The sequence below is a fragment of the Pantherophis guttatus genome, chromosome 2 (genome assembly GCF_059756535.1).
Source record: "Pantherophis guttatus breed Tessera chromosome 2, ASM5975653v1, whole genome shotgun sequence".
Classification (NCBI taxonomy): domain Eukaryota; kingdom Metazoa; phylum Chordata; class Lepidosauria; order Squamata; family Colubridae; genus Pantherophis; species Pantherophis guttatus.
This window is the reverse complement of record NC_142064.1, coordinates 198058044-198180620: the sequence shown is the minus strand read 5'-3', so window position 1 is coordinate 198180620 and position 122577 is coordinate 198058044. Positions and strand designations below refer to the sequence as shown.

Genomic DNA, 122577 nt, shown 5'->3' with positions numbered 1-122577 from the left:
GTTAACTACATAAAATAAAGTAACTGTAATATCAAGAGTTTTTTTTTAGATGGGTGTATTATTCTTTTAAAAAATCTGCTAAAGATGGATTGAAAAACTACATTTTAAAAGAGCTCTACATTTGTGTCTAAAAAGAGCCAATGTAATGCTAATTTTTCCGAAGCTCCAACTAAAAAATTACGTGGGCAGATGGGTGGATATTTGAAACAATCAAGTTTTTATTTTGAGTTCTACCTTAGTTAAAAGCACATAACATCTAATGCTAATTATTATTTTTATTTCATTACAGAGAATGATGATATTATAGGAAGTACATGGAGGCAAAAAAGAAACATCTACGTTTCCATTTTATGGTTATGTTAGTGCAAGAAAATAGCAAGTGTAATATAAATAGAGAAATATTATCCTATTTTATATATTATTCAGCTTAGTTTCTCATGAGTGGTGATTGCACTGTTTTTTCCTTAAGTTCTCCTGTTCTAAAATAATTAATGCCCAGTTAGTTTTTAAGCACACCAAAGAGGGTTCTTATTTGTTCTGTTGTTCTGTTGAAGGAAAGCAATATCTTAGAAAAATTGTCATCAATTTAATATGGCAACACAAGGTCCTCTTGTCACTGGTAGATCAGCAGGACAAGAGGCTTAATTAGTGTGTTTTTTCTCGTTTGTGTTTCCCTTCTCATAATTAGGTCCCTTTCCTCTTTCCATTTCTCTCATTCCTTGCAAATATGCAGCTATGGCTTAAGCATTGCCTAGGGTAGATGGCTCATTACTCAAACCAGTACAGAGGAAATTATTTTTCAAAAGAGAAAGTAAATATATACTTATATATACACACACACACTCTCTTGTGGCTGTCAGTGGCCTGTGCAGCTGGTAGCTGATTCCGACAGCGAGGAGGCTGGTGTGGTGCTGCGCCAGCAGCCTGTGCAGCTGGCACTCGAGTCAGACAATGAGGAGACTGGAGAAGATGTGGTGCCAGAGACGAAGATTCAGCCAGGGCCTTCAGAACCTCCAGAAGCTCCCTTAAGTGAAGAGGACAAAGAGGAGGAGCCTCTTCTCGATGCACGGGTGTGCAGAGCTGCCAAAAGGCAGGAGTGGCTCCTCAGGAGGAGGTCTCCTCGAGAGTAAGGCTTGGGGCTAATTGGCCACTCCCTTAGCCTATTTAAGGAGGAACGCCGATTGAAGCAATTTGCAGGGAACAACTTCGTTCATATACCTTCATGTCTTGTTTTGCTTATCAGCTTCCTGCAAATTGCTTCTGGGCATTCTGCCAACCACAGTAAGCTTTCAGTATTCTTTGAATTCTTGGCGGCTGTTAATGCAGTTAATTAACAGCCGTTGTTGTAAAAAACTGGTTTATTTAGTAAACTAAGGTTTGAACAGACTTTGTGTGTGCTGCGTTCTTTGGGGTCCATAGCTGGGGCACAACACACACACACAATGCATATACACATTTAAAATTGTGCTAATTTAAGCAGAAGCTCAATGCAACTCACCCTGGGATGTGTGAGTGTGGAAACCAGGACAAGATGACCTATATCAGGGGTTGGTTCTACTTACCTTTACTACCGGTTTGCGACAGCGCCGCGTGCATGCGCTTGCTTCGCTTGCACACGCACTCTTCTGCACATGCGCAGAAGCGTTCTGATGACGTTGGGGTCGGTGGGCGGAGCTTCCCGCCGGTTTTACTACCAGTTCTATAGAACAGGTGCGAACCAGGGGCAACCCACCATTGACCTGTATGTGTGCTCTGTTGTTGTTTAAAGGCTAATTGCAACTGATGGGTGATTGCAAGAGCTCTGTCCCTTCCCCCAGTCTAGGCAGTTCTTCAAAACCTTCTTGATCTTGGAATGCCTTTCAAGTGAGAATTTTTTCCAATAATGAGTATCCTTTTCAAAGACAGGGTTGTCCTCTTTAAGGTTGAATCCAGGGAATCACAGTGATATCTATTGACATCTTCTTATACGTGTTATTCATCTATAGCAGACAAAAGATGAATAGACAGTCCTAAAAGATGACTATTAGACCCCCGCAGCTACAGATCCTGACTAAAGTACCAGTTCTGGCATTGTTTGCCCACCCCACCTTTTAAAGTGTGTGTGTGTGTCTCTATCTCTGTGTGTGAGTGTCTAGGTACAAAGCAATGCAAGAATGCAAGCCAACCTGATAATAGAAATATTCAGATCAAAGACCGATGTTTTGATAATGAATCTCAGTCTTCTCATCTGATTTTAAATGGGCTAGAAAATACATACAGCACAACAACAATAACAATGCAACACAATTTTTCCCCTGCAGACTAAAATATCAGGGAAAACAATCACTTCAGAGTATTCTTATCTATTTCATGTTCAAACTCAATCACCACCTCCATTAGAGGAGCAGAAGTAAAGCTATTCAATCATCTAGAATTGCTGCCCTCTTGTTCTCATTCTTTTTCCCTGGAGTTTCAGAGGCTGGGATAAAACCTACTAATTGGCATTTTCAGTGCAGTTTGATTGATCTGAACTTAAACAATTCTCCCACACGGAATACTGTTGATGAAGTGTACCTACCGATTGTTGTCTCAGATAATAAAACTATTTGGCAAATATTAAGTTTGGTAGATGTTACCCACCATCCCCTTTCATCTGTAAAGCACTGCTGTCCCAACACACAATTGTTGCATTGTGGTACTACGTGAATAAATATTGTGTAGCATTCACCACATTTATACCACTATCAAATGTCGGTCCCTCAGTGTTGAAACTGTGGGCGAAATTGGAGATGTTTGAAAGATCATTTGGGTTTATGATGTTTGTATGAGCCAAATGCCTAGTGAGAGGCCATGCAAACCTGTTCAGCTATTAAAATTAAATGTTTGTTGGTGATTCATTGCTTAGCTGTGTATGTGCATTGAAAATTTAGCAGCTCTGAACAGAATGCCTCATTAATTTCCCCTGTGGTCAGGGATGTCAAGGGAGTCAAAAAAGCCAAGATGGTGGCCACAATTCTGCAATCAAAGTGTGATCTCCTTTTCTTTAGTCTGCATCGTCCCTGCCTGTGGTCAAAGAAGATGAACTGCAGGAGAATCACAAATGTCCTGCTTTCTTTTTCCTATTATGTCAAGTGATGTTGACTGTTAGATCAGGCGCAGGAAAGGGAGACTGGACCAGCTCGATACATTTAGCAACTTTTATTACGTACAAAGTAACGAGTCAAGACCGCTGGCGCGCTGCCGGAGCTCTCCTTATATTCGCTCCCGGCAGACGCACCGCCCCTTGACAGGGATTCAAATTTCCCGCCCGATGGCTGGCAGCCAATCAGGGCGGATGTCCTTATAAGGACATAACACTCCTCCCCCCTTAGTCCGAACTGTCAATCTCGTTCACAAAAGTCACGTAATCGTGCAGGTACGCCGGACGCCTCGGCACCCTAGCTGACCTGCGCAGTCTCACTTCTCCTCCGTCTCCGACCTGGAAGGACGGGGCTCTTTCGTCTCCTGGTTCCCTCTCCGGAACCGGGCTCGGTTCGGCTGTCGAGTGAGCGGGGCCACCCCCAGCGCCTCCGGCCGGACCGCAGACCTTGGATGGCTGGTCCTGGTGGTCTTCCTCCTGGCCTGTGGATCTCTCGCCTCGTCTCGGTTGCTCGGTTCCGACCCGGGAAGAGCGTCTGAGTCTTGGTAAGTCCATTTCTTGCTCCTCCCTGGTCTCCCGGGCGCTGTGGTTCGGTCTCGGTCCGGCTTGCTGCCGCTCGGTTGGTGGTTCCGCTCGGTTCGGGTGGTGCTGGCTTGCGTTGTTGCCGTTGTGCCGTCCGACCTCGCAGGGGTGGCGTTGGTCCCCTCGGTTGGGCTGGCGTTGGTCTACCTCGTCTGGTCGGCGGTGGTCGACCTGGTCGGGGTGTTGTTCCGGCGCTACCTCTGCGGGGCGGCGGAGGTCTCCCCTGCCGGGGTGGTGCAGGTCTCCCTGGCCGGGTTGTTGTCGGCTTCCCCTTCCCCCTAGTCCCTGGTCTACCGTTGGTTGGTGCCTGGGGCCATCCGGGTCGGGGTGTCGTTTCTTGGCTGTCTTCTGTGATGGGCGGGGGTCCCCCACGTCGGTGAGTCGTGTGCCACCCTCGCCCGTGGGTCGTGGGGTGCCCGTCTTGGCTGGGTCCCGGTCTACTCGCCTGGAACTGCAGTCTCCCTGGCTGGGCTGGCATAGGCTGCTGTAACTGGTGGGGTGCGCTGCTCCTCCTCTCGGCAGGTCCCGGTCTACCTGCGGGCTGGGTTGGTGGTCCCTGGCCTCGCCGTGCCCGGTGCCCACCTGGCTGGGTTGGTGTTGCCATCCCCCGTGCGGTTGGCCCCGGTCTACCTCGCTGGGCTGCCGACGTGACAGCATCTGGTAGTGGGCTGGGCCGACCTTGTCGGGGTGGTGCTGCTCTGCCTCGCAGGGGTGTGGTAGGCCTACCTCGTCGGGGTGTCGCAGGCCTACCTCGCCGGGGTGTTGTAGGCCTACCTGGTCTGGGTGTTGTAGGCCTCCCTCGTCAGGCTGGTTTTCATGTGCTCCCCCCCACCTTTTTCGGAGTTGGTCGATGTGGCGTCTCGTGAACTGTCCATCTTCCAACTCGACGATGTAGGATTTGGGGCCGGTTGTGCTGGCAATTTTCCCCTTCAGCCATTTAGGAGAGCCGCTGAAATTCAGCGCGAAAATTGAATCTCCGTTGCTGAAGGCGCGAAGCGGGCGGCTGGTGGTTGCGGTCACTTCCGGGCTGTATTGGGGGTGCAGCCGGTCCAAGGGTGACCTCAACCTTCTGCCCATCAACAGTTCGGCCGGGCTCTTGTGGGTGGTGGCGTGTGGCGTGATGTGCTGGGTGAGGAGGAAATTGTCTATGCACTCTTGCCAGTCCCCCGGGCCCATCTTGGTGAGGGCCTCTTTGGTCAGTCGGACCATGCGTTCAGCTTGTCCGTTTCCGGCCGGCCTATAAGGGGCGGACAGGGCGTGGCGGATGCCCAGTCCTGCCAGGAAGGACTCCATGGCCAGGGATGTGAGCTGGGGGCCGTTGTCTGAGACCAGCACATCCGGTAGACCATGTGTGGCAAAGAGGCGGCGCAGGGCTCGGATCGTTGCGTCTGTTGTGGTAGATGCCATGGGCACCACCTCGAGCCATTTGGAGAAGGCATCTACCACGATGAGGAGGTGTCGCCCTTGCATCGGACCCGCGAAGTCAATGTGGATCCTCGACCAGGGGTTGCTGGGGGTCTCCCACTTCGTGACTTCGGATTGCGGCGGCGCTGGGCAAACTTCTTGGCACGGGTCACATCTGGAGACCCATTGTTCAATGTCTCTGTCCATGGAGGGCCACCAGACATAACTCCGTGCCAGGGCCTTCATGCGGACGATGCCCGGATGCCCCTTGTGCAGGGTCTCTAACGTCCGCCGTTGCAGAGTGCTTGGAATCAGCACCCTGTCTCCCCATAGCAGACAGCCTTTTATGGTGGACAGCTCCTCCTGTTTCCTGGCGAACGGGCTGAACCTTTCCTCTGGCTTTTCCACTGGCCACCCTCTGAGGATCCAGGACTTCACTTGGCGGAGTGTGGGGTCCTTTTGGGTGTGGACGGCCACATCTGCGGATGACACCGGGCAGCTGGCGTCGTCATCAATGTGAAGTAGGTGGAGCGTGGGGGCTGGGTCTTCGACCGGCTTCTTCGACGGGCATCTGCTGAGAGCGTCAGCGTTTCCTATGGCTGTGCCTGGCTGGTGCACGAGCCTATAGGAGTAGCCAGCTAGGAAGATGGCCCATCTCGTCATTCTTGGGGACATGAAGGTCGGGGTTGGTTGGTCGCCTGCGAGGAGTCCCAGGAGAGGCTTGTGGTCTGTGACTATGGTGAAGCGTCTTCCGTAGAGGTATTCGTGGAAGCGCTTCACTCCAGCCACGATGGCCAGGGCTTCTTTGTCCAGCTGGCTATAGTTCCGTTCTGCGCCGGACATAGTCTTTGAGAAGTACGCGATTGGGGCTTCCGAGCCATTGGGCAGTTCGTGGCTGAGAACTGCCCCCACCCCGTAAGGCGACGCGTCGCAGGTCAGTCTGATGGGGAGCGTCTCGCTGTATTGGATGAGGACCCTTTTGGACGTCAATAGTCCTTTGATGGCCCGGAATGCCGCTTCCTCTTCCTGGCCCCACTTCCAGGAAGCCGATTTCCCCAGCAGGCGGTGGAGTGGCTCAGCAACTGTGGCTTTCTGTTTTAAGAAAATGGCGTAGAAGTTGAGCAATCCAAGGAAAGCCTGAAGCTCCGTTTTGTTTTTTGGGCTTGGAGCTTCATGGATTGCTTCCACTTTTGATTTGGTGGGGTGTATGCCTGTGCTATCAATGAGGAAGCCCAGGAACTCGACTTCCTGTACTCCTATGATGCACTTGTCCCGCCTGACCCTCAAACCCTTGGCCTTGAACCGCTGCAGGACAAGCCTGAGCCTTTCAAGGAGTTGGGCTCTTGAGTCACCGGAGATGAGCACATCATCGAAGTAAGGCACCACCCCTGGAACGCCTTGGAGAAGGCGTTCCATCATGGATTGGAAGATACCAGGGGCAGCGCTGACTCCAAATTGGAGGCGGTTACATTTAAATGCCCCTCTGTGCGTGACAATTGTTTGAGCCTCCGCCGTTTTGTCATCCACTGGCAGTTGCTGGTAAGCCTGGGCCAGGTCCAGTTTCGCGAAAATTGATCCAGATCCCAGGGAATGCAGCAGATGTTGCACCACTGGGACTGGGTATGCGCTCTGTGCCAACGCCTTGTTGATGGTACAACGGTAGTCAGCACAGATGCGCACAGACCCATCATGCTTCAGTGGGGTCACAATGGGGGTCTCCCATGAGGTATGATCGATCGGTTCCAGGACGCCCTGGGCGATCAGCTTATTCAGCTGTTCATCTACTTTAGGCCGCAGGGCAAATGGAACTCGGCGGGGCTTGAGCCTGATTGGGGTGATTCCCTTGTCCAGATTAAAGGAGATTGGCCTCCCCACAAATTTCCCCAGTTTACCATCGAAGACTTCTTTGAACTCTTCGATGATGGAGTCGAGTTCGTCCCTGCGGATCTCGTGGATGCCCTGAAGTGAAAGTCCTAGTGGCTTGAACCACTCCACACCCAACAGGTTCGGTCGGCTGTGCTGCACGATGGTGATGGGTAGCTTTCCATCGAAGTCGTTGTACTTCACGTGGATGGTGGCTCTGCCTAGGATTTCAATGGGGTTTCCGTTGAAGTCCACAAGTCTCGCTTTCGGGGTTTTCAGCTGGGTCCTTTTGTATGCCGGTTTCAGCTGTTGTAGGTGCTGCCAGTCCATGATGGAGTAGGCGGATCCGGAGTCTACCTCCATCTTGCATGGAGACCCCTCTGCTAGCAGCGTCACGTGGAACTTGGTGGTCCCCTCGTCGCTTGTGTGAGCAATGGTGGTGGTCTGGTGCACCGTTCTGTTTCGGGGATATTCCTCCTCCCCGTGCCGGGACTGGTTTGAGGACCGTTTGGATGTCCTCTGGTTATCTTTGCGATTTTCCCGGAATCGTGGTCTGGGCGGTTCCGGGGCTGGGTCTGTGGCTCTGCAGGCCTCGGCGATGTGGCCCCTCTTCAGGCATCGGCGGCAGGTCACGTCCCTCCATCTGCAGTTTGCCCTGGGGTGGTCGCCTCTGCAGCTGCCGCATCGCTCTCCCCGGTCGCCATGCTGTGGGTTTTCCCGCCTGGGGGGGCGGGACACCTTGTGGACGGCCATTTCCTCATCAGACTCGGATTGAGTGGTTGCCTCGTCTGATGAGGTCGGGCCCGACTTGTGGATCTTATGGATCCCTCTTGCTTTTACCATTGCGGCGGCTGCTTGCTCAGACGTTTCAGCCGCTGTTGCCTCATCGAGGACGTCTTTAAGCGGGATCCTCTTCCGGCTGAGGAATTTCTTTTGCAGCCCCACATCTCGCATTCCAAAAACAATGCGGTCCCGGATGGCATTGTCCACATTGTCGAACTCACAGTTGGCAGCGATTTGGCGAAGCGCTGCCACGAATTCCTTGATGGATTCACCTTCCCGCTGGTTTCTTTGCTGGAAGGTGAACCTGTTTGCGATGGGGGTGCCTGTAGGTGCATAGTGCTCCTGTAGGACTTCCTGCAGGTCATTCCAGGACATCTCCTCGATGTCCCTGGGTGCCACGAGGTCAATCGCCATCTCCAGGACGTCCAATCCGCAATGAGCCAGGAAGAGGGCTCTTTTCCTCTCATCGTCGAGGTTCTGGTATCCATTGCCTCGCAGGAACTGCCGGAATCGGACCATGTATGACCTCCACTTCTCCCGGGATGGGTCGAACGGGTTCAGCGCGGTCATCGGGGCTTGCGGGGTAGCCATTCTGGAAGGTCGCTGTGGTGTGGTGATTCTGTTCGGTGGGCGATCGTGCCACGAGTCTTGTTCAGGTTCTCTCCTCTAGTCCTTCGTCGCCAGTGTTAGATCAGGCGCAGGAAAGGGAGACTGGACCAGCTCGATACATTTAGCAACTTTTATTAAGTACAAAGTAACGAGTCAAGACCGCTGGCGCGCTGCCGGAGCTCTCCTTATATTCGCTCCCGGCAGACGCACCGCCCCTTGACAGGGATTCAAATTTCCCGCCCGATGGCTGGCAGCCAATCAGGGCGGATGTCCTTATAAGGACATAACACTGACAGTAAATCTTTGAGAAATTGGCTGTATGAATTCAGGGATGCTGCCTCTAGAGCAGGGGTCTCCAACCTTGGCAACTTTAAGACAGGTTGGAGACCCCTGCTCTAGACTACCTGTGCCATTGCTGGATTGGAACACACATACGTAACTCATCGGCATGGGGAAGAAAATAATAGAAAAAATATATTGATAGAAAAATAGGTTGAAGATTGTGTCATGGCCATATGAGCAAATAATAGGAAACTCTCCCTACCTGGCTCCTGCCAGGTTTACATGGCTGCTAGAATGGGAGAATGTTCTATCAAGGGTTTACTTCTCCTTACAAATGAAGGGTCTCAACAAGTCCTAAAGCCTATTTCTTGAATATGTTCAATTATGAAGTTTCTTGTAGTTATACTTTTCTTAATAGCAACAATACCAAGACATGATAAAAAAACAACAACAGTGTGGCTGTCAGATATTCAAGGTAATCCAAGTCAGGAAACAGATTCCACAGCGATTACTGGAACTTTACAGCAATAGCAATAGCGCTTAGATATTGCCAGTAGTGGGTTTCTACCGGTTTGCCCCTGTTCAGTTGAACCGGTAGTGGTGGCAGTGGGAGGCTCTGCCCACCTGCCTGAACGTCATCACGGACACTCTGCGCATGCACAGAAGCAGCGCACATGCTCACAGTTCCGAACCGGTAGTGAAGATAAGTGAAATATTGCTCTATAGTGCTTTACAGCACTCTCTAAGAGGTTTACAATGTCAACATTTTGGCCCCAACAATCTGGGTCCTCATTTTAGTGACCTCGGAAGAATGGAAGGTTGCGTTGACTTTGAGCCCTCAGGATCGAACTCCTGGCTGTGGGCAGAGTTAGTCTGAAATACAGCATTCTAACCACTGCACCACTGTGGCTCCTTTATTTTGTTGTTGCAGGCTTTATTTATAGAATTTGGAAGCCTGACAGAGATTTTCCCTCCCTTCCTATTTAAACCAAGGTGAATCCAGGTGTGGCAATCTTGAGGTTCTTTCTCACTCCTTCTCTCTTTATAAAACTAAGCTGGTGTTTATGTAAGAGCTGTAGAATACCTTCCTCAAGGCCATTTCCCTACATCTCTACACTCCATACACTCTACAGAGGCCATCACTATCCTCTGGATGGCATTGGAGTACAAGACCTGGATTAGATGCATCTTCTGTCTGATCCATCGGGGTTCTTCTTATATTCTTATGTGTACCATTATGATTTCACTGAGGGTTGGAAGATGGAAAGACACAAAGAAAACTCTGTAGTGAATGATTTTGATTTACTGCATTGAAAAGTCTCTGAACTGGACTTTATGATTCAAACATAAACTAGAAGAAGGATGCACAGGTTTGCATTGGTAGAGCCTTGGTAGTACAGGGGTTTAAGGCACCCTGTTATTAAGCTGGTTATTAAGACCAGCTGCCTGCAATTACTGCAGGGTTCGAATCTCGCCAAGGCTCAAGGTTGACTCAGCCTTCCATCCTTTCTAAGGTAGGTAAATTGAGGACCCAGTTGTGGGGGCAATAAGCTGACTTTGTATAAATATACAAAAGGATGAAGGCTATTGCTGAGTACATTGTAAGCCGCCCTGAGTCTCCGGAGAAGGGTGGCATATAAATCAAATTAAAAAAAACAAAAACACATGTGGCCATTATAATGACATTTTGCACCTGATTTTTATTCAGTTTTTCTGGGAAGAGAAGAATTTGCTTTGGTACCAACTTTGGGATGGAAATGCTATTTATTTAAATAAATGAATTTAAGTATAAACATAAAACTTGCTTGTGTAGAATCTTGCTTGTCATGCATAGACTAAGTGTGTTGGGTTCCTGTAATTGCTTTGATTTCTTCCTTTCTTGCTTGCTTTTCTTGCCTTCAAATCAGGGGTGGTATTCACTTACCTTTGCTACCGGTTTGCAAACGGGAGCGCACGCGCCACCTCCGCACATGCGCAGGACCTTCTGCGCATGTGCAGAGCGTAAAAAACGGGACGTGATGATGTCTGGGCAGGTGGGCGGTGCCTCCTGCAGCCGCCGCTACCAGTTCGCCTGAACCGGATAGAACTGGCTGAATAGCACCACTGCTTCAAATCAATTTTGACTCAGGGCAATTGCCCTGAGAAGTCCTTGCAATTTTTTGACCAGATATTTCAGAAGGGGTTTGCCATTGTCTCCTTCCTAAAGCTGAGAGACTGTAACTAGTCATCCCAACTGGCTTTGCATCTAAGGCAATGGTGGGTTTCAGTATTTTTTACTACCGGTTCTGTGGGTGTGGCATGGCTTGGTGGGCGTGGCAGGGGAAGGATACTGTAAAATCTTCATTCCCACCCCACTCCAGGGGAAAGTTACTGCAAAATCCCCATTTCCTCCCGATCAGCTGGGACTTGGGAGGCAGAGAATAGATGGGGGCGGGGCCAGTCAGACTTTTTCCTACCGGTTCTCCAAACTACTCAAAATTTCTACTACCGGTTCTCCAGAACTGGTCAGAACCTGCTGAAACCCACCTCTGATTTAAGGCAAGACTAAAGCTCCTGGTCTCTCAGTTTCTAACCTGGTGCCTTGCCACTACATCAGATTGGCTATCTTATTTAGGGTCGAGTGTCTGACCTGCAAATCCCCAGATGATGCCTAGGTGGCAGCAAAGCAATGTAGAAACTTCTGATTCATCCTGATTTTTGCAGTCCATATACGCATTTCGATCTTATTACTATTTCTGGCTTCCAGGCATTTAATTGAATGACTGCCATTTAAGTAGTTTCATCTTCCCTTTCCTGGTTGAAACGTGGTTTCTATGAGTATGTGGGCAACCCACAAAGACCACAACTGGACATAACAAAGGTGAGTATATTTCAGCATAACGAAGAGTTTAATTCCAAAATAATGCATGATTGATAACCAGGCTATATGGGCTAATGTCTGATTTATTTTGGAGCTTTTATATAGGTGTATGGCATGGTGCTGATGCAAACAGTATCAGGTGAAGGGATACAGCAAGCCGTACATGTTCTCAGTGATATATTCAGAAATAAGACGACTCACAAGTCAAAAAAGGTGTGAATTGCCCCCAAGGCTCCTAAATACATAATTTTCAATATTTGTAGTACAATTTTACATTTGTCTCCTTGCACTAAGTCTTTTGGTTTTCAAAGGGTCTTACTCCCAGCAAAGTGTACATAGTAGACCTTGTTCACATACCACAACTGGGACTAGCAACTTGGCCATTAGGCAAAGTGGACAGTAAGTGGAACTGCAACTATGCTTACAATCTTTCTTTTGCTTTACAGATTTGCAAAGATCAATCAATGCAAGGATTGATCATAAAGTTACTTTATGAGTAACTTTTCCATCACCGTCATTACTTACGAATGGTGGCTAAACAAGGCAGTTTGTTTACTGACGACTACCTATACAGAATTGCAGCCTTAGTTAACTACATTTTTCCAACTGCTCATTTCTTTTGTGATCCTAAGGAATTTAGCCCATCAGCATGCTAGAATAAGGATAAACATCCTTATTCTAGCATCCTTTGGTCCATTGTTCTGTGGAAGATAACCCTGGAAAAACTGTGGCATGAACTGAAACTGCATGAACTGAAACTGTATAGACAGATCTAAACCAAGAAATAATTTTGTTCATGAAAACAGAGCAGTAAATCCTGCCCTAGCGATTTCTAGCAGTTTCTTACAGCAGAAACTGAGTTCAGATATGTGCAAGTAGGTATGGCCTTTTCTTTAGAGAGAGTAGTGGTATGCAAGTAGGTATGGCCTTCCTTTAGAGTAGTGGATGAATATTGCAGAATGGAATCTTATATACCTACATGTGGGGAGGGGGCTTCTGAGACAATATGTATAGGATTGCACTATAAGTTAGCAGGGAAGGGAACATACAAATATTCAATGTGTCCTTAACATGTGGGATATATTTCTGTGAAATAAGGCATGTCTGATAAATGAGCTGGTCCCATAATAGAAAATAAGCAAAGGGCTAAAGGTATCATAATATACTATCAAATTGCATTCATCCACTTAACAATTTGGAAGTAGTTATGGATGTGCATTCTGTTGCAGAGTCATCGAAGCAAAAGTCACAGCTGCTATTTACACACAGAGTCTGAAGACACAGAGGAAAATTTTACACTGTCAATATTTAGAAGCCTCGTGGCTGCCTTTTTACCAATCCTTCACTTAAGGAAAAATGGGGCTTTGATCCTGGAATAAAATAGGAAGCTAGAATTCTTGAGGCTAAGTTTCATGTTTTTCGTTTCCTGGACCAAGCTTTGCTTTTCCTTCCATAAGCTGTGAACAGCAGCAGTGATTTCCTAGGTCAGGGAGAAAAAAACTGCCTTAATAGCTTCTCGATATCTTTTTTGAACACCTTCTCTTACACTTGACATGCAGCATTTCCTTCAACTTGCTAACCAAGATCTTCCCAAATGACTGAGACTCTCTCTGCCACAAGAGGTATAAAAACAAAGCTCAACTGTTTTGCTTTTATGCTTTGCATTCTCAGGGGCAGATTTATTTCCCCCTTGCTCTTAGGACAAAACCTTGCAATTGGCACCACGAAGCCCTAGAGGGTGCTGTTAGCCCCTTTTCTTGTCATCTTCCCTCCCTCCCTCCCACTCCCTCCCTTTCTGTTTCTCTAAAGGACATGTTGGCTGATCTCCTAATGCTATCTGAGAATGACACCTTGACGTTCCATGTGTTCCCTTCCTTCTGGATGAAATAGATCACTTTGGCTTGACCATCTCAGCAGTGTCCTGGTGGCAGGGTTCAGTGTGAAATTCTCTCCTCTCCTTTGCCATTTCTCAGGAGAAAGTGCAGTAGGAGCAAAGTAAAAGAAACAAGCAGTGACAGGGTACCAACTATTTTGTAGCGCTGGCTGCTTTTTGCATCTTTCTTTGAAGTCTTCCACTCTACTTAGTCAAGGTAGAAGATGGGTCTTTCCAGAACCTGCATTTTGCTCTGTGGTCAATGCATCTGTTCTGCTGCCATCAGTAATCTAAAAGATGGAAGGGAGGAAGTCTAGAGGTGAGTTGGCTGGCCGCTTCTACTATGGGTTGAGAAGAGTAAGGGCACTAGGACCAAATGACTTATATAAGACTTCCATGCAACAATGTCCCCTTGATATGTGCACATAGGAAGCACATAGGCTTTCCAAGCCCATGATTATTTACAAAAATCTTCCTCAACCATGTCCCTTTTAACATGAGGTGGCTGAGAATTGAAAGAGTTGAGGTCCAACACGTCAGAAGGCAATATGCTGGGGAAGAACCTCAGAGACTGATGGTTGCTCTCTAGAACTTCAGACTGGTCTCTCTCACAGCCTGACCTGGAGATGCCAGGACTGAATTTACCACAAGCTATACATTTCTACTCTATCAATCATTTCTTCCCTTACATATTCCATATTTCTGAAAATATCTGGCATAGCAATCCCATTTTTTTCCTGCTTCTTTTACTCTATATATCACATAAACCTGAAGGCCTTGAGTTTCAGAAGACTTCAGCAGCATGGCTAGGCCAGTTCGGTCCCAGTGTCCCACTTCTCCTCACCCCTAAAAGGAAAAACGTCAAAATGTTCCTGTGGAGAACTTATACTGCTGAAGCAGATACAATATAAGGGCTATTCGGTAAGCTTGGCTGAGTTTATCCTGGTATGTTTCCAAGGTACCCACAGCTTGGAGCCTCCTCCATCTGATCTCCTACATAAGCTATGCATGATCAGAAGAAAACAAAGATGGGGGTGGCCCCGATTATTCATTTCTGGCTCAGTTTGAATTAATATCAAATAAATGTTTTTCATCTTTAAAGGTTACAGGCTAAAAATAGAGGGCGACTGCTGAATCAAGGGCAAGTAGGGAAACACCTGATACGACCTGGTCTTTGCCAAGGCCAGCTGATGTATTAGCTAGATGACACCCTATCACACAGCAGAGAAGCAAGAGAGAAAATGGGCAAGACATAGGGGGCCAGAACTGAGAGGTAAGGAGAAACCATGGGAGGAGGACATTTTGCACACACAAGGCTCACTTTACTCACATTGGCTAGACTCCAGATCACAGAACACATTGCCTGGAATTCTTGTAGTTAACTCCATCTGAGACCATGGACACAAATACTGCAGACCAGCCTCCGATTCTATTCCTATGACTGGAGAAGGCAGGATAAGCATGGGACAACCATGGGTGAAATCTATCTGAACTATTCTCTCCTCCGCCTTTTCTCTTCACTTGTCCAAATTATTCAATTGTTCAATGGGAAGAGATCTATTTCCCCAGCCACTTCCATCCACAGAAGGATGGACGCTTCTACTCTGCAGGATTATGGCAAGGTGCAGCATAGAATAAGTTACTGTACACTCAAACTGGGCTCACACATCAACCACAGACACTGCTTTGTGGCTGAAAGTAATGAATGAAGCCAGTTATAGAGATTGATTGTAAGTCTGAAAAAAGAAACGTGCATGTATATGCATGCCTTACACTTTAGGAAGTCCTTCATTCTGGATGCCGAACAATAAAGGCAATGATGATCTAAGGTGTGTTTTTCTTTGCTGCTCAGCAGAGGTAGATCAGAAGTTTCGTCGGGTCATACAGATGGTGCAAATAGATAGATGCTGCTCCCAGACACAGTACTATGCCTTGTAGATGTTGCTACGAGGCACAGTACTGGAGGATATAGCAAAGAGGAAAATTGGAAGGGAATTTAGCCTATTGGGTTTGTCTGCTATTTACTCTGATAGGCAGTCCTTCTTGGTAGATTGCAAGGATAGGGACCTGAGATAGTTAATCCATATAGAATCATCCACCTGCCTGGCTTATGTATATCTTGGTACCTGTGTGTGTTTTAGATAACAGCTCCTCACTTTTCCTTTCCTAGTGTGGAATGTTATTCTGAATGCAAATCTGTCCCACCTGAGTAGGGATACTACTTCAGCCTTTGTGTTCTGACCTGTATGTCTAGGGACTGAGAAAATACAAGTGACCAATGAAGTTTCTGATAGGTGGCTGTGTTAGGGAACAGCTTTGTGGAGCTTCCCTACTGTTGGATATAACTAACTTTGCCGGGATATTGCTCCTGATCCTTGTAGAGGTGAAGCTCACTTCTCCATCTGTTGTTTCCAACCGTTATGCAAAAAGCACCTGAAGGCAGCTTCCTCCAGGTGCTGAAAGAAGAGTTGGCAGAAGAGGCATTATTTGGGGCTTACTAACCAAGACATGTTGTGAATCTCCTCCCCAGAGGGACATCTTGGATAGCTTTGCCTCCCAGATATCTGGTAAACTAGAAAGCAATAGAAGAGATCAGAAGACTTCTCTCCTGGTGACTGGCAGTACCAAAACCATTGTTCACTGGGCATTCAGTCCTGAAATCATGGCAAGAGTGCTGAGATCATTTGGGTACACTCTGGGAACAGGCCTCCATTGCTGCATGTTAACTGGAAACCCATGTGGATCCTTACTGTCACAATCCCAGACTGGCTGGCTTTGGTGGCATTTCCAGAAAGCTTCGAAGTTCCTACATTTCATGTTCCTACGTGGTATCTTCTAATGTGGATGCAGGAGTGCTTGGATTGTAGTTTGAATCGGTCCTTCGTCCTCTTGTAATTCAGCTCCAATAGTCCAGAGAACAAAAAGGCTTTAAAACAACCTTCTTTCATTTCATTTGGTTTATATAAAGTCAATCTTTATGTTTGGAGGAAAATTATGCTGTGCAGATGAAGCACCAACAACAACTTCTGAATGGGCTTCTGGCTCATAATTTTCCCCCCTGGTTTCTTCTTCTTCTTCCCTCAGGATGTTGGAATGGAAGCCAACTGAAGAGTAGCTCCATCAAAGTAGAGCTAAATCAATGGCAATTGTTTATGTGAAACATGGACTTAATTGTTGTATGTGAATCATGGACTTAAGGCTGGCTTTCCTCTCCTACTGTCCCCTCATTAAGAGTCATCAAGGATTCTATCATGGGCTCTGTGTCCTCCTGCAGGATATTTCTCAGAGGGAACAAAAGCAGTCAGATGCGCCTTAACCTTCCCCAAGCAAAGAAATCATCGTGTCTCCAGTCCAGCTGAGAAAGAGAAAGCAAAACTTGGGAAAGTCAAGCATGTCTCCCAAGAGAGAGAGAGGGAGGAGGAAGCGAACAAAGATCCTGTGGAAATGGATGCCCTGCAGGAATAGAAGCTGAAACACACTTCTCCTTTGTATGAGAAATGTTTCTCATAAATTCTCTTCTTCAAAGTCCCCAGGAAGTGGCAAACTTGGAGAGAAGGTGTTACACATCTTCGCAGATGAACGTCTTCCTCCTAAAATTTAACTAGGTTGGCAGGATTATGCATGTATGAACCTGCACAAATACTTTGGCAACAGTTTTCACAACCTTTTTTTTTTTTTGGTTCACATCTCTTGGCCCATGTTTAAGAGGTACAGGATGCTTCTGATGGGAGGCTACCCCGTTTCAGTCTCAGGCTGCCATTCCAGCCTCGTGGGCAAATATTGAAGCTGCGGATGCTAGGTGACTTGACCCCAGAGCAGTCAGAGTCCACGGATGCCTCTGAGTTGGTGGGGGACATGGAAGTGGAGCGCTTCACTGGGGACCATGTTGTCATCATCGGACTTTGGAGAGTGGGAGAAGAAACATCCAGGTTTTTTGGACTAGTATATGACATCCCACTGGTGTTTGCTGGCAATGTGAAGGCCTTACGGCTATCCACAATTGTGGGTTTTTGAAGCGGCTCCGGATCCTTGTGTGATTCAGAATGAGTGCCCATTATACTTGGCCCATTACGGTTTGTTGAGACAATGAACTGGGACGCTCCAGTTCTAGGAGGCAGCGTGAAGCATTTGTTTCCATTCATCCTCCCTGCTTTTGGTGACTGTAGTGGGCTTGGAGATTTCATGCCTAGCAACCTGGGGCTGTTGTTTGATGATGCACTAGCCTGTGGTGGGGCAGCTGAGACAGGGAGGGAGACACGTCTGTAGCCATCCATTCCTGTCGGCTTGGGTGACTGAATTGGGCTCGGAGAATGAGTACTCCTGTTCTTAGGGCTTCCACCAGTGGATGACACATTGGGGCAAGTGACAGGGGGCGTGAAGGGCCTGAAGTTTTCTACTCTGGTGAGTTTGGGAGAAGAGCTCTTCCTCCGGGCAGCATTTATGATATTTCTTGCCAACAGCACCTGCATCTGTCGGCTGGACTTTTGGTCAATCTCCTGTCGAAATGGTGACAGAGACCTTTCACTCCAGGATGGAGACATGGGAGGAGGTGGAGTCATAACATGGGCTGCTCGAAAGGCTTCGACAAGTCCATCCTCAGATTCGGGAGTTTGGGCTGGGCTCATCCAGCCCTCTATGCTGCCGGACGGTCGCCTTATCAGCTGTGGAGTCCATGTTGGGGAGGCAGGCAGGGATGTTTTTCTTTCCTGCAATAAGAAAATGAATAATTTTTAGCATTCTGTTCCTCTACGACCCTTCAGATTGTGCTTACCTGCAGAAGGCAAGGTCTGGCTGTGCACCATAAGAGGAATTCAGGTGCCGAGAACAGCATGCTCCCTGGATTTCTTTTCTGGCTATATCCATTCCTCCTTAGATGACTTTGGGTCAGTGGTGAAATCTAAAATTTGTTACTACTGGTTCTGTGGGCGTGGCTTGGTGGTGGTGGGTAATGTGACTGGGTGGGCGTGGCCAATTTTTTTTTACTTTTAAAACCATTTTTTCTACAACCTCTTTGGTGAAGAGGTTGTAAAAAAATGCTTTCAAAAGGCTCTGACGATCCCAGCTGAGTTGCCTGATCGGCAGAGACTTTTTTTCTTTTAAATGCCTCTGATGATCAGGAAACTCAGCTTGGATCGTCAGAAGCATTTAAAAGAAAAAAGGGTTTTGTTTTTTTTACCTGCAGGACGGTTCTGGTCCAAAGACCCATTGGCAGCGGTTCGGCAGCCAGGGTTTTCGTGGGACTCATCAGAGCCCGCTATTTCCCCGACTGTCTCACCACGACACCAAACTGCTACTTGTTCAGTGCTGTCATCAGTTCAAACGTGGCTTAATGTGAGTGGTCATTAAACAAGGACCACTTCTATTTTATTTTATTTATTAAATTTTTATGCTGCCCATTTGCCCTATTAAGGTGACTCTGAGTGGTAGTACTTTGGAAGGGAGTCAAGTGATGCAGGATAGGGATCACAGCAATGGGGATAGTAATTTAATATAGTTTTCTGCCAGTTCAAGAATGGATGGATGGATAGACATTCAACATAGAAGCCCTCCTCTCTTTCTACCTGTTTCCTCTCACTTGTCCTTTCTCCCTTAGATTTATACACCTTTCACACACATCTAGAGGTTCTGCAAGCAAGAAAATTTCTTAAATTTGATCAGAGGCACTTACTGAAAATAAAGCCTCTTCATTAGAATCCAGCTAAAAAGAGCCCCATTAGGATTTATGGAAGTGTTAGAAAGCCTCATGGGCAGGGACAATGGTGGCAATAGGACACAGGAGCAGTTGTGCCAATATTTTTTTTTTCTGGAAGAAAGACCACCTTAACCCTTCCTCAACAACTGCCACTTGCCCTCCTCCCTTCTGGGAAACACCTTCTCTACAGGGACAAGATTTTAAGAGTTTCCATGGGCACCACCACAAAGCAACAAAAACTTCATCACCACTCCGTTACTGATAGCAACTGATCTCTTATCTGGTTAAAACTTACAGTTTCCTAATAGAATTTGCAAGAGGTGTTTGGTGAATGGGCAAAGCTGTATCCTGAATTCAAATTCAGACCCCCCACCCCCACCCGGCCAGATCCGCAGGCTCGGGCAGGAGAGTGGCAGGCAGAAAAGTTGGTGCTTTGGCTGGGCTACAGCCTAGGAGACATCCGGGAGCATTCCCTGTCACGTCCCCTGACTTAAGCGGGGAGAGCACTGGCTGAATCCTGCCTCCTTTCTCTCCTTTGGTAGAGAATTCAAAACTGGGGGTTTATTTGTTCAATGGAACAACTTGCCTCCAGAAGTTGTGAATGCTCCAACACTGGAAGTTTTTAAGAAGAGATTGGACAACCATTTGTCTGAAATGGTATAGGGTTTCCTGCCTAAGCAGGGGGTTGGACTAGAAGACCTCCAAGGTCCCTTCCAACTCTGTTATTCTATTCTATTCTGAATCCCGGATTCTTTGCATGGAAAATATAAAATTAAATAAAGATTTTTAAAGAAAACCCTTGGCATTCAATTTATTGATATGGAACTAATAGAAGGCAGGGATAGTATTGATTTACTGAAGGAGCTAGGAGTGCCCCAGTGTTGTTGGGCTTATAGGAACATCTGAGATGTTGAGAAAACATTATAGGCAGACTTTTGTTAATAGCTGCTGTGTTGGCATTGTTAGTCACAATGTGACTGCCCTTGGGGACATATATTTCAAAAGTTTGGATTTGTCAGCAATCCACTTGCCACTAACTGTACTTTCTCTTCTGCAAGATGCTAACTTTTTCCCATGTATTTTTGCTGTTTACTCTGGATGAATGGGCAAAGTTCCAAAGAATGACCTGGGCTGAAATTATCAAAATTTTATTTTTTAGGTCCTAGGACATTTCATGAGATGCTTTGGAAATAAAAAAGGTGTGGGATCAAACTGCACTGAAGCATGTCGTCCCCCCCACATTTTTTTCCAAAATTTTTTAAAAAATGCAGAAAATCAGCAGGAGCAGCAGTTGGTACATAGCAAGGGAGATATCTGTAGCTCTCAGATGTTGCTCTGTAGGGCAGAGATCTACTTCTGGAATCTAACCTGCCAATTCCTGTAAAGAGTTTCATGATTTTTCTGGAGGTTTTGTGGCTTCAAGTCAGGCCTGACAGCTGGCCACTGCCTGGACAAGTTTCTACAGTTTTCTTTGCAGTGTTTTTCAGAAGTGATTTGCTATTACCTGTGACTGAGACAGACTGGCCCAAGGTCACCCAGCTGGCAGTGTCTAAATCCAAACTAGGACTCACAATTCCTTGGTTTCTAGTCCAGTGTCTTTAAGTGCTACACCAAACTGGCTCTGTTCCTCAAGAATGCTACTCATGATGTGTAATGTGGCTATGAAAACAAGTGTCAGGCCTGGAAGCCATATTTTGCATTGGATCTTCAGGCCCGCCACATTTACTACTGTTGGAAACTGGGATGCAAGGGTGATATATAGTCATAATAACATTCCTTTCTCAGAGAGTCAAGGACATCTTGCCCTGCACCTGGAGGGCTGAAACTGGGAAGCATCTCCAGTTGGGACTGTGTTTGGATTGGACCATATGATGGACATGTGGGTATTGGGCAGGGATTTGGACTTTCCTCTGGGTGGAGAAAACCTGGAAGCGTTCAGATTCGGGTTTTCCCAGATGTGCCAATATGACATCTCTAATAAAATGGACCTTTGAGGAACTTCAAGCCTTGGAGTCTTTTTTCATTGGGGGTGTTACTTGGAACCCTGACAACAAGAGGGCTTGTGTAAAAACATTGAGCATAGAAAGCAGGTGGAAGTAAGGAAATGAAACAGGAGAATCGCTACAAAACACAGGATGAATAGAAAAATTTAGGACGCTCCATTCATTTCTTGAAATTTCGGAAGAAGTGAAATTCCCCTATCAGCAAAACAAGTTGCTAAAAAGGATAGGAGGATGTAAGAAACAGAGGGGAAAGGAACATCAGAAACTGACACTGAAAGCACACTTCACTCATTCCTACTCTGTGGTTTTCTAGTATTATTTCCTTCCTTTACAGTATCTTTCAACACATGTTTTAGAACACAAAACCATGTCAATGCAGGAATACATCCTGATGGTCTTCCTGAGTCACATGTTTCATCAATTTCCTGTCTTTCTCCCAAATGTGTATCTCATTGCTGAAATAGGCATGATAATAAAGACCGGAATGTATGTATTTATGGGAAGGCTTAGCATAACAGTATTCTAGAAAAAGGATGGGAAGCTGCCAGAAACAGAAGCAATTGAGATTCATTGGAGCATCCAAGCACAGGGTTCTGCAGCTACAGTAAGAAAAATAAAAATGTGCAGTACAGCACAACACAACACAAAACCCACTGCTGTGTAGTTGCAACCCAATTTCTGACAAAATGACTAGAAGTCCGTCATAGTATCTGTATTTGACATGCTGCATGATTTAATCAACCTTTCACCCCCACTAACTGCATCCAGGTTAGCATTCATGGAAGTGCTTCGTGTTATGATTGATGTTAAGCCAAGAGCCGGAGGGCAGCTTTCTATTGACATTAATGCACAAAGGTAACCATTCACATACAACTTTTCTGAGGATAACTTCTCCAGCTGTATTTCTATTGGCGGAATCCTAAAGTTGAAATTATTTCAGATTAACTGAGGTTTTTCAGTTAGTATGACTAGTTGGATAATCTGGATTGCCCAGGGAAGGAAAATCTCTTACATTAGATTCCTTCCTTCCTTCCTTCCTTCCTTCCTTCCTTCCTTCCTTCCTTCCTTCCTTCCTTCCTTCCTTCCTTCCTTCCCATTCAGCTGTCCAAATTTTGTAGCACCCCTCCTGCTCTTCATAGCTCCCAAATGGCCTCTTGTTAGTGGAAATGCTGACATGGAGATATCAATGGCTTGCTAATTCTTTTGGGCCAATAGTGAACTTTAGTTCACTATTTGTACCTACACAGAGAGAGGGAGAGGGAGAGGGAGAGGGAGAGGGAGAGGGAGAGGGAGAGGGAGAGGGAAGGAGGGAGGGAGGGAGGGAGGGAGGGAGAGAGAGAGAGAGAGAGAGAGAGAGAGAGAGAGAGAGAGAGAGAGAGAGAGAGAGATGCACGCATACCCCTGAACTACTATATATCAGAAAATAACACGAGCCTTGGTACTACAGTGGTTTAAAGCAGTGGTCCCCAACCCCCGGTCCGCGGACCGGTGCCGGGCCGTGGAGTACCTGGCACCGGGCCGCACAGCGGCCGGGGGACATGAACGCTGCAGCGCAAAGGCTCCTGGGCCGTGCGCAAAAGCTCCTGGGCTGTGCGCAAAAGCTCCTGGGCCGTGCGCAAAAGCTCCTGGGCCGTGCGCAAAGGCTCCAGGGAAGAGAGCCCCGCGCAGGTACGCACGTGTGGCCCAAAGCCCCCACCCCTGCACGCGCTCAGCGGGCCACGGTAAAATTATCAAAGGCTGATTGGTCCGCGGCGATAAAAAGGTTGGGGACCACTGGTTTAAAGCACCCTGTTATTAACACAGCTGCCTGCAATTTACTGCTGGTTCGAATCTCTCCAAGGCTCAAGGTTGACTCAGCCTTCCATCCTTTCTAAGGTAGGTTAAATGAGGACCCAGTTTGTGGGGGCAATAAGCTGACTTTGTATAAATATACAAAAGTATGAAGGCTATTGCTTAACGCACTGTAAGCCGCCCTGAGTCTCCGGAGAAGGGCGGCATATAAATCAAATTAAAAAAAAAAAATAACCATTGGGGGTGAATGCTGCTGTTTCCCTTGTTTCCAGCATCCTATTGTCTAGGAAGCCTCTTCTCTGCCTCTCTCTCAACTGTTGCTGCAAGGTTTCAGGAGAGGAAAGGAAATTCAGCCCCTTGTTAAATGGAACATCCAGATAGGAAGCACCTGCCTCATGGAAAACATGTCTCTTGTCAGTTTTCAGCAAAATATTTTGTGTATTTTCAATGTTCAATATTATGTTAAATTCCTAAGCACTGCTTAAACACTGTAAAAATTGACCTTTCTATAGGATGCCTTTGACAGAAATTAAACCAAAGTGAACTATGTTGCCTAAGGACTATGGGAGTTGTAGTTTAACACGTGTGGAGGGCTCCCTGTTGAAGAAGACATCCATGTTGTTCTCAGCAGTACTAGTGATATATTTTTGTGTGCCGTTTTTAAGGCATACCTTGAACTCTATAATAAAAAAAAAAACCAAGTGCCAACACTACACAGGTGGACCATTAGAAACGCGTTTCTAGACCTGAGACCCAACTATGATGTATTTGACACAATGGGCACACTCTGAGTGGATCTATGTCAGTACTTTGTAACATAGTTTTCTGTACTCAAACTGAGAAGCTTCTTTCCTTAACCTTCCTCTTTATTATGTGTGAAGCCTCTATACAAGAACTTACATTTTGTTCATTTATATCAAACTTCATAGCCTTATAGAATATACCAGTTAAAGGCTATTTGAGAATCTTTGGGTTTTGCTGAACTACAATTACAACTCCCAGGTAATGTAATGGAATAGGTGGATGATCTTGTGGGTTGAAGGGAAGAGATGCTGCCTAGGAAACAATTAGAAGAGAGGCACAAGCCTTTAATGGATTAATGGTAACAGGAAGGAAGGACCTGCATTAATTGTTCAGGCAGTTAAAAGCGACAGTGTGAAGTTTGTACCTTCTGAATTGCAAGATTCTGATGATGTAGCCTTATAATAAAATAGAATTAGCTCTGCTTCTAGATTCAAAATCTGTCCCTCCTTTCTTCCTTGAAGATGTTTTGCTGACTGAAGCAAAGAATAACTGGTGCCCATTTCTCCCCTGTTAAAGCCAGCACTTGAAGAACACTTCAGGTGGATAAGCTTCCCTGCAACTCTCTTCCCATTTTCTCTTCCATGACTTGCCCAGCTATTCACCCGGCTGCATCCCTCTCCTTAGTCTTTCATGGTTCTCTCCTTCCCTTGCTGCCTCTTTTGATGGCAATAGCACTGGTGGAATTATCTAACCTGGCTTTCCTCAGCCTAGACACCCTCCAGATAAATAGATTTCAACCCACATAATTTTCAACAGTGGCAGGGCTGGCTGGGAATTTGGAAAATGGTCAATGCATCTGGGCTGAAGCCGAAACAGAAACTGTCAAAGTGAGCCAAAGCACTTGAGTTTCCCAAACATTACTTACTCCAGACCAATGTTTCTCAATCTCAGCAGCTTTGCAATGCAAGCATGCTGGCTGGGGAATTCTGTAAATTAAACGCCAGACTTCTTGAAACTGAGATTGAGGTTGAGAAACATTGCTCTAGGCCTATCTTCATGGGTTGAACTGTACCTTCCACATTCCTAGATACTATGGCCAAAATCTGTAAGGAACAAGCTTGAGAAAAACTACTGGACTTTATGGCCTGGGAGGATGGGAATGACCATCCAAAATTTGGGGAGGATTCACAATTGTTATTCAGTCATCTAGGCAACCATCCTGCATTCCCTAGATAACTTTTCTCAATTCAATCTTTGTTCCACTACTTAAGTCAATAAGGTCATGAAGAAGATTTTAAAAAAAACCCTTCTTGGGTTAAGTGTTCACTTTAGAACTGTTTGCCAAGTTTGTTTTCCTTTGGTAGAGATCTTTCCTCCAACTTTCTTTACATTTCAGTGAAGTGGGGAGTATAACAAGTTTAATGCCCTCTCATTTTGAAATCTTCTTTAGCTGTGGTGGAAAAACTTTCCTTTCCTTCTTTCCTTTCCTTTCCTTTCCTTTCCCTTTCCCATCCTCTCTCCTTTCCCTTTTCCTTTCTTCTCTCCTCTCCTTTCCCTTCCTCTCCTCCCTCTTCTTTTCCTTTCCCTTTCCTCTCCTCTCTCCTTTTCCTTTCCTCTCCTCTCTCCTTTCCCTTTCCCTTTTCCTCTCCTCTCTCCTCTCCTTCCCCTTCCCCTCTCCTCTTCTTTCCCTTTCCCTTTTCCTCTCCTCTCTCCTTTCCCTTTCCTCTCCTCTCTCCTTTCCCTTTCCCTTTTCCTCTCCTCTCTCCTCTCCTTCCCCTTCCCCTCTCCTCCCTTCTTTCCCTTTCCCTTTTCCTCTCCTCTCTCCTTTCCCTTTCCCTCTCCTCTCTCCTTTTCCTTTTCCTCTTCTCTCCTTCTCAAAGAAAGACAATCATCCAAGTTCTATCCGCCTGGGCTCTGCTTGACCCATCTCTGCTTTGACTCTCAAGTTTGAAGGAGAAAAATTGCAGTTGCCAAGTTAGCCCTTTGATACAATTTCTTTAATATATGGTACATCAATGCTATCCACAGATAGATGGCTCTACCAGCTTGCCCCACATTAGATCTTTACCAAGGTAGGTGTTTTTATTGCAGGAATCAATGAAGAAAAGGGAGAAAACCTGTTGCTGCTCCTTGATTAACCAGCAGCTATATGGGAGTCAATCGGGAATGAATGCAGGGGAAGTTTGAAAAGCTGTACCCACACAATCATATCCCGACTCTTTTGTGTGGACAGTGTGATACACATAAAAAGGGCCAGGGCTGCAATCCTATGGTCATGGCTGTATTTTGACTTTTTAAATCTCCTTTTACCCACCCCCTTGCAAACCCCTTGCCGTCTTACCTGATTTCCAGCTCTGTCTCTCTAACCCTAACCAGAGGAAATTGCGGGGACCAGCTGTGCATGCATTTAAATATTTTCAGGAGGGGCTTATTTGTGGGGGGTGGGGGGCTTATTTAGCGCATGCGCTCAAAAGCCCAATTGAGCTTATTAACAGGGGATATCTTTTTTTCGGGGAAACACGGTATATCAGAACTGAAAGAAAACATTGTCCTGCAACATTCCACAGCCCTTTCTGCAATAATTCTCCTTCTACCTTTGAAACTATTCCGACACTGAACACATAGCATGGAAGAGAACAGAAAATGCACTCAGTACCCTGTTTCCCCCAAAATAAGACATCCCCTGATAATCGGGCTTTTGAGCGCATGGCAATAAGGCCAAGCGCTTATTTCAGGGTTCAAAAAAATATAAGACATTTCACATTTGGTATTGCCAATCAATACGGGTTTTGTGTCTGGGAAGAGCCTTCCTTCATTGAACTTGCTTGCTTTACATAGGTAGTCCTCACCTTAAGACCACAATTGAGCCCCAAATTTCCATTGCCAATCAAGACAATTGTTAAGTGACTCTTGCCCCATTTTACCCATTTCACTGCAGTTGGGAAGTGTATCTGGCTTCCCCGTTGACTTCCCTTGTCAGAAGTTCACCAAAGGTGATCACATGATCCCCGGGGACACTGCCACCATCATAAATACATGACAGTTATCAAACATCTGAATTTTGATCACATTTGATCATGGAGATGCTGTAATGGTCGTTAAGTGAGAAAACTGGTCACAAGTCACTTTTTTCAGTGCTGTTTTAACTTCAAACGGTCACTAAATGGATAGTGCTAAATCAAGGACTATCTGTATTAGGCTTCTGCTAGAATTTGTCAAGCAGGAGAAAGGAGGGAAAGACAGGAGGAAAGTCAGAGACAGAGAAAGTACTAGACTGGGAATCTCTGTAGAAGAAGAGAGCCAGTGTGGCAGTGGGCTTAAGGTCTTGGACCAGGTTCTCATCTACCTTCAGCCACAAAAACTTCCTGGATGATTTTGGGCAAGTCTTCTTTCTTCACTCCAACCAGGGGTGGGCTTCAAAAATTTTAGCAAGGGGTTCTCTGCCAAGTTGCTGAGTGGGCGTGGCCATGGTGGGTGTGGTCTAGTCACCCTCCAGCACCACAGTGGGCGGGGGCGGGAAGTTGTTTTTGCCCTCCCCAGATTCCGGAGGCTTTTCTCAAGCCTCTGGGAGTGCGAAAATGGCCTCCCCAGTCTCCAGAGGCTCTCTGGAGGCCGGAAACATTTCCGGCCTTCCCGAACTTCCAGTAGGCCTGTTTTTTGCCCTTCCTGAGCCTCCGCATGTGCCTTGCACTTACCTGGATCCAAAATGGGCCATGTGGGGACTCCTGGGAGGAGTGGGCAGGGCGGGGTGGGGCCAGCCAGGAGTGGGATTTGGGGGCTCTCCGAACGGCACAGAATCTTAGCTAGAGGTTCTCCCGAACACCTGCGAACCTCCAGCAGCCCACCCCTGACTCCAACCTACCTCACAGGACTGAAGTTATGGAGCAAAATGGGATGAAGGAACACAGCACAGGCTGCTTTGTGTTCCTGACCAAAATGTAGGATAGGAATGTAATAACAGCTAGCATTATTTAGTGTTTTGTGACAAGGAGGCCTTGCAGTTTGCAACTTAATAAATCATGGAAGGAGGCCCGATGGCAGAAATGAATTCTCAGTGTTGGATTTGCTTAGAGACAGCTCACTCTGCAGGATCACCTGTCTGTAGAGTCAGCCTAAAGGTCAGTCTGCAGTTAACTTACTGTAAACATGACTTTTTTAAAAAATTGCAAACAAAATGTATAACCAAAGGATTCACTCCACATAATTGCATAGAAATGTGAAATTCTATATCCTAAAAAAAGGTTGAGAGCTCCCACCCTCTTGGGCCCAGCTGTCTATCTTCCCTCACAGATATTCAACATTGTGAAAATAGCCAGGTGTGCCTCTTTGAAAACACAGTAGGGGCTGATGTATATTGACTTTGGACCTGTTGCACTGGTCTACAGATCTGTTCTGAAGGGTTCCCAGTGTGAGGGAAATGAAGGAAAGACTGTGATGATGGCTGGAATTAATATTAGTTCCCTACTTAACACAAGGGGATCTCTTACTTTTAAATACCAGAGCTTAACCTGATCAGGTTGTTCTGTGGTCTGTGTACTATCTCAGTGATACTTTTAGTCCCAAATATTCAGTATTCAATTCAAATCCCAAAGAAAGATTAGCATAGATGTTAAATAAGAGATTAAGTGTTAAAATGTGAAAATCATTTTATTTGCCTTCTAGTTTCAATCTTTTTCAGGGAACAGCATGTTGTTCCATTTTCCCTTCGCTCCACAGCAAGAAGGAAAATCAATCCTAATAACCAGAAAAATGTGTCAGCATTGAAACCCCTTCCTCCTTAGCATTACCAGGAAATACTGTAGCACTGAAACTGTATAGAAGAAATACTGTACCACAGAGACTATATTTTACACATCCCTGTTTTCTGTTAATAGTCACTGGTGCTGGAAAAAGGGTTCTTCTGAGAGATAATTGCACTGTGAGTGGATTCTGCCAGTATAAAATGTTTCAAACCAATTTATGAAACCTCATTGTATTTCCCAGAGACTAAATCATGGTACTTGGCTACATGTATCTCTCGGCAGTTTAACTGCTTAGAGGCCCTTTGGGTCAGAGATAACCATAGTCTCTGTGTTCTTCTAAATCCCAGTATAAGGAGGATAAAATTATCATCATATTACTTATTGTAAGTGAATGGCAGAACATCTGCAGCTATTCCCTGATTGCATCAAAAGGATTTGGGGTGCGTGTGAGGAGGGTAGGGTGTGACTTTTGAAGTTTGTAAGATGGGTTAGTCCCACCAAGCACTTCTGTGCATTAAATGTTGGTAGCCTTGGTAGGAGCCTTGGTAGTACAGTGGTCTAAAATACCCTGTTATTAAGACCAGCTGCCTGCAATTACTGCAGGTTCGAATCTCGCCAGCTCAAGGTTGACTCAACCTTCCATCCTTTCTAAGGTAGGTAAATTGAGGACCCAGTTGTGGGGGCAATAAGCTGACTTTGTATAAATATACAAAAAGGATGAAGGCTATTGCTTAGCGCATTGTAAGCCGCCCTGAGTCTCCGGAGAAGGGCAGCATATAAATCAAATTTAAAAAAAAAATGTTATTAAATTGAACGTTGGTATTAGGATGCTAATTAAAATGAGGTTTTGTATTCTGGATTACGTTTATGATACATGTATTTACCCCAAAGGTATTCAGTGTCCTGTTATCTAAGAGAGACAATAAAGTTAGAGAGGAGAAATAAACGAAGCACAAAGGTAGCAGAGGCAGGAACAGGCATCAGGTAGAATTGTCTTTTGGCATCAGCAAAGAACAGAGAAGGTGAGCATGTCACATTGGAGGCTCTGGATGCAGAGAAGACAGAGGAGAAAACACCTTTCAGAGCAAAGAAGCCAAAAAGAAAAAAAAATAAGGCAAAGAAGGAGCCAGAGATTGGATGTTCATAGAGTTTCTGGGCATGAGGAAAAAAAGAAAGCACATCTTCCTGCTTCAGTCAAGCTTCTGCTAATAATCTTCTAAGACTCCTATGCTTGGACTATTTTTATATTCTTTTGTGGGCTAAATTCACACACTGCTGAACAATTCCACTTGCACAAGTTCTATCAGGACTGGCTTAGCCGAGATATGCTGGCATTAGGCTAAATTGGGTTTTTCAAAAAAAAAAAAAAAAAAGCCTGCTCAGTTTTGTTAGTGGAACAATGTAACTTAGCCTACTATGGTTTGAGAGGTGGCACTTTTATGCAAGATCTAATTGCACTCACAACCCATTAAGCTGTCTTCATTTTGCTTTTTTTTTTCTTTGCACACCACCAATCAGAAGCTAACAACGATGTAGGCCTGAACCCTTGCACACTCTTTAAAATCTATTACTTATAGTAAAAAGAAGGTTTCCACACCTGAGGCTCAATCCCTGCATTCTTGGTGGAGTAAGATGGTCTTGGAGCTTGGAATACTCCTTTAGCTCTTGGAGACAAAATTTTAGAAGAGTATTCAAAAGATGCTTCTGGTGATATTTCAGCATTTGCTCTGATCTTCTGTGATGGAAACACGTTTCCAGGTAACGGAGCAAAGAGGCCAGGCAATGTTCTGCTTGGGCTGGACTGGACAGGTGGGTACAACAGAGGAGAAGGTGCCAAGGGCGAAGTAGAGGAAGAAGCCTGTCTCACATAACCCCTTTCAGGGACTACAGATCTCATGGGCTCTTTGACTGGGGAACGAACAAACATGGGTGACTGAAGCTGGTAAGGCTGTTGCTTGGAGATTTCCAGCTCCTTTTTGGAGAGCTCGCTTTCTGTCAAATTGCTGTTGTAGAAAGATACAGGGGGACCTTTTGGAGATCTTGATGGACTTCTGAGTGCAGGTTGGAATGCCACAGGGGAGAGATGAGTTTCTGAAGTATACTTCCAGGATGGAGGAAGAGACATAGTAGGTGAAGGTGATCGTGTTATATCTGGATGTGACGGGGCTTCAATGACGTACTTCTGCATTCTTGATTGCCTCTTGGCAAACAGTTCTGCCCCCTTTCCTTTTGCCTCTGATAGGCTTTGGTTGGAGCTTATTTTAGGTTTAGGTTGTATTTTTGGTGATCTTAAACATGAAGACCACTCTGGTGGGGGATCTCCAAGGGACTGAGTGGGTCCACGCAATGATCTATCTTCAGTTAGAAAGTTAGAGGCATCTGCACCCAATGCAAATGATTCATCTTCAGGAAATGCTCCTCCTTGTCCTTTCTGTTTCTTTTTATTATCTGATGTCTGTACTAAATTCAAAAGATCTGGATTAGGACCCATTTTTGGCTTCTCAACAAAGGTGAACATGGACTTCTTAGGTGTTCTGCGGGCTGCAGATTCCTCCAGAATACCTGTTTTATCTGGAGGTGGTGCTTTGTCCTCTCTGAATTGAGGTCCTGGGCTGCTGTCTTTGGACCTGGTTTCAGGTGAAAGCAGGATTTTCTGCTCTTGACCAGGATACAGTACTGAGTAAGCTGGTGGTGACCTGACCCTAGTCACCGGAGGAGGGCTGGAAAATGCTTCTGCATAGGTGGGTGGTGGAGGAATCTCTGCCACTGGGCTCTTCTCTGCTGGTGAGAGGATTTTAGCTAGTGACTGAGTGCCAAAAGGTCTTGCAGTTCGGTTCTTCACTGGTTGGGGCTTAGACAAAGTCAGGCGCACTTCACAATATTGCCTATGATTTTGTGAGCTGGTTTCATTAGAACATACATCGGTGGCTTTTTCGGTGTCAGCAGTGGGAAAAATGTTCTCGATTTCAGTGACCAACTCATCCTGTTCCATGTAGGGCAGCTCTCCATTTTCCTTTCTGTTAATGACTGGTTCACTCGGTGTCTTGTTGAGGACAATATTATTCTCCCTATCAATGACAGCTGTGTACAGATCTTTGTCAGGGATATTGTTGTTTTTCTCCCTACCTATGGGTAGATACAGGTCTTTATCGAGAATATTATTTTCCTGATCCATATGCAGAAGATACAGTTCTTTTTCAAGAACGGTATCTTTTTTCTCAATGTTAGGGGTAGCCTCATCCTCAGTCTTAGCTGGGATGTTTTCTGTATTGCCCATAATTGGTCCTTGCTCAACCACAGACATTTTTCCAAACTCAGTGAGAGGTTCATGTATTCCGTTGGTTGAAGTTGTCCCTGTGTTTTCTTTAAGGTATACACTGAGTGGGATCTGCTGAAATTCTTCCTCTGGAATATCTTTAGAGGATGTTGGGTTTGTTGAATAAAGAATCGTCTCACTCTTTTCCTTATTCCACAGAAGGCCCTGTGCATTATCTAGGGGATGTTCCACACCCAGCTCCTCCTCGTATTTTTCCATGGTGACTTTTTGCCCCCAGCGTCCAAAACTATTGAGGCAGAATGAAGCGTTCAGCTCCTTGTTTGGTTTCGGAGTCTGCTTCAGATGTGATTCTTCCCCATGGCTCAGAGTGCAAGGGTGAGTGATAGCTTTGGAGTCTTTCTCCGCAGCTCCTCGTTCTGGGTTGGTTGGCTTTGGGGCTCCTAAGGTGAATGCATTCACTCGCTGCTTGCGTCTGTGAAACAGCAGGACTCCTTTGGAATTGGAACTTGGTGGATTGGTCAACTGAGCAACAATTCTTTGGCTCCTCTCTTTTGCTTCCTTCAGCTCTGCTTCAGACAAGCTTGCACTTCTTGAGATATCTGAAGAAAAACAAACATACAGAGTACAAAGTTATACACAGATATGGAATCCCGGAAGTGCGGACCTTCCATCTATTTTTAAAGAAAGAACTCCAACATGATTCATTAACATGATTAATAGTTCCTCCTGTTTCAGTGGTGGGTTGCCCCTGGTTCAGACCGGTTCGCAAGAACTGGTAGTAAAACCAGTGGGAGGCTCCGCCCACCGACCCCATCATCCGGAAGCTTCTGCACATGTGCACGCGGCCCCGCTGCAAAGTGGTAGTAAAGGTAAGTAGAACCCGCCCCTGTCCTATTTGTGTGCTGCATTAGACTTTTTATTTGTAATTCATTCAAAACGCTGAACCATCTGAGAAGACAGAAAACATACCAATGAAATTGGTAGCCAGAGAACTTATGTTGAGATGCTAAACCAGTTGAAATCCTGCCAGTGTTTGCATGTTACTCTGTGATAAGTCACTGGTGCTGATGCTATCTCATCATATACAGGTTGTCCTCGACTTATGACCACAACTGAGCCCAACACTTCTGTTTTTAAGTGAGACATTTGTTAAGTGAGTTTTGCCCCATTTTATGATCTTTCTTGCCACAGTTGTTTAAGTGAATTGCTGCAGTTGATAAGTTAGTAACCGGATTGTTAAGTGAATCTGGCTTCCCCATTGACTTTGCTTGTCAGAAGGTTGCAAAAGGGGATCCCATGACCTTGAGACACAGCAATGGTCATAAGTATGAGACAGTTGCCAAGCAGCTGAATTTTGATCACATGATCATGGGGATGCTACAAAGGTTGTAACTGTGAAAAAGGTCATAAGTCACCTTTTTCTGTACCATTGTAACTTTGAACAGTCACTAAATGAACTGTTGTAAGTTGAGGACTACCTGTATGAATTACCTAGTTAGCAGCAAAACTAGTAATAAATAATATTAGCAGAAAAGCTATCCAGAAGTATTGTTTTGTATCCTTCAAAAAAACCAACCAGTTACAAGCAAACTGGTAGTGTCTTCATGCACTGTCTTTAAAGGTCCTTCACAATTGACTGTCTTCTAGATAGATTCAGGTCCAGAATTCCCCAAATATTCACCCTTGTGGGAAGCAGAATTTATAATGGGTAGTTATAATTCCAACACATCTGGAGTGTATTAATTCAGAAAGGTAATTTTAATTCAGAAGGAATTAAAGGTACCTTTGATTCAGAAAGAAAGCAGAGATAGATTGAATGAGAAGCCTGGTTTCCGTGGTCAACCAGAATTTAATGTGGAGTTTTGTGTATCAAGAAGCATGAAAGAAATTAAATCGCCTTCAGTTTCGTTAACAAGCTTTAGATAGGCTTTCCCATGGTCTCTGTCTTATTTACAGTATTTACTATTTCAGAGAAATGGACTAAATAAATAGATATACTTGAAGTTTAGGCCTTCTATAAATTTAATAAAAACTGATCAATGAACATTTCTCTCTTACCCCTCCTACCTAAATGTTGATTTATATTTTTAGCATGGTATATTACATATTGAAAGCTTTTACAAATCATAAGGATAATCTAAATAAAAATGCACTGTATCTCTGCTCAGTTTATTATAGAAGAACTAATACTAAACGGGCAACTGCAAACTTCCCTTTAATCTATAGACTTGGATTGGAGAATCCTTCAAACAGTGGAGTAAAATGGTCACCCTATTATTGATGCCAGTGTAATCCTTTCCCAAGCAGGTATCCTCCAGATATGTTGGATCTACAGATTTCATGACTGAATGGCAAAGCCTTCTTGGCTAAAGGTAGAGGAAGTTGATGCTCAAGACAGACAGAGATCACCTAGTGGAAGGGAACTGATGTAGGTTGGAAAGGAAATCATATTGCTCTCTTCCACCACCCTTTTAGTAAACAAAGGCCAAATTAGTATTAAAAACAGGACCAATAGAAATAAAAATGTTGATCATATAGTTGGGCACATCCAGTGGCGGTATTCATCTGCTTTGGAGCGGTTTGGGCAAACCGGTAGCGGTGATTGCGAGTGGGGGTCCCACCTGCCCCAGCATAATGCCATCCTATTTAGCCACATTTTCGAGGCCGGGCGTATGCACGGAAGCTGTGCGTGAGAGCAAAATACATGCACAGAAGACTGGGCACATGCATGAAAGCTGCACGCGCAGGGCGAACCAGTGGTAAGAATATATGAAACCCACCTCTGGGGACATCCCTACCCTTGGGTGAAGATGTGAATTGCTAACAACAGGAAGCAACAGAGTCAATACGGAATGAGAAAACAGGTAGCAATAACAGTGAAAAGAGGGCTAGCGCTCTGCTTTTCTCTCCTCCCTCCCATTTTCACAGGGATCAACGTAAAAGCAGGGTACTGCACATGTTTCACAGATTCCTGAAATATTTCATGACATAAAGCCTACTGACTGTAATTAGAACCATTATATAAACATATTTGTGTATGGCATGAATAAATTGCCTGAAATAAATTGCCTAAAATAAAACCAAAGTACATTAGTCTTCCTCACTTGAGAGTGTTTGTCATAATCAAAGCAAATTGACAGCAGTACGGAGCTGAGATACGAACCTGTATCAGTTTCTCAGCCTCAGCAATTTTAAAGATGTGTGAACTTGAGCTGCCAGAATTCCCCAGCCGACATGCTACATATCTATATCAATCTGCATCCCCACAGATTGTAAATTATACTGAACTGAAAGAATTTGCCACCTGTATGGCACCTTTTCAATTTGTCACCTGCACGGCACCTGATTTCATTTTCTACAACAATTTACATGGGCTTTAGTGCTCCAGTTCTAATGGAATGCGTATGCGGTTGCTGTTAAGGGTTTTATAACACTTTGCTTTAGAATAGAAAAAAAAAATTATAGACTTTCTACTCTTTTCTATACCTGTTTTTTGCAAACCAAATACAGAGAAATGTCACAAGAGGAGTTTGCAGCCTTCTTTGTACGCAGTTTTGCTTTGCAATTGTAAATGATTGCATGCAAAAGGAATTTATTGAAAGACTTCAAAGTTTCAAGTTGCAGTTCATTGGGTTTCAAACACCCTGTACAAACACGCTCTAAGCAGGAAGTTGGCCAGCTCTAAACTGTCTCACAGAACTCCCTCTGCAGAGGCCAAATGAAGTACAAAGTGCCAGGTTATCATAAAAAATAGGAAAATAAACCATTGACTCTACATTGCTAGAAGCTCACTTCTAATATGCACAGTGCTGATCTTAATAATTTTGCTTGAATTTAACACAAGATGGCAGCGGCTGAAAACAAATCTGGAAAGATTGGGGCCTTTTAATGTGCTTTCCTAGGCACTGATTGAAAACCAATTAGTCAAGCTACTTCCTAGAATAGAGTCTACTTAGCGTCTCATAAAACTGTGATGCTTAGGTCACTTGCCTGCTGCTCCTAAGCTACCTAAGGGAAGTGGGAAGTTGACAAGCTTTTCAAAAGATCTGTCCATGGGTCATGGCAAAAGTTGCTATTAACAAAGGATGTGAAAGGACACTGAATGCATTTTCTGTGGGTGAGCCATTTCCTATGAGCCATTATCCTAAAATGGCCATGGTTTAGCACCTCTGGCAAGAGGAAATATCAGAAACAAGGAATAGTTATAAAAAGCTTACCACCACACTGCCAACATTCTTGCTGGGAAGATGGCCTTCCAAGCACACAATTCCCTAAGTTCCTCGTTCTGATCTCAGTTTCCCAAATGGGTCAGGACCAGATCACCTCTTATTGTTTTTAAAAATCATTATTAAGAGTCCAATGAAGGTTCTTTCAACAAATCAAAAGGAGGCCTGTTCAGTTACTTTAACTAATCACCATAATTAGGAAATCCATGTTACAACCTGCCTTCTGAAGTGATACTTAATTAAATGATTCTTGGTTGTGGTTATGATAGTCCTAAACTTCAAGACTTAATAACAAGCCTTCTTAGCCAAACGATACTCCAACCTTTTCCTCATACCTTCAGGTATCTGAGTACATCTTATGTTCAGTTTTCTACTTGGACATACTAGAACTATAAGATGAAAGAACCCAGGTGAGAAACCATGAAAGATGATTTAAAAATTAGTCACAAAAGATGATAAAAAAGAGAAAAGAATTCCGGAGGTGAAGAAGTAGGTGTGGTAGCAGAAGTAGGGTGAACAAAGAGGAATCAAAAATGAAGGAAAGGAAGCAGAGAAGGATCCTGGGAAGAAAGTCAGGTAAGTAGCAGCTCACCTATAGTTATTTTTATGAGTCATTAACAGCGTGCTGACCTTCCCCCCTCTTCCTGATTTTTTTCTGTACTGCAAGATAACCAGCAGCTGCAAAGAAAACATGGAGGAGTGTGCTAGGAGTCAAACTACTTCTTCTCCTTCTCCTTCTCCTTCTCCATCTTCTTCTTCATCATCATCTTCTTCTTCATCATCATGTTCTTCTTCTTCTTCTTCATCATCATCATCATCATCATCATCATCATCATCATCATCATCATTCTTGCAGCTTTTTCTATCCCTAAAAAGGACTGGGTTCTTCTAAGTTTCCTTAGTGAGGAAAAGCTCATCTTTTCCCAAAATTAGAGCTCCAAAAACTGAAAGTGGTTGCCAAGTCCATTGTGTTCAGCCTTGGAAATATTTCTTCCTCATTTCAAGCCTTTCTGTGGCATCCCACACTCTCACTTTGGCCAGGCAAGGTGCTTCTTTCATAGGGAAAAGAAAGATGCAGCTACTGAGTGCAAACCAGAACAGAATTTCCAGGTGTTAATTCAGAATTCAATGTTTTTCATATGGACAGCTTGTTCTATTTGCTATAAAAGACAAACTTCTATGAAAGTATATTTTAGTAAGTGTCTGTAGAGATACTCAATCATCCAGGTGAGGAAACTCCAATTGCCTTTTAAAAAGCACCTTTGGGATATATTTTAGTAATAAGACCACTCTTCCAAAATGCTGTTGAATTGGATTAATATGGTAAAGGTACTGGTTAAATTTGGAGGGGGGGAGGTCATATTTGGCTAGAACAACTATCTATCTATCATCTATCTATCTATCTATCTATCAATCATCTATCTATCTATCATCTATCTATCTATCTATCTATCTATCTATCTATCTATCTATCTATCTATCTATCTATCTATCTAGACTATTGCCTAAATAGCCCAAAGATATCCTTTCAACAGGTAAGAAAATAAGCAGGACTTATCTGTACACACTAAGAGTATTAAGCATTTTCTCACAACTCTTATTACATACGTACATAGACGTACTCATTATGTGCATAGGGGTTACTAGGAAGCATTACTGTTTCTACAAATATTAAGACAGGAACCTAAAGTAATGGATTTTAGATGCTGCTGAAGCTGAATTATATTTCCCAACAAAATTATTGCTCTGAGCAATAATTTGGTTAAAAATGAGAATTCTTCAATAACATATAGAGGACCACTGATTCCTCATCTCTGCAGGGGGGCGAAATGTTCATCTGGACTAGAAGACTAAAACAAGAGATTTAATCTCTTCTTTTCCAACCATATCGGGAAAGCTGGGGTCTTTAAGCTCAAAGCTGCCTTCTTCCCTAACCATATTTCTTAAAGATACATTTGACTGATCTGTGAGCAGCAGACCTTCCTATCAGAGTGCTATGATGTCAGTCTCTGCATGTTCTGAACATAAATGTTTTGTAAATAAATGCAAACATTCAGCAATATTTTATGTTCTAATCCTCTCTCCCTAAAATATCGCCTCTCTGCTAAGAAAGAATGTGTGACACATGCCAATTTTGTATAGAGTGTGGTTTGCATCTTAAATGGTAAAAACCATTTGAAATACAATAGAATATGGGCATGGTGTTCTTAGAGAGCCAGTTTGATGTGGTAGTTAAGGCACCAGTTTAGAAAGTGGGAGACTGTGAATTATAGTGTCATCTAAGGCATGAAACCAATCACTCTTTCTTAGCCCTAAGCAGGAGGCAATGGCAAATCATATTCAAAATCTTGCCAAGAAAACTGTAGGGACTTGTGCAGATAGTCACCAAGAGTCAACACTGACTCAAAGGCACCCAAAAAGAAAAAAAGAAGAGAAGAGAAGAGAAGAGAAGAGAAGAGAAGAGAAGAGAAGAGAAGAGAAGAGAAGAGAAGAGAAGAGAAGAGAAAGAATGGTGTTCTTGCATAGCAAACACACGTAGGACAGGGACAATGTCATTTTGGCTTTAGATATCCAAACAGAAATGGAAACAGATTGTCTTCAAGCTTCTGTATGAAATATTAACAGAAAACATTCTTTGCTTTAGAATGAACATAGATAATCCCAAACTTCATGGAGCAGCATAGAATTACAAGGGAAACAATTGACTCCTAACAGCAAGGCAGAAAAAATATGATTGATTGATTGGTTGATTTTATCAACAATTTTTCCAGCTAAATTGGGATTAAGTGTTTGTGGCTTTTCATGTATTATTGGATTCCAACTAATAACCCTCCTAATTACTTCTATAATGATCAGATATGATGGAAGGGTCCAGCAACATCTGGAGAGCCACTGTATTTCTGTTGCGGATGTAAAAGATTCTTAAGATGGTGAACAATAAATGCTTCACAAATAAAATACCCTCTTACCATGAGCAAAAATTGAAAAGTAGGAGTGGGCCCTCCTGTCCCCAAAATGATGGGAGCATTCAGTAAATCCCAAGTATATGACAAAGCAAAAGATGAAAATCAACCAAGTTTACAGAAAACTTCTCCATCATATTTTGTTATTTTTTACTTGCTATTGTTATTATTTGCCTACTTCCTACAGTATATGTTTATATCACACCAGCCTGAAGCTGAAAGGCAACAAGTAATTTCAGTTCAGTTACACAAGAAGGCCCTACCGTCAAATTGATGCCATGACTTTTATCTAAGCCTTAACTTCTGGGGTAGAGGAAATGTGGGTCAAGGACAAGCTACATACAGTAGATTTCAAGTTGCATTTTCCATCTTAATCCTACCAATCTAAAGGAGTATCTCCTTGCTTTTTGGCTGCTTAAATCAGTAATTGCTTCTATAGCTCCTGGCATGATTTTGATCTCAAAGGCTACTGCCAGAATGATATAGGAAATGCACAGTTGAGAACAGAATAAAAAATGGTTGCTCTACCAGATAAAATCATTTTTGTGTTACTTTACATTCATCATAACTGAGATCTTGTTAGTAGGTTGGCTTTAGATTCAATTTCAGTTGCCTGTGCACAAAATTATAAACTGTGTTATACAATATAAAAACAAAACAAAAAGAACAGGCTAAAGTATATTGAGATGTAAAGTGTTAGTTACCCAGCAACCATGATAAGAAACAACAACAACAATATATGAGTTAGATATGTGTGTGGGTGAATTTGGCCTTTGCATTTCTTTTCTCAGAGTCTTTTATCTCTCTCTCTCTCTCTCTCTCTCTCTCTCTCTCTCTCTCTCTCTCTCTCTCTCTCTCTATCTCCCTCCCTTCCTCCCTCTATCTATCTCTATCATCTTTATCTTTATCATTATCTATCTAGAACAAAATACAAAAGTGCAGGTTTTAGGAACAATTGTGCAACTCCAGATTCAAAACACCCTCCAGTTCCTACACAAAAATAATCAATACTGTGGAAAAATAAAGTTACTAGAGCAATCTGCCTAACTCCCTTCTTCCTGCCAAAGACATTGCCCATTAACCCAAGACTGCTGAGTATTCATAGATGTCATTAAACTACATTTCAGAAAATAAAATCTTTTTCAAGTCAATAAATTACAATTAGCCATAATATAACCATTCAATATTAAAAGGTTGTCAGACTCTGTTTCCCCTCCTCTTATCCTCACCTATTTTATTCCCTGCCCCTCACATTAATTGAAATGGTGATCCTGATGCTTCCACTATCAAGCTTGAATGTCACATTTCTATAAAATAGTACAGTCAGATTCCTAGTTTAAAATTTAAAACACTCGGTCGTCTTATGTTAGTCCTGAAATTGGCCAACTCACTTATGACTGTTTCTAACAGCCTTTCTCTCAACAAGTGAGCTTATTGAAAGATAAGCCCTCAAAGAGAATGAGAAAAAAAAAGATGCAGTAGAAGATTTCTAGTCTAAAATCAGGATTACTCAGAATTATTCTCTATTCCCCTGAAATTCCAATGCAACTAGATGCCAGATTATATTTGCTGAAGGCAGTGGACTTTTTAAAAACATTGTGAGTAGATAACTTTGGACAAACCATTCACTATGAATCATTTACAAGCTAATACCCATATTATAGCCAAAGTAATGTTAAAACAATATAAAATATCTTTATAACGGCAGTAACAACAAAATCCCCAGCACTGAGGCCCAAACCATGCAGTTAAACATTCACGCTTGGAAAGGAAGACAGATACCCCAAAGGCTGCTAACCAACCCAGATGTTACTGCTGTTTGCAACACTCAAAAATATCAGCTCACCTACAAAGGCCTACCCTCACTTGCACTTTATTGTGGATCTTCATTCCCTGATAACACCAAACTTCTCCCTTGATTGTCCACCATTATCTCAATATTACGAATATCACACCTTTGTAATTATTATGTGTACTGGAACATGAGGACTATTTTCCCCCTTAAACCAATACTGAAGGTAAACCATACCTTCAAGGTCTCCAAAATCCAGTGCACTTTGTCATCCACTAACTTAGAAGTGGGATAATGACATCTGTTATGGGTGAGACCAGAGATGCTTTTTGTGAAGATTGAGAAACCAAAGAACACCTTCTCCCCTCTAGCCACTAGCCAGTCTCAGCCGCAGCCTTTTCTCCCTTCCTGTCTTTGTTTCTTTTGTGGTTGTTTGGTCTCTAAGTCATGACCATAGCATGTCAGCCCCCACCCCGTCCTCCACGTTTTTTCAGAGTTTGCCCAAATTCACATTCATTGCATCAATGACACCATCTAACCATCTCATCCTCACCTTCTCCTTTTGTTTCATTAGTTCCTTTCATATTCATTATCTTCTATGTTTCCACCTCCCCCATCTCTTCTTCAGATTTCAATCAAGGCAGAAAAGGTGACATGCTATTGTTTGGGAGGAGGGGCAGATAACAGATTAGCACAATTCCACAGGTGTCCCTGTGGTTCTTTAGGCACTTCTACAGGAAAATACTTGCATTGTCTGTTTGTTTGCAGCAAACAGACAATGCAAGGGATGTTGAATTCAACTTTTGTTGTTCATTTATCAGTTACCATTTACTGATCAGTTTTAATCACTTCTTCCCCAGCTTCTAGTAATATAACATGCTTGTTCAGATACTAGTCAGTTCTGGCTGTCCTTCTCTAGAGGAACTAGTAAACTGCACAATCTGGAGCACTTTGTACCTGGAATATTTCCATTTGTTTCAATTTATTTTCACATGTGTGATGCCCACAGGGGGCGTAGGAGGAGGGAATGAAAACCCAATCTGAAAAAGTCCAGACAGAGCATTAAAGTCACACCGGCTTCATTTCTGTTGCAGTGAACATCCATTGATGGATGTTCTCCCCACTGGCTGGAGATATGCTGAAAGAAGACAGAAGCAGCAAAGCCAGAGGAGAAACCAGAGACCTTGCCTGCAGTGAGCACTAACTCACTTTAAGTTGTGTGCACAGCCCTGGAGGCTTAACTCAGAGCTTCTTCAGTGCTTTCAGTGGGAAAGTTCCTTCCTTGCAAGAGAAGAGCACTCCAGCTGAACCAACCCATTTTGTTTGATACGAGGACAAATGGTTTTTGTTACATCCTAAGAGGGAGAGATACAATACTGGTGGGGGAGTGTGTACACATCCTTTGTTGCTGTCTTTCCCCCTCCGGAGAGGAGAGGCAAAAAAGAAAGTGTGTAGGACGTTCTCTGGAGCTGCCAGGGGTATCTGCCACCCTTGATTCCACCCACTCGGAGCATGTCTAATGTTAACTTTGATTCATTTCATGTGTTTTTCATTTTCTTGCCTTCTGTGCTGCTTGGAATGTTTCCAGGGTATTTTAAACAGCGGTTCATTCCCCTTGGGTGTACTAGCAAGAGAAAAATGGAAAATGAGAAATTAAATGAAATGAAATGGAAGTAAAAAAAGAAGGCAGAAAATTTCTTGGGAGAAAGTTGACACTGATCTGTAAATCTCATTCCTGACCCTCTTCTGGGAAGACCTTCTGCAGAAGAATATAAAATCAAAATACAATATGGCCACAACATTTTTTTTAAAAGGAGGATTCCCTTTCTCAGCAGATCAAATGGTCAAAGACACAATCACCCATCGCCATCAACCCTGAGACAGGCTCAATAAGGATTGAAATAATTATCTTTGCACAGAATATGATTGATTATCACTTCTTTAGTACTGAATTAGCGCATTTGCCATGACATTCCAATTTTTCACAAATACTGTAGATAATAATTGTAATAGGTACCATCCTCTCTGAGTTTGATGTTATTTATTTGATCAATTAATATGGCCACCCATCTTTTTTTTTTTTAATTTGATTTATATGCGGCCCTTCTCCGGAGACTCAGGGCAGCTTACAATGTGCTCAGCAATAGCCTTCATCCTTTTGTATATTTTATACAAAGTCAGCTTATTGCCCCCACAACTGGGTCCTCAATTTACCTACCTTAGAAAGGATGGAAGGCTGTGTCAACCTTGAGCCTTGGCGAGATTCGAACCTGCAGTAATTGCAGGCAGCTGGTCTTAATAACCAGCTTAATAACAGGGTGCCTTAGACCACCAAGGCTCTTTTTTTTTTTTTAATCTATCTTGCAGTAGAGACTCTGATATTTAGGTGTCCTACATCTATAGGCACAGTTAACTTTTCTCATGCAAATTCATGATAAAAATATCAGTTTTTATGCAATTTTCATTTATTCTTTAAATAAGTCTGATTCAAGTAGTGTTGTTTTTGCTGTACAAAATTAACTGGTCTAATGGTTTCCGGGAGAGGAATGGCAAACTGAAGATGGCTCCGCAAAGTATATCCAACGAACTCAGCAGGCATCAAGGAATCAGTGAGTAGACAGGTTCCTTGGAACCTCTCCACCTAAGGAGGGGATGGGAGATCACCCACATGTGCTCCAGGTTTGAATGCTGGGAGACATAGAGATTAACCATCCTATCATAACTTGCAAGCTATCTTCTTCTTTCTCCTACTCAGAGATGCGGCAGAGCCTTTTAAAGGATACCAAGTTCACCAACCTCATTTTCTAATCGTGTTCGGAAATTGCCTATTAAGTATTGTAAAGCTATTGGAGACCTTTGGAATGACAAGTTTGAAAAGACTTTATTGGGTGAATGTATCTTCAACTCTGAACAAAAGAAAAAAAATAATTACAAGTTTATGAACTTAATGAATTTGAAATCAAGAGCAAAAAGCTAAATAAGATTTTGAACTAAGAAAGTTATAAACAGATTGAGGACCCAAATAAAATTGGAACACTGACTTTTACTACAAGGGTTGGAATTAACCAACCCTTAAAAATAAACAACCTCATTGGAAACAGACTTATTTTGGTTATTCTGGCAATTGAATAAGAAAAGATAAGTGATGATTTTAGAAACTGGATACTAGAGAAGATTAAAGAAGAATACAGATTTGATGTCAAATAATCTACAAAAAAGGTTTGTTAAAGCCTTGAAGAGATGTGTGATGAGATAAAGAATAATTGAACAGAAATCAAATGGATTTATGGAACACCCTCCCTCCTAACATCTGGCAGGCCCCCACCCTTCTATCCTTCTGCAGAGCACTTAAAAGCTTCCCTTGGGCATTAAAATGGGGCAATCAAGCTGGGATGAGAATGTGGATTGCATCAGGGAAATGTAGCGGTGGGGCCAGTTTTGATTGTTTTTATCCCTCTTAGTTTGCATTGTTTTACTAGCTGTACACTACCCAGAACTGTTTTAGATGGGCAGCTGTACAAATGTCTTAAATTAATAAATACATTTACCTCTTAATCATTAAAAGGATATCAAGAAGAGAATGCAGTAGAGATTGCCTGAAAAATTGATGACGCCATTGATGAAAAATAAGAGGGGGTATCAAAGATGAGGATTCAAATGCAGGAAAGAAGGGTGAATTAAGAAAGCCGTTCTAGATCCTATCGAATGGAAGGTCTACAATTTGGGTGTATTAGTTTGATTTCCAAATCTGCAGAGATATTTCAAAGGGTTACAGTGGAGTAATTAGGAATATTCATACACAAAATGAACCTAAGAGGCATGGGAAACAACTTCTCATGTTGTTTTCATATGACTTTATGATCTTACTGAATAAGACGCAGAAGCCAAGTGGTCTTGAATAACACGCCTCCCTCTTATCAGTGCTATGATGGAGGGGCAAGGAACTAGCTGTCTAACATGAGAAATTCTTCTGTGGCTGCTTTCCAAAGGCTTTTCCTGTTAGAATTGGCTTCCTCTTGTCCTTATTTCACCTGCACTAAGACTAGAGGATCGCTGCCTTTTGGCTGGGAGATCGGTCAATGTTAAGGACTGCAAATGTATTGTCCTTCCTTACTGATCATCATGTCTGTCCTTTTAGATTGCACTGAAGAAGATCACTATCAGGAAAATTTGGGAGTCCATAAGAAAGAGCTACAATTCTTACAGTAGCCCCTTCTGTTATTTTGAATTGGTTAATGCAATTATTATTTTAACACCCCTTCACAACAATTAACATTCAATACATTATGAAAGTGTGATCATCTACTATTTGATGCCTCTATGGCATCAATATAATGTAATTCAGCTATTCCTGCCAATCTTTCCCCTCAGTTCTGTTAATTCATATTATCTTCCTTTCCCCCTGCTTAGGATTGCAATGACCTAGAAGCTGGCATTCAGGACCCTTCCAGATCATGATTTTACTGTATAATAGATAAAGGTAAAGGTTCCCCTCGCACATATGTGCTAGTCATTCCTGACTCTAGGGGGCAGTGCTCATCTCTGTTTCAAAGCCGAAGAGCCAGCGCTGTCCCAAGACAGACTCCGTGGTCATGTGGCCGGCATGACTAAATGCCAAAGGCACATGGAATGCTGTTACCTTCCCACCAAAGGTGGTCCCTATTTTTCTACTTGCATTTTTTACGTGCTTTCACACTGCTAGGCTGGCAGAAGCTGGGACAAGTAGCAGGACCTCACTTTGTTACGTGACACTAGGGATTCGAACAGCTTAGCATCTTAGCCACTGAGCCACCGCATCCCTTTTTCTACTGTGTAATGGTCCTTACTAATTTACTGAATTTTACAGTGGGTCCAAAGAACCAACATCTTTTCATTTCTAATTTTTTCCTATCCTTCTTCCATTTTTCCCTCTCCTATCCAAAAATACTTTGAGGAGGAAAAGAATGAGAAGCACTAGGAGTTGTCTGCCAGAAAACGTTTTTTACTTGGAAATATTTTTATTAGGAAAAAGTAGCAGGCTTCATGTCCCCCAAAAGGCCTTCCGGAGGGGAAAAAAAAACACTTGTCCATTGCAAAAGAGCCAAAATATTAGGTGGCTCTTTAGGGTCTTCCAATAGGAAGGGTTACTTCAATGAGTCTTTCTGAGAAGTTTGAAGTCAAGGACAAAGTGATAAATTTCCTTATCTATTTATTAATTCATTTTTAATTGTACTTTAATGACAGAGAAAAGAAAACAATAAGGAATTAAACACACCATGCAAGGCTTATTATGAGTTATTAAGTCTTTTTACAACTTAACCAAAATTATGTATTAGGTACTGAATGATTTCTAAAATGAACTAAGAGGAAATGTGTAAATAAAACTGAGTTATATGATCTAAATGAAGTCGATCCGAGTGCTCAAGAAGAATCACATCTCTGCCTTTATGAGCTGTTTATATAGACCAAGATCAAACTATGTGGCTCTATTCCAGGGGATGCTGAACTCCCTGCTAGGACCCATAATATATTGCACTGCACCTTTTATGTTATTACAATTCTGTCATTCCCACTTATTTCTGAAAATGTATTATTGTATTTTCATAGATGTAATATTCCAATATTGCTATTTCAATATATCACTAAAGAATACAATCACTGAATTTTCCATATTTAAGGCCTCTTATTACGTAAGAACTTCCCACATACAGCGGGTAACAAGAAGGGAAACACCTGGAGTCACTTAGTGCCTTTTTCTTAATGCATGGGGCAATTATTCTGACTGGAAATCAGCCTCTTTTTGTTGCACTGCGGTAGCTCATGCAACTGGCATTTAACAATTTAAAAAATTCAATTCAATTATTATTAATCACCTTAATAGCAATGTATCATATATATTGAGACCCTAAGTCATAGAGTTGATCACTGCCCAGAGAACCTCCTAGAGGGAAATGGGAAGTCTAGAAACATGAAATATAAATGTAAAATAAATAAATTAGAAATATAAATAAGTAAATTGTAAAACTGGGGATTTCCAAATGTTGAATGACTTGGTAATGCTCCAATGTTGGTAACATTGAAATGTCTTTCCCTGGGAACAGGAAGACTTTGTGATAGCTCCCGTACTATGGTTAACATCCTCCTCGTTTTGTATGCTTTTTTATAGTAATAGGTTGTTATAGATGCTATAAATAGATTTATAGATTGTTTTTGATGCATATATTGTTTTTTAATAAGTATTGTATGACAGTCAGAGTCATTTCATGTGAGATGGATTATACAAATCAGGTAAGTAAAATAAACAAAAATAAATTGTTGTTGCAATCTAGTAGTTGAAGCAGCTTCCCTCAGCCTGGCATTCTCACCAGATATGGTGAGACTCCAGAATTCAACAGTCCAGTCAGTATGCTAAGCATTATACTCCCATAACATCTGGATGGCAACAAGCTGTGCAACATCTGGAAGGCAACAAGCTGGGCAAGGACTGAGCATAGCAAATTTCTACAGTGCTTTGACATTCAACTTAGCAAGTGTTTTAACAGGAAATCACAATAGTTGAAATTATTATTGTTTTTATCTTATTTGTCAACTGGCTGGTAATTCTTATTGTTTTACCACACACTTTCACATTACTTCTTTCAGCAACCAGTAATGGGGGAAATAAAGGATTTGGTGATGGGCAGACAAGGGGGATCTGGAAATCCTATTTCTAACAAGAATACAACCATGCTTGAGTTGTATTATTTTTTCATCCTGAGAGATTTCTTGAGTACAACCCCAAGTGTGGGAGTATTAGCTCCCAATGGAAACTATTTACTGTTTCCTTTTTAAATCATCCAATCCTTGTGGTGTTTTCACATACGCAGAAGATAACAAGGAATTTTTTTGTCCCAGAGGAGAAAAAGAAAAATGGAAGCAATTCAATGCACAGGGGTATTGATGTGTTGTTCAAAGGGCAGATGAAGATCAGGAAACAACAATTTTAAACAGTTTCCTTTTGTTTCTCCTTCCTCATCCCTACTGCTCTTTTGTCCTACGTGACCACTTTACAAGGAAATATACCTGAGAATAATAACCACTGACTTTATTTTCTTTATTTATTAATAAAGTTACGTAGCTGCCCATTTTACTGAAAGTGACTCTTTCAGAATTGGATAAAAAGCAACAAATAAAAACAAAAATATAACAATCCATATTTAATAAATCTCATAAAACCAAAAGATACAAACCATAGGAGACAGAGGATAAAAATGGCTACCTCAACAATGAAGCCAATCTGAGCTAATCTTCAATTCCCTGGGAGTCCCAGGCCTGATGACATAATATTTTCTACAGGGTAGTCATTTCCCATAAATCTTCACCGCATACGTTTTATGCAGCAGGAAATAGACTATTGAATCCAGCATACTAGAGTAGCATTTTCTACGAGCATTTTATGGCAAATTAGAAATTCAGTTGAAACAAATGATGGTTGGCTGCGCTTAGAAAAGTAGCTTGCTTCAATTATGGTCCTTTTTTTGCAACTAACTTACATCTGGATACTATGACACAAGAGAGGGAGCTGCAAAGTTCTTTTCCACAATAACTGAACGATTTATAGTAATGAATAAATGCCTATTTATGCATTCCACCAGAAATTCATTTTTATTCACCCAAAGAACTGTTCAAAGTAGTTTGCCCCTAGAGAAGCTCTTACAAAAGCCAATTGACATAGTATGTGTGTATTGGATAATTAGAGGAGAGTCAAAAAGTTGTTCATTGCTGCATGTTGCTCCTTAAATCAACATTTCCCCATCGATTACATTATAAATAATGAAATATCATCACATAAGACATAAAAAACAAACATGGATAATATAAACCAAATCCATGCACCTGAGATTCACTGTTAAAATACACATAATTGTATCAGATAAATCTACTTATTTCTTACTTAGAAGCATCAGGAGCTCTCTTACATCATTCAAGCTATGCTGTACTATCTTTTGCCTAGTAGTGCCAACAGTGATTGGCAATGATTCATACGGTTTCATGAAGGATTTTTCCCTCTTCTGATGTGGGTCTACAAACAAAACAAAACAAGCTACCCTGGGAACTTCTGCAAAGCGTTCACCTACTATTGAGCTACACAATGCCTTTTCTTTTGCATCTCTTCTTAGAAAGAGAGATTTGTATCTTAAGACAACCAGTTCCCAAACATTTCAGTGATTAATAAATCTAGATCCAATTCAAGGTTGTTTTCTTCAAAAATTCTGTTTTTACATAAACAGAATCAAATACTTGTGGTCTAGTAAGCTTATATTTCAATTTTCTGCTTATTTCTAGATTTATCAGGGTTCAAGACTACAACCTTAATCATACAGAACAGCAGCAGCATATACCAAGAAAATCCCTGGAGGAAAGCCCCCATTTGAGCATTTATCAGTGGTAAGCAGACACTCAGACTTTATACCACAAGCTGTTTTCAGAAGGACATATGAACCATGGTGGCACAGTGGTTGGAATGCAGTATTACAGGCTAAATCTGCATTCCCAGTACCAGGAGTTCGATCCTGATTGACTCAAGGTTGAGTCAGCCTTCCTCTAGAACTCAAAGACAAGGGTGAAATGGAATATCATGAAATCTGGAATAAAATGTATCAATGGTTGGAGAGGAGGAGGAATGTTGGGATAAAGAAATATTGATAAATCAAGAGTTGGAAAATTATTATGGTAATATTATGTGATAGGTAGGAATTGTATTGGTATTGAAAGTAATTTTCACAGATGAAGAGATTTATGTGTCTGAATTTTGATAGACTGTACAAATTTATATATCGAATATGAATTGTATTTGTTGTAAGGCTAAAATTTGATGGAAATGTTGGAACCAGAAAAGTTGCACTATGTCCAATGTTTTTAACTATATATTTAATAAAAAACTTTTTAAAAAAGATTGAGTCAGCCTTCCATCCTTATGAGGTGGGTAAAATGGGGACCCAGATTGTTGGGGGCAATATGCTGACTCTGTAAACTGCTTAGAGAGGGCTGTAAAGCACTATGAAGTGGTATATAAGTCTAAGTATTAAAAATATGACATATTTTCTGTTGATTTATTTGAATCTTCATGGTTTTTAGACAAGACAAAATTCATTCTCTTTTGTAATTTAATGAATACATTTATTTGGAATTTTAAAAAATGTCTAATAAAAGTCCATTGAGTTTGACCTATTATTCTATGTGATACGAAAGTATGCCAGTATCATCATATACTCATCAGGGTAATTAGGATCATCATTTTAAAAATAAACAGATTGTAAAATTGGGGGAAAACAATGACAAATATAGATTGGGATATGGACTGCTGCTTACTGGACAGATGTTTCAGAACATTCTGGACATTTTCTTTTGTGATTATAAAATTACATTTTCTGGCTGTGATTATAAACTATGAATTACAAAAGAAGTACTATTTCATTGGTTTTTGAGGAATCTCTGCATATATCACAGGTCTGATCATTCTGTTTAAGATGGTTGGAGTCATTTACAGTGGCATTGTCTTCTTGAAACTGATGAGATCTGAATGGATAAAAGTAGATAAATTTTAATGTAAGTCTATAATGGTCCAGAATGCAGCCGTGCGGGTGATTATGGGGGCGACATGGCACTCCCATATAACACCTCTCCTGCGCGAGCTGCACTGGCTTCCGGTGGTCTTCCAGGTGTGCTTCAAGGTATTGGTTCTCATCTTTAAAGCGCTCCATGGCTTAGGACCTGGGTATCTACGAGACCACCTTCTGCCACCGATAACCTCCCACCGGCCAATACGCTCCCACAGAGAGGGTCTCCTCAGGGTGCCGTTGGTCAAGCAATGTTGACTGGTGACCCCCAGGGGGAGAGCCTTCTCTGTGAGGGCACCCGCCCTCTGGAACGAGCTACCCCCAGGGATACGACTGATCCCGGACCTCTGTACTTTCTGCCGGGCTCTGAAGACTTTTTTATTTCAGCAAGCCGGGCTGGCTTAAAAATTTTAATTGGTTAATTTTATGGGTAAGGGGTTTTAAATTGGGGAAGCCAAATTGATTTAATTATTTTTTAAAAATATTTTAATTTTCATATTGTATGTATTTTAATCCTGGCTGTTCACTGCCCTGAGCCCTTCGGGAGAAGGGCGGTATAAAAATTTAACAAACAAACAAACAAACATAATAATAATAATAATAATAATAATAATAATAATAATAATAATAATAATTCAGAAATGTTATGCTAACATGATCAGACTTCATGCATCCATCATGGCAAGGTTTGTCCATCAACATTCACTTCCACTTCTTGGACATTAAAAAATAATAAGGGAGAGTATTCTTGACTGCCTAATTCTCCTGTTGGATTAGATAGAATGGAAGAAGCTCTGGCAAGGTGAGGACCATGTTTGGTATGGAGATCTCTGCAGGGATAAACCTATGGTGGCTGGTGTTTCCACTCAACATTAAGTACTAATGGGGCATTTTAGATATGGGACAGCAGTTTGAATATTGCCTTGAATCCTCTGAAGCCAGATGTGTTCCTTATTCAAGAGGCTCCAGAATTGACCCTTCAGGCTGGCTTCAGACTTTGGAAGTTGTGCAATATCTATCTCTTTATTCACCCCACCTCTAATTTAGGAATGCTTTCTAAATAAATAACATCCAAAGATGTTAAAACTACTTAAAATATGGTTTCCCCACATTAATTATTGAAACTTTGTAAAAGGTTGTTTGCTAATTATTTTTTTAAGTGTACCAAGCAACAGACAGAGCTAGGAAATTTTCCTCCCACAATATGAAACCGTAATAGTCCCAAAAGGCAAAGGAATGGAAAACCTGATGACAAAAATCTGATGGTGAAAATAAGCCCATGATGCTCAACTCACACTGCTGGCATTTTTGGAGGTCTTTAAGATTATAATATCAGATAGGACTGCTCAGATAATCAGGACATTTACAGTGCAAATTATAATCATAAAATGATAAATTCAGACCTGAGTCAGCAAAGGCAATGAAATACAAACTATTCTGTTTATTTTGAAATGCTTATTGTTTCAGTTTTATTTCACTTGGCTGCAGCACTAAAAAATGTTTCCTCATCTGACCAGAGAGGCTGACCTTGGCTTGAGAAGGGCCAGTGCAGGCCTGGATTCCATCCTCCAGTGGTTCATCCTTTCAAGTGCTTGTCTTCTTAAAATGCAAAAGAATGTTCGCTGTAGAATGCTGGAATTGTTAAGAACCAAACCACAGGGGCCAAAAGATTGGGAATGTTATGCCTTGAAAGATAAACTGTTCTAAAAACACATCCAACATTTTTTCCTCCTATTTGTCCAAAGTTCCTTGACAAATTATGCTCTGACAAGAACCATTTTCTGAATCTCTTGAAATTATTCTTACTTGGAAAAACTTATAACTTGTTACTATTTTTTTTCTTTTTTGTATGTCATGTGCTTCAGAACTTTCCTCATAACCATATGTGAGACACAGTAGGGTCTTTCTATGCAAGTTTCTGGAATGAATTAGAAGGAACTGAAATCAACACTTATTTAAAGAGATTCAATAGATTATGGGAGTCCTTCTGCATAGCTTTGATAGATTCTTTTATTGGACATTGAATTGTTTCTTACTCAGCCTACTTACCATTTTTTGAAATCTATACAACCTCACTTGATGTGGAGATAACTGTCCTATAGAATCGCCAAGAATCAGATATGGCTGAATGGATATCATCATCATCATCTCACTTACGTTGAGCAAGTTTTGAAAGTGCACATATGACCAAACATACAAGCATAGTTTTTATAGGATTGAGCACTTTGATCTTCCATCTCTGTAGAGAGTTACTTGATACATTGATGCATATATCACTGATCTGATATAATTACCTATCTTAGTTTAATAAGAATACATATGCACATAAACCATTCTTATCAACTTGAATGAAGGTGGCTTTTCTTCTCCACTCCAGAGTAGGGCCCTTTGTCTAGGAAGGAGAATTGTGATGAAGGTTCAAAATGAACTGCTTCCTCAAATATGTGCACAGCCTTATTGTTGACATAGTGTAGTTCAGAAATTTTTGCAACTTGCTCCCAAGGAAGATTGTTCCCAAACTATGTCACAGCATATAATACTGCACTGTGTGTGGTAACAGAGATCCATAGATATATAGATATGAGCTGTGGTGGCACAGTGGTTAGAATGCAGTACTGTAAGCTACTTCCGATGCCTGCTGGCTGCCTGCAGAATCTTACTGGCTCAAAATTGACTCAGCCTTCCATCCTTCTGAGGTCAGCAAAATGAGGGATCTATCCAGAAGGACTCCCATAAACTACTGAGTCTCTTTAAAATGATTGTTGGGGGCAATATGCTGACTCTAAACTGCTTAGAGAGGGCTGTGAAGCAGTATATAAGTCTAAAGCAGTGGCGGGTTGCCCTGGGTTCGCACTGGTTCTGTAGAACCGGTAGTAAAACCAGCGGGAGGCTCCACCCACCGACCCCAATGTCATCAGAACGCTTCTGTACATATGCAGAAGAGTGTGCGTGCGTAGTCCCGTTGCGAACCGGTAGTAAAGGTAAGTAGAACCCACCCCTAGTCTAAAGATGTGATTGCTATTGCTATGGGAAGGAACATATGAATATTTCTGAAATAAAACCTTTCAGAAATGGAAAGTACACATTCCTGATCATGTTATTAGACAAGCCATAGATGTCCTTGCATACTGTGAATTGGTAGGTGGCTTTATTTGAGGAAGAATTTTCAGGGGTAACCTCCATCTATGAAATTCACCTACTTTGCTGAATTTCAGACCTTTTTATTTTTTTAAATGCCAGGCATTTAACTTGTTACCCAAACTTCATTTCCCTGTTATATCTCTAGGAGATGTCTCCTAAATCTGCTTTTTCCCCTCCACTTTTAGTATTTGTTGTTTCTAATACTTTGGTCTCTTTTTCTTTGCTATATTAAATTCCCTTGATTTTATGGATTTCTATTTATATATGTCAGCTATACAGCAGAATAATTTTCAAGCTGAACAAATGAATATCCCCTTATTTACACCCATCTAAAACTCCTATTACTTTTTAATAGTTTGTGTTTTTAAGTAATCAAGCTTCATCTACACATTTGCTTTGATCCCAGGCATACCATAAATTTCAAACTGAAAGTTATATTTCTGACACAAAGGAAAGAGATCCTTTGTGTCTTCCCTCTTAGGAGTTGATAACTGATCTCCTTTGGTAACAGATACAGAACTGCATGTGATTCTCTCGTAATTTTATTCCACACTATTATGTTTCATTAAGGTGTTGTTTGTGCTAATGACTTGCCTTAGAAGATTTTTCCTTATCATACCTAATTTATTGCCCCAGGTAACAAGCTCTGAATGCTCCGCTCATTATCTGTAACAAGTTGGAAACAATTTATATGGGCTTGCATCTCTTCCATTTTAATTTCCCTCCTTCAGATTTACTTCTGATTCACAGAACAGCATGTAGTTTATATGTTCCTTAGGAGAAAGAAAGAGAAAGGAGCAGACAAGGGAAGATGATATGTGGTGCAAACAATGAATGAATCCATCCATTTTTGGAAAATAAGTGAGAGGGTGGAGATTTTGTAATAACAAAACGTGATTCACACATCTTTCATTTACATAGTTTGGGTCATCAGCTTTTAGATGATGTCCCGAACCATTCTGTTATCATTTCCACTCTGTTGACATACAGTATTGACTCAAAATAGGATCATAACCACTATGCCAGCCCTCTTTTGAAAATGCCCCCCTCCCCATTTTACTATTAATTTAGTATCATTGGCCACCTAATCAGCCTGATTGGGATATGTACAGTAGGTAGACCTCCAAAATATCCAATGAGGCCAGGAAATTTGGTAGGATAGTTTTGAGTTTAATATTAATAATTTAATATCCCTGTTCTCTAGTGCTCATTTTTCAGCACTATAAACAGAATGGAAAAATGCTGAGAAAATTGCCTATATAGGAATGTCCATTCTAGTACATTGTTTATTGCTTTTGTTGAGGAATTTGCAGAGCAACCCTAGAGTAGCAAGGGTGTGCACATGAAAGCGACTGAGAGCAGTTGTGAATAATCACAGCCAACACAGAGATACACTGAGTTGTGTTTACTTTTTAGGAAACAGTAATAAGGCACAGTCCAATAAACAGTCCAGGTCATACACAGATAAAGCAGTAGATAGTAAAACAATAGTCCAGGGATATTCCAGTAACAAAGTCTTCTTACCAGTCGTTGTAGTCATACACAATAAACAGTTGCAAACAGTAGCAAACACAACAAAGAGCAGTAATGATCAGCAAAGAGAAAAACAAACCATGTTTCAGGCTCCCTCTTGAGGAGATTGGCTACAGAGCTAACCAATCAGGACACAGTATGATGCAATACAGCAATACAGTCTTAAAGCTATATTGAGGTTTATATATTGCCAACCCAACAAGTTAGGTAATTATCATTTCCTAACAGCCTTCTTAATCCTGAGCTGTTTCTCTTCGTTCATGCAAATGGAGAATGGTAGAGACTTGTCTCTTGGTTTTCCTGTGAACTGCAGAGCACCAGACTGTTTGCAATCACTACTCACCTGGAAGGTAGTAACATCAATTTAAGAAGCTGTTGTTGTTGTTGTTGTTGTTGTTGTTGTTGCCTCCTGTGCCTTGTCTGTTGAAAGTATAATTATGTTTGTTAGCAGGTCTGAGTGGTTGTTTCCTCATGTGTTTCCTACCAGAAAAATGGTCAGAGTGAAAAGATGGAAATGGTTTTCTGTGTATGCTTCCAGTTCAGTTTTGAGTAACAGAAGAAACAGAGTTGGAAGGGACCTTAGAGGTCTTCTAGTCCAACCCCCTGCTTAGGCAGGAAACCCTACACCACTTCAGACAAATGCTGTCTTCCTTCTCTGGCGTTGAGAGTGGGATTTCTCTTTTCTTTTGTTATAAGGCTGAATTCCTGAATAACTTTTTCTCCAAGAAGGACTTTACTGAAACATTGGTTAATGAATGGTGTCCCTCCTTCCAATGTCACAGGCCCTACCATGCTACCGTTCCAGAAGTAATGGATGGTTGCAGATTGTAAGTACTCCATACATGTCTCTGCCATGAGCAGCTCTTCTACTTTGACAAGTTTGTTAATATCTTTTCTTAGACATTAGCCTTATAGTGAGTCTCCAGGGAGGAAATCAAATGTTCAAATCACCAAACTTCAGGCAATGATACAGGGTAATGCTGCAGCCCTGATTCCCCAGATACGTTGCTTTGTGGATTTGCTTCAGTGTTCCATCTGTTCAACATTCTGTTGGGTATGAACATGTCTTCTCTCTCTCTGAGCATTTAGAAACCAGTGGTACTATTGACTCTTTAATATTAACTATCTCCCTTGAGTGTGATATCAGCTTCTTTGCCAATGCAGGTGGTATCTTGGGTTTAATTGGTTCCATCCATTCTTTCTGATTATTTCTGTGTCAAGAGTTTTTGGCACCTTATTGCATATGCTCTTCAAGAAAGACCTGGAACTCAAGTTATTTGCCTATTCTCTCCATAGAGAGAATATGGAGATGATAGATGGATGATAGATAAATGATATAGATAGATGATAGATGGATGGATGGATGGATGATAGATCTTCATATTACTACAGGGAGGAAGGAAATAATTTCTACAACTTTAAAAAAATTGTAGCTCAGGATTGAAATGCTGGATTGGTGCAGGATTGGTGCTCTCTAAGCTTGATTGTTTTCTTGAAGATGTTTCGTTACCCAAACTAGGTAACTACTAGCACTGACTCTAGATTCCACAAATTCAGATATAATGGCGAGCTTTGTGGTGTGAATGAATGCCATTAATATACCCTTTAGCCAAGTCAGATTAAATAAAGGAGAATGCATTGCTCAGGTTGCGGAAGAGGCATCTGATAAAAAATCTGCCATTGCTCATATAAAGGTAGGGAGATAGGAGCCTTGTCCAAGAATGAGTGATAAAGGGACAGCTGAGCTCTATCATCTCTTTTATATTCCCATTGGGAAGGGGTATGGTTTGCTTGTAAATCAACAGACAGAACTGGTGTTACTGGCCTCCTGTCTCTTGTCAATGCAAAATAAATTTCCTCCTAAAATTAACTGATAACACATCTGGTTTTATTTCTTGTACCATCACACTGGGTTTTTACTATTAAAACAGGTCTTTTATTTTTAAACAGGTCATATTTAAGTGCCCTCTGATCTGCTTTATGTTCCTAATTTATTTTTAATTTCATTTTATACTGGTTCATCTTATTCTCCAATGCTTTAAATATTTATTCACATTTCCCAGTTTTAGGATGACGATCGTTTTAGCTTTTACCTCTTTTAAACAAAGGACAACAATTAACTGCACGTTACAATAACTATGACAGGGCACACAAAAGGGAGCTGCTAATAAAATGTGTCTGGAGGATTGTTTTGAAGCCGGGGTTAAGCAAGGTTAAGAAAGCTGCTTTTCTGTCTGCAGAGAGGGAAATTTGTGAGGTATCTGGGAAAAATAGCAGCAATTATTCATATAATCTGTTACAGGAAGAAAGATAGAATAACTGAGGATCAATGAGCATTTTGTGTGGGGCTTTGTAATATATCTTTTGAATTAGATACTATATTTCATACTACGAGACCGGGAAATAGGACAATGATCAGAGACAGGAAGTAGATTAAGGCTCAAAATGTGCAAGTCCCTGAAAGTGTTTTCACTGCCAAACATGTCATAGAGGCTCCCTGTATCCTTGTCCAATCTTGCTGCTGCTTGTCCACTTCCTAAACCTACAAGTGTTGTTACATTTCAACTTCTCTAGTCCTAGCGAGAATGTCCATTGGGAACAGAGGCTAGAACTTCTAACTCAGCTACAGTATACTTGGAATGCAATAATAGATCAGGGGTGTCAAACTCAAGTCCCACAGGCTGGATCTGGCCTGCAGGGTGTTTAGATCTGGCCCATGGGGCCACCCTGGAAATAGCAAAGGACTGGCCCATGGGACTTCTGTCAGTGAAAACAGAGCTCGGGAGGGTGGCCCTCCCGAGCTCCATTTTCACTGGCAATGGGCTGCAGGAGGCCGTCGCAGCCGCCCCTGACATGAGTGATATTGAGCTGACCATGCCCACACTGGCCACACCCACCCCGACCCTCTGAGGTCAAATGAAATCGAGTTTGAAACCCCTGCAATAGATTGTGCACCCCTGTGTAAGCAATTCAATATACACTGAACCGGGAGAACCCAAAAAACCTGTAATCTTTCTATTTAGTTCTACATTGTCCAGCCAGCAATTCAGAATTGTGTCAAATCACTCCGATAAATCTTCACACATAAATGTGCACACACTTTTTACATACTTTTAAGATAAAAAGTTGGCTAGAAAACTGAAAAAAAATTAGCTATGGGTGCAGCGCATTGTCAGATTATACATCCAGGGCTTATTCCATAAAGTGAGTGCTTGTTCACAGTTTCCTAAAAAGTAATGAAACCGCTAAGAGCTAGTGGTTGCCTGTTTATAATATTTTTCACTTGACAAGTTTCCTGGATCTCCAAATGTCACAATCACAGCTCCAGTAACACCCTGAAACACAGAGCTTAGCACTTTCTTTCTTACTTGTCAAAGTACTTTGTGACAAGGACACTTACTCCTTTTTCCCAAAGCTGAATGGAAAAAGAAGGGATAACACTGTTGAATTCAAATAATTCAAGGGTGAGCACGTCTCATGGTTTGTGTTTTTACTCAGCTCAAGGTGATCTTAGTTGGTTTTGTTTCAATGTAATTTTTGTTTGTGTTTGTCCACCAATAAGAGTTTCTTAGTCAGATGGGCAGCCATACAGATTGCATAATACAGTGACTGAAAAGGTCATAAAAACATTACAGTTAATCTTCTATATACTATAAGTAGTCCTCTCTTAACAATGACAACTGGGTCATTAGTCATTCTGGTTGTTAAGTGGGTCCCCATGTGACTTGACTCGGTTTTTACAACCATTTTTATGTGATCATAAAGTGAGTCACCATGGTCATTAAGTGGATCACATGGTTGTTAAGCAAACTATGTGGTTGTTAAATGACTCCATTCACCTAAATGGATATTTTTTTCTTTTGCCAGAAAATGGAAATCAGCAAAAAGACCAGAAACCAGCAAAAAACATTGCATATCATGGTCAAGTGACTACTGAAAGCTGCAGCCAGTTATAAATGTGATCTGATTGCCAAACATCTGACATGTGATCATGAGGGCTGGGTGCAGAAGCAATAATTTAGAGGATGGGTCATAACTTTATCTGAGTCTGTCGTATCTTTGGTCATTAAGCAAGGATTTCCTGTACAGCAACATCTTCCAAATTAACAAGAGTTATTATTCCAAAACAATAAACTTTAGCTCTGATTTTGTTAATGCACCTTCCATCAGATATTTCAGATTTAAGCTCTCGCTAACCCAGCTAGCATTGGGTACTTGTTGAAGATGAGAGGATTAGTAACTCAACACCTGTCAAGCTGTTGTCCTGAGCTATCTAGATTGTGTTTCACCTAAGTTAAAGAAATAAAAGAATGCACTGAACAATCACAATAACCACAAGAAAGCTCTACAGTACCTTAAATAGTTTTGTGCTCTACAAGAAAACCCAACCTTACTACCAACTCATCTACAGTATATAATATTCATTGTGTAATGACACACCTATCTATATATCTGAACTAGCTTGACATAACTCTGGAGTATGTTCTAATTAATATTGTTGAGATGGTCAGACTACAACTTTAGAGTGCCCCGGAGAAAACAATTTGTCTTGACCTTTTTCAGTGAAGTTTCAGGCCAGGACATTGTACTGAGACAGATTGGTCATGTTTGTTGAGGATCTCTAGTGGTGGAACTGGAATGGAAATAGTGCAGCTGTCTTGATGCTTTTTGATCTCTCAACAGCTTTTTACATCATTGATCATGGTGCACTTTTGCTTCACCCATGTGGACTAGTAATAGACAGCATTATGAATTAGCATGCTTCAGGTCTCAACTATTCAACAATGTCATCTAATAGGATTCAGAAAGCAGGCCTTACTCTCTGGAACAGCTATTCTCCCAGAGATCGTTCTCGCCTTTGCCCTTACCTTATTTAAACAAGCTCTTAAAACATAGCTTTTCCCTCAGGAAAGCTAGCTTGGTTTAGAGATCCCTCATGGGAATGTTGTTATATTAGAGAAAGTTTATTTTGCTATTCTAAATGTTAATTATTTTTCTTTGCTGTATTTGTTTTGATTTGTTTTTAACATTGTATATCAACCAGCTTTGTCATGGAGCTTGGCGCCTATACCTATCCACCTATCTACCCATCTACCTATCTATTTATCTGCTTATTATCCAGACAGCCATCTATCCAAAATGTAATAATTAATCACAATTAATCACATAGATATGGATAAAGTCAAGAAAACAGAATAGAAAACACTGCTTTTCATGTCTCATTTAATCTGTACTTCAATTAACCCTTTTGAAGAATAACTTGTTCTAATGGTGCTCAATTGGTGATAACCGAAATCCAATAAACAGTGTGATTATATGAAGTATCCTTTAAAAGCAAACAAGATGAGGAAATCAACCGTGTCTCCTGGAATAAACTACTGTACACATTATCTGAATAACAATTTATGATATTTCTTCTCTTTATATAAGGTTTCACAAGGATTCAAATAGTAATGTGAACAAGTGTACCACTTAACTGAACAAAGCCTTCAGATATTATCAAATATATCATTCCCGGAAAAATCATTTTCACTAAGACCACCAATCTAGCATTTATTACATTATATTGAACTAGGATTTTACCCAATGATTTTTAAATACTGCAATTTAAACATTGTCTGAAATACAATTTTGAGATCATACAATTTTTTAAAAAAAGTTATCTTGTTTCTATATCAACTGATAAGTATTTTTCAGTTGGGCAAAACTTATTGGTTATTGAACCTGGCAGCTGGACTTCAAAAGTCAGGACAAATGCTTGTTCTACATGGGGTTGGATGTACAGAGTTGAGAGCCTTCTGGATTCAGCACTGAAGCTATACAGCCATCTAACATTAATGGCAAGGAGTGTCTTTTATCAGCTAATGGCCCAACTGCACCCTGACTGTGAAAGTTAATCTTCACACAGATAAAATAATCAATCCGATACTAGTTCAGGCCATTTTCAAAACAAGGAACAGATGGAAACTGTATCACCCACTCAAAAGAGAACTGGTTTTTACTGTGTAAGATGAGCAGGAGAAAGAGGTATTAGAAGTTTGAACAATGACTATATAATACAGTCATTGCAATTTTTGGTAATGGTGTCAATATAATAATAGTATAGTATAGTATAGTACAGTACAGTACAGTACAGTACAGTACAGTACAGTACAGTATAGTATAGTATAGTATAGTATAGTACAGTACAATAATAATATAATATAATAATATAATATAATATAATATAATATAATATAATATAATATAATATAATATAATATAATATAATAAATATAATATAATAAATATAATATAATATAATATAATATAATATAATATAATATAATATAATATAATATAATATAATATAATATAATATAATAATATACTACTATGTGCCGGTTTACTCTACTAAAAAAAACCCTAATCCCTCCCTGAAGAAAAGACACTTCAGTGATTCACTTGCTAACAATCTCAGGGTTAAATTATATTGCATTTATTGTGGCAGTCCTTGAAGATGGCAGTTGACTAAGAATGAGGCAACAAACATAGTGAGAGAAACCTCTTAGAAGATCTTATAGAACGCTTCATCCTGAAAAAGCTTCATGGGTTGCCAAATGCCAAATCCTATTGCTCCCAGTAATGGGGAAAGCCTTACATGACGTAGAACACAATACTAATAGAAGTGCCTATTTTTGCTTTCTTTACATTTTTAGAACATCGATGGGGCACTTTTTGTGGTTCTAATGCACGTATATTTGACATCAATGATTAATTCTGTTTTCTCTGAGTGAGGGTCTATACTGGGGAACAGACTGCCTCTGGAGTTGAGGCAAGCCCCCTCTAGTTTAGAGGGGTTCAGAAAATATGAACCAAGCTTTTCCTTGTTTTAATGGTTATGATATATTCATTAGTAAAAAGTATTATTTAAATTGTGTTTAAGAGCTTGTTTTAACATTACGTTTGCTATTTTATTATATTTCTGTTAGGTTACTTGAATTGTTAAGGAGGCAAGTGCCACCCTTTAAATAAAATAAAGAAATGAAAATGACACATTTTGATATATATATTTTGAAATGTGAATGGTTATCTCAGATGCCAAATCTATCATAGCTGTATTGACAATTTCCTGGTTATTTAGCCTGTAAATCAATGCATGCTACAAATTTAACTTTACTAATTATTAAGTTCAATTACATAATATGTCATTCCAGATCAACTTCCAGATGCAATAAAATATTAATAACTATGAACCAAAGGTGGACAATCTAATGCTATTGTGCAATGTTGGGGGGAAAAATCCTTAAACATTGTTAAAATCTCATAAAGAAAACTCAGAAGATTTCAATGATTTTGCCTATAACTTCTTCCAAAATCTAATGAGAAAGAAATATTATACTAACCTGACAACCTCAAAACTTTGAATGATTTGAACTTTGTTGAAATTATGCAAGCTCTTACATGAGAATCCTGAAACCATGTGAGATTTGGTACTTTTGTGAGATTTCAAGTTTTTTTTCCTGGTCTTTTAAAAAGGCTATATAATTATAAGATCTCTAGGCACTTAGGAGTCTTGCAGGTATCTAGAGTTCTACAGGTGCCGTATGAGTGATCTCTGACGTAAACTATCAACTATAGCACTTGGAAGCCAAAGCCACCGGTGAAAGACAAAAGCTAAGAGTCATAGATAGAGTTGTACAGACACAAGAGAACGGTTTCCTAAAGAGTACATCCTTCATTGTTACTGAGAGTTAACAAACCAGTTTGGTCATGCTGCCTTTCTTCTGAGAAATTCTTGATAATGCATGTTTATTGACTTTTAATTACATTTATATTCCTGCCGGATTTCATAGTGGTATACACAGGGCTTTTTACTCACAACTATGCTAAACTCTTATCCATCCATCTTTGGGCTGGTATATTGACATAAAATTGTCAATCACTATCCTAGCTCTAATGCTTCTGTTCCTATCCATAGCTGGTCATCTGATTTATCTTCATGATGAGAGAGACAAAGCTTAGAAGATTTTAGATACCTGAAAACTGTTCTTGGGCAGTGTTAGCATAACAGGGAAAAACATTATTTTAATAATTGGTGCTACTGACATACTGTAACAGCCTGTCATCAGTGACAGATCAAATAATGTCAAATTAATGGAGACAAGGTATGGAAAAGCTTGTTGTCTAAGAACACTTACGTTGTGGTTAGGTGCATACAATATAGGGATAGATTACAGCCATAGTCATAGCTTGCTGTCCCAATTTTATCTTAATAATTATCCTATAAAGTAGATTGAATGAGGGGTAGGAACTAGACCAGGGGTGTCAAACTCTCAATGACACTTTGTTCTCACATGATATATTGCAACTTTTTTCCCTTTCACTAAAATGGGGATGGGTATGGCCAGCATGTGACGTATCTGGCCCACGGGCCGCGAGTTTGACACCCTTGAACTAGACAAAACTCAACTGGTTTGTCTCTGGCTGAGGAAGATTTGAACCTGAATCATCTCAGTTCTAACCAAGCCCAACACGTAACCATAAGAAATCATAACTATAATATTGTACCTACTATTTTTAAAAAGTTCCCTCAATTCTTTTTTGGACTTTCCAATTGCTCCGAGGGTGAAATCAAATGGAGCACTGAAATGGAGATTAATGGGTAAATAAGCAGGCTTCTCTATGTCTTGAATTTGGACTCCTTTATTTTAATTCCAGAGAAGGGGGTGAAACCGTGGAGCTGGCAGTATAAGTAGATCATTAATTGAAGTCTTTGATAAGAGGTGATTAGAAGACAATTCTAGGCAAGTCTGTTGTCCAAATTCCATTCCAGTAACATGATTGTATCTGGTGAGAGTTACTGCTTTATTCAGGCTAGCTCTATTGTGTTAGAATGTTATCCAGTATGATTGAATGAGGTTATGGCAGAATTTCTGCACCTTAACAGGAAAAAAAAAACTTAGGTGGGTTGGGGTGGATTGAAACAGCAACCATATTGTAGGTGAGACCCATGCTTCTTGCCTTTTGGAGGATGCTTGCGAGGAGTTCATCAATCTGCCAAGCCTCCATAGGAATGTATTTAAATGACTTGATATGAAATAATAACACCTTCTAAAACTTGAGGAGGAGCGCATGACATTTTCTTTGAAATGTTTTGAGCTCTGACAATAAGAAATGAAAAGTGGGGGGTGGGGAATGGTGAGAGGAGGGCTGGCAAAACAACCCACTGGTTCTTTGCCTTAGCAACAGTTGAATAGTTGCTCTCATCTCTCTCTCTCTGTGAACGAGGCAAGGGATACATTTCCCTATGTTCTTATTTTATTCAGATATATTTGATTTCTCTTTTGTATCACAGACCCAAATCTTGCATATTATAGAGCTTGACGATGGGGAGAAGAAGCTTGTTTCCACCGAGATGAATGCCCAGTGGCTGACTTCAAAGAAATATATTACTTATTTGATTGATTGATATACACCTTAATTTTGTACAGTTCAAGTTGCTATTATGTATATAATACTCCTTCTTTCTATTTTCCCCACAACAACAACCCATGAGGAGGGTTAGAGAGGGAAGGAGAGAGAGGGGGGACGGAGAGAGAGGAAGAGGAGGAGGAGAGGGAGGGAGGGGGAGAGAGAGACAGAGGGAGGGAGGGAGGGAGGGATGGAGAGAGAGAGAGAGAGAGAGAGAGAGAGAGAGAGAGAGAGAGAGAGAAAGAAAGAAAGAAAGAAAGAAAGAAAGAAAGAAAGAAAGAAAGAAAGAAAGAAAGAAAGAAAGAAAGAAAGAATCTGGCCCATATGGCATAGTTTGCTTGTTACAGAGACTGGGTTCAATAAATTTAGAACCTTACATTTCCAGAATACTAGCTGTCTTGCTACTTTGCTTTTATTCTCAGTTGCAGGAAGTTATAGAGCAAGGAATAACAACTTGACCAAAACATGCAAAAATTGTTATTCTTTGCTAGGCATAAAGGACCGAAACATTTTAAGTCCAGAGCAACAGGATAGCATTTGGAAACGACTCAGGCATACACCTCCCTAATTCACAAGAGTATAAGAAGTGTGGGGGGAGAGGAGGTACAGCACAAGTAGGCTTGCAAGATTCTATTATTATAGCCGATCTCAGTACAAGTAGTTTCAGTCTTCCTGTGGTTATTTGGTCTGCTATACTAGTAGGGATGATAGAAGCAGAACAATGAGTAATAGGAATAAAAAGCATATACTTCCTGATCATACATGATCCTTTTGCTTTTTGAAAAACAATCATGCCTTTGGGAAGTTCAACAAATTCCCCAGAACTACAAAGATGGGTTAAAAAAAATACAATCATATAATGCAACAGGAAAAAATGAAACACCTTCTATCACTATGAAAGGAAAAGATTGCATCTCAGTGGAACATTGGAATGAAATTGATTGCTAGGGTTGGTAAGATAATGTTCTTGTCATTTGGCCAAGGCCAATGTTAATAGAATAGAAAGAAAGAATGCCTCTATCTCCACTTTTTTGTTATTTCCTAGTGGTATTCTGTCCCATAATCTCACATCTCCAGAAGCCAGAGCGGATGGCATGATCATTGTAATGTTTCCAGCTGCATAAATGCTTTAGCTCACTGTTTCTCAAACTTAGCAACTTTAAGATGGATGGACTTCAACTCCCAGGATTCCCTAGTCAGCTTTAGGGAATTCTGGGAATTGAAGTCCACCTATCCTAATGTTGCCGAGGTTGAGAAATATTGCTTTAGCTGAAAGGTGTGGCTGCTTTACGGTTTGCTATGACTTTAATAAATGGATTCCTTAACACAATCACACTTTTTTTCCCCAAACTATCACAGAATCCTACATCCTACTGTGTAGACTTCTCTGTCTTTTACTTGATACTTGTTGACATTTTTGGTAGTTCTAAAGGATTAAACTATAACTAGTATATCATAGTAATAGAAAAAATACAACTGGGTGAACAGTCTGTTTCTTTGTCTCTTTTGGGAAATAGTATTCAATCACTGGCTTAGTCTGACTGCATTTCCAGGGAGAACAATGTCAGTTCCTATCCCCTCACAAAACAAGACATTACCTTAGCCTTAACAGATATGAATCATAAAAACCATTCATTCTTTAAAAGGTTGGATGAAACTACAGTATTGTAGGACTGCAAATGATGGCATCAGCTAGTAAACCCCAGGCATACAGACAACACAACCAGACAACCATTTAAGGTCCCAAAGGTGCTTTTTCAAAAGGCAACGGATTTTCAGAAGCAGAAGAGAGTTGGAAGGGTCCTTGGAGTCTTCTATTCCAGCCCCCTGCTCAAGCAAGAGCTTTTTAAAGGTCTTTCAAAGCTCTTTCTTAAAGACCTTTGGGACAACCATGACCGGGATGATTGAGAATCTCCACAGACATCCATTTAAGCATGACTATGCTTTACACTCTCTTATCACACAGCCCTGTTCCACCTTTGTATTGAGAGATGTTACCCTCACAGATTCAAGGTTATACAACTACAACCACCAAACTATAATGGGTGGATTACCTTCCTTCATTTTCTCCTCCTTCTGACGTCACGTGCCAGTGGGAAAGTATCCACCAGTGGGTTTTCTTCACATGTGTGAAGAAATTGAGTAAGTGTAGAAAGATGCCTGGCATAAAGGGTTTAGTTAATTTTCAAGAGGTCTAACAGGTCACAGGCCAAGAGAAGGGGGTTCTTGTGAGGAACATCAGGGACACTCCTTCCTCCCACTTCACACCATTTCTATCCTCCCTGCTATGTTGGTTGGACTAGCAGAAATGGGCAGAGGCACAAGGTGAAATAGTGATCAGTAATAAGAAAACTCCATTCTAAATGAATGCGACAACAACAGGTGTTGGTAGAGAGTGATCATGGCTAACGGCACCCAGATGTATGCTGTGGAGTAGCCAAAATGGGAGTACCGCTGTCCTCCACACCAAAGTAATAACAAGAATAACTAACCAACTAGTAACTCTAACTAGAAAATCTATAACACACCAATTGTGACAGAAAGATAATCATCATCGTGAGGCTGGAAAAACCCTGCTCTCTTTCATGGTTTAAATCAGAATTTCTGAATAGCACACTTTCAGGACTGCACTATTGGGGGAAGTGGGAAAGTACCACTTTTAAACTGGACCATATGAAGATGACTTTAAGCTGCCTCTGCTGGGAAGGGACAAAGTCAAGGCCCTGAGATTAAGCGATATAGAACAGGTTTTTGGAGCTATGCTTAGGCCACATTTAGGGGATGTGAGCAAGAGCCCAGCTGCTTGATCATCAGTGGTTACATAAGTGGGTCAGCTCCTAAGGTTTCAGGTTGCTCAAAACCAGTAACTTTCCCCCAAAACATTTTGCTCCAAGGAAGCAATGCATTTTTTTCAAGTGGTTTCTTCCATCAAAACGTTACAATGTAAAGAAACTATTTGTTAAATGTTAAAAAAAAGGAGGGTTTTATTAACTCGTTTGAAAAATTCATTTCAGAACTAATTACACAGAATGGTGGTGAATTCTTCTTCTATTGAAAGTCTTTAAGAGCAGGCTGGACAGCTGTCAGTCAGAGATGCTTTAAACTAGATCCCTACACTAAGCAGGGAGTGGGAACCTGAGAGTCTAAATAGCCCCTTCGAATGCTAGGATACTATGAAATTTGATGCTGTGGAAGACATTATCTCTGGAAGAACATTTCCCCACAGCCTGCCATTTGCTATACAGAGAATATAACTTTTTCTTTCAAAAGGACATGAGTGAAACATATTTTTTTTTAAATGGCAACTCTTCTTTTTGCCTATGATCAAAAGGCAGGTGCTTATGAGTGATGTTACTAGGAGAACAAGCGCAAAGCATTTACTTTATAGTAAACACACACACACTAGAGCAGAGATTCAAAATGTCCAGCTTTAAATGGTCCTCATTCCCACCTTAAGACTGAATTGCACTCTCTCCCAAATGGTTCTCTTATGCTTGTGGGAAGACTGAAACTGCCATACTCACCACCTCCCAGGTCATATTGCATTCGCTCACCATGACCTAAGTGTAGCCTTAAAATGCAGCTTTGATTCCTTGTAAAATCACAATCATAGCTCAGATTATGAGGCTTCTCTGTATTTGATAATTAATATATATCACAGGTCTTGCTGAGTTGGTACCATGATGGAAAGAATGCTTTGGAGCAGGGGTGCTATTCAGCAGGTTCTGACAAGTTCTGGAGAACCGGTAGTGGAAATTTTGAGTAGTTCGGAGAATGGGCAAATATCACTGGCCCCAGAGTGGGGTGGGAATGGACATTTTGCAATATCCTTCTCCCAGGAGCGGGGAGGGAATGGGGATTTCGCAGTATCTTTCCCCTGGAGTGGGGTGGGAATGAAGATTTTGCAGTATCCTTCCCCTGCCATGCCCACCAAGCCATGCCCACCAAGCCACATCATGCCCACAGAACCGGTAGTAAAAAAAATTGAATTCCACCACTGCTTTGGAGGTTCCTCTGCTTTTGGTAATATTTCTAAAACAACATTCTCACAATAGTCCCATAACCCAGAGGGTTTTGCACTCTGGAGAATTTGCAGACAAATGCACTGAAGACCATGTAGAAATTGACAATAATCTCATATTTATATCAGAATGAAAACTCTTATATATTTGCATCCTGGTTCCTGGGGCAAGTACATAAATCCTAGTATTTGAGTTATGGCATTCCGGTGGATTCCTTTATGATTTACTCTTCCCCTGTGGATACTTATGTCACAAGTTTGTTGAATGCTAGGAGGCACAGTCAAATTAGCAATTGGCAAGCTTAAAGTAGACAATAGTGATACTGACTGGCTTGCTTTCTAACTCTGTTGAGGTATTGGCTAGCTTATGTACTGAGTAATAGTTGATTGAAAGTGCTGTTTGGGAGTTCTGGACAAAACTGTGCTGAATATATTGTTGTTAAATTGTTGAAGAAAGAACGGGAAAAATTAGTGTTGAATTTCAAATGCATCAGCAATTATTTGCAAATAAAGTGGTGTTGCAGAACTTTTAAGTTTCCTGTCTTAAAATGGCAGGAAATCAGGCTGCCAATGTGGGTCAATTATTCCACTGATATTTCATGGTGTGATTTAAAATTCTACTGCGAAGCAGTAGAAAATGATTTGGAGAATATATACTGTCCTGTTCTAGGATCAGAGGGTGCTTTCCCTTGCCACATGAGCAGGTGTTCTATTCCAATTTCAGAGGAACTATAATTTCTCAAAGTAGACTCAATCAAACCTGCTCATTTTATCTTCCACTGGAACAGTCACATTTCAGTGCCAAAAAAGCAGGCCAGAACACCACAGGAGCCATGGTGGTGCAGTGATTAGAATATAATATTGCAGGCTAATTCTGCTGACTGTTGGCTGCCAGCGATTCAGTAGTCTCACCAGCTCAAGGTTGACTCAGCTTTCCATCCTACTGAGGTCAGTAAAATGAAGACCCAGATTGTTGGGGGCAATATGCTGACTCTGTAAAATTACTTAGAGAAGGTTGTAAGCCATTGTGAAGTGGCATATAAGTCTAAGTGCTATTGCTATTGCTATGGTACTAGTATTAATCTAAGCAAACCTTGTGGCCCTATTTGTCTCAAACATTTATTCTGAGAGAATAAATCTGTTTTTATTGACTAGCTACCTTAGAACTACTACTTCAAATTACTTTGAAGTTGACACAGACAAGTACTCAATGCTCACTACTACAACAACTAGGTTTGGGGAAATGACAGAAATGGAAGCAGTTCAAAAGACTGAAAATCATACCTTCAAGAAGGTTTTCCTAAATCTTTCCATTGATTTTATACTAGGACAAAGGCCTTTCAGGTACCATTTCCTTGGACCGTCAAGAATCCTACCAAATTTTTAAACTTTAAAACAGGCCTTTCTCCAAATTGTAGTCATTCTGCTGGGTTTTGTGAGGTTTTGCCTCTCTCTTTTTTGACTTAATTTAGTCATTTGTCTCTCAACAGTTAATTCCGTTAATTGTCTCTCAACATTCTTAAATGGCAGCAGAGCAAAAGTGCCTCAGAAACCTAGAGAAAGGGTGGTTCAAAGATCATCATGTTGTAGATAGTTTCTATTGAAAATCAAATCCAACAGTCACTTTAAACTGATACACAAAAGCTAAAAAGCCCCTACAGCCCTTTAAAACTTTTGCAGACTGCAGCCTCTTTTGTGTTTATTTTAGGAGCAAATATTCAATGTTCAATGTTGTGGTCCACATGGATCTAATTATTTACATATTCTTCTTGTTAGCTTCCCAATGCGGCACACAGTCTAGAATAGGAATAGGACATTGTTGTCTCCCAAATGTTGCTGCACTACAACTCCCAGCATCCATCACTATTGCTCATAATAGCTGGGCAATTAAAATTTGTGTTCAGATTTCCAAACACTGGTCAGAAGGTCACCTTCTAATGGGCTCTCACCCTGGCTACTCACAGTGAATTTTCTGAGTAAATTCTGTGTTGTCAGAGCTACATCAGGAAATTCAAGCAGCCTTTTATGTAGAGGATTTCATGTTTGGTATAAAAATCCTCAGAAAAAATATAAGTTGGATTGACTTATCTTCTTCAAATGGATAAATGGTGGCAGAAAGTTTAAGTTTATATATCTAATTGGTTCCTACTAATATGTTGAATTGTATTATTTGGAATAGTTGATAAAAAGAATCATTGGTGATTAGAATAAGAGAATTTAGAGAAATAATTGGGGATCATACTAGGTTATGTGAATTTAAATTTAGAGGTTCAAATTTTAAGGAGGGGAAAGAAAAATTGAACTATAATATGATGAGAAGTTAAGATGAAGGGTAATGTTGTTTTTTTAAAATTAGAGAGAAAAAATGATATGAGAAAAATTGAATATATAAAATTGTGTTAAAGATGAACAAAAATCTGTATAAATTTAAGACCAGGCCAATATTCTGCTCAGAAAAGATGTATTGTATGTTTGTTTGTGTGTTCAAAAATTAAAAAAAAAACTTTACAGAAAGAAAAAGAAAGAAAGTTTAAGGCTAAAGAATCTTCCTTGGATGCTTCCTATGAGTTTCTTGATGAAAAGACCAATGAGACTCTCCCAATCTTTTCTTGCAGTACCCAGTGACGAGACTGCCTTGAGTATATTCTGGGCCTGAAAAGACCCATGGATGGGATTTTCAGTTCTGTGTGAGCCAGTTCAACACCTCAGAAGTTTTCTTTAACATAAAGGGGGTACTGACTACTAAGATTATACCTGCATTTTTCACATTTGTGTTAGCAGTACTCTTAGGCTAAAATAGGTGGCTGTGTTTAGGAAGAACACATGGCAAGGTCAAAATAGCCTTCCTTTTAGATATTTATTTTCTAGTCAAAACTGAGTGAAATAATTTGATAGTGTTCCAATATTCAAATGGATCTAGCATCGCAGAATACTTTGGTCAAGTGAATCTACCATAATCGGGTATGGATTCATCAGGGTTTATTGACTTACATTTCCTGCACATGCTCCTGTCTTTCTCTGCCTGCTAACTTTCAAGAGGGAAGTGAAGTACAAGGGCAAAAGTAACCCTGAATGACAAACTGGAGGAGAGGCAGCAAGATCACGGATGACCATGGGCTGTAAATGGTCACCCTAACCTAACAACGATCCGATTTGCAAGGCAAGATACTTTGATGGAATGAGAACAAGGCGCACAAAGGACACCAAATGATGCAAATCTCAGTGTGTTTTAAACACTGTGGAGGCACCCACAGTGACACTCAGCTGTGCTGGTTCCTTCCCCACAATTTGCATTCACAAGATCTGAATATCCAGAAACTGCTGTGCTCCACTATGCAGGCTGCCTGGGAACCACGATATAGTTGATCTCTAAAGGCGGGTGGATCAGGTTCCACAGAGGATCGTACACACAAGGTGTTTATCTCTACTTAGGTGAACTTGCCGTTAATTTCTCCCGGACTTCGCAGTCCACAGAAGACCGGGAAAAGCCTACTTGGTCCATGTTTCTCCGGCACCTTAAATCCGAGGTAGAATTGACAGTCTAAGATGGGCGTGCCCCGCAGTGAGGGGGGGGGCGCAGGGGAGGTTTCCCTGCCCTGCGGGGCTCCTTTGCGACGCCCCACTGAAAATCCACGCAGGCCACACGCAAGGAGAGACCCGAGAAAAACCCCGCTGCCGCTGCCTTTGGTTAGCTCCCCACTCACCCACCCACCAGGAGGCGAGCGGCTCTTCCCTGGTGTTGCCCTGCCAAGAATAATCTCGAAAAACCGCAAGGAAAAGCAGCCCGCCCGGCCTTCAGCTTCTGGCGATCCGTTCCCTCCTGTCTCTGGATGGGCGGGGGCAGGCGAGGGGGCGGACGGACGCGGACGCCAACATCCCGAGCCGACAGGTTCCCGCGCCAACAAAGTTCGGGTCGCTTGCCTTGCCCCGCCAGAAGTGGGAGCAAGAAAACCCGCCGCGGTTGGGAGACCGGAAGGGTTCGGCTAGTAGTGGGGGGAAAGGACACGCAGCAGAGCCGGCGGCTGTCGGGGCAACAGGTAGCCCTGACTCGCCTCTGACTTTTTTTTTTTAGGCCAGCCTCTCTCTCTCTCTCTCTTTCTCTTTCTCTCTCTCTCTTTCTCTCTCTCTCTCTTGGCCAGGCTGCTACCCCACAGGGACCCGTCCACACCACCCCCGTTCCTCTTACCGTGTGTCTCCCCTTTCCACGGGTGGGCTTCTGTCCTCGATCCCTTTTGCAAGCGCCGGGCTCCGATCCTTTACACACACACGCTCTCTCGCTCTTGTCAAGCGAGCTGCTGCCTCGTCTCCAGCCTCTCCAGCCGCGGGGTTTGCACGGCAGCGCGGGTTCTTTTTGCCTGCTCCAAAAGCGGATCGGGTGTCTGTCCTGCTTTAAGCAGAGCAACTGGCCGCGTCTGTCAAATCGGAGCTGAGGACCCGGGGTGCGGGAGGGAGGGGGGGAGAGAAAGTAGCCCCCCCAATCTGGTGTTCCTGGACGCCCCGGCGCGAGCCAGTTGGAGGCTTCGGTTTGCCTCAGCCGCCCTAAGCGGTGAGAGCAGAGGCAGAGCGGGACCAGCGCGCCCTGCTCAGCTTGGCTGACTCACCGAGGGCTGCCTGCGCTTTTCCTCCTCCCGCTCCCCACCCCCACCCGCCGCCACTCGCTTCTTAATTTATTTATTTAAAAGTCGCTTGTTTCCTTTGACCCAGCGGGCTCGCCGTTGGCGGATTTCTTTCCCATCCGAGAGTCGCCGGGGCATTCCCTTCTGCGGGATGGGATCCGAATGGGACCCGCGCCCCCCCCCCTCGGCCAGTCGGTGGGCCGGTCGGCCTGTCCACGCGCGAGCGCGATACCCCTCAGACACCCTTCGCGGAGGCTCGACTAGATAGACGCGGCGTGCGTTTTGCAAGCTAGGCTATTAGGAAATCGAGGCACACCCTCCTCCTCTCCTTTTCTCGCCCGGCCGCGCCAATGTTTTGCGGCGATATCACAGATCGCAAACCTTTCCTCATCCGATTGGCACTGCGCTTGGGGAGGTTGTTGACCTGAGGAAGCGAGAAAGTTCACGTGGTGGGTTTTGGCTGATAAAAAAACGGCTGTCCTGCTTTCTCACGTTTCAAGGAATCTACCCGATTTGGACTATTTGGATACCAAATCCCAGCTTTCTGCCTAGTGGGGCTGAAACTTTATGGGGAGGAGCTAAGTTTCACACCCTTGTTGCCTTGCAGGAAAATGTGGAATGTTTCTCACAAATTGTATTTTTGTAACGTTTATGAAGAATTATGTATAATAATTATTGAATGTACTCACATTTTTTAAAATTTAATTTTATCATTTGGGAAAACTACATGCAAAGAATCCACTTTCCATCTTCATTTTAAAGCCTGTCATCTTGCATCGCCTATGGATGATACAGCATTTGTCCAGATATATTAGTTTAATATCTTCAATTTTGATATTTTTATGAGGGGTTACCAAAATTATGTCTGTGGCAAATCTGGAGCTGCTTCCTTTTTTTAAACACACAAACAGCTCCATAATATTTTTTTTTATCTTAACTTCCCTAGGAGAGCAAAATACCAGCCATCAGATGGCAAAGGACACACCTTCTGGGAAAAAGTTATTTTTATCTCCCACCGTCATCCTCTCTTTATATTACCCAGTTATCACCAAGCTCTTCATACCTGCTTTTTTTCTCATGTATTTATCATATTCTCTAGGGTTTTTTCCCCCCTTCATCTTTAAAACAAAAATCCTGCAGATTCCTTGTGTACTACTATCAAGAGGATATGCCATTCAGATAACTGTTCTCCAAAACACTTTATTCCTCAGCTAGCACAATTTGATGGTTGTTACATGCATTGGGCTCTAATTTCCTGAACTGATCCAATGGTAGCCATGGAGCTCTTTTAACTTGTCTCTCTTCTTGATTACCCATCTATTTCCAAATTAGTCTGTCCTATTTTAAAACCTAAGAGATCCCCAGTTACGGGTCATTTTTGAGAGTTGTACTGTATCTGTGTTTGCCATTAATGATGTTGACTATGCAAAGTTATTCTGCAGGGTATTGCTTCACATGTCTCTCATTTCTACATGTCTCCTTGCTCTGCTTTTTGGGCTTCGCTTGATTTTTAAAAAGATTTGGGACGCATTCTATTTAACTTGGAAAACAGATCACTGTTCTAGAAAGTCTGCCAACCTGAACTCTTAGACTTAGCCCAGAATCCTGGAGGAGATTTCCCTGCTTTTCTTGCTGATAGTCTAAACGATCAAAACATAAAACATATGGACAATGACTAGAAAAACTGGGTTTTTTTTCCTTTTGTTTTTAAAAAGCTATAACTCAAGGATGGGAAATTCAGGGCAGCTGAAAAGAAATCCTTTTTCATATAATGCATAACTCTCTAATAATATCATTCAGCTTTCCAGCTGGACAGCTTTAAAAGGGAATTAATAAATGCATAAATGTTAAGGTTATATACTGTATTATGCCAATAGCACTTAATGAGGACACCAGGCAAAGAAGAAGGAAATGAAAGGAAAAATGGAATAAAAATAATCCCAGCATTACCAATGACAGCTTTAAAATGATTTCACCAACTGGGGAAGTCCATTAATTGATGACTGGTTTAAAGTCCATCCACAACAATGTGTGAACCACTTCTTATTCAAGAGGATGGGAATATGACTGAGCCTGACTAGGTGGCTCAGTGGCTAAGACACTCAGAAAGGTCGGGAGTTCGGCAGTTTGAATCCCTAGTACAGGTCTCCTGTGTGAGCAGGGGTTGGACTAGATGACCTCCAAGGTCAGAATATGGCTATTAGATTACAGACTTCTTGAGAGGTGGAATATCCATTTTCTTTGCGAAGGGTTTTCTTGCTACATTGGGGCTATTACAGGAGACCTACATTAGAACCCTGCCTTACCTTCAATATCTTACCTTATATCTCTTAGTATCACGTGTTAGGAACACAATTGGGACTATGCAATTGGCATTGATCTTGCTGGTGGGCTGTAGTAAGGCTTGTGGAAACAAAACGCTGAACTAGGTTGGCTTTTGGCTTTGTTCAGAGTTTTTGTACTTCTTGTGTTCTAATAGTGCTTTGGTTATATTACTACAAAAATCTGTGTGTTTTTAAAAAATCTATGGCTATAGTTATAGCCCAGAATGTAGTCCTTTTCTTGGAATTAAATGCTCCAATCTCCTATAGTTCCATGGTATATTTGAGCAAGTAACTTATTTATCTTTATGCTTTACAAGTAAATCAAAGAAGGGGGGGTCATCTAACACAAGAATAGATAATTACATCTTCATATAAATACCATGCCTAATTTGTAAAGTAATCAGGTGTCCAGGTGACTTTGACTTAACTTTGAAGATCAAATTACATAGGCAAATAAATAATATCAGATATTAGTTTAACAAGTCACAGGAGGATCCAAGGACAGAACAAATATTCAGGGTAATTCAGAACCCCTTTCAAATTTCTGCTTTCTAAAAACATGATTGCTGACCGAAACGCCATATACACAACACAACCCATTGAAAATAACGTCCTGAGTCCTATATTATTCATCCTCTTAACATGAAGGATTTTTTACCAAACCCTTGTTGCGAGGTCAATATGTTTGTTTATTTTTAACCCACCTCCCTTAAGCACAAATATCTAGCTTTCTACCTACAATCCATACCAGTACCCAAGATGTAGCTACACACAACATGGTAACAAGTTGTAAGCAACACTATATTTCATGGGGAAAGTGTAAGAATTTGCCTTGAGTTGCTGGTACAAAATAGCAATCTTGGAATCACTTTACATTCAACTATATTTTAGTTTTCTGAAATGGATAATGGCAAAAGCCACTGGTAATAATATAATCACTAAGTGTCCCCTTTTTTTGTCACCTCACAGTTTTCTACATTTCCTTCTGAACTTCATAATGACCTTTAACTCTATGATACCGAAAAATGATTCATGTATTTGAAATTGTGGATTTCAGTCCATAAAACCGTATGTCTGTCCTAATAAATGTGTTTGTCTTTATTGTGTTACAAGTCTTTTTAAAACAAATTTACTTGGGTTAGAAATAGAGTTAAAGTTCTTTGTGGCAGCCCCTGAGATATTGGAGCACTGCTATCATGTCACCCCTGGTCCTTCTTTTCATTAAACTATTATTAATGCTTCCTTGAGCGAGGGTGTCTTCCCCGCTGCCTTGAAGGAGGCGGTGGTGAGGCCTCTCCTCAAGAAGCCTTCCCTGAACCCAGCAATGTTGGCTAATTACCGTCCAGTCTCCAACCTTCGCTTTGTTGCGAAGGTTGTTGAGAGTGTGATAGCGTGACAGCTTCCTCAGTACCTGGATGAATCGGCTTATCTAGATCCGTTCCAGTCGGGCTTCAGGCCTGGATACAGCATGGAAACAGCATTGGTCGCATTGGTTGATGATCTCTGGAGGGCTCGGGACAGGGGTTGCTCCTCTGTCCTGGTCCTATTAGACCTCTCAGCGGCTTTTGATACCATTGACCATGGTATCATGCTGCACCGGTTGGAAGAGTTAGGGGTGGGGGGCACCGTGTTACGATGGTTCTCCTCCTTTTTCTCCAACCGGTCGCAGTCTGTGTTGACAGGGGGGCAGAGTTCGACCCTGAGGCTCCTTGTATGTGGGGTGCCACAGGGGTCGGTCCTCTCGCCCCTTCTGTTCAACATTTATGTGAAGCCGCTGGGTGAGATCATCCGTGGTTTCGGGGTGAGAGCGTACCATCAGTACGCTGATGACACTCAGCTGTACATCTCCACCTGGGATCACCCCAATGATGCCCTTGAAGTGATGTCCCGGTGCCTGGAGGCTGTACGGATCTGAATGGGGAGAAACAGACTCAGGCTCAACCCATCCAAGACCGAGTGGCTGTGGTTTCCGACGTCCCGATATAGTCAGTTGGTGCCATCACTGACTATTGGGGGTGAGTCGTTGGCCCCCATGGAGAGGGCTCGCAACTTGGATGTCCTCCTGGACTCACGGCTGTCTTTAGAAGAGCATTTGACGGCTGTGGCCGGGAGGACTTTTTATCAGGTTCACCTGATTCGCCAGTTGCGTCCCTTTCTGGATCGGGACTCGTTACGTACGGTCACTCATGCCCCCGTCACTTCCCACCTGGACTACTGTAATGCTCTCTACATGGGGCTCCCCTTGAGGAGCACCCAGCTCCAGCTGGTCCAGAATGCGGCCCCGCGGGTGGTTATGGGAGCGACGTGGCGCTCCTGTGTGACTTCCCTCCTGTGCGAGTTGCACTGGCTCCCGGTGGTCTTCCGGGTGCGCTTCAAGGTTTTGGTTACCACCTTTAGAGCGTTCCATGGCTTATGAGACCGGGGTACTTATGAGACCGCCTTCTGCCACCAGTAGCCTTTCACTGACCAGTACGCTCCCATAGAGAGGGTCTTCTCAGGGTGCCGTTGGTCAAACAATGTCGACTGGCGGCCCCCAGGGGGAGAGCCTTCTCTGTGGGGGCACCTGCCATCTGGAACAAGCTCCCCCTGGAGATACGGAGGATCCCGGATTTGTGCACTTTCCGCCGGGCCCTCAAAACATTCTTATTCCAGCAGGCTGGTCTGGCCTAACTTTCCTTTTAATTGCTTTTAAATTTGTTTTATAAATTGGGGCGTTTTAAATTTGTTTTGGGCCAAAGTATTTAATGTATTTTAATTGGTTTTTTAACGTTTGTACTATGTGTATTTTATCTTTTGGCTGTTCACCGCCCTGAGTCCTTCGGGAGTAGGGCGGTATATAAATTTAATTTTTTTTTAAAAAAAAAAAACTAGACATACCCAGTTCCTGCAACCGTTCTTCATATGTTTCCAATCCCCTAATCATCTTTGTTGCTCTTCTCTGCACTCTTTCTAGAGTCTCAACAACTTTTTTACATCATGGCGACCAAGTGTGGCCTTACCAAGGCATTATAAAGTGGTATTAACACTTCACGTGATCTTGATTCTATCCCCTCTGTTTATGCAGCCTAGAACTGTGTTGGCTTTTTTGGCAGCTGCTGCACACTGCTGGCTCATATTTAAATGATTGTCTACTAGGACTCCAAGATCCCTCTCATAGTTACTACTTATTATTTTAATTGTTATTTAATTGTTCTATTAAAGTCCAAGCAAGCCAATACTTGCCTTCTCCCTGAGAAAGGAGAGTCCTTTCGATTTGAAGCTGCATTGAAAGTGGCAAGAACTTACAAATTAGTGGCAAATGTTTCGTAATGATTAGTTAATGCTAGAAAATGATACTGAAGGGGATCAGCTTAATTTGTCTGCCACACCATCTTTGCAGATAGGTTCAAGAAAGTCTCATTGACTCCAATGGAACTGAAGGCCATTTTTTTCTTAGCATTTGCCAAGAATGCGTGCATGGATGGAGAGAAAAAAGGGCTACGTATCTTAGACCTGCCTCTAATATCCTTGCCTCTTTAGGCTGCACTTTTACTGATTACTGATCAGCAAATGTTTATCTTATCTCTCTTCTTACAGCTGAAGCAGGATTAGATGATTAAAAAGTGAGATCATACTTACTCGCTTTCTTAGGTTCGTCAGCTGGAGAAAGCAGAACTCGTTTCACTTTCACCACTTTCCATTCTTGATTTTGATCGTTCCTGTTAATCCCAGAATCCATCCCATCAGAAACAGGCCACAGAGAGTCTCCTTTCTCATTGGACAACAGCCTGTTGTCATTGCTTTTGTGGGGGAGGACATTCCCATTGGCTCTCCAAGGTTCCTTCTGGAGGTTTTCTCTGGCTGACTCTTTCTTTTCCTGCTCTCCATGGCTACTATCATTTCCCGTTCCTTGCAGCCTTGCCAAATAGCTTTTGCCTTCTGCAGGGTCAGCCTTGGAGTTTTTAATAATGTGAGGATTTGGGTCAACTCTGCTGGGGCCTGGATGGTTGGACTGAGGTTGGAGACAAGGTGGTGGTAGAGTTGTTTTTAGCATTTTGTCTCTTATTGGGTAATATTCAGTGCTTGGCAGAGCTATTCTTCATCAGAAGTTCAACTCTTCTTGGGTATTGCCTAGGAAGGCAGAAAAGCAAATTATATCCTTCAGTCCAATAAGCCTTTCACAAGCCTGACCACAAAGCATTTCTTAAATGCAGGGACAGAGTATAATGGCACCAAGATGCATTTCTTCTTTTAAAAAGGAATTGTGGAATTAAAGTGATGGAAAACAGACTCATTTCTCTTTCATTCCTTTGCAGCATTTAAATTGTTCAGAGGAACAAAGGAGAGATTCTGATAGAATTTTGCTTGTCATGTTTAGGTACAAGATAGTTTCCAAATAAATACATTTTATAAGAAACAAACTTTTTAAAATACTGTTTAATACACATTCACATACTCGCTCCTGTCTTATTAATAATAAAAGATGTGTCTACATTATTTTACATAGTTATTCAATCTATGAATTTAAAGTAATATCTTAATATTTTGTGGTTTTGCATTAAGGAAATTTTTGCTGCTTTTCCTTTTTCACATCCATTCCTACCACCATAGCCCTAAAGAACAATAGGCCTTAAATTAAGCATGGTTGATTGTTCTCAATGAAACTAAATCCTTACTAAAATAATCTCATTCCATTCAGATGGTTGAAATCAGTATCAACTTTTTAAGTAGCAGAAATCATCCATAGTTCTATTTGCGAGTTATGAAATTTGTATATCCTTCACTGTATTGCAGTGTTTTCCATCTTCCAGATGGAAGCTATTTCAGTAAAGCTAAAGCATGACTAATTTAGTCTCAATCTAAGCCATTACATATAATATACACATACATTCATTTCATAATAACTGATTAGAAAAGAAAGGATTTGAAGATTTGATACCTCAGATTTGTCATAGTTATAGAAGCTTAGAATATTATGTCTAACGTTTCTATAATCAGCTAGGTTAGCACTTTCTTAGTAGCAGCATTTAGCTTGTTACATTCCAACTACTTCAGGATTTGATTTTAGTGTAGAAGTACAGCAACGTAAGAATGCACTGCATATATGACTTGTCAATTTTTCCACTGGGGACAAAGGTGAGGGAGAAGCAACCTCTCCTATCCATATGCCTGAAGCAGTATGGATTATATTCTGTCTATGGTATTTTGCTGAATGGGACAGGAAATATTCTGGATCTTTTATTGTGTCCATTAAAAGACAAAAGTGAAGAACATTCAGATGTCCATTTTAAGGTTATGTTTTAACTAAAGCCTCCTCACTTTTTTGCAAAATAGCTACACTATACATGTAGCTTTGTAGACTTGCATGCACATGTCAAGTTTATGTAGAATGATATCACCTTTCGAATAAGTATGGCACCAAACTAGATCATGTGGGAGTTGTCAAGTTGCTTGATGTCAATGTTTCTCAACCTTGGCAACATTAAGAAGTATGGACTTTGATTCTCACAATTCCCCATGAAGTCCACACCTCTTAAAGTTGCCAAGGTTGACTTCTTTAGACTGCAGACTAAACCAATCAGGTACCTTGTATTAATTTGGGGAATGGCAATCCCAATATCTTTAGCGGATATTGTAAGATATAACAAGTAATGGATGTTGTAAGAAAGATAAAGTGAGCATAGAACAGAATTCAAATCTGTCTCTGTAGTAATGCAGTGGTAACATTCTTTTACTGCAAATTGGGGGAGAAATGTCTAACTTTGCTTCTCCAAGACTTGTGACATTTTTTCTAAGAAGAAGAAAAATTGATAAAGTACTCAAAGGACCTCTACTGATGACTCAAGTTTAGTGCTAAATTCCATACATTCTAAATTGGCAGCCTTAATTTCACTTAACTGAGAGCTCCTTCTGTTTCTTTGACAATTCACATCACTGAGCTTGTATTCAAAGAAGTTTGGATGCCAGAAAAAAAATAAAGGGGCTGATCTGATAAATTGAGTCTCTCTAGCAGGAGATTAAAAAAAAAAAGACAAAGCTAATAAAGCCAATGCTGCAAAAAAGGAAAGTTAATGATTAAAAATCTTAGGTATCTTATGAAAGCTACTTTGATTTACCTTGGCCATGTCATGCCTGCTAATCATTGGAGGAGGCAATGATGTTAGTGGATCAAGAAGAAAGGGCAAGCAAAGAACTCACTGGCTTGATACCATCAAAGCTGTTACATCCAACAATTGAAAGAAGCTGTGTTTGACATGGTAGCATGGAGAGCACTTGCTTATAAAGTCGCGAAGTCAGACATGACTAAATGGTTAGAGTAACCACAATCTTCTGAAAGCATGTTATACAAATTAAGTTGGGCTTTTACTAGTGTGGATAGAAATCACATGATGACCTTATGTAATATATACATGGAAAAAAATAGGATAGGGTAGTGCTGTTATCATATGAGCATATTTAACCTCTAACCTTTTGAATAACTAGCCATTTTATCCCATTTCATTGTAAAACCTTACATTGGTATGTCTGTTTTTGTTTCTGAAGTTTATTATATTTACAGAGTACCTATAGCAGTGATGGCTGACCTTTTCTGGACCGAGTTCCCAAAGTGCGCCCGAACCCCCAAAATACATTGCACGCACAGGCCGTGCATATGCGCCATGCCCCATGTGCGCCCCCGCATGTGCACACATGCACACAGCCCTGCATATGGCCCCGTGCATGTGCACATGCACCCTGCATGCGCTATACCCCCACGCATGCGCGCGTTCCCCCCGCATGCCCCACGCCCCACATGCAAGTACGGCAGAGACCCAAAGACAAGCTGTCTAGCAGGAGGTGCGCGGACATGCACGGCAGACCTGAACTGGGGCAACAGCTCGCGTGCCCACAGAGAGGATGCTGTGTGCCACCTCTGGTACGTGTGTCATAGGTTTGCCATCACAGACCTATAGCTTTTTGCTTTCAAACTTGTAAAAAAATTGTTTTACAAGAAGCTGCTTGTTTTAAAATGTCATCTCAGGGTAACCAGTGACCAGAAAAAATATTGAAGAAAGAAAAAAATACTAGAACAAATATTGATCTGTGACACTGGCAATAGTCTAACCTGACAATCCTGAATAGTCAGCTATGTATGAACTGCACTGAATATGAAGCTCTTTATCAATCTATCAATCAATCATCAATCAATCAACCAATCAGAATACAGCTGAAAGAGACCCTATAACATGATACCAATACCCTATAGTATACCGTGTTTCTCTGAAAACACGACTCACCCCAATAGTAAGCCCAACCCTAATTTTTGGGGGTCAGCCTAATATTACCCCTACCCTGAAAATAAGCCCGGGGGAATGGGCATGGCCAATATGAATGGCGGCATGGGCATGGGCAAGGGACCATCTGCAGCCCGCTGGTCCCTTGGGGCAGAGCAAATACCGCTTTTGCCCTTCTCTTTCTAGGCACAGCGCTTCTGCTTGTTGGGTTGCTTCCCTGAAGCTGGCAGCTCTGTGGCCAGCTGCTTTGCTTTTTTCCCTCTTTTTGGGAGGCTCGTGGGAGGCTTTTTGGCAAATAGGAGGAAAATGGGGGAGGGGAATTTTCCTGCCTGTCATCCATTCTCAAGCTCAGCATAGACTGAGGGAAGGATGACAGGCAGGAAAATCCTCCTCCCCATTTTCCTCCCATTCTCCAAAAAGCCTCCATTCCGAACACTGAAGATTCGGAATGGAGGTGTTGTGACCTAGGCTCACTTAGTCATTACAGGACACAATTAGTCACAAACAAAACTATTTTATTAAAGCAGCTGAGAATTACTTCATTCCCAGCTTAGTCCAAATTAATTCCAAAATAAGTCCTTCAGAAAAAGTCCTTCGGGCTTATCACAAACCTTTATCTTCTTTGGCACCCTGCCAAAAGCTTTTCTTGGCAAAGCCCCACAAAGTTCAGAAATGAGACTCCGACAAGAAACAAATGTAGCAACGTTGTTTTCCTACAAAGAGCCCAAGAGCCTTTGCTGCTCTTTTAAGCTTTATGGGAGGGGGCAATCATCTCCTGGCCTTACTCCCAAGTCATCCTTTTGGTTTAGCTGCTCTTGCCTCTGGCAGCTCTGCGCATGTGTGCACTAGGAACAGGCTCCTTCTGCTCCTCTGCCTTTCTGCTGTCCGACTCTGGAGGCTCTGGAGTCCACACATCACTCCCAGATGGCCCTGGCACCATCTCTGCCTCCGATGCAGAGCCCTCATCCAGGCCTTTCCCAGACTCCAGGATTGGCCCAAGCCTCCTCACTGTCCAACTCCGCGCTAGCTCTGCGAGCTGCTGGCGGACCACAACAGGAGGCGACGTTGCGTCCATGGTGCTCAGCTCACTGAGTCTGGCCTGCTGCACCTCAGAAAAAAGCAAGACCATCTTGAAAATAAGCCCAAGTGCTTATTTTCAAGTCTAAAAAAAAATAAGGCTCAGTCTTATTTTCTGAGAAACACGGTATTTGTATATAGCTTTTGTGCTTTATGTCTTTTTGTTCACCACCCAGAATTGTCACCAGGGAGGGAGATGGATGGATGGATGGATGGATGGATGGATGGATAGATAGATAGATAGATAGATAGATAGATAGATAGATAGATAGATAGATGAGAGATAGGGTTTTTATAAAGTCTTATTTGCAATATAAGTTGTGTTAAATGCAAATACAAGTTTGGAGATGGGAGATATTAGTTTGCCTATTAGCATCCCCCTGTCACCAAATAAATTTATTAATCAATTAAATGTTCCATTTCCCCCCTTTACTGTTAGATGATCCCAGGGTGATCACAATCATTTTAAAACTCAGCACAAAACACAATGATTAGTCCATGTAAACATAAACAAGCCAAAGCTTCTTTATAACTATTCCAGCTCTGTTGCATAGGCCCAATTCAAGGCCTCTCTGTATTCCAGGTTTCCACTTGAAAATTGAACAAACATCACACAGATGTTTGCCCAGCAGGGATTTCTTCATCTGATTTAAAGCCTGCAGGAAATCTGTTAGCGTTGAGGAGTTCCATTTTTCATCTTCAAGTGGCAGGCTAGGCATCTTGATCTATTCATAAATGCTCACCCTAGCTTCTGTAATAGTGCCGTCCTATAGCCCAGAAAGTTTTCTGAAGCATTAAATTTCCTTCCCAGACTGCACATCTGCAATAACAAAGAGCAACTGCAGATCTTTAATCATGTCCCCACCTGTACCTAACCCTGGCACCCTGGAACACTCTTTTCCTGCCATGTCTGCATGACGTTGCTTTCATCTTGTTCCCAGCCTATGAAGGAAAAACGCTTAAGCTATTCTTAACTGTAGCTGTATTAAAGTAGCATTTCTTCCTTATTCTGATTCCACTCAAGTGCAATCTTAAGACACATACATTTTCTTAGGCTTTGTCACCCATCACTCTGGAGAGAAATCAGGCAGCTGGCAGTGATTGGGAACGGACATCTTGGAGGAAGGAAGAAGATTGACATTGCAGTTCATGCCAAGAGAGTTTTCTGCCAAGCTAGCTTTGCTGATCTTCTCACCTTGAGAAGCAAAAGTGGGTTGAAATGGAGAAGCGGAAAAGCTCCCCCAAAGACATTCATCTTAAGTTGCATGTCCATAATTTAAGAGGAGGAGGAAGACATTGGCTGATCTCTCATTGTTTTCCCACAAAGAAACCCATAGAATAAAACCAAAGCTAACGGCAATATGTGCCTCATGAGCTTGCTTGATCACAGAGATGAAATTGGGATTCTTCTTCTTTGGTTTCCTTTCTTCCACTTAACGAAAAGCAGGGCATCCGACCACCTCATGCCTTGTGTGATTATGTTGCAAGACAGAAAAATGATGTCAACAGTATTGCTCTGCATATGTCCATATCACTGCTGAGTGATATATAGGACATAAAGCAGCTACCATATATCAGCTGTGTCAATAGTGTCATCTATTCATCTCTACTATTTATTTATTTATTACGCTTATATTCCAACATTCTCCAAAGGAGGGCCAGATCTAAGCACCCCGTGGGCCAGATCCGGCCCACAGGCCTTGAGTTTGACACCCCTGGTCCAGAGGTGGGTTTCAGCAGGTTCTGACCAGTTCCGGAGAACCGGTAGCAGAAATTTTGAGTAGTTCGGAGAATCGGTAGTAAAAATTCTGACTGGCCCCACCCCTATCTATTCTCGGCCTCCCGAATCCCAGCTGATCGGGAGGAAATGGGAATTTTACAGTAACCTTCCCCTGGAGTGGGGTGGGAATGGAGATTTTACAGTATCCTTCCCCTGCCACACCCAGCAAGCCACACCCACAGAACCGGTAGTAAAAAATTTTGAAACCCACCACTGCCCTGATCTAAAGCATGACTATGGACTGATGGGTCCCCAGCTCTCTGCTAATAATTTGGCATGAAATAGGCAATTTCGTAGGTCAGTGGATATCAAGGAACTTTGAGAGCTTGTCATGGTGGTCTATAAACTGGCTGCCATGGAGTAGATTAATATGACCATTTAGTAGAAGGCAAATGGTCTTTTTGCCTCTTATTGCTCCTAAGAGGCTTCTTCCTACCTTAGCTTACTGTTGTCCTTATTTCTGGCAGAGATGTGTGTGTGTGAGAGGGGGAGAGAGGGGGGGGGGAGAGAGAGAGAGAGAGAGAGAGAGAGAGAGAGAGAGAGAGAGAGAGAGAGAGAACCTACTCTGGAGGCCAAAAGAATTCTGGTAAATGAAATGTTACTAGAATTTGGTATTTTGCTTTGTGCTATGCTAATTTGCTATTTAGAAATGCATAGAAGGGAGTAAGGCAAAGAACCAAAACAAGTATCTAGGGAGTATGGAGGCACCGAACTGTCTAATTCTAGATTACAAATTAGAACTGCAACAAGGACGTCAGGCTGGGGCACTTTCTTTCTTTGTAGAGAATTGCAGGGCAATTACATATGTCCTTCTCTAATCTCCTGAGTTACTGCGTATTGATGTTGCATTATATTCGGGTAAAGTATGAATAGATCCTCTTCCTAAAGGAATACAGAAGATAACTTCTCACTTCCTACACATTCATTCCTTGGCAGGCACCAAATGGAGAGAGAAAGAGCTGTTAAAAAGTTTCTTATCGGGAAATCTCCCTCTGATGGGGAAAGTGAGTGCTCCAGTAGATTGTTCACCCATAAATGTTGAAACCCACAAAGGACAGGCTATAGTCCCAGAATGGGCTTTAGCCTAAGGTACTAGCGCTTTCTGTGCTTTGGCAGCTAAACCTTGTGAAAAAAATTGGCATTAAAAAGCAACTTTCTATTATTTATGTAGAAGTGTCTAAGAGGCAGTGGTTAGGAGGAAAGCTCCTGGAGGAAAGATATTAAGTGTACAAGGAGATTTCACAGTACTCCAGGAGCAATCTTCCTCCCCTCCATAATTCCACATCTCTCTTTCAAAATGTCTGGAAGAAGGAATAGGAAAAAGGAGTTAAAGCTGCAGATTATCTAACCAAAGAGGCAGGAGTTTAGGAAGGCACCTCTTGCAATAGGAACAGGTGGGCTAATTTTGCCTTCTCCCTCTATAGTCAAAACTGGAAATACAAAGAACAAACGCTGAAGTCTGAACTGTATCTCAAATCTACCTTTTATCAAGTGAATGCATTTTTAAAATAGTGAATATGATATACCGTAGTTTTCTGCAGCAAGAATTCTTCCAGGCAGAAGACAATCCCGACCGATATGGTAGTATGAAGGACAATTAATTAAAAATGTGTCATGTACAGAAGTAACTGGAAGTGGGAGAAACAGCAATGCTTCCTCTAAAGCCTGTCATAGGGAAGAGAGTGTAGATTTATTCTCCATAAATTCCAAGGATAGGACAAGAACTGGTGGGTGGAAGCCATACAGAGAGAAATCCAAACTTGAAATAAGGAGGAATGTCCTGACCTTCAGAGCTATTAAGCTGTAGAACAGGTTGTTTCCTGGAGTTGTGTCACCATGTTTCACCATGAGAGGTTTTCAAACCAAGATTGGGCAACCATGTGTCTGGGATACCCCGAGGGCTCCTGCTCTGGATAGTTCTGGGTTCAGCTAGAAGATCTCTAAGCTGACTTCCAAGTCTATGATTGAAATTCTCCACGGATTAAATTATCACTTAATTCTGAGTGATAATTTAAGAGAGACATTATGCTAAAGATTGTATTTATTTATTTGATTACTATAGCTGCCCGTCTCAGCCAAGTGACTCAATCAAGTGAATACAGTTTTCTAGAGAAAGGGTGGATCGTGGGTGACAGCATGTTCTAGTGATAAACCAGGTTCTTGAAAAATGTGTCAGAATATTTTCTACAGGCAAATGCTGATCCAATTATTAATAAGACTGTAATGTGTCAGCATTGCTGACGATGAAAGACAATGACTAAAAAAAAAGAGGAACAGTTGCTGATCTAAATTGCATCCTCGAATAATGTCAGCATAATATTAAAATAATATTAAATAGTTATTTTCATTAATTATCCATCAGCCAAGGTTTATAAAATTGCTTATACAGGAGATATAGTTTGCTGAATACTATCCGTAACAGGTGTGGATAGTCCCAAACTATGAAAAGTATTAAAAGTATTGGAAAATTTAAAAAAACTACCAGAAATGCATGGTCTACATTGTTCTTCTTCCACACTGAGCATTGCCCAGAATTTAAAATGGTGAGGAAGATAGCTAATTATGGCTTCTCATGATCTTTAGTCTTGAGCTTCCAGCTCATACCCCAAAGTAATCCCTGTCTTGTCATCACATCTGTAGAAGTGGATTGACTCCTATTTGCAAAGGAAAGGCTGGCAAGATGGGAGGCCTTGTATTATGTTGTTGGTTAAATGACACGAGGGCTTAGTTTACCTCCTGCATAGTACTGTACCCATAATCTAACAATACCCACAGGAAAATTCCCCCCAGGCAAAGATTTGATTGTTGTTAGATGAAGGCTTAAGAAAACTAGAAGTTAAGTGGAAATGAAACGGGTGAGATTCAACTACCTTTGTAGTGCCAGAGGTCACTTCAAAAGGCAGAGTCATTTCAGCCATCAGGTGATGAAATGCAGCCAATATGAAGTGATACAAGAATTGATCTCCGAGATGCCTTTTCAGGTGTAGCTTTGAATGAGATCTGGAGGGCAGTGAGAGCTGACAGGCTTCCTTGTGCCTGACGTTTTCCATCTGTCGTAACATAACAGCAGTTCCTCCATTAAGCCTTGCTAATAATTCCTGACTTTCTGGTAAAACCTCCCTTACATTATCTTTCCCTTTAAAAGAAATAAAGTATAAAAAGTTTCTACAATATGATTTTGGTGACAACTCTTGGGTAGAGATAGTAAAAGTGTCAGCAGCGTCCAGAAAACTGATCTATTCATTTCCTCAAGAACTTTCAGGAACTGCTTGGGAGCTTCTGTCTACTAAGATTTGATGGGATAAACACATTTCACTGGAAAAGAGGAAACGCATCACTTGAAAAAGAGAATTAAAGAGGGTGTAGATAGATATACAGAGACACAACTATGTGTATATGGCTATGGCTATGCCAATTTATAGGTATAAATACAAGTTCAGGAATAATTAAAATAGAAATAGTATACAGTACACCTTCAAATTACTATTGTTGTCAGTTCCCCAAAATCTGGTCCCTTCAGTCTTTCTGATATGGCGGCCTTAAAAATCAGATAAATTACTATATTATTGTTATTATGTTCCTAAGTTCTACCTTTGTTGAAAGAACCTACAATTGTCCTCTCTGCAACCCTTGAGGAGAATTGAGGTCAACCAGAGGCAATCAGCCCTCATTCCAGCTGACTAAATAAGGGAGCCCCATATAAGAGTGCTGCCCCTCCAACCCTACTCTTGCCTTGCCACAATTTTGATTTTATGGCAGAAAAGATTTTGGAGAACCCCCCCCCCACCCACATCCTGAAGTTTGGGGCAAGATCATCTGGCTTCTAGAGAAACTTAGAGGAAAAGGCCTGGTTCACACCTGGCTGAGCTTCAACTCCTGCAAATGGCAAACTTAGAAGCTCTTCAACTTGAGCTGTGTTGCTAAATTGAAAGAAAATTGCCTCAGCTGGCTGGGGTGCCCATGTTAAGGCACCAATCTTTCTGCCGAGGTGTCCTCAGGTCTGGAGCCGAAGGTAATCCATGATTTCCTCACTCTTATGAACTTGTAATGCTGTGAACCATGTGAGAAAATTAGTGCTTGCTCCAAGGTGCTGCGGATCCTCTAGCAATAAAAGACCCCTCATGCCATCTCTGCACCAAAGAGGAAAGAAAACAGAATAGAGACCCACTTCTCAAGCATCGGAGGAACTTTGTTCAGAGGGCTGTGGTCATCAGCCTAGCAAGTCCTGAAGTTCAAAAACTGGGAGAAGAGATAAAAGCTTTCTGTAATAGGAAAATAGAGCTCGATATTAAAACCCACCACTTGCACCTAGCTTGATGGTGGTTCAATTACACTGCTGGCCATAATCAGCCCAGCTGCTGACATCATGGGAACAGGAAGTTCCAAAATAGCTTTGAAATGATTGCAATATCGTTGTTGGGGACAAATTTAAGGTGTGCCTATTGTCCAAGTATTACTTGTTGATGGGAAGGGGCAAGGGCTCCATCTTGATTTCCATTGTACTTTGTCTTTCACTCAGAATTGAACCAGGCTCCTCTTAAAATTGAGGAAAGCTCCAAATGTAGCCCTGCCCTCTAACAGCCCTCCTGATGTTCAACTGTTGTCTCTCAAGGAGGATACTTGGCCATCTTCATGCTTGAAAGGATTCTACAGTGTACCAGTAGATGTCTCCCACCTTGTCAGCTTTAAGACTTGTGGACTTCAACTCCCAGATAGCATGGCTGGCTGGGGAATTCTGGGAGTTGAAGTCCACAAGTCTTAAAGTTGCTAAGGTAGGAGACCCCTGGTGTATAGGATGTAATATTGTGGGACAGAGATAACTATATTCTGTTTTGAGTACTGCGATGAAGGCTTTCAAAAATTAGTCATGGCCAGGAAACGAAGAGTAAAGTAGCAAGAGTAAATTTGCATATGGATTAGTCTTAAAGGCATCCTGATTATCTTTGCATTTGCCAACTTTCAATCCTAACCCTTTCAAATGAGGAGAAGGTTTCAAGGAGTTGTAGTTTGCACTGCAAACCATTCTCTCCCCCCCCCTTTCTGGGAAAAGAGACACAAATCCCTTGATTTGAAAAAAAACTTACTCTGCTTTTCTTCCCTGTAAAAACTTTGAGAGGAAATAAACTCATTCCAAGAAAATGGAAAAATGAATGAGCTATTTCTACCAAGTGTACTTGTAGTAATAGTGTTGTGGTTAATAGTTAGCTCATATACGCCAAGTTACCTTGTTCCTACTAAACTATGGGCCTAAGAAGTTAAAAAGATGAAAGTGATTCTAGTTATCTTAATCAGATCCAGAACTAAGACCAAATCAATTATATTTTTGATTGAATCCTCTATTTCCTCTACATAGTTTGTGGTTTATACAAGAAAGAGTACATTGACAGTTCTACATCTGATCCTACTATCCTAACTAAAATCTTTCAGTGTTTCCCAATCAGAAAGAAACTGGAATTCTGGTGGGCTATGATGGCAATATAGATTTAATGAGCTATTGGTTGTTTCACCCTAAATTCTTCCTAGTCACCTATTATTGAACTTCAGTAATCACAGAGTGTCTCTGACATATGGAGATTTGTCTCATGTATAAAAACCAATATGTCCCAAAACTAATATGGTGGCATTTTGAATGGCACCGTCTGGGGTTGAAATATAAGCTATTTGAATAACCTAAAATAGATAGCTGCTCAAAAGATTTTAAATATTTAAACATAAAGATATCTCCAGTGGATCTTCTCTACAAGTGGATATTTATTCAGTTTTATTTACTGTCAGTGGAAAGGACCAAAAACCCCCTGAGTGAGGCCTATGTAAACACTGAAATTGAAAAGTTGTGGAAAATAGGTATATAACTATTGAACTGATATTATTTTAGTTCCCTTTTGTTAATTGTTATGCTTCTCGGAGTCTCATAAAGAGCCTTGGTGGCGCAGCAGATTAAAGTGCTGTTAAATAGCACCAGCTGACTGCAATTACTGCAAGTTCAAATCTCACCAGGCTCAAGGTTGACTCAGCCTTCCATCCTTTTGAGGTAGGTAAAATAAGGACCCGGATTGTGGGGACAATAACTTTGTATAAAAAAGAACACCACTTAGGGGCTGCCCTACTAAGCAGGTATATACAAAAGTATGAAGGCTATTGCTTAACACATTGTAAGCCGCCCTGAGTCTCTGGAGAAGGGCAGCATATAAATCGAACCAATAAATAAATAAATAAATAAATAAATAAATAAATAAATAAATAAATAAATAAATAAGTAAGTAAGTAAGTAAGTAAGTAAGTAAGTAAGTAAGTAAGTATATGCACATATACGCACACACATATACACTGGATATGGATTCATGCTGTACGGTTACTATTTTTTTTTTTAAAAAAGGTAGAAAGTTCCAGATGTCATTCCAAAATCTAGTCTCTTTCCAATCACACTGTCTCCAATTTGTTTATTGCTTTTGCCCCGCCCCAGCTCGGCAACAGAGGAGATCAGGGGTGCTGGCAACAGCTGCAGGGGGACAGGGCGAAGGGTACGCCATGAAAGGAAGTTGAGGGGGACTGTGATGGTGTCTGGCTTGTGTTGCATTAGCCCTAAATGCCCTGGATTTCATTAAAGCTTGCATGCTTATCCAGTAATGTGATCTGAGGAAGTAATTCAGTGTTGCTTTTAAAACTTGGAGAAAGAAGGAACAGAGCAGCAGAGATTGTTTAAAAATGAAATATCGCTTTTCTTCTCCTACACACGCTCTCATTGCCTCGCTCCAGTTGCCTTTCCAAACTGGGAACACTCTAGTCCCCTTTTTACTTGTCTACCCCATTTCTTTTCACTTTTCGACATACGTTTAGCGTTACTGTAATTTCCTCTAAAATCAGAAAATGCATTGGAAAGGAAAGGTCTCTGGAACACAGCACAAAGGAAATTATGGGTAAGAGAGTAAGATAGCTAGATTTATTCAATTCCATTTACAACCTCCAGCACCTTGCCAAACATGTGGTCCTCACACCCACTTCCAGAACGGACAAGCTAGCTGAGCCCAACCCTTGATTGGCTTTTTACCAATGGGTGGGTTAGCCAGGGAGTGGGGAAAAAATCCCCATCCATCACAGAAGTCATGACATGGAGATCTGCAGGCCATAACTTTTAAAAAAATGATTATTAAAACATTAATCACCAAACCTGTTATTGCAAACTATATCAGCTTTCCCAAATTTGGTGCATTCTAGAAGCATTGAACTCTTGCTACCATGCTCCACACAAATTACCAAATCTGCTTCCTCTCTGGACATGCAGCTATTCCAAGATGAGAAAGTTGGAAATTTGGAACAAATCAATTTGAAATAGGCTTTAATGCTATTACAATAAAGAATATGTTTAGTGTTTAAGAAACAGGATACATAAACACATAAACTCAAACTTTAACACCACCACTGTAACAATGGGAATAGTAGACCTATTGCCAAAACAGGGAGGTAAATTAATTAATTGAAGGAAATTAAATCCAATTCATCTGCCGAGCCCCAGATTGAGGAAGGCCAAAGACAATATAAAGAGACAATGAAATTTGCTTGCCTGTTTTTACCGGTCACTGTGAACAAGTCTAAACATACAAGTTTAGCATTATATTTAAAGCAATTAACTATATTCTGAAGATAATGCAAAACCTGGATGGCTTAAGGAACTTTATAGCTTGGTATATCTATCTTATGATGGACTGGCTATGGCCTAGTCCAGGTGTCAGCAACCTGCGGCTCAGGAGCCGCATGCGGCTCTTTGGGCCCTCTGCTGTGGCTCCCTGTCGGGTGAATTCACCACTGGCTGGCCCCGCCCCTCCCCTCCCCTCCCAGTCACTCCTCGCCTGGCCTGAGAAGGTAAGGGCGACCGCGGGGGATGGAGAAGCAGCCAGGGCAGAGACAAAGAGAGAGAGAGAGAGAGACATAGAAAGATACAGAGAGAGGGGGGGAGAGAGAGATGTCAAAAGGGTTTTGTGGTGCCCGGTGTTTTTTAATAACCGGTTCTCTGCCCTAATGACCAGCTGGGTAGGCGTGGTTAAGGGGGTCAGTGACATCACTGGTGGAAGTGAGTGACATCGAGTTGGCCATGCCCACCCAGGTTTTGTGGCTCCCGGTATTTTCTTTTCTGTGGGAAATGGGTCCAAATGGCTCTTTGAGTGTTTAAGGTTGCAGACCTCTGGCCTAGTCTTAGATTCTTTCCAGGAATCATATATTTAACATGGAAATAGGACAGTATGACAGGCATTAATGGGGCCACAGAGTAGTGTGACCTCTGTGGCTGTCCATAAGGAATATAAGCCTTGAAAGAAAGATCTCATCCAGAGCTATTACATTTCAAAGAAGCGTGCTGGTTTTAAAATAATTACACATTGTTTTCTCTGACAAACAGATGCGGAGGTTGTGCCATTGGTGATGACTGACATGAAATATTTATGCCTTCAGAAAAAAAAAAAGCTTGGGAAATGCCTGAACATGTACTTCACTTTGGGGGAAAACAGGAAAAGCTCATTGTAATTTGTTCAGGCCATTTAATCTTTAGGAACATTTCTGAGATGGGTAGTGGATATCACTCTACAAATGTTCACTGAATGGATAGGCAAGATTTTGGTGAAAGCCTCATTGTACCCATGTGACTCAACTCTTTGCATTGGGTACAATGTCTGGGTCACTAAATCAACAAAGGTTATTGCTGCACCTATCAATCTTGCTGATGGATGGACTATGGAATTGAACAAACTAGTTCTTTTGATAGACAACTATGCAAGGATGAAATTTCCTCTTAGAGTATACACAACCCTACTGATTGTACCACACTTAACAAAATCCATTAACATAGTATTCTGAAATATTATCAACTTGCATTAAAGTTGGAAACACCCTAGTATGATGTTATTGCTCTATTTTAAAGGCAAGTTCTAGAATTGTGTGAGTGTGTGTAGTACTTTTGTTACAAAGTGCTACCAGGACTCATCATTCTTTCTGTGTCATTTTTCACTAGAGGGAGCTGGAATTTTGGTGAAATTTCATCAATTCTAATTTCTTATTTTCAACTAATCCTGAAATGCTACTGAACGTGCTGGGCAGATGCTTGGAATTGGGTAAGAACAAATTAATTGAATTTCAGTCTAGACATGGGCATGGTTGGTGGTTCATTTGTCAAAATATTGAGATGGTGTCTCATCTGTCCTAGATTAAAACACAATTGTTCCCAAAGAATTTCCCAGCATTTCTGAAACTATTCTTAGCTTTCAGCACCCAGCTAGCATCTCTAGCACAAACCATCTTTTGCTCAGCCTTGGATGGTATATCTATGTTCTTCCAGTTTGGGTAAAATTGCCTTTGTCATTGTTACCCATGTCTTGGTGATTCCTGACAATTATGGTTGGTCACATAGTCAGTTTAGACTGGATTTGGCATTTTTGTCCACCTATCAAGGACCTAGGATAGGCAGATGTTGTTTAATAATACTAAAGGTATTGTTGTTATGGTTGCTCACACAGCTCACACAGTCAGCCAGAAATTTAGACTGGATTTGGCATACTATGGACTTAGGACAAACTTGAGATATTTGTTTAGATATTAGTTTATGTATGTGACTTTGAACACTCTCTCAACTTAATCTACTTCACAAAGATATTGGACCAAGGCAGTTACAGTTAAATTTTTGGACTTAATTCTAGGATCCCAAGTCAAATTCCCATTTAACCAACTGTTTCAATAGAATAAATGACATGTAGCTCAGGGTTGAACTGTGGAGTTCTGGGTAGTCTCTGAGCTTGGTTGTTTGCTTGAGGATGTTTCATTGGCCAAGTAGTAATGTCATCAGTCCAAGTGAATGTGGAGTTTGCTGCCTGCCAGTTTTAGTAGAGGTGTAGTTTCCTTCTTGATGGTTCCTTGACTAGACACATAAAGATAAGCAACATCTATATACCATTCAAAAGAAACAATTTTAAAAAAAACTAGGAAGGAAGGAAAAAAGACTAGGATACACCGGTCTCTAGCAGCTAATACTCAGATAAGCAGAGATCAACACCAGACAAACAGTCAGGCAGAAAACAAATCTCTAATGAAGGAACCATTAAGAGGACTGCTCCTTCCCCCCAAAAAAATCTGTCAGGTCAAGGTACTATATATAATTTGCAGTGAATATGTTACCTAGTTGAGTAATGAAATGTCTGTCAGCCCGGGAGGCCATCTTTTTCTTTGAATCTTCAGGGCTGCCACATTTAGTGCTGTGAGAAACTAGGAGGGGGGATTGCATGGAGTTGTAGAGATATTTAGCCATAACAACATTCTTTTCTCTGGGAGTCAAGGACATTCAGCCTGCACCTGGAGTGGCGTGACTAGGAGGCATCTCCAGTTGGGATGGTGGATTGATTGGACCATGTGGTGGACATGTGGGTGCACGGGAAGGGACTTTGACTTTCCTTTGGGTGGGGAAAACTAGGAAGCTTTCAGATTCGGGTTTTCCCAGATGTGCCAATATGACATCTCTAATAAAGTGGAACTTGGAGGAACTTCTAGCCTTGGAATCTTCTTTCATTGGGGGTGTTACTTGGAACCCTGACAATATCTGGAAGCAAACAAGCAAGCTCAGATACTACTAAGAAATCTACAATCCAAAGTGTATTAGTTGTCTTTTGCTCAATTATTTTCTCTCATCTTAACTGAACATGCAGGACTGAAGTGATCTATCATACAGACACATGCAAGAAGAATTGGGGATTCCTTTCTGAGGTTTGATTGGACAGAAAGTGGAATGAAGAAAGAATTAATTAAAATTTGTATATGCTAATTTCTTTCTTATAAAATGTGATAGAGAGACATTGAATAAATAACATATTAAAAGACAGGAGGGGGGGTTGTGCCTTTGAATCAATGTTGGTTCCTGGTGGCTGTCTGGACTAACCATGTTTAAATAAATACAATGTATCTCTAGAGAGGAAATGAGAGGTAATTCCAGCTCTGTTAAGTTCTGTTCAAAACTGGATTGAGTGAAACAGGGATGGCCTTTAAGGAAAAATGAGAAGACTAGAGAAGAAGAAAGACAGATCAAAAGTACCAGATGGTTTTCACATCATTCAAACAATAGAACTAATTTTTTGATCTGGAGGTATTTGTCTCTTGCACTGATTGCACATCTCTCAATTCTTCCCCTGCTCCAGATTCAAGATAGCACTTCAAAGGCAAATTTATTTTGTCTAACTTAGAGCTGGAAAGAATTAAATTAGTTGGATTAATCCATGGTTCAGCAGAAAAATGCTGGAGAATTTGTATTAAGAATGAATGAATGAATGAATGAATGAATGAAGTATTATTTTAGAATTGGAGATATTTCTCTTTGGTATCATATGTACCATTTGTATTTTTATTAATATGGTTATGGAAGCAAGCAAACCCAAACAACAACAAAGGCAATTCCAGAGAATGCTGCTTGATAGAGTTTCTGGCATGGTAGTTTTAATCTTTCTTTGTGGCTATTCTTTGTGGCATCCCTAGATTTTATTTTTCCACTCCATCTTTTTTTATCCAGTTCTTTTCTGCCAATAGCTACTGCAGTTTGCTGACATGTCAGACAAGTCAAAGGACACTGCTGGTTTAACAGTGACCAGAACAGGCCTTTTATCAGGATGCCCCATGTCAGCACCTTCAACTGCCCCAAAGGGGGAAGGGATGCTTCCAAGCCATTCCCAAAAATCTTAGGACTTTTTAAACCATCTTGAGTTTGGAAAAAGAGGAGGAGGAAGAAGAGGAAATTAAGGAGAGTGGTGAAGCTGGGTTGATATTCTACACCCATTTTTTCACAGAGATGTCTCAATTAATCCACTAGTACTTAATTTTGCCCTTTATAGAATGATTTATCATACAACCTAAACAGTAGCTAATCATGATAATAAATATTTGCAAAATTAGTGAGCCCAATGGGACATGCTAGTGCCTTTCAACCATTTATTTTGAATTAAATGTAGTAGAACAGATTTTGTGCATAGCGGCATGAAGCTGAATTGAGGCCTCCTTCTCATACTAAAGATTGTCCTCTTCTTCTTTTCTCGTTTAAACATAAAAAACCCACTTCATGCATGAGTGTGCACACGCACGCACACTTACATGACATTCCATCTGGTAATAGATTCCAGAGGACTGTGCTGAGTGGTTCCGGCAAACCATGTGATATTCCCCAATTTTATTCCATTGCCTTCACCTAAGGAGAGGCAACAATCCAGGTGAGAGAGGCAAGGGAAAAAATAATAATCTGCCTCATGCTACTGATGAAGTATTGTCTGTGAAGAAGGCATCCCCAACCCTTGCCCAAAGTAGCATGAGTCTCATGAGCTAAAGAAATACAGTTCTCCATCTGCCTCCCTCCCGTACCTTTGTGAAGCACACCAAACATCTGTCTGCCATTTAACGCCTGCACTTCCCCCCTAGTCAAGTTCCAGCTTGCTGTCCTAAGAAAAAGTTTGCCCTCTAGTTTCTCCTCTGTCCTCTTACCTGCAGCAGTAAAATGATGCTTCCTGGGCTGTGATTATGCCTGCAAGCAGAAACGTCTTTCTTCATCCACCTCCGTCTGAATCTCAGAGCAACTGGGTCTCTGTTCTTCTTTCTCGCTCCCTCCTAGTTGCTTGAGCTGGAGCAGAGGAAGGAAGAGTGGGGGGGGAGGTGAGAGGAGAGGGAGGAGAAGGGCCGAGCTGAAACTTTAATAGCACAGAGGCCCTTTTCTTTTGCAGCATATGGTATATTTCGCCCATACTGAAGACATTAGCCATCTATATTTTGAAAGGGCTTACTTCAAAAGTGTATATGAAGCCCATGCTTAGCATTCTGAAAACACACTCTGGGAAGGGTTAGGATCTCTGGCAAAGCCAAACAGAGAAGAGAAAACTGGGCAGCCCTGGGATGCTTTGAACACTAACAGAAACGTTTCTTCTTTTGAATTCCAGGGCTGCATGTGTTCAATTTTATACACAAGCCTTGGTGGATGATCCATGTTAACAAGTTTCCTTATTGCTCATTTGGCCCAGAATCTCAGTTCCAGATGCTTTCCGACAAGGGCTGGTCCTCACTATAGATTTCTGCTTCTAAGAAGGGGGTTCTATTTTCCACTCCCCACCTCACTAAGCCCACGGAACTGACTGTGTTCCAATCAGCTGTACATATCTCCAGAGCGGTGGGAGAGGTGTGCGTCAAAACCCGGCCCAAACAGACATGATGCAGTGGCAAAGATAAGAAATGGAAACATCTGGCAATAATTTAAATATATAAATATTTGCCTTGAAGCCCGAACCCCTTCAAAGCCTACCCTTTACTCCTGCTCTGGCCAAAGAAACTATTTGTAAGAGTCTAACAATGTCCACCATATTCAATTTCTAAACAGCTCTATTTTTTTAAGCAACAGATCCTTAAGGGCCTTTCCGTACTATTGCTAGCCACTGAGTTAGCAGAAACATAACATTTGCTCTCATGCTCCATGGCTGATTCCCACCCTGCCTTGGTTCTCGGTCACTGCCGATCACCCGATTCCCCTCTGTCTTAATATTTGATCAAGATTTTAGGTACCTTAAGGGTGCTCTTGAACAGTGTTAGAAAATGAGGGAAAAGCTATTGTAACACCAATAAAGGTAATAACAAGTTAAGCCTCTTTCATTTATCAGGATAAGAAGAAAGCAATGTCACAGGAACAAGGCAGGAAAAAAGATGTTTCCAAAGCATGTTTTCCTCAGTGGTTAGATTCAAATAGGGAAAGAACTTAAATACCAATATTGTAACAGCCATGTATGTGCATTTCTAATGTTAATACATATATATATTTCCTTGGTCCTTTATTTCAGCTTTGTGTGCATATGTGACTTTGAGCTATTGTTGACTCCTGGCATCTGCCTGGACTAGTCCCTGCAGTTTTCTTGGCAAGATTTTGATTTCAATATCCAGGACAAAAGTTGCTGGTCTTTAGAAGACAGGTGTGATCCAGGTGTAGAATTTACCAGACCATCAGGAAAAGCCGTCTGATAGAAATCAACCAAAACAAATGATCTAAGCTGCAAAATAATGTCCTGTGTTAGCAACAGTCGAAGCGGTTCAACCCATAGAACAGAATCAGATCACTGTAGAGTTAAGAAGGGCCATTCAGGTGATTGTCTCCAGCTCCCTAATGAATGCAGGCATCTAACTAAAGGCATTCCAGACAGAGGGGTTGATGAGCTTTCACTTAAACACATTCTGCAAAGGGAATCCCATCCTCTCTGGGTAATTGGATCCACCACCATCAAATTGCTTTTACTGTTTACAGCTCACGATTTATCAATTGTACATATGGGAAATATTAAGAGAGAGGATCAAACTACATGCTGCATGAATTACACAGGGTGCAGCAGCAAGCCCTGTATTTGTTTGTTTAAACTTTTAATAAATATCAGGAGTGTATTGCAAATGGATGCTATTGTAAAAGGAGACACACAGACACCAACACCCTTCTTAAACGCTCATATATGGTGGTTGGAATTTTAGGAATGAAATTCCCGCAGTAAGGAAGTTTTTAAAAACCTTCTTTGCTCTGCAGGCCTGCTCTTGAAAGCTTAAAAAATGAGGATCAGCTGCACAGTACATAATAAACAGAACATGTAGTTAGTCCTGAGTTTCAAATTTGTATGGTAATGGATGAATCCACAGCTGTCAACTCAGAACATATGGGCACTAAATCATTCAAAAAAGAGAATTCAACCACAAGCAAATAATTCAAATGACAGGCAAAACTTATTGGTATTAAAGAGCAGCTTAGCCACAGACTAGCAATTGTCATAAGAAAATGTGGTTTGAGTATAGACTTGATTTCCTTTTATGAATAGGAAAACTTGTATGAACGATTGGGGCATTAGACTTGGATCAGGTTCAAATTCAGTCTTAATTGTGGAAGCTCAGTGGGGGAGACTCTAGGTCAGTTACTCTTCCGTAGCCCAAGCTATCTCCGAGAGTTATTGTTGAGAAAAATGGCAGAAAAGAGCATATATCATCTTGAGCTCCTGAAGAAAAAGACACTAACAGTAAATCTAACAGACCAAATAAAAATGCACATAGAAATTGTCAAGTGAGGAGTTAATGTATTTCAGTTTTCACTTAACAATGGACATCTGCCTGTGTTTCTCACAATTGCATACACATTAAAGATGTAAATGTCTCCCTAGTGCTGATGCACTTCCAGATCTACTTTATCCACCACTGGTATCAAGAAATCCCAAAAGCTATCTTTCAGTTTGCTAATGTATCTGCCAAGATAAGGGGGGGAGAGCAGTTCACAAACCAGACAGGTTAAAACAAAAACAGCCCTCCTCATCCTCACTACTAAAAATAGATTAAAGTGAATACCTACATGTAAAGGGTTTTCCTCCTGTGCCTTTAACAGATTAAATCAAATTATATGTTCCTTATTTCCATGTCAAGGAAAGCTTCTGCAAAAAGCAGATGAACTGGCTTATTCAAAAAGCTGGTAACTACCATGAAACTTGCTGGCTCATTTTCAGAAGGCTTTGATCGGTGCCAATCTTGTTGTAATATTTTTTATTGTTTTATATCATACATTCCTTTTACATCTTGAGGACTATGCTCTCTAGGTGTCCAAGGTTTTAACATATGAACAAACATTATCATCATTGTCATTATAATCATATGTATATAAACAAATATACAGTAACATATAAACAAATATACAATAACATCCATCATATTATAACATATATTATCTTCCATTGTAATATCAATTATATAACCATCAAGTAAGAAAAAAATATATTACCCGTCTATTTTCCTTTCTCATATACACCATATTCCACCCAATTTTACAACGACAGTCCATCTCTTTCCATCTCTTCCCTTCTCCCCTCCACTTCTCTCTTGAGGACTACTTGAAGGCCAGCCTTGATTGACCGAGCCATCATGAATTTTGTGAGCTGCCCAGAGTTTGGTCCAAGATGCGTGGCAATCAATAAACAAACAAATCAATTAACCAAACTTTTGGATTTCTATCTTCAGTCCTAAGAAAGTTGTGGAGCTAAATGTGATGGTCTTCAGGTTCTCTGTATTAACAGTGGACTCTATTATGCTTGCACTTAGTTCCTATTTCAAGTAATACATATTTGTCTGAAGCGACAATTGTGGTTGGGAACTATGAGGCTACCCAAGTGCTATTTTTTTTTAAGAGCTGTGAAATAATAGCATGTGACAAGATGCTCTAGCAGTGTTGCCTTTATGGGAAGGGGAACAGAAAGGCTAGGTTGAAGCCAGGACTAAAAAAAAAAGAGGATGACACAAGAGTTTCTACCATTGAGAAACCAGCTCATCTACCTGCTCTCTCGAGCTTCAGCTTATCAGAAGAAAAATTGCTGTTGAAAGGAATTTTCAATACTCAGCAGCAGGAGCCAGAAATAAATAAACTCAGTTTTTAACCTTGGTTGACATTGTGAGATCATAGAAGTGTGGAGTTGGGTCTTGAATTGGTGCATAATCCTTGGGTGGAGGAGTCCAATGGAACAATAAAGACAGAGCAGAAGGGTAATTCTACACCAACATTTCCATCTCCTTAAACATTCCCCTCCAAAGCCATTTTTGGACTAGCCCATCATTATTCTTAGACTGTCATCCCAAAACCACAAGCTGAGTTTGCTAGCATTTCCTCCCTGGAGATTACTCACTAATCCCACCACAGGGCTATGCCCCCTGTGTCTGTCTTTGCCTTGCCCACTTGCCAACCATGTAAAGCTGAAGAATTTCAGGGAGCAAAATCTTGTGTGTTGAGATCTGAGATTAGCTGAACTGGAAGAAAATCAGTTCTGTTGCCTAAAGATGATGCCAATGTGCTCAAATCTGAAGTGAAAGTGCTCAAAGGGCCTTCAAAATATTGAAATGTCCATGTACATTTCCCATATTTTACCAGTGAGACATTCCTGTGTTCTATCCAGGACACAGGACATTTATTGAGGCTGTCTCAATAAATACAAATCTGACATAAAAAAAAGCACACACATGCACACAAAACAATATTCAAAACCTCCAGGGAAAGCACTGAAAATACACTTCAAGTTTCCATATGAGCATTTATTCTACAATTTCTCTACCCAACTCATTCACAGAATTTTATGAAGAATCCAGATGTCATTATTAGCTGTTCTTGATTGGTACCGCTAGAAACCATCAGAGAAACGATCTTGCTCTTAATATGAAAGCAAACAACAACAGCAACAACTAGAGATCAGGACAATTTATAATCTATTAAGAAATTCATTTACCTCCCTTCTACTTTGAACTGAACCAGAGTAGACACGATTGCAAAATAAATCTATTGTGAAAGTGTGCAATCAGCAACAATTCATCTGGGAAAAGGTGCTGCTGAGTTTGTCAAAGTGTGAATCACCTGCATTTTGGTGTCATTAGATCACATTTATTACACTCCTAGTCATCCCTCAGCCATGTTTAGGTACCTCAGGATACCTCAGGATATGCTGAAATATGCTTATATGGCAGGTTTCGGCATATAATGAGGTGAATTGGTAGGGGAACCTATGAAAAGTTATGATGTAATAAATATTTTATCAATAATATTTATAAATATTCATTATGTAATTAATATTTTTTAAAATTTTCAGTCAACAAGCGTCCTTAACACGCTGAAGTTTCTGAATGATTTAGGACATGGGTGTCAAACCTGATTGCGCTGTGGGCCAGATCACGACGTATCGTGATGTTTTTTTGCCTTTGCGGAGTTGAAGTAGGTGTGGCCTGCGTGTGACATATCTGGCCTGTGGGCCACCAGTTTGACAGGCCTGATTTAGGAGGTGATATCAATTAAATTTCTAAATAATTCCTAGTGCTTAGAACTACAATTCCCAGTGCTAGTCCAAGCAGATGCATATAGCAGGTTTGTCACGAGCCAACACAAGTTGGAAAAAACCCTGTAGATCAGGGGTGTCAAACTCGCGACCAGTGGGCCAGATGCATCATGTGCTGGCCACACCCACCCCAGTTTAGCAAAGGGGGAAAAAGTCATACATCACGTAATGACGTGACACCGCGAGTTTGATACCCCCGCTGTAGATCTTTTTCTGATAATTTTTCCAGAAAGTGCCTTCCAAACAGTGTTTGCCATTCAGCTAGTCAGTGTAGTAATTGCAGACCAAATAGAGAGAAAATTCTTTCTAAAGTGATTGCCAAGGACAACTGCATCACTACCCAAAAGCTGCCTGTATAACAATCATGCATATGGCTAGACATACCGCATTCACCATAGAGGCTACTCAGAGGCAATGTTTAAAGTAACTGATGTCTGTAAATGTGATTATCATCCAGCACAGATGCTTGCTTTGTCTCTGCATGTCTCAGTCTACTGATGAATGTTAATAGCACTCCACTGGATGCAAGACAGCACTTCAGATATCCTCCAAATGTTTTGAGTGCTAATGATCAGTGTTCCTACACTTGGCTGCTGGTTCTAATGTGGTTTACATATTTTTTTAAAAAAAAGAAAAGCTGGGTGGTCTCCTACTCAAGTTGTATTCATACATATTGCACTGTGATCATGCAATTTGGAAAGATGGGTTGCCTTTGATTAACAGCGCTTTAATCTTGAAGCTTAAACATTGCTGCAGGCCCGGAATGAAGTTAGATTGACAAGGTGAATGCGGGGGATTCCTGGCATCATCATCATTATAGAATGTGTTGCAAGATAAAATTAAAAAGCAGTAATCTGACAAAGAAAGAGTTATAGAACTTGAAGACATTGCTTTTTAGTTCTCCAATGTATTTTGTTAAAGGGAATTACATGTGACAGAAACAATATTGCTATTAGGCTACCGGTTGTAAGATATGTCTGAAGGTACACGATATAATGCATTTCATAAAATGAATCAAAAACAGATCAGAACAATGCTGCAGTTAAAGCTTAGTATGTCAACCACTTACATACATTTTTAATATGTTAAAATTGCTCACATAGAAGATGTCACTGCCTGATATTGTTTCCTTCTTATAGGTTGCTTTAGCAGATCATTTGTCCAAGGGAAGCTGATCCAATTAGCACAAAGAATCACATAATACACACATACATTGAAAGAAATCTGTTTCATTTCTGTACCTTTCCATCATGTATTGACAGCCAGTTAAATGCAGTTTGTTTATATTTAATCTCTCACAAGCAGTGCTTCTCACAAAGATAGATTTAGCCTGCTGTGATATCTTTTTTTCCCTTTCTGACTCTGAATGTATAAGCCAGGTCTTTGCTATAAAAATACTAACAAGTTGCTCAGCATTTGTAGACCCTACATAACCCAATTTATAAAACTCTTGAGCCTTTTTTGGGGGGGGGAATTCACTGTCAGGTAAGGTCCTCTTTCAGAGTGTGTATTAAGATGCAAAGCAGGAAGAAAAATATTTAAATATTACAGATTTGAAAATGGATAAGAAATTTCAGAATATGCACATACAGGCACACATTCATTAAATGATCCAAAAAAAATGGCATTCTTTCTTTTTCCTGTATACTCTGTTTCTCATAAAAGTTACTCAATTTAGGAACATGAAATTGACAAACATAAGGCCCTGGTTTATGTCTAGAAGAATATCGAATTTGGAGGAGGTTGGATGAAATTTGGCCAGAGCTTGAGGGTTTAAAAAGTGACACCGGGCTAGGAGGTCTGGTTAGTGACCAGATTTGGAAAAGAGAAAGAAATATTTACTTACAGTGGGTCCATTTACATTTCTGTTCTGTTTCAACAGCCAATAGGTTTCAGGCAAATGACATTATATAAAAGCCAAAATGTAACTATGTCGGGAGGTTGTGTGTTTGGGGTTTGCTATTTCAACTACCACTCCTCCATGTGAATTTGGAAAAACTTCTGATTCTTAATTTCTGCATAGCTGAGAAAAAACAGGCCCTGCACAGCTGCAGCTCAAAATGAACCACAAAGTTATCCATTTGGGCAGTTGCTGGTGCTCCAATGTGTCACTATCCTTAGCCCTTCTAATTGGTTTCTGACTACAGTCCTTTACAAAAATCCTGGAGAATAAAGTACCTGCTTCTTCCTTAGCCTCTGGTCTCTTGCGTGCAATCCCAACGCTGCATAATTTATGTTCTGTCTGATTTTGTTTCCCCCACCCATCACTTCCTAAACTTCCCTTCAGTGTCCCCTTTGTTTCTTCTACTGTAAAAATATGAATAGTTTATAGCACAAAATGGAAACTAAAAATGTGCAATGGAATGAATTCATAGGGTGAAATGGTAGTTGTCTCAACTCTCTTCTCCTAGAAATCCACTGACTATCATCTTGCCTTACTGTCACTGCTTCACATTACAATTATTGTAGCCACCTACAGCAATAGCACTTAGACTTATATACCACTCTATTGTGCTTTACTAAAGTGACCAATTGTCCTCCTTTAGGGAGGACCGTCCTTCTTTTGTAAGTTCTGTCCTCTCTCGAAAAGTGTCCTCCTACATGTCCTCCTTTTCGATATTTGAAGACTAATCTGTAAATCTCTGTATTCGATCGATGCCGATCCGATTCATTGCGTGTGATGTGACGTATTTGTATTTGACATGATGATTTGTCAAGGCTCAGTACAGTGCGGCGAGACGCGATTATGAGATCAGTGGTGGGTTGCCCCCGGTTCGCACCGTTTCTATAGAACCGGTAGTAAAACCGGCGGGAGGCTCCGCCTACCGACCTCGACGTCATCAAAATGCTTCTGCACATACGCAGAAGAGCACGTGCGTGCGCACGCAGCCCCGTTGCAAACCGGTAGTAAAGGTAAGTAGAATCCACCCCTGTATGAGATGCATGCGCTCTGCACAGGAAAATTGTTTTGAGAGAGTGTGCCATGCGCAAGAGTGCGCTGCACGCAAGTGGCTTTGTTTACTTCTTACCAAAACACGACACAGCACAGACGCACGCATTAGACTCACTTCTTTTTTTTCCCCTTCAATTTATTTGTGTCCTCCTCATTGTAAAAAAGTTGGTCACCTTAGCTTTACAGAACTCTGAGTTCTTTACAAATGTCAGCACATCATATTGCCCCCAACAATCTGGGTCTTCATTTTACTGACCTCACAAGGATGGAAGGCTGAATCAACCTTGAGCTGGTAAGGATCAAATTCCTGGCTGTGGGCAGAGTTAGCCTGCAATACTGCATTCTATCCACCAGGGCTCCTATCTTCCAAGATGAAAACAGATAGCATTCTGTTTTCTAACCCTGGGGTCTGACCTAGTTAGGGATCCCATGGTCTGTGCACTTTCATGGAGGAGCGGGTAAACTCTATCATGACATTTTTTTACCTCATAGCATGAGGTATGTGATTAGAAAAATGAGAGTTACCCTTGACCTTTCTGTAAAATCAAACTTTTATTTTTTGAAAAAAGGAAAAATGACAACTTAAAAATTCCTTCATCACTTTCAATTAAGCACTTACAGTTGCCAAACAGTGCTGGAAGCATTAAAGATATAAAGCTGATAAAATCACGGCATGTCAAAAGAATCTCCCATTAAAAAATAAGAGCATAAAACTGAAATAGCTACATACCTTGTAAAATAAAAACAATCTTATGGAATATATCTAGCTCAAACTTAGTACAGTTGCTGTTACATAGAAGTAAATGGCTTGTTGCAGCAAATATTTCCTTTTTGCTTATCTTGGATTTTCCAGATTGCAGTAGATTTCAATTTTTACTTTCACATTCGGGAGCAATGCTCTTAGCTCCTTTCCCTAACTTCTCCCTTGTTGTTGAAAGATAACAGCTTTTCATCTATAGAATGGGAGAGGGTGGGAGATCTCATGTTGTTACATACCGGTACTAAGGTAAAGATCCTTACCTTACATGGGGCTCGTCCACAATCCTCCCTGTCCTTGCTTTGACCCAGTCCAGTTGCTGATTGTTAAAGACTTTTCCTCACACTGAAGCCTCCATCTTTGGCAACATGATGCTGAGACAATCTCCATCTGAGAGCTGATGTTTTCTACCAGAAATATGCATTAAAGCATCCTATGCTTGGTTCTATGTCATATGGAAGGAGGACCCTGATGGAGGTTTATTTATTTATTTAGGGAACTTATATTGCTGCCTATTTACACATGGCAACTCAAGATGGCTTACAGAATATAAAACCCAGTATAAAAACAATAAAACTAATAAGAGTCATATAATAAATTAATATACTAAAATCACCCCACCCACCCACCCCCAGCAACAGCACCTCACACAAGCCATTTAATGGGCTCCATCCCACTCCGGGTTCTCCAGGCCCGCTGGCAGAACCAGGTCTTCAGAGCTTTCCGGAAGAATGCCAGAGTAGGGGCCATTCTAATCTCCGTGGGGTTGATGTTCCAGAGACAGGGGGCCACCACAGAAAAGACCCTTCTTCTGGGTCCCACCAGGTGTATCTCCCTAGGGGATGATTGGTGGTTGGTGGTCTGCAGGGTTCTGATTGGCCCATTGCAGAATTGTCTTCTCATCCAGCCCCAGGTTGCTGTACTTTTGTGGCTATTTCTTTTCTGGCTGCCTAGAGAACAGTACAGTTACTGGTGTAGCTGTATTCCCCACCCCCTTTCCCTCCCTCCCTCCACTTTGGTCTGTGTACTTGATTGCTTCCTTCTAGAAGGTCATTTCCATGAGGTCCATAGGAATGTTGACCTTATGAAGCAAGGAAGCTGATGATTCCCATAGGAACAAAAGGGAGACTGTAGTTCTCTGCCCTTCTATTGCAAAGACAGACTCTCTGAAATCCAAAATGAAAACAACAAAGTTCTCTTAGAGAGAAAATTGCTGATTATTTATCATTGTGGCTTTATTTGCTTGATCTGTTCGTGCTCCTGAGATTTTCTGTCTCCTGTGCCAAAAACATGGCTGACTTTTGGGTCACTGAGGAGAGAAAGGTGGGTGAATGAACGATTAATGACCAAGTTTCAGTCCATGTTGCATTCTCTATATTGCATTTGTGGAAACTGAGAGCAATGATGATGGGCTTTGCATAAGTATTCTTCCTATATTGCCTAGAAAGGTTGGAACTGAACTCCAAGCTAATTGCTAATCTGGCAATTAGGAAAGCAATTATTTCTGCAGTCTACAGTCTACAAGATACGTTAAGGTAATAATTGGTGGAAACTCTTCTATATTTATATTTGTAAAATAATGCTTTTATTAAAACATTCCATAATCATGAAACAACATATTAAGCTCATTACAATTTCCCTTTGTACTTCACAAACACAATAAATTAGAAGTTAAGCACTTTACCATACAGCTATAAAGGCTTTGATGAGCTTCAGATATTATTATGGATTTAGGAGTTAACACTCCACCCAATTTGCATTGATGTTTGAACTGGTGGAGTGGGTAGGACTGAGCCAGGGCAAAAGCTGAAGAAATGCAGCTACCTTAGCATTTCATAAAGATGCACCTGATGCTATTCTTAGTGCATGAATACATATCATCAGGCAGATATAATGGATGGATATGGAGCAGTTGACTTTTTACCTAAAGAATTACTATTGCAAATTCCATTCACATTCAGTGCTAAGCTATTGTTAGCTGTGTTTAGATTTCATACTAAGCCATAAACCACAATGATTGTATTCATACATTGCATTAAGTGAAACACCAGAAAAACCCATTATTGCTTATGGGATGTATTAAACCAGATTTTTGTAAAATAATTTTGTGGCTGAGAATTATGTGTGAACCAGACCACTATGACTCATTCAACAGCCATAAGTAAAACAAAGCATGGAAATATATGAAGCCAATGGTGAGGTACAGAATGAAAAGAGAGAAAAGGCATTTGGCCTAATTCTGTATGTCTTTCACAGTCTTTTGAAATATAGCAGGTGAAAATATAGACTGGAGCTACCATGCAGCTATAAAAATCAAAAAGATCATTAGGTGGGCAGCTGTATCTTAACCATTCAGCTGTTTCTGTATAGCTCTTTCCTTATCTTTCTGCTATAATCTACAGCAGTCCAACCTTGGCAACTTTAAGACTTGTGAGCTGCAGCTTTCACATTGGTTGGCTAGGGAATTCTGGGAGATGAAGTCCATAATTCTTAAAGTTGCCAACATTGGACAACCCTGATCTAGAGGCTGCCTGCACTTTTGCAACCTTGATCTAGTAGGCCTATTATGACAATTTCACCTTTTTTTTTCATTCCATTGTAAATTTATTTCATTTTGGCTTGTAACACACACTGAACTAAAACAATAAAGGCATTGGTGTTGATTTTTGCTTAGCCATAGTGATTTGCATATCATGATTTATGAATTAACACAGTATACAAACCAGGCCACAATGAGCTGTGCCACGAATTAAAACAAACTTTGCCTTAATGTAATTGTGAACTGGGACATTTATTCAACTGAGTGTTTGAATCATACAGACCCCAAGTAAAAATGTAGTATTATAGGTGAATCCAGCCAATTAGGGTTTATTTGGTGATCCAAGTTAAGTTTTAGCAAATTATGTGAACACAGCCAACACTGATCTGTTAGAAATTTGATTCACATTCACTATTATACTTATTTTAAATGACTACATATTGATGTCTAGTAAGGAAACAGATAAACTAAAGTATTTCCTTTTAAAAACATGGAAGTGCTGAAGTCTCCCGCTCCCTCTCCCTCCCCCCCCCTTCCTCTCTCTCACTTTCTCTCTTCTCCTGCCTCCTTTCAGTCTGGAATTCCTGATCAGATCACAGTTTAGCATGTTGTTTGAATTCAGGGAATACACACACACACACACACACACACACACACACACGCAGAGTTTCTATCCTTGACTAACCAGATAACATAAACATGGTTTGTGATCATTTTAACATTTTACACAATTAATTCAGCCTTGAATAAGTTTGGGTCCTACTTTAAGATAAGTTAAACGTTAAACTCAGTTGTAGGTTATACCAGTTGTGGGAAACAGCTAATGGGACCATCACGGTAGACCAAAACAAACTCCTTTGTGGCTTAGGCAAAACTAACAAATGTGCAATGGAAAGGTGGACAGTGGTATTATGTGTAACCATGACCCAAAGTAAGTGTGATAACTCCAGAGTAGTATCATAACAAATTAGACTGTCAAAAGGAAAGTCAATATGCAGTCTGGACAGATGCTAAAGTTCAAGTTTGGAAATATACTGTATGAATGATGCTGATTGATGAGGCTGCTTATCTAGCATCTGTTTTCTCATAGCTGTCAGTCAGCTGCCTATTGGAAAATGGCTAACAAGCTATGAAGCTTCCTCTTCAGAGGCGTGCTGTCGCTGATCCTCCAGCACATATCACAAGTGTCTCCCTGAATGTATAAAATTCTCTTTTCAAGTCATGGAATCAGAAAGGCATTCCCACATTTTCTGATCATGAACACCCTGTAAAATATGTATAGTGTGATGAGATGCTTTTTAATCCCAACTATGATAGTGTCAGCACTCCAAGTAATACATCCATAGAAAGCAGAACTCTGAGGCAGGTAGATTCCTCAAAGAACAATTTATTGGATATATTATATGGGCACAACTGGTGAAAAACAACTCTGAAAGTTCCCGTGGTTTTCACCTGATTAAAAAGTAAAAGTTCCCCCGTCCCCCAAGTCATCAGTCAAATTGTCTAATAGAGGTGCTGGTCAGTTGCTTGGTTGCTCTACTCCTCCTCTCCCCAGCCACCTGTTGGAATGTCCTTGATTCCCATAGAAAACCTTTTTTTTAACTACAAAACCCCACCTATCTATTTCCCCCCTCCCTGTCCCTGTTCTTCTTCCTTGTGGCAACCCTGAAGCCTCAAAGATGGCCTCAGTAGGTTCGCTTCACGGTTGACAGATGGTTCATGCAATAATTCAATATTCTTGTATTATGAGATGCAAAACATGGCTACATCCACTCATTATACATTCCTGTTGTGTTCCTTCCACTCTGCTGAGCTAAAGCGTTCCAGATTTGAACATGGTTCCTCCATTCTCTCAATCATTTTTCACTTTCCTGATCTGCCTATTTTTTCAGCTGCAAAGACATGTCTTAAGTCTTAAGAGCATGCATATTTCAAACATGGTCGCTCCTGACATTTTTTTATAAGTGCAGTTGTATTTTAGATCCTTCCCTTTATGACTCCTAACACTGATTTCATCTTTTTAATAGCTGCGGTCCTCTGAACTGATGTTTTTATTGAGCAATCTGCCACAATTACTAAATCTCATTCCTAGTCAATCAACGTAAGCTGAGACCACACAGAGTGTATGTGAAAATAGACAGATTCCTCCCCACCCGCCTGACTTGCATCACTGTATGCTCATGTCAAACTGCAGCTTTCATTTTTCACACAAATTAGAAAGATCTTTTTGGAACTCCTTGAGAACCATGTTTTGTGTTTTTATCATCCAGATTAATCTGGTGTCATTTACGCATTTGGCCATGGTTCTCACCCCAAAATCATCTTGAAAAGCTTAATCCTTGGTCCTATTTCTAGATGAAAAGAAAGGAGGGAGGAAAGGAAGAAAAAAGGAAAAGAAGGAAGAAACTCATCTCTTAGAAATTTTCTACCTGCGGGTCAAGAAGCAACAGTGAGAACTGGACATGGAACCACTGATTGGTTCAAAATTGGGAAAGGAGTCCAGCAAGGCTGTATACTGTCGCCCTGCCTATTTAATTTATATGCAGAGCACATCATGAGAAAAGCGGGGATAGATGAATCAAAAGTTGGAATTAAGATTGCCGGGAGAAATATCAACAACCTCAGATATGCAGATGATGCCACTCTAATGGCAGAAAGTGAAGAGGAACTAAAGAGCCTCTTGATGCGGGTGAAGAAAGAGTGTAAAAGTTGGCTTGAAACTCAACATTAAGAAAACTAAGATCATGGGCATCCAGCCCTCTCAATTCCTGGCAAATAGATGGGGAAGAAGTGGAGGTAGTGATAGATTTTATTTTCCTTCGCTCCAAGATCACCGCAGATGGGGACTGCAGCCAAGAAATTAAAAGACGCTTGCTCCTGGGGAGGAAAGCTATGGCAAATCTAGACAGCTTACTAAAAAGCAGAGACATCACCCTGCCAACAAAAGTGTGTATAGTCAGGGCTATGGTTTTCCCAATTGCAATGTATGGCTGTGAAAGTTGGACCATAAGAAAGGCTGAGCGCCAAAGAATTGATGCCTTTGAACTATGGTCCTGCAAGTCCCTTGGACTGCAAGGCGATCAAACCGGTCAATCCTAGAGGAGATCAACCCTGTCTGCTCTTTAGAAGGCCAGATCCTGAAGATGAAACTCAAATACTTTGGCCACCTAATGAGAAGGAAGGACTCACTGGAGTAGAGTCTAATGCTGGGAAAGAAGAAGGGGACAACAGAGAATGAGGTACTGGATGGAGTCACTGAAGCAGTAGGCATGAGCTTAAATGGACTCCAGAAGATGGTAGAGGACAGGAAGGCCTGGAGCAAGGGTCGGCAATCTTAAACACTCAAAGAGCCATTTGGACCCATTTCACACAGAAAAGAAAACACCAGGAGCCACAAAACCCTTCCCATGCCTGTCTATTTCCTGAGCAGCCACAAAACTAGCATATGTAGTTGAATTAAATGTTCTGTTTTCTTCTGAAACTTTTCTTGGCCTACCGGGGGTTGAAAAGCTCAATATATCACATGCCGGTGGGTGCCGGCGGTTGTGATATATTTTGAGTGACAGGGAGCCGCAGCAGAGGGATGAAAAAGCCACATGCAGCTCCAGAGCCGCGGGTTGCTGACCCCTGGCCTGGAGGGACATTGTCCATGGGGTCACGATGGGTCAGACACGACTTCACAACTAACAACAACATGCTCTTGTCTCCTTCCTTGGAGTACAGGCTTATTAATTCAAAATTATTAAACTAAACCTATTAACTAAATTACTGTTTAGTTGCAGGGAAGTCCCAACATATATCAACACGCATTTTATAAAGTACCATCCTTGAGGTGGGCAAACAGGGCCATTGATGTCATCTGTCTCCCCATTAAACATAACTCATGGGAGAAATGGGATCCCTACATTCAGTGAGCCTTTCTAGCAATTAAAGAGGGAGAAATATTAACAAAGGAAGTAACTTTTGTGGAGTGCTTGGTACTCTCTGTTTTGGTACTCTCTGTTGTTTTCTTGCAGATGTTTCATCATGCACTGATGAGGTCACCTAATTTGGGTAATGAAAGAAAACAATGAAGCTCAGAGGGCACCAAGGACCCTCATTTGAACCCGGAGCTGCAAATATTCTCCTCTATCAAACTAACTTTGTTTGTTTGTTCCAACTCCTGACCTTAGAAGTGTTGAGGTAGGTAGCTAGAGAAATTAGCCCCTTCTGGCTCTCTCAGTAGTAGGGAGGTAAAACAATCTCACTTGAGCTATCAGAATCAAGCTTTATGTGTTTCAAAAGGAAAAAAGAGAATATACAAACCTTCCATTTAAAGAGTTTCACTCAAAATAATCAGTGATGGAGAAAATAAAAATCTGAGCTGCTAACATTGCACCTTAAAAGAACCTCCAATGGAAATATAAACAAGGATACAAAATGAATAAAACTTTAAAGGAAAGCACAAACCGATGCTGCTTTGCGCATATTCAGAGCAATTTGGATGGACAGAGGTTTCTTGTTGCATAAAACAAACAATGTTTGAGTCCTATAGAGAAAATGATTAAATTAGAGTTGAGTCTGATCTTCATGGCCAGACTGCCCAGCATGAGTACAGGCCACTAGCCATTTCTTGAAAGCAGAAACACATGTTGTCATCCTCTATTCATATAGTCCACTAGGAAGGTCAACCTTCTCCGCCTATCATTTCCTGCTATGTGACAAAAGTAATGTTTTCCAACTGTATTCCAGCTGGCTACTGTGCATTGTGGCAGGAAAACCCCTTCTCTTCCAGTCACTAGCCACTGCTTTCCATGGATATTTCATGGATTAGTGAAACACTGAACTTTTTAAAATTGCATCAGCAGCAGTACAGCAAACATATCTATCCTATCCTATCCTATCCTATCCTATCCTATCCTATCCTATCCTATCCTATCCTATCCTATCCTATCCTATCCTATCCTATCCTTTGAAACTGGCCAGCATTCTGCCCATTTCTATTTTTAGGCCAATTGACAAGAATAATAGTAAAACTTTGCTTGGCCACACAGCTTCATTGATCCAGGATATGATGACCTATCTTCCTTTCTGTTTGCATTCAGTACTCAGCAGAGTTGTTGGAAAGCAACAACTGTAACCAAATATGCAAGAGAATGCTTAGATGATTGGTGTGCTAGAAGGGCACTGTGGGATTTACTGCAATTAAAATTAATGTAGCGTTTAAAGCTACATTGGACAGAAAAAACCTAGACAAGGCTGAAAGCAATTCAGTCTCCTTCCTTCCTTCCTTCCTTCCTTCCTTCCTTCCTTCCTTCCTCCCTCCCTCCCTCCCTCCCTCCCTCCCTCCCTCCCTGCCTGCCTGCCTGCCTGCCTCCTCAGATGGTAAAAATCAAGTAAAGAAAAGTCAGTAAGTGTGTCAATGAGAAAGGTGGGGGTGCTGATAAAAAACAGCTATTGTGGAAGCCACCTGCCCTTCATGGCTCATCCATAGACAAGAAAGCAATTGGGGCTTGGAAAAGTAGGAAGAGCAAAGAAATAAATTAATCCCCAATCAAAGGCCATGGAAAATACAATCTAGACAGAACTACCCCCCATTGTGATGGTCAAAGCAGAGAAAGCAGTTGAAATCCAGGAAAGAATAACAGATACACTGGTTTCATTTCCAGCTGTTTGACACCCAGGAGTCCAGCAGCATAAGACTAACGAGTGGGAAGACCCTCTAATATACCCACAAAGAAATTAAATTTAGTGCAATTCTTAACTATCCTTTTTGTGCTCCTCTGGAGAATAGAGACCTTTGGAAGAGCTCTATGCTAATTTCTTACCTAGAAGATCTTTCTTCTTGCAAATTCATTGCAAGGAAAACTGACGTACGTATTCAAGCTGTTAATGTTTGAATTAGAAGTTTGAATTAGAAGCAAACAGGAAATGCTACAGTTCTAAGTTAGTCAAGGAATTAAAATAAATGTCCTGGAATAAAGCAACAAAGAATTATTATTGTGTCTACAGAATTACCAGAAGTGACCTTTACCACTACAGCATATATAATTTTGAATTGTCTTCTGCATTTTAGACCATCGGCCAATATCTCTTAAAGGTTTCGTGACTTCTCAAGTCCTCATATACTCAGCGCTTGGTTTTCATGTACTGTTGGAAGTTTCTCCTTGCCCATTTCCAGGATTTAAACAAAGAACATGGAAAACTATATAAACTAGGCTGGGTCCCCTTATAAATGACAAGCTAGAGGTCGAGGTTCTGCAATTGATTTACATTACAAAAAGGCAGGGAATAGATGGCTATTAAGATAAACTTCCTAACCATAAGCACACATGGCAAAGGGTGTAAATGTCTAGGCAAGCTGTCAGCAGGATTTCCTTCTTTGCAGATCTCAGAGGTGAGTACCTATAGATGTGCTCTTAGTTGCAGTAGAAAGTGTCTGGCTGAATCAGGGTGGACCAAAAGCCTTTTCAAAGCCACTTGTGAATTCACTTCAACCTTATCTCTATACTCCAACCCTTGGCTTTGGCTGCATTCGTGGAAGTCTGCAGAACTGGCAGGAAAAGCCCAGGCAGCCAAGTTTAGACAGAGAACGGTGGGAATTTGGACAGAATGTAAGGAAATGGTAGGGTGTGTATGCTGACTGATCAGCTGATTGGGGAAACCAGGGGCAAAAGAGAGATTTTTGTAAGGACACCCACCCCATTAGCTACAGTGTGAACTTGATTAAAAGGCGTTATCTTTCAGACCATTTTATGTTTGCCTTGAAGAAAAATAGCCTGTCAGAGGAAACTATCTGATAAACTATCCTTTGGCATTGTGAGGAACAAGAAATGCCTACCCTCGGCCAGCTGCCTGATCACATCAGGGTTCACATATTTCTAGAATGAGCCTCTTTGGTCTGACCCTGAAATATAAAACAGTGGTGCACTATGCTGGGACTGGGTCTCAGTTGTTCAGGAATTGCTTCGTGGTGCTACAAATTCTGATCATTGAGTCTCATCCTTGTTCCCATAGTAGACATTAAAATATAAACTCAAACACCAAGAATTGTTTTTGCCAATAAAACTGCTGTGTTTTTTTAATGCCACTTATAGTCATTTTTTTTAGGTATAACCACATAATGGATCAGAAATCCTGCAATATACCAGGTGATATGCATATACACATGTTGTTCACTCACCAAGTCATATGTCTGACTTTGCGATCCCATGGACCACAGCACGCCGAGCCCCTTGTCCTCCACTGTCTCCCTGAGTTTGCCCAAATTCATATTCATTGGGTCAATGTCACTATTTAACCATCTTATCCTCTGCCGTCCCCTTCTCCTTTTGTCTTCAGTCTTTCCCAACATCAGGGTCTTTCCCAATGAGTCCTCTCTTCTCATTACATGGTCAAAGTATTTGAGCTTCAGCGTCAGTATCTATCCTTCTAAAGAACAGTTAGGATTGATTTCCTTTAAGATTGACTCATTTGGTCTCCTTGCAGTCAAAGGACTCTCCAACGTCTTCTTCAGCACCATAATCTGAAAGCATCAATTCTTTGGCACTCAGCCTTCTTTTTGATCTAACTCTCACAGCCATACTAGGAACACAATTGCTTTGACTTGACTTGACTTGAACAGAACAGAACAGAACAGAACAGAACAACAGAGTTGGAAGGGACATTGGAGGTCTTCTAGACCAACCCCCTGCTTAACCAGAAACCCTATAAGTTGTTCCACTGATTAATTGTTGTAACTGTCAGGAAATTTCTTCCTAGTTCTAGGTTGCTTCTCTCCTTGATTAGTTTCCATCCATTGCTTCTTGTCCTGCTCTCAGGTGCTTTGGAGAATAGCTTGACTCCCTCTTCTTTGTGGCAGCCCCTGAGATATTGGAATACTGCTATCATGTCATCCTTCTTTTCATTAAACTAGACATACCCAATCCCAACAACCGTTCTTCATATGTTTTAGCCTCCAGTCCCTTAATCATCTATATTGCTCTTCTCTGCACTCTTTCTAGCATCTCAACATCTTTTTTACATCATGGCAACCAAAACTGGACTATATGGACCTTTATCGGCAAAGTGATGTTTTACTTTTTAATATGCTATTTGGGTTTGCATTAGCTTTCCTCCTAAGGAGCAAGCATCTTTTAATTTCATGGCTTCAGTCACTATCTGCAGTGATCTTGAAGCCCATGAAAATAAAATCTGTCACTGCTTCCATTTCTTGCCCTTCTGTTTGCCAGGAAGAGATGAGACTGGATGCCATGAACTTTGTTGTTTTAATGTTGAGTTTCGAGCCAACTTTTGAACTCTTCCTCTTTGACCTTCATCAAGACATTCTTTAGTTCTTCTTCACTTTCACACATATGCATACACACAGGCGTGTGCGTGTGTGTGCGCACGTGCACACAAACACACAAACCCACTTTTTAAAAATATTCGAGATTCTTTCAGGATGCTGAAAATTTATTTTGCTAAACAATGTGCTGCTATAGTAGTCTTTTGAACACACAAATCCCTAATAATGTTTTCTTTATTCATCCAATATATTTCCATGTATGGTTCTCTTTTCCCCTCAGAGGCCTCATCACATCTCATAGCTAGGAGAACTTGGCAGCAGATTCCGGACTCTGAAGAGCACGCTCTCTTTTAATCAAGCAACATGATGCAGTCCATGGAAACTGAGTTGTACTGTATCGTGCTTTTGGATAATAGTAATACATTTGCTATTTTGTGAATATTGGCTTATGATAGCATCATCATTTCTCTGTTTTTCACATGGATAGTCCGAGTACCCTAAAAATGAATGCCTCTCAATACATGGATTATAGTAGGCTGCATACAATGTATCTCTTGTCTGGTACCTTAAGGCTGTTGTTGCCACAATAATAAAATGACAATACTGTAACATGATCTATATACAGTATATATGGTCAAAAACCAAATTGCCTTTCTATGAGCCATTTGCCTCAGTTGGGAAACTGACTGGTAAAGGAACAGTCAATTGAACAGTCAATGAAGGAAAGTAACCAGCTCACTTTCTTGGGGATCCATCAGTCTGTCTGCCTGCCTGCCTTTCCATCCATCCATCCATCCATCCATCCATCCATCATCTGTCATCTACTATCTATCTTCCTTCTGAAAAGGTAATTATCAAGTCTCCATTAAAACAAATCAAACTTCTATTGGTTTCAACAGATTTATTCATATAGGACCAAAACCTAGATTCAATTCTTAGAAGGGCAAGTTCTTGCAGATTTATTATGAAGAAGCTGATGGTAAAATATCTGGTCAGTTTACATTGATTGTAGAATGAGCAAATTCAGACTCCATTCAGCTCCAGAGTGCCGTCTTTGCTTGTTCTTTTTTTGCCTTGCAGCCTCTCTGACGCAGATCATGGCTTTTCTTACCCTGGTTAAACCAGCCCAGCTTCCCTTGGGCAGAGGCAGAAAGAAAGCTTTTTTGTTCACTTCAACACATGGGCCTGTAACACTGAATACGCTGCCCCCCCAACACTATTTTTTAATTGATGCCCCCTGTCTATGTGCAGTCTGGGCTTACCCTGATGTCTCACCATTTGCCCCAACATTAACCTCCTGTTTTTATAAATGATTGGCTTCCTCCATTCAGCAAGCACATTGGAGTGAAGGAAGCGCATTAATCTCTGTGTCAGAAAAAAATGTGCATTTTGCAATGTGTGCACAGTTTCGGGGGGGGGGAAGGAAAGAACTTGTGGAATAGGCTTTGAAACTGAAGATATTTGGCCTAGGATTGATTATAAAGAGTGACTATTGGACATGACAACCATAAAAATGTATGTTTATGATTGATGGCCAACTTAAAACATATAGATGCAGTCATGAGGAGGGTATGAAAGGGGTGATGATGACCCTTATCTCCCAGTTCGTTCTCCAAGTCTCAGATGTCCCTTCTGATGCTATTATTTGCTCAGCAAAATAAAGTATATAGGGAGTCTATTCCAAGAATAAAAGGAGAAACAGTAGGACATTTTCAGATGGCTTGGGATATTGGATTTGGAGGATTGAAGGCAGCATGGGAATACCCATTGGAATATGAGAATATAATGAACTGTCTGTATGAACTGGTCGACGAGAGCAAACTAGAAAGGAGAGCAATATTTCATTGTGCGTGAAGTTAAGAATAAAGGGCTTGTCCTGATCTCAGATGCAGACAGGAAGCCAGAGCAGATATTTAAGGTGAAATGGCATATTGTCAGAATGTCAAGAGAATTTAATGATTTGGGTGGCAGAGTTGTGGATAAAGGCCAAAATACAATGGATATCTGAAAAGATTTCTATAGTGCTTTATAACATAATGAATTCCCTTACATTCTATTGTTTCCAAAAAAAAAAAGTGGCAAGCCTTGTTTCATATCCAGAAAATTCAGAGTATTTGCGTTTGTATGGCAATAGTAACGTATGCCTTATGTTCATGCATAGACCATGTAGCCCTACCAAATAAATCAGAAGATCAGCCTTTTCATCTGATACTTTGGCATCACTTATATCCAGGATTGAAAATCATGGGTGGAACATGCAATCATGATAAGCTGAGGCCTGAGACCCACATATATACTCTAAAATATTGGGTATCCTCAAAGTTCTCTCCAAAAGTTGCTACTATCTTAAAAAATTGAATGAAATGGAGAAATGCTGAAAATGTTGACACCAATCATATTAACTGTATTTAATTAATAAGTTTAATTAAATATATTTTAATTAAAATTAAGATTTAATTTTCTCATTTTTGGAAAATACATTATTTAAAGGCCATGGGCAGCTTTTGGCCCCTAAACACTATAGACCTTTGGTCTAAATCAATAGAGTATTTGAGGTTCAATAACAATCAAGAAACAAGATAGTTGAAAAAATATTTGAGTGAAGAAGCAAGCTGATCCTTGGAACTGTTACATCAAAACATCATAAATGCAAACTACGGATGTATTGCATGCTTATGCTAATTTATACCTTCCTGAAACAGCATTAAATATGAGTGAAAAGTTTATTCAACAATGACAATAGATTCTACTTGGAACTGGTGGACAAAATTGGCACCTATTTCTTTCTATAGGAATTTCTGAATTTGACTTATCTTGTTCAAAATATCATTAGATTATTTTTTCTACCACATCAGGAGAACACATCAATTTACAACATATGGAACTTGACTGCAATGGGCAAGAGTATGATAACTGATAAACTGATGGATTATATTGGATCTAGAAAGAGATGATGGACTTTTAGAGTTCTCAGAGCTCAGGAGATTTATCCTACAAGTATCCATTTACAAAAATGTGTTAGATTTTCATGATTATGCCGAATGCATCACCAGGAGAATGTTTTGTAAGACAGCATACTTCAAGAAGGGAAACAATGTTTGCTGTCAGTGACAAAACAAAAACCTTTTCTTTGCTTTATTTTTATTTTTTAAAAATACTTTCCTCCATCCATTACTGCAAAATTAAGTCTATGGAGTCTATCAAAAATTAAATAACTCTCTAAGCTTCCTGCAGAATTAAATCTGTCACTTTTTGTTTGAGAAGAAAGAGACAATGTGATTACTTCTGTGTTAGTTAAAAATGCTTATCTAATTTTTCTGTTCTAGAAGGATGAATGCCTGTTGTATGCAGAACAGAAGGCAGAATGAAAAGTAATGCATTTTATGTTATAAATTACCAATACATGGTATTACTGATGTGCTGGAAACAGTGATATTTTTCTTTAGCATCTGTTTTTCATTTCCCTTGATGGGAAGTTGCTGTGGGCAAGGGTTGTATTGATATTGTTGATGAAACGGAGGCCTGATGAATACTCATCAGTATGCTATAAGCAATGTGCTATGATTTAATTTTTGACTGAAATACGTTGCTGAATATAGATTGTTTATGTGATGATACATTAATAAGAATATTGTATGTCCTTGTGCCAAAAAAAAAAAAAAGAATAAAAATGGTAAACCAGAAACAACTGAATTCTGTGATCAAGAATGAAGTGGACAGCTTACGATAGCAACCAACAAGTTTCAAACAAGGCTGATGATTTGATTAAAGACAATCACTATATCTCTCCAAGAGAAATTGCTGTCAAGCTTGGCATACCAAAACAATGTGTGGATCACATTTTAAAAGTTATTTAATATTGAAGGTTTCTCCAAGATAGTTTTCTTGCATGCTGCCAACGGATATGAAAGCTTCAAGAGTTGAAATATGCTAGCAATTTTTTTCATGCTATAAGAATGATGGTAAGAAATTTCTTCATAATAGTGTGACATCCAATGAAACCTAAGCTCATCATTATGACCCAAGAATGAAGCATCAGTCCATGGGATAGTATCACAAATCTTTATCTATAGTTAGAAAAATGTCAAAATCCAGGACTTGGGAGGAAAACTTAACGGTTTCAGTTTTTTGAAGTACAGATACTGTTTTTCATATGGATTTCCTTGAACCCAGCACTATTATCTATTCAAAGCACTACATTGTTACACTCAAAAGTGTTCATTTACAATTATTTGTGTGTTCTACGTAAACAACTCTAAGTAGCTTATAATAGTGTGTGTGTGTGTGTGTGTGTGTGTGTGTGTGTGTGTGTGTATTTTGGGTTGACTTTGGAACATATGTGAGTTTTAGTTTTTAGTTTGAAAAAGAATGTTAGGAGGAAAAATGCAGAAATGTCCAATGCTAGGTTAAATTAACGGCCCAAATAAAGTGCATTTCTCCCTTGAAATGAACAGTACAAATGTTTGAACCAACATAAAGAAGTCAGAAATGTTATTTGAATTCTTTAAAAATTCATAAAGCTACCTTAAGCAGGAGGGAGATATAAAAGTCTTGCCTAGGAGAATTGATGACCAATAACAAGAAACAGCTGAAAACCTGCTCCCCACATTCTTCCTCCTCAATTGCCCTGGGGGTCATTTCACATTTTTTTAAAAAAAATCCTGATGGCTGAGAAATTGGAGGCTGCGTGCAGTGAAATAGAAAGGACTATTTACAAGTGCCAGTCTAGAGGTTCCAGTCAAGTTTGAACATTTGGAGGAGTAAAGGAAGAGAGAGAAAAAAAATTTTTTTTCTGTCACCAAA

The 122577-nt window shown here is 41.2% G+C and overlaps 1 protein-coding gene across 2 annotated transcripts; it reads right to left on the bottom strand.

Moving 5' to 3' along the window:
- Positions 1-11566: 11566 nt before the first annotated feature.
- Positions 11567-98223, bottom strand: SYNPO (synaptopodin). 2 transcript variants are annotated; one of them, XR_015732582.1, is made up of 5 exons: positions 97876-98223; positions 78889-79380; positions 29944-32222; positions 14705-18080; positions 11567-12981 (listed from the first exon to the last, which is right to left on the bottom strand). XR_015732582.1 is itself a non-coding variant. In XM_034402333.3 (4 exons), exons 2-4 carry the CDS (start codon positions 79301-79303, stop codon positions 17076-17078), a joined length of 3699 nt encoding a protein of 1232 aa, XP_034258224.2. In that variant the 5' UTR covers positions 79304-79380; positions 97876-98223; the 3' UTR covers positions 11567-17075. The 2 variants fall into 2 exon arrangements, 1 of the variants encoding a protein (XP_034258224.2); XM_034402333.3 differs by having other exon boundaries at positions 11567-18080.
- Between the last annotated feature and the right edge of the window lie 24354 nt (positions 98224-122577).

Excerpts from the sequence above, each read along its gene's own strand:
- SYNPO (XM_034402333.3), bottom strand. The coding sequence starts at position 79,303 with ATGCTAAAAACAACTCTACCACCACCTTGTCTCCAACCTCAGTCCAAC. Across the intron at positions 32,223-78,888 it reads TGACGAACCTAAGAAAGCGA|ATATCTCAAGAAGTGCAAGC; the intron begins GTAAGTATGATC and ends GTTTTTCTTCAG. Across the intron at positions 18,081-29,943 it reads ATGCAGGGATTGAGCCTCAG|GAAAGAAAAACATCCCTGCC; the intron begins GTGTGGAAACCT and ends TTCTTATTGCAG.